General features: G+C 38.1%; 1 protein-coding gene and 1 long non-coding RNA gene across 2 annotated transcripts; one reads left to right on the top strand and one right to left on the bottom strand.

Moving 5' to 3' along the window:
- Positions 1–17,434: 17,434 nt before the first annotated feature.
- On the bottom strand, positions 17,435–100,266 carry LNPEP (leucyl and cystinyl aminopeptidase). The gene is made up of 18 exons (XM_032476403.1): positions 99,425–100,266; positions 64,293–65,133; positions 59,997–60,135; positions 58,581–58,712; positions 48,351–48,471; positions 47,526–47,680; positions 45,626–45,739; positions 44,034–44,168; positions 39,010–39,141; positions 36,661–36,821; positions 36,356–36,444; positions 30,098–30,281; positions 28,808–28,964; positions 24,519–24,703; positions 22,871–23,032; positions 20,936–21,076; positions 20,263–20,344; positions 17,435–19,631 (listed from the first exon to the last, which is right to left on the bottom strand). Exons 1-18 carry the CDS (start codon positions 99,441–99,443, stop codon positions 19,500–19,502), a joined length of 3,081 nt encoding a protein of 1,026 aa, XP_032332294.1. The 5' UTR covers positions 99,444–100,266; the 3' UTR covers positions 17,435–19,499.
- LOC116662624 lies at positions 22,377–34,025 on the top strand. The gene is made up of 3 exons (XR_004318597.1): positions 22,377–22,387; positions 22,731–22,735; positions 33,807–34,025. It is a non-coding gene; the product is annotated as an uncharacterized LOC116662624 (long non-coding RNA).
- Positions 100,267–101,475: the final 1,209 nt, after the last annotated feature.

Here is a 101,475-nt window from a genome sequence, read left to right as displayed (position 1 = left end):
ATAATAACTATATTTCCCTGTGCTGTACTGTGTATCTTTTGCTTATTTTATGCATAGTAGTTTGTCTCTTAATCCCATACCCCTATCTCGTCCTCCCTCCTTACCTCTCCCCACTGGTAACCACTACTGTGTTGACTGTTTTTCTGTGAGTCTGTTTCCATTTTTATTATATACGTTCGTTTCTTAGATTGCACGTATAAGTAATACAAAGTATTTGTCCTTCTCTGTCTCTGTCTGATTTTATTTCACTAAGGCCTAATACTCTCTAGGTTCATCCACATTGCAAATGGCAGAATTTTATTACTTTTTATGGCTGAATAATATTCCATTGTGTATATATACCACATCTTTATCCATTCATCTGTTGATGGAAACTTAGGTTGCTTCCATATCTTGGTTATTGTAAATAGTGCTGCTATGAACATTAGGGTGCATCTATCTTTCTGAAGTAGTTTTGTTTTTCTGGACACATACCTGGGAGTGGAATTGCTGAATCATATGGTAGTTCTATTTTTAGTTCTTTGAGGAATCTCCATAGTTTTGTTCATAGTGACTGTACCAATTTACAATCCCGCCTACATTGCAGAAGGGCTCGTTTTTCTCTACATCCTTGCAAACATGTATTTGTAGACTCTTAGCTATTCTGACAGGTGTGAGGTAACAACTCACTGTGGTTTTGATTTGCATTTCCCTGATTTTTAGCAACGTTGAGCATCTTTTCATGTGCCTGTTGGCCATCTGTATGTTGTCTTTGGAAAAATGTCCATTCAAGTCTTCTGCCCATTTTTTAATCCAGTTGTTTTTTTGGCACTGAGTTGTATGAGCTCTTTGTATATTTTGGATATTAACCCCTTACAAGCCATATCATTTGCAAATATTTTCTCCCATTCAGTAGGCTGTTTTTTAATTTTGTTGATGGTTTCCTATCTGTGCAAAAGCTTTTAAATGTAATTAAGTCACTTTGTTTTTGCTTTTATTTCTTTTGCCTTTATTTTCTTTGTCTTAGGAGACAGGTCCAAAAAATTATTGTTATGGTTCATGTCAGTGTTCTGCCTATGTCCTCTTCTAGGAGTCTAATTGTATCAGATAAGTTCCTCCGTTTTTGAACATGCAGAGGCCTGCAGTTAAGCTTGCTCAGAACCATTACTACACCTTTTGCCAATCACCTTTCCCCGTGCTCCCCATGCCTCAGACAGCCCTGCTGCCCTTATTCTTTATTCCATGAATAACCCAGTCCCTTGCCTTCAGGGAGGTGTATATGAGACTAGTTCTCCCATCTCCATGCTTGGCTGCCTTGTGAATAAACCCTCTTTGTCGCAAGCCTTGGCGTCTCGTGCATGTTGGGCAAAATGAACCTGGTTCGGTAACACAAGGTCATGAAGATTTACACATATTTCTTCTAAAAGTTTAATAGTTTTAGCCCTTATATTTCAGCCTTAGATATATTTTGATATTTTTGTATATGGTGTGAGTTAGTGGTCCCAAACTCATTCTTTTACATGTTGATATCCAATCGTCCCAGCACAGTTTGTTGAACAGAGTATTTTTCCCCATTGAATTGTCGTGGCATCCTTATCGAATCAACTGATGATAAATGTATGGGTTTATTTCTAGCTTGTCAATTTTATTCCATTGATCTATATGTCTGTCCTTAAGCCTTTACCACATTGTCTTGACTACTGTATCTTTGTAGTAGGTTTTGAAATTGTGTATGCTCTCCAACTTTGTTCTCTTTTCAAGATTGCTTTTGACAATTCTGGGTTCCTTAGGTTTCTGTGACATTTTAGGATCCCCTTAAATCAGTTTCTACAAAGAAGCCAGTTGGGATTCTGATAGAAATTGTATTGACTGTATAGATGAATTTGGGGAATATTGACATCTTAATATTAAGTGTTTCAAGTCTTAACTTCTTTCAGCAATGTTTTATAGTTTTCAGGGTATACATCTTGAACTTTGGTTAAAGTTATTCCGAATAAATTTGGATAGTTGAGGGTTTTTTTTGGATATTTTACATTTTTCCAAATAAGATAATGTAATCTACAAATAGAGTTTACTTTTTATTTTGAATCTGGATGCTTTTATTATTTTATTATTGACAGGTTTGTTTACTCTTATCAAATTGTCAGGAGTAGACCTTCAAGTACAACATTGAATAGAAGTATTGAGAGCAGACATTGTTGTCTTTTTCCTGATCTTAGGAGAAAATCTTTCAATCTTTTAATTGTGATACTTCTCAATTTCATAGATGCCTTTTAGCAGGTTGAGGAAGTTCTCTATCCCTAGTTTTTTCTGTGTTTTATCATGAAAGTATGTTGGTTTTTGTAAAGTGTTTCTTCTGCATCTGATAAGATGATCATTTTTTTCTATGATATGTTTTTAATGTGTTAAGTTAATTTCTGGCTGTTAAACAAATCCTGCAAGCCTAGGATAAATCCCACTTGGTCATGATGTGTAATCCTTTATGTATATTCTTGATTCAGTTTGCTAATATTTAGCAAACTTTTACACCTATACTTAGGCAGGATACTGTATTGTAGTTTCCTTTGATTTTTTAATATCTTCTGCCTCTACTGTTTTGCTAGGGCCAGAAATGGTATCTATAGTAGGCAAGGGGATAGGAGTGACATACAAGGATTTGAGGAACTAAGCAGCCCACACGCTTGATGTTAGAGCCTGGATTCACTTCCTCTCCCCACCTGGCCCCCAGCCAATGCTGATCTGCATGCAGCAGTGGAGAGGCCCCACTGCCCCGGGGATGCTGCTGCTTCTAAGAGGGTCTGCACAAGGGGCCCGTTAGTGTACGGAGCATCCAGGAGTCCAGTATTCTAAATAATGAAGAACCTGTCTCAAAATATCATCACACTGAACAAACACATGGGGAGACTGGAGCTGCAAAAAATCACACAGGAATGTTTGCCAAACTGACTTTTTCCACAAAGTCCAGAGCCCAGTACACCCAGATACCTAACCCTCTTACTAGTCTGGTCTGAATGCACATCCTATGTTTTTCTGCCTGTTTGCAGAGCTGGCCTGGTTAGGAGTGATAAAGAGACTATTTTTCTGAAGCAGCTATAGGCCAAGGAGGCTGAGATGCAGTTCTCTTCTGTACACTCTGGTGCTGCCACCTGGAACCATGCTACATGGCTAACCAGCGGTCAATACTACAGGCTCACGGGCTAACTCAGGACAACCGTCCGCAACCATCTCCCCATCGGCGACGTGAAGGAACACTTAGAGGCCCAGCACTCTTGGGGCCCACCCCATGAGGGCCCTTGTCTCACAGACCCTAGGGAACATTCCTTCCCTGCAGATACCTGGCAGCACTTTTCCACCTCTGGGATGAGGTGGCCTCCAGCCAGGCCTGCACCCTGACTCCTCCTTGGGGAGTTCTGGCTGCCTTGGGGGAGCACCACCCCCAGAACTCCTGCCAGAGCAAGTCCTGCTCGGGACAGCTCAACTTCTTTCCTTGTCAGACCACAGCTCTTTACAGGATGGTATGGGATATCCTTTAGCTAACCATCTTCTCAAAATACTTCCTTTTGTTTTTTGGCCACTCTACCTGGAACTAGCTCTCTTCCATGTCCTCTCACAAGGAGCACACTCCCCAGGATTCTTTCAGTTTCATCCAAATTTACCCTAGTCTCTGTGAATCTAGAATTCCGTCCATGAGAATTGTGTGAACTCTAAGCCATCTCGGGACTGACATGTCTACCCAGCTGCTCTTGGTCACTCATGGTGGGCTCTGGGCAAGGACAGGAGCCACCAGAGTTCTTCCAGTTGTCAGCGGAAGCTGCACCCCAAGCACCTTCTGAAAGACTTGTGCAAATTGCTCTTAATTGAAAGTGAGGATCTTGGAGAGATCAAAGATCAGAACTCCTGCTCTGAATTCCTGAGGGTAGAGGGCAGAAATTATAATAACTGAGGCGAGTGCCTGTCATCTAAAGCCAAGCAGAGAGTGCACTTCCTGTGTGGCATGTTTAATTAATCACGCTGTGGGCCTTCATCTATGGGTTCTCAACTGCAGGCAGCTACAGACCCTCCACCTTCTGTTGAACTTAGGTGTAAGTCGAGACTCCTTGCTTTATAAGTCTACCTTGAAACACTCTCCTTATTCTTGCTCAGCTACACTGAGAAACTCTGACAAGAAAGCACCCTTACAACTTTGGTTGAGGGGAGCCAAGCTCATTTACTGCTAATTAGAATGCAGGGGCAACCTGGAGTGAAACTGAAACAGGCAATTAACTTCCCACCTCTTGTCCTTCCCTTGGAACAGCCCTAGGAGTGAATACCTGTGTGGTTACTCAGCACGGATCAAAGCAGCCTTTAGTTTCCGTGAAGTGACACAGGGCATTAAATGTGGGCACTTAAGCAGCATCTGGTGAGCGGCCTCCACGTCTCACACTGTGCCGCACACTCAAGTGAGCAGCAGCAGAAGTCTGCCTGGAAAATGAGCGACCCCAGCCCCGCCTCCCTCAGGGCGGTGGCTGTTACTACAGCGCTGCAGCCTCATAGCCTGAAACCTCCCACTGCGACACCCTTCACTTCTGGTCCTCTGAACCCCAGTGCCCTCAACTATTTACCACCCACCACGCAGGCAGTGTTTATAAGACCCAGGTGGCATCCTCCCAGCTGGAGCCAGCTGCTCACATTACACAGTGAAGCCTCACGCACCCACCTAGCACAGGGCCTGGTGCATAGTAGATAATTACAAATATTTATTGAAGTGATCCATGAAAAACATTTTAAAAGTATGGCCTGACTTCCTCTTCTATGGGTGCAATTTACAGCTGCTTTCTCTCACACGAAGTCAGGATATTAAAGCCAGTTTTTACGTTAGCCTAGGAAAAAACATAGGAAGAAGTTGGTTCCCAGGCTATATAGGTAGATAGCATTTCCTTTCACGAGAACAACGTGTTTGTTTGAAATAGTTGATAAGCTGCTGTGAGGAAGGGGTGAGATTCCAAGGAGTATGTCCACAGAGCAAAAGGCCACAGACCGGCCCTCTAAGTCGTGATGCCGGCTGCTCACGACAGGCCATTAGTCAGCTTGAGCTCCTGAGGCACTTGGCCACGTGCATCTGGTGTAGAGGCTGAGACACAATGCTGTAGAAGAGGGAGCCATTTCTAGTTCAGGGGATATCTAGGAGCAAGAGTGAGCCGTAAGCAAGGCCTGCGTTTGTGGGCACACGTGTGTGTGCATGTGCCTCAGATGATGACAGGAGGTGCAAAGACTCCTCCAGAAATGACGAGGTACTGGAGGGGCTCTGAAGACAGAGAATTATTGAGGATGAAGTGGTCTGTGGTGGCATGTAAGGTTAACTTCTCTCTCAGACTCTCAGCCTTTGGGGGAGAGCTTCATGGCTCAGTAATGCTCTGGCTGTAGTGGGTTTCATGGGAAGGAATCTTGGAGAGGTGCAGGGTTCTGAGTCCAGGTTTGCTCAAGGCTGAGAAAGACGACAGGCACGGATGCAGGGGAGAAAAGGGGCAGCTGCTGTCCAGGCTGTCCCCCTCCACAAAGACCTCGTGTGTGAAATAAGATGATTTTAAAAATCTTTGAATTCATGTCATCTCTTTTCCAATGACTGTAAACCTCTTGAAGATCCTGTCGTTTCGGCAACATGAAACGTAGGAAAGGATGTGCAGTCTGCACTCATGGTCTAGGATCCTGTGCCCGCTCGGGACAGTAGGCCCACCTCAAGTTGACTTCAGACGACTTGTAAACAGCGGCCCGTTTTTACTTTCTGCCGGTAGTTGGCAAAGCTAACACTTACATTCCCTCCACCCTGCTCCCCAGCCATCACAGCACCGGGCACCTCACCATGGTTAATCCACCCCTCAGCCTCCCTGATACCTTCTTTTGGTGGTGAAAGAAGTCGGTCTTGAAACCCCCGACATTCGTATCTTCCCCTGGGGAGAGATGACGTCCATGAAACCACTTCATTTAATCATGAAAAAGGGCTGTTCCTTTAAGATCACAGTATTTGGATTGTTCACATTATCAAGTTAAAAAGTTAAAGTGTTAGGATCATTTAACTTCACCTTAAAATACTGAAACTCCTCTCTCAATAGTAAGTTCTAGTATGCTTGTCTCCATGGAGACAGTATCCTGCAGGCAATTGTACATTTGTTTCAAATGTGCCACAGACTGTTTCTAATACAAACACATACACAAATTTAGCATATGTTGCCTTGTGGGGATCTTAGCTAAGGCATGATCTTTGGTGCCATTACTTTATCTGTAAAAAAGAGGGAGTTAGACTAGGTCATATGGAAGCTTACCTCAAGCATGAGCAGAGATCCTGAAAGTTTTGGCCAATTTCTATCTCATGTCGTAAGTTGTATACAGTGTGTTCTAGTTAAAATTGAGACTACAGTATGCTTGATTCTTTTGCATATTTAAGGCAAATAGATTGAGAGAAAAGACAGAAAGAAAGGAGTACTAATTGAGCACCTGTGGAGCACCAGGTCTATTTTCACATATGCCTGTGTCTCATAGTACTATTGCAAGGTAGGTACTATTTCCCTCATTGCAGAGTAGTTAACAACCAGGATTTTATTTCATAATTACTTATAATTGACAAAATTCGGTGACAGTCTGGATAATAATTCAGTTGTGAAACCTGTATAAACTTCATGCTTTTTATTTTTTTTAATTGTAATGTAGTTGATTTACAATATTATATTACTTTGTTTTATTTTTTAGTTACTGTATATAAGTGATAACATACAGTGTCTTTGTCTTACTTCACTAAGCATAATGCTCTTTAGGTCCATCCATATTGTTGCAAACAGTAGAACATTCTTTTTTATGGATGAATAATATTCCATTGTGTGTGTGTGTGTGTGTGTGTGTGTGTGTGTGTGTACACACACACCACATATTTATCATTCATCTGCTTATGGACACAGGCTGTTTCCATGTATTAGCATTTATCTTTTCAAAATAGTGTTTTTATTTTCTTCAGCTATATACCCAGAATTAGAATTCCTGGATTATATGGTAGTTCTATTTTTAATTTTTTGAGGAACCTCCATACTGTTTTCCACAGTGACTCCACCAGTTTACATTTTTACCAACAGTGTAGGAGGGTTTTCTTTTCTTCATGTTCTCTCCAGCATTCATTATTTGTAGACTTTTTGATACTAGCCATTCTGACAGGTGTAAGGTGATATTTCATTGTGGTTTTGATTTACATTTCTCTAATTAGAGATGTTGAACATCTTCTCTTGTGCCTAACAGCCATTTGTAGGTCTTTGGAGAAATGTCTATTCAGGTCTTTTGCTCATATTTTAATCAGATTTTTTTTTGTCAGTACCATGCTGTTTTGGTGACTTTAGCTTTGTAGTAGTCTGAAGTCAGGGAGCATGATGCCTCCAGCTTTGTTCTTTACTGTTTCACTTCTGTAGAAAATGTCATGAGTATTTGGTAGGGATGGCATTAAATCTGTAGATTGCTTTGGATGGTATGGACATTTAAATAATATTCTTCCAATCCAAGAACACTGGGTATCTTTCCATTTCTTTGTAATTTTCAAATTGCTTCATCAGTGTTTTATAGCCTCCAGAGTATAGGTTTTTCACCTCAGTTAAGCTTATTCCCTGGTATTTTATTCTTTTTGATTGTAATTGGGACTGTATCCTTAATTATTAGTCTCTTTAATAAGTAGCGCTAGAAAAACCGGACAGTTACATGTAAAAGAATGAGATTCGAACATTTCCTCACACCATATACTAAAATAAACTCAGAATGGATGTAAAACCTGAAACTGTAAAACTCCTAGAAAAGAATATAGGCAGAACATTGACATAAATCAAAGCTGTATTTTTTGAATCTGTCTCTGGTGGCAAAAGAAATAAAAGCAAAAACAAACAAATGGGACCTAATTAAACTCAAAAGCTTTTACACGGCAAAGGAAACCATCCCCTAAATTAAAAGACAATGTACTGAATGGGGTACAATATTTCTAAATGATATGACCAATAAGAGATTAATATCCAATATTTATGAACAGCTCATGTAACTGAATATAAAAAAAATCTGATTCTACTGCTGGGTATATATCTGAAGAAAATTAAAACATTATTTTGTGTTATTGATTGATCTTAGGTTTTATTCCGTAGTCTTAAACTCCTCTATGAAGAAGTTAGATTTTCCTTGAAATTTAGTTTCAAGAAGAGGTACCTGGGTTATCCTTAGTTGAAAGACACTGAGATTTTGTTATGTACATACAGAATTTATACTTCGAGTACTTAATTGGGAACGAAAGGAGATCTTGCCCTAAAAGTGGCCGAATTGGGGTTTCCTGACAGTCCAAAGTTAATTTTTAGTGTGTGCACAGGTAGAAAAAAGTTGGCTTGATAAAACATCTTTTCAGATTTCTGACATTAAAGAAACAAAAGGTCTTCTAGGGGGAATGCATTTCTCTCCCTGTGTTTTTGAGATGTCATTAGGCAATTTCTTCCCCTCTGTGTTTCGAAATCTTGGTTTCTGCCAATCGGAAAGGTACAGACTTGGTGTACATTTGGCAGCCGGTCTAATAGACTAGGATTCTGGGTAGTCTTTTTGTCTGGCTGTGCCAACTCTCAGGGAAATTTGTCTTAAGGAGTCCTGGGCCATAAGGGGCCTTTGTCATCTTAATGTTCTTTGCATCTGCCTATACAACCATGGCCCTTTACATTCTTAGACTATTTTGGGGGCACTACATGATTTGCACTTTCTTGTACGGATGCTTCTTGGGCTTACTGCTTTGAGATGCTTTTGAGATACTGCTTGTCAATGGCCAGATGGACACTTTCTTTAAAATGAAGAAACTTCTAAGTTGGTAAATGTTTTAAAAGCATTCATTATAAACAGCTGTTTTACTGGTACCTATGGAAAAAAAGCAAATTAGAAGGTGGATAAAATATATATAAAATAGCTAAACTAGAAACTTCCTTAGTTTAAAACAAACCAACAAAAAGTTTGGGAATTCTAGGCTTCCCCTTAATAATTCTTACAGATTCTAATAAAACATTACATTGTTAATTAGGTTGATTAACAGGAAAATAAGAAGCTGAGGGAAAATCTAGATGTCTTCCCAGCAAGGTAGAAATTTTAAAGGATTTGTCCCCAAAAGATAAAGAAATCTTTAGATGGGTTTTAAGAAAATGGGTAGATAAAACAGATGTTAATAGGATTAAAACAGAAGTTTGATACGACACTACCTAGTGTTGGGGACCAAGTGGGGGTCCCCTTGGCCCATTTTGCCTTGAAGGCCCCCAAACGAGTATGAAGTATTCACCCCTGTTTAAAAAATACATATATATTTAAAAGGCTGGAAAAAATTACTCTGAGATGCCTGAACAACAATTTCTTGAGGCAATAGTTAGGTCCTTTTGTTAATCTTTTAACTGATTAATTGGCCTGACTTCCGTGGCTCCCCTCCTCACTGGAGCCCCCAAAGCCTTTATGCAAAAATGGATAAAATGGCTTCAGGACAAAAAGGACAGCTTCTGGGACTCCTTGTAAAACCAAGGTTTGTTGATGGGGTCCTAACGGAAGCTAAGGTTAAAAGTATAAAAGTTGTTAGAACTGATCTGAGAGATTATAAATATTGGTATATTTAAATAGGCTTTATATAGATGCTTATATCTCATTTGCCATATGTGTGTATATATATATATATATATATATTTTTAATTCAACTATAGTCAGTTTACAATGTTGTATCAATTTCTGGCATATAGCATAATGTTTCAGTCATACATATATATATGTTTTTATATTCTTCATATTCTTTTTCATTATCAGTTACTACAAGATACTAAATATAATTCTCTGTGCTATACAATAGGACCTTGTTATTTGTCCATTTCATATATAGTAGTATCTGCTAATTCCAAGCTACCAGTTTATCCCTCCACCCCACCCATTTCCCCTCTGGTAACCATAAGTTTGTTTTCTATGTGAGTCTGTTTGTGTTTTGTAAATAGGTTCATTTGTGCCTTTTTTTTCTTTTTAGATTCCACATATAAGCAATATCACATGGTATTTTTCTTTCTCTTTCTGACTTTACTTAGAACGACAATCTCCAGGTCCATCCATGTTGCAACAAATGGCATTATTTTATTCTTTTTATGGCTGAGTACTATTCCTTTGTATAAATATACCACAACTTCTTTATCCAGTCATCTGTTGATGAACATTTAGGTTGTTTTCATGCCTTGGCTATTGTAAATAGTGCTATAAACATTGATGCCAGAAAGAATTTCAGGTTCATGTGATCTAGGAAATACTGAATTAATATCTGGTACTAAAGATACCTTAAGCTTATTGGTTTAATCAATAGGCATGTCATTTTTATTGTAACTAGGCTGACTGAAGGTCAGTAAATTGATGTTGCAGAAGTTATCAGCAAGAAAAATTAAGCTGGTATGCATTCATAAGTTACAAAATAAACATTAATGAACTAAGAGTTTTCAGGTGAACTCTTAAGAAATAATGTTTTGGGTATGTCTTTCTAAAATAGTTTCTCCAGATATTTGGTAACTTTTTAGAGTTTTGTTGGATTAAATGATGGAATTCACTAAATATCTAGATTATTCCAGTTAAAATCCTGGAACATTAATTGCTAAACATGTTTAAGTAAGTTTGTCCACTTTTGTCTTTTTATAAGAGGAGAACTAAAGATGTTTGGCTATACTAGACACACTTGTACCACACTGAGCAAAAACTTAATTTGAGAAGTTATAGAACATGCTCATAAGTTAGCCAATCAAGAAATACTGGTATATTCATAATTGCTTGCTTCTTAGTTTTCACTAGAAACCAAGGTTTTTAAGAGTTGAGAATTCTAGTTAAAATATGTAATTACAGCTATTAGAAATGATAAGGGAAACATTCTAGTATGCAAGGTGAGTAGGATGTGTGTTTTCAGCAACAGAAGGCATGAGGAATAAAAATGCATTTATTAAGGGAACAGTAAGGACACTGGAGGCCTGGGAAGGCAGGACACAAGCTATGAAGGACAAAGAATATGGTAGAGCTAAGATGATAAATCACTTAATATATGTAATTTTTTAATCCAAACAGTCCACACAAAATTTATATTTAAATACTTTTATTTTCATTTCACAAAAAAAGCAACAGTGTTTGCAGGTACACATGCCTTTCAGTCAGTGCTGGTCATATGCAAAACAAGTTACCAGAAGTATAAAGAAAAATAAGCCTTTTCCCTTTACAAGTGACAAAACACAGTTTGCATATATAATATTATGTACACATACGATTTTCAAAATCTTCCACAAAAGACAAGATTATGATACAAATTTAGAATTCTACCCACAAACTCGGATTTGGAGGAACTGGAGATCTCTATAAGTGTTTAAATACAAAAATGTGATACCTTTACAAGTTTTGAAGTAATTACTTTTTAAAGTGTTTGATAGACTATCCACAGCTACATGGAACACTTGGCTTTAATCAAGATAGCTGGAAAATTAAGTTTTGTCTCAATGTGAGTTTGTTGATTAATGCAAATGCTCCAAATTATGCTGAAATTCTCATTTTATACACACGAGTGTATTACTGTGCTGATGCTTTTATACAGTTCAACTTCTGGAGCATTTCATTCAGCTAAGCCATGAACCTTACTTCCTCTGAAGTATCTCAAATTAAGAACCACTCAGAAATACCATAAGGCTACCATGACTAATGCCAAAAACGTGCCCCTTTCTCTTTTACTTATGATCAAAGTTAAATGTATCACGAATAAACTTTTGTTTTTTCTACATCAGCAGGTATAAGTAACAGCAAAGTATAAGCTAAATTTTTCAACACTAGGACCTGAGAGTTTGATATGGTAACATCTCTTTGCAAATTTTCTAGGCATCCTATTACTCAATGTTTCTAAAATAATATGGCAAATCTTCAACATTATATTCATTATAAATTGCTAGAGCAAACAGTGCTCAGAAGCTCGGAGGGAGGGATGGATGGATGTTACACATGCATTTTCTTTGAGACAGACAAATGTGGATTCATAACATTGACCATGTGGTGGATGAAGTCCATGTGAAATATTCAAGAATGCTGAAAGTGAACACACAGGTTTGGATGTATGAAATGCATGCAAAAACATACAGCTAATGAGGCAAAACGGGCTTACATCTTCGAGTGCACTCGTAGGCAACATCTAACAGTGGAGGCACTGAAGACAAGAAAGGAAAAATGAACAGGAATGGTTCAGCTAATGGAGAAACGAGGAGAGAGAGACGCAGCCACGCAGAAGAGCTCTGGGTAGGAAAGGGCCACTCGCCCTACCACGTGTAAGGTGCTGGAAGGCAGGGCTTGCCACCCAAATTCCTTTTGGATTGATTTTGGGACTCATGTTATCATTCACTAGAACCATGACACTAACTCCAAAGGTTCATTCCAAAAACCAAAATAATTTCTGCTGAGTACACAAGAATATGCTACTGATGGAACTACAGCAGACTCCTGCAGGTGAGTCAGAATTCCAGGTCTTGAAAAGAAGCTACTCTCAAGGGTCTTCATATGAGTTCTAGGCAGCATGTCGACTGGTTTACCAGTTACTGAAAGACTGACGATAAAATTTAAACATACTTTTACTTAGTACTGTCTTCTTGACTTTCTATAATTTCCAAAGTACAGGTCCCTTCTTGCCATTTCATTCAGTTTGAATCAACCTAAGAAATGCTGGATCTGATTAGCTTTCACAGCTCAAGCATGTCCCAGTGTCTTCTCCCATCCTATCTGCTACATGCCTGTTGCCTTTAGTCACACCACCACAATGCTACACCTTCAGGTCAGATGGCAGGGATTTGGTGGGACACTCTTCAAGATACAGTCACAACCCTGTAAGGGGACTAATTATTAAAGAAAAATAATGGGGGAAAAATGAAGCAAGTTATATATGTGCATGTATATATTTACATCTTTAAAGGAATATATCCCAGAAAATAAAACCACAAAGCAATATACTAGCTCCAATTGAAGGAGTAAATATGTGGGAAAGGAAGAAGTAATCTGTCCATTCTTGAAACTCAATTTTCATTAGGTCCCTACACAGCCACGCAAAGAACAAAGTACAAAATAACAAAGAGGTAAAAACATTCATATGTATTAAGAATATTCCCCTGCCAAACTATAAATCTATCTAAAACAAGGAAGTAAAGAATGCACAATCCTTCTACTTGCTGTCACCCACACAGGCAATAAGAGTAAGGGGAGAGGGGGTTGTCCTACAATAAATACAATTTCCATTTGGTACCTTGACACCCACCCAAAAGGCTAGGTACAAAATCAGTAACATGAAAACATTTATCTACATTTTAAAAACGTTCATATCCTGTCCTTTCCTACTAACAACTACCCATCCAAATAATCCCTCCCTCTTAAAAAAAGAAAAATCCCAAATTATTAAACTATTGCCCATGCAGGCAGTGAGGGAAGGGAGCAGAGGAGATTTATCATACATCTGTACCTCCAAGTTTCATTATGCACCTACAAGTCCCAGCAAGGGACGCTGTACTAAATGAAACAACACACAAAATGTAGCATTTATATACATTTTAAAAAGTATATTTGTATGTGTATATATATTTACACACACACACACACACACACACACACACACACACACACACACACACACACACACACACACACACACACACACACACACACACACACACACACACACACACACACACACACACACACACACTCCTCCCCCACCCACATCCCTACCCTTCCAAGATAAAAGAAAGAAGCCAAACATCTATTCTACCACTGCCCGCCAGGCAATGCGGGAAGGGAAATAGGGGAGCTGTTTCATAGAATCAATCTCAGCTTTCATTAAGTTCCCAGTCATGCAAAGGACTAGATTCAAAATAAAATGAACACCAAAAGAGCCAAAAACATTTATATACATTTAAAAAATTACCTATCTTGCCTAACAAGCTCATTCTCCATTAAAATCTCAAAAATGAACAGAAAACCAAATCCTAAAGTACTCTTATACTATTGTCCATGTACACAGGCTACAGGTGAAGGGAAAAAGGTTTATTACATCTCTGCATCTGGGCCTCTGCATTACAATTGATATCTGTAAGTCCAAACAGAACACTGGGTTTGAAGTGAAAGAACGAAAAATGTAGCAAACATTTATATACATTAAAAAACAGTGCAAACCCAGAAATCCACCACCACCTGGCCAAAAAAAAAAAAAAAAAAAAAAAAAAAGACTCCAAACAACTATACTACAAGTCATTGCCCAGACGGGCAATATGGGAAGGGGAGGAGATTTTTTTCATAGAATGAACCTTAACTTTCATCATGTACCTAAGTATCCGTGGAAAGGTCTAGGTACAAAATGAAGTAACAGAAAAAGGAACAAAAAATATTCATATACACTTACAGTACATATCCCCACCCTGGTAGAGATAGAAAAATCACCTAGACTACTCCAAAACTACTGCCCACAAAGGCAGCAAGGGAAGGGGAAGAGAGGAGATTTTCATACATCCGGACCTCCATGTCTCATTAGGTACCTGCGTGTCCAGCCAAGGGACGGGTAACACAGTAGAGTAACAACCACTGCACATACAGTTTTCAGAAGGATATATCCTGCCCTTAGTCCCTCCCTGCCCCCACAAAACTTCAAAAAGCCCAAACTATTTTAGAATTATTGCCTACCTAGATGAGAAAGGGAGATGAGGAGATCTGCTACACATCTAGAACTTCATGGTTTAGTAGGAACATACGTGTCCAAGTGAAGGACTGGGAACCCACTGAAATACTATAAGGAAGTAAAAACATGAATATATATTTTAAAAGTATTTATCCCAATACCCACAAAACAACCCCTGAAATGAATCAACTACTGACTAGCCACTGCCCACCCTGGCAACAATGGAAGGGGACAAAAGGAGACTGTTATACATCCAGACCTACGTGTCTCATTAGGTACCTTCTGGTCTGCGCACCCAATGAAATAACTTGAAATAGTAATAAAAACAGGAATATACAGTAAGCGCATGACCCTACCTTCCCCTCTCCCACCCACCCTCCCAACTCCACCCCAACGACTACTCTGCTAGCCACTGCCCAAACAGACAACAAGGGAAGGGGACAAGAGGGGACTGTCATACGTGTGGACCTCCACCTCTCATTAGGTACTTTCACGTCCTATGAGGAGGAAGCAGTACAAAATGAACTGGTTATAATACAAAGTAGTAGATTACTTATATACATTAAGTACACACCCCACAAAGCAAAACTATTCTATTAGCTATTGCCCAAAGAGGCAATAAGGAAAAGGGAAAAGAGGAGATTTGTCATACTCTGAACCTCAGTTTTCATTAAGTATATATGCTTTCATGCAAAGGGACACATATAAAATGAAACAGTAAAAAGTAGTACAACATTTATGTATACTCAAAAGCTTACAACGCCCACCCTCAGGCTAGATTAGGTCAAAACAACAGCAACTACAGCCACTCTGTTACATCCACACAGGCAAGGAGGAGAAGGCTACATGCGACATCTGTCATACTTTTTGGACCTCCACGGTTCATTAGCTATCTATTTACCCATGAGAATGATGAGTGAAATACAAAAATCAAACCACACCCACAAAATAGCAGCAAACACATTTGTACACAGTCTTAGAAAAAACACATTCTGTTCCTCTCCCCGTATCACCATCTCCTTCCAAAAAAGGAAATCAAATAACTACTCTGGCTGTTCCGCAGAAACAAAGTAGGAAGGACAGAAGAGATTTTCATAGGACAATACTTCACTTTTCATTAGGACAAAATATATTAAAATGAAAGAATATAAAAAAACACCAAAACACATATGTACATTTTTAAAGTATATACCTCCAAAAAGCCACTCAAAGAAATCAGTCAACTGTTCTGTTAGCTATTGGCTATGCAGGCAATAAAGGAAAGGGAGAAGAGGAGGTTTGTCATACATTTGAACTTCCATTTTTCATTTGGTACTTACTTGCCAATGTGCAGAATGAAGCACAAAATAAAAGAAAGCAAAATCCAGCAAAAACCAAAATATATATATATATATATATATATATATATATATATATATATATATATATATATATATATATATATTCTTTAAAGTACAAATGAGGGTGTGGGGGACAGAAGGAGGAAGGAAACTCTTAGAGATAATTCCAATAAAAAAATAACAAAGGCAAAGGGGAGAAGAATCACATCATACCTACGAAATTCAGGTGTTGTTTTGCAAACTCAGCCCAGGAACTGCTGTCCTTGGTGATGCTGTACGTTCTGAGATGCATACACCTCCCCTGCAGCCCCATGAAATACATAGGGACTGAGTGAACGTCTAGCAGTCTGGCTGTAGATTAAGGTTTTAGGAGCTTTAGTTTGAGTAGACTCTTAAAATCCACCCCCAAAACAGGCTATCCACAATCCAACAAACTCAACACTTAACTTTCATTCCTTACTTTCCAATATTCAGAAAGGAGTCTGTTCTGTACCCAGTAAGACTGAGGCAGCTCAATAACAACTACACACCCAGAACTCTTCTTATAGCAACTTGTTCCTACAGTGGCTAGAGCACAATAAAATGAAAACACGAATCGCAAAGAACATTAGAGCCAAGCAGAACTTGTGATAGTAAGTTCATAAACGCCAAAACAACGGCAGACAACACAATTTAACTTAAAGACATTCCTATACAACAAGGGGCAGGAAGGCACGAGCTCACGGTGGAGGCTGACACTACTTACAGTTTAATATGTCTGAGCACTTGGTATTAACAGAACAAACCCGACTCCTTAGATTTCTACTTCCATAGGCTTTCAGATCTACAAAGCACAAGTCTATCTTCTACAATTTTAGATTTCCAACTCTTTCTTTCCTAATAATCTAGTATGATGTATCTTTTCATTCATTCAAGTAAACTGTCTCTCTGCAATGAGTATAACCCTTGTCAAACAAGTCCTTAATTGTGTCATGGACCTATGTGCTCGTATACAAAAGCATCCTGCAACTGCTCTGCTTCAGCCTGAATGCGTTCTCAGAAATACAGCGGCTCAATCAAATCTGGGAGGAAACGACCTTCAGAAGCTGCGGTTGTACTTACGCCACCACATGTTGCAGCTATTATTAGGTGCCTCATGCCCCTTGTACCTTATATTCCTGACTTACAGTTAGTTTTGGGAACCCCTTTATAGATGGGGCAGCACAACATTAAAAATGACAGAATTCCATGGGAAGATCTGAGGTGAGGCCTGTAAATAAAACCGCAAGCGGTATGGATCTGGTGTCATGGGAATGAACAGGTTTTGAGTACAAGGACAGACATGGATTATGAGTTAGCTCTTTTTTAGCCCATGTTTTGATAAGGTTTTAATTATATCACTCCCCCCCACAACACACACACATTCACAGGAAAAAAATGATATAATTCAAGACAAGATTTGCCATATACAGCGTTAACATACCTTTCAGGAGCGATGTAAAGATGGGCAGGTAAAACTGAAGCATCTTAATTGATTTGGACAAGTAGCAAAATTTAAACTCTGTATCAAAGTGGACTTCAGTAATATAACATGATAAAAAAAACCAGCAACAAAAAAACCCCCCTCAAAACCCCTTTAGTATTTTTCCCCACTCTAAAAATATAAAAACACACTGACTTTCAAATATCCACTGAATTATTCATTTACTGAAGCACAAGAGGAATAAAGACCTACACTCATCCCAGTTTCAAGAGAACACCTTCAGATGATTCTGCGATTCTCAGATAATATTTTCTACTCTAAAACAGAGAAATAAATGTTATTTAGAAAGCACTAAATCAGGGGGGAAACACACTAGGATTAAAGAAAGCTATCTTTTAGCTTCTATTGCCAGTCTTTTAAATTTTGTTGTATAAAAATATTTTCATAAAATAAAATATAATTTTATACACAATCCCCATATAGTCTCACTTTACACCTGCTGAATAAAATAAAGGTGACCTTTGCCACTGTCTGATTCTGTGGAGTGTTTTGAGTGCTCAAAAATGGGTAAATGCCCTTTGTATGTATGTAGATGTTTTCAAGCAAAATACACAGCACAAGAATTATTAGGAAGAAAGCTTTTCTCCTAAGAACCAATGAAATACGACAATCTAGGTATAAATCTGCATAGCTCAAAAAATTCAAGTACAGTATTTCTCCTTTAGAAGGAATAAAATTGCCATACAGTTTTGGATACTTCCCTCTTTATTTATTCCTTTCTTTCTCTGGCCATTCCTTATAAGCTGTTAGTTTGGCCATGACAAAAGAAAACTTCGATGTTTTTCAACTAAAGAAAAGTACTGTTTTTGACAGCAGAAAAGATTCAAAGCCCACCATATTAAACCTGAATCAAATTACTCTTACCCACATTCTCTTTATTCCTTTAAGGTACTATGGTGAACTTCAAATAAAAATGTTCAATTTCTCAAAGGCTCTATTTTAAAATATGCTTATAATATGCAACTCTATCATATAAAATGAAAATCCACCCATGGTTATGATTCAGAGAACATGTCTATGATCTATCATGCCAAAAGGCAACTTAAACAAATTATATCCTTAGTAATAAAGTCATGATAAGAGACACCAGTATTAAAAAAAAAAATGCTTGCCATAAATGTAGAATACTTATTTATAACATAAGGTATGTCCATGGCAGGGAGTGAGAAAGGTGTACAGATTTGGAGAATACTGGAATTTGTGAATAAAATAATTATAATTAATGCTAATTCAGTTTGAAATACTTTTCTGAAAGATGAAAGTGTTAAATATTTGGAAAGTTTAATCTTTTGGCCTTGTTATTTAGCTTCTCAATACAACAAAAATTAAAAAATTCTGTAGCACCTGGCTATTCTTCAAAAAAAAAAATCACAGTTATAAGCTTTTTCCAGAAAATAAATTATCCAAAACCCCAAATCAAAGTAGATCTGCACACCTGAGCTCAGTTCTCTAGAGTTGCATGCTTCATCGACTTCATTACCGTACTTTCTGAAGCTAACTTTGTACCACATTCAAATGACCTCTATCAACAAGCAGCAGCAAATGGCCAACAAACCAGCAGCCTGCAAAGATGGTGGCTCCCATGGTAGCTCTTTGCTTATTTCATGGCGTCAGTACTTTCTGGATACTGAGGAATAGAACAGAATTCCAAAACAGATTTTTTTTCCCCATTTGAATATCTTCAAAGTAGAAAAATTACCCATTGTTTTTGTAGATGGTTGGCATAGAGGTGAATGTAATTTGGTTATAAGTAACTACCTACTGCCCAAAGACATTTCAGAAAAGACAGATGAAAAATACAGATGGGCCCTGAGCAAACTAGAACTCCTAGGAGTGCAAACAACTCAGCAGCGATCCTGGCTTCACCTTGGCTTTTGCAAAAGCAGCAGAGCCCAAGTTAACAAGCTCTCCAAATGGGTGACAAAGTGAGGTGCCGGTGTGCATGCTACAGCCAAGCCATCAGAGTTTTAAGGTTCTTTTCCATCCACTGGATATTCAATTGAATGACTTCCAAAGCCTCTTGGACACAACGAAGTCGAAAGGTTGCCTCCGACTGATTTTCAAAGAATGCCTGGACCTGTAAATTGCACATAGAAGTATTTCAAAAGAAGAAAAGAATGGTGTTATCTCAGGTAACTATGAATATCCTTTTCAAATAAGCTTTAACTTAATGATGGCTGTGCTGATGTCTTAAGAGAAGCAGAGACAAGAAATATTTTAATATTTGAGGTATTTATATCAAGTTCCTGATCAAGCATGGTGAAATCTGCGTTAATTTTAAAAATGAATTCTTCTACTCCCACAAGGATGAATATTTCAAATTTAAAACAAAAACAAAAACAAAAAACTGGCCAAGTAACAATAAGTAAGGTAGAGTCTAAAGATAGGTAGGCTTGGTGCACAATTTTACCCTTGGAATGGAATTCTTCAAAAACAATTTTATTACCACTTAAAAAGAAATCTGGCCTATCTTGATCTTAATTCAAAAAATTATTTGTATCAGTGAGACAAAGGAATATTGTGAGAATGGAATCAGAATTTTCTCTCACTGCTGTAGAAATAACCCCAGTGCAGAATCATTAGCACTGATGAAGGCAGACGGAGAGACGGGACAGGAATTGGCAGGAGAAGCCACCATCTGACTTAAACTGAGCAGCCTGAGGGGAGAACGTTACCCAGGCTCCCAACTAGCACTTTATACAACCAACCTCAGATAAATGTGCCTCTGTTGAAAACAGGTGAGTTGATCCAGCAACAATACTTTGTATGGTGTAGGACCCCAGATGGAACCTGAAGAAACACAAATACAAGAGCAAAAGGCAAAATGATGAGTCAGCTGCTGGTAAGCAAAAACGCATCTAAGGCAGAGAGAATGGCAGCTCCCAACATCAAGAACCATCCTAAACACACTGACGGCCAGTGGGAAGGAAGGTGGGCAGAAAAAGGCAGGAGTTAGGGAGATCCAGGTACATTATTAGTCCATACGTCTACTCAAAAGCCACACCACACACCCAGAAAAAAACCCTACATGTGAGTTCTTAACCTCTCCCTTGGCCACGAGGGAGTAGTTTTCAATGTACGTAACCAGACAGCTACTGTGAAACAGCCCATGGCCAGGCTAAGCCAAGCACTCGGGTGTCAAGCAAGGTTGAGCTTGATGACTGCTCAAACAGAACGCCACTGTTAAATGACTCGCATTATGGGATTTTTTTTTTTTTTTTAACAAATGTGAGTAGTTCTGGGTGTTTTAGTTAAACTGTCACTGAAGCATTTTTCCTCTCACAGCAAAACATTAACTCTTGTGAACCAATACAACACTGGGAATCTTTTTCAAATGCAGAGCCTGAGAACGCTAAGTTTGTAATTCTCTGAGAAACTTACTTCTGTACAAGCTTATTCCAGTTCTCTTTGACAAAATCCCATGCCAGTAAGTGTCCAGGAAAATGTCGGCCCACTGTTCTGATGATAAATGACAGCTTTTGTGTTCGGATGGTGTCTCCACTGAGGCTATCCTTCATTAACCTGAAGGGCAAAGCAGATTAAGCTTCCAAAACAATTATTCATGATGAAGTGGTGACTGAACTTGTATTAGTACTAGTCTCCTAATTAAAGCTCTGTGGTGATTCAAGGGATATATTTTGGGTTAGTCTAAGATTCATTAAAAATCTTTCTTTTTAAACTTCTCTTTTTTTTTTTTTTTAAAGAAGGAAAAGCTCACCAATGAGATAAGCACTTACATACACGGTCACATAAAAATAAATAGTTCTTGATGTAGTAAGGACTTCAGGAAATAAGTTCTAGTATGATTTATTGTAATGCTGCAGACTGGTATTTTTCTTTTTCATTAAAAACTTTACCTGAATAGGGCAGGTATCTTATTACTCTTAAAAAACTAGGCTGTTTGAATGACTTGAAAATGAAGATACATTTCAGAATATACTCTTAACATTAATAGTTAAATTTATTGATACTTCATGTATAATAGGTAATGTTCTACATTCTTGAACAAAAATGGTTAAAATAGGTCATTACTACCTATCCTCATTCTATAGTTTAAGAAGCTGAGGTTATGTAATTGCTCCAGTTAACACAGCTAATAAAAACTAAAGCCCAGCATATGAACATAAGCAATTCTCATCTACTAAATATCTGCTTATAGTGAGAAAACACACACCCCTAAAAGAATGCAGCAGTAAGTTTTAAAAGGAGAAAACCCCCAAATGCTCATCAAGACATGTATGAGAGAGCAAGGCTATGCAATACTAAGCGGCTACAAAACTAATGAAGTAGGCTCTGTGAACTACACAGCAAACCTCAAAGGCTGATCACTCACTAAAAGGAACACACAAAACACTGGGTGTAGTATAAACCGATGTTTCCGTACATAAATGCACAGCCCAGGACCGACACTACTAACAGGAGAGAGGACGAGAACAGAAGTGAAGGATCAAATGAGAGACACTTTCACATCTTGTTCCATTTTCTTAGGTACTGTTTAAATAATTTATAGTGGGAATTTATCAGTGTCTTACTAACTTAAAATTAAATTATTACTACTTAAAAAACAAAAACTTTTCCCTATTTGCTTGGGTCAGAGGCTGGCTACTACTTTGAAGAAAATGACTATTTGCAGCGTCCCCTTTCGGAAGTGGGTCTGGGCAGGTGCTGAAGATGTCTCTTGGACACTGTCATGATTTACCTGAGCAAAATTATACCAGAGAAGCAATGAGACCCAAGTGCCTCCCTTTCACCCTTCCTAGTGTTGACTTTCAAGATACTTCATATTTCCCTTGGCTACTCAGAGTTCCTGACCCTGCCATGACTGTTCCTCCTGTCAGAAGGCCCTACTCACTGCCCTTCCTTCCCGCATGCGAAGCTCCCATCTCCAGGTCTTCATCAGTTGAGTATGAAAAAGGAAAAGTTTGCCAAATTCACAACAAGGTGTAACCAAAAGCTTTTACATGGTTCCTTTTTCTGAAGTGTCTGCATTTTCAACATGACAGCTGGGACAGAACAATGCCTTGACCAAAAAGAATGAAGCACTAATTGTGGAATTAAAGACAACACGCCAACAACATGAAGGTGTTTTTAGTGTGACGCTTGGCATCTCCCAATCTCTCCTGGGCAAAGCGCTCTCTGCCTATGGTTCAGGTACAATCCCTGAGATGAAGCCCAGCACCTGTGGGCTCCTCACCACACCATCCAACTCAGATCTGGCCTGCGAGCCAAGGGAGGAAAAGGGAGACTTCCCACCCAAGGAGCACTAGGCTTTGTGTGTTTGTTTCTATATATCATATTCCTTTGGTGGTTTCATACCAGTAAAGTTTCCGCACATCATCTGAGCTGGCAAGAGCTTCAAGTATTTTATTCTTCTCTGCTTCAGAGCCTACAGAGACATACTTGCTTAAGAGGAACGTCCAGCCGCTCTCAGTTTTTGCTCCAACCTTGAACACAGTTGTCATGACATCAGTAGGTAGACTGTAAGAGAGGTGGTCAAATGTGAGAAGAATAAAAAAAATCCTGAATGCAAAGGCAAGGAATTGACTAGTGATAGTGTTTTGGGGGACAGAGCAGGTAATAATAAGTCTTTACAAGTAATAGTCAAGAAAATGGTTAATTCAGTGGCTGCTACTTTCCTAGTGGTGTGACTATAAGAATTATCAATTCAATATAATATAATAATTATCACTGAGCACCCCCCAAAGAGCCCCGTGGACAACTGGCTGGACACTGTTGAGGGGAAGGAGAATGAGACACAGTCTCTGCTCTCTGGGAACTCACAGGCTATCACTGAGTGCAGAACAATAAACACGTCATAACACAGTGCGGTGAGCTCCCTGGTAGAAATACAGCAGCAAACGTAGCGGGGTGGAATGAGAAGAGGGGAAGAAGCACAGTTTTCTGCCTTTATTAAGATCTTGGGGCTGGAAAGGGCTTCAACAGGTTATCCAAATACCCAACCCCGACTCTCCATCTGATGCTTGCATCTTCTTCCACAATGCCCAATAAAGGACCTGGAGAGAGTCAATCACTGTCCAAAACATTTCTACTAACTGCCAACTCCACCTGCTATGTTTTACTCCTAAATGAAGAGAGACTTGCTTGACACCTCACACCCATTAGGATGGCTGCTATCAAAAACCCAGAGAATAAGCATTGGTGAGGACATGGAAACACTGGAGCCCTTGTGCACTGTTGGTGGGAATGTAAAATAGAGCCACCACTATGGAAAACAGTACAGAGGTTCCTGTAAAATTATAAATAGAACTACCATCTGTTCTAGCAACACCACTTCTAGGTATGTATGTAAAAGAATTGAAAGCAGGGTCTCAAAGAGATATTTGTACACCCATGTTCATAGCAGCATTATTCCTAAGAGCCAGAAGGTGGAAGCAACCCAAATATCCATCAATGGATGAATGAATGAACAAAATACAGAATATACATACAATGGATTATTCAGCCTTAAAAAAGAAGGAAATTCTGACATATGTTACAACATGGACGACTCTTGAGGATATTATGGTTAACTGAAATAAACCAGTCACAAAAAGTCGAATATTGTATGATTTCCCTTATGTGCGGTTTTTGGAGCAGTAAAACTCATGACAAAGTAGAATGGTGGTTGCCAGGCGCTGGGGCAAGGGCAAGATGGGGAGCTGTTGTTTGGCTAAAGGAAGTCAGTTTTGCAAGATGAAAAAGTTCTGGAGATTCACTGCACAACAGTATGAATATACTTACAGGACTGAACCATACACTTAAAAACTGTCAAGATAGTAAACTTTATATACATATATTTTATAATTAAAAGAAAAGTCTTATTTGAGAATCGATGCATAGAGCTCTCTGACATTAACACTCAGTTTGATAACATTTATGACCCAGGAGATAAAGATCCTGGTTTCAGTATATGACGTGAGGTACAGGAGAGAAGAGGGTTCATCTGAGTGGAAGCACACGTCACCTTCGGGTTCCATTGGATGCCAACCAATCGTTAAACAGCTTCATGGCAGTAGTGCTGCAGTTCTCCAGGCCGTGGGAGCAAGCAAAGTCTAGCAAGACTGACCGAAGCTCTCGAGCAGATGGGGTGCCCTCATCAGTCCAAGTTTGCTGCTGGACTTGGCTTTGAAGCAATTTAAATACCTTGGCCTAGAGAGACAAAATGGAAGATAATAGAGTAACAAATAATTAGGACCAGAAAAATCAGGAAAACTGATCTCTTTTCCCCAACATTTACTCAAAGAGAAAAACAGGTGGGGCATAGATGTTACTCATTAAATACCGACTGACATATGAAGCCCACATACAGCTGGGATGAAACCATTCCATAACAGAGGCCAGAAATTAGGCTGCTATAGCCACAGGGGCCTTTTAAAGACATAAGACAGAAAGAATTAATGACTTCTCTGCAGTAGGGAACCTTCCTTCTGTGTGTACTCAGCTAGAAGTTATTTTCCTGCAAAAAGTATCACCTATAACCACTGCTGGAAGGAAGCTGGAACTTCCTGACCTCGTGACTTTAGAATCCATAAATCCATTAAGCAACCAGAGGAAAATATACTTCTTTACTGATAAGTAGATGTTTAAATGCTTCTGAATTCAATAAAGGAGTATTTTAAAAAATCAACTTGTTTGATGCTGTAATAAATTAATTAAGTTAGTAAAAAAATGAGACCTGCAGGGAAGAATAGTTGTTTACAGTAATTTTTCTCCTTACCCAACTTTTTATTTTAAGAAAATTTTACACCTACAGAATAGCTACAAGAATAGTACAATGAATACCCATATGCTAGATTCATCATTAATTTTTTAACACTCTAACATTTACTTTGTTTTTATGTGTATATAACACAGAAACACATTTGTTTTCCTAGTTTTAGCTGAACTATATGAAAGTAAGTTATAGATATTTCGTTTATAAATACTTTAGCATGCAACTCCCAGTAATAAGGACATTTTCCTATATAATCATAATACCACACAGTAATATCATCTACTATTCAGCCCATTGTTACCATTATTTCTGAATGAGATGTAATTCTTAAATGCATACTTATGGTATTAAGAAACCAACAGATCTCTCATTTCTTCCTCATCTCTTCCCACAGCAAAGCGTGGAAGCTGTTCATAGTATAGGGAACCACAGTTTCCAGACAGCAAGCTGTGGCGCAGGGGGAGGGAGGACACATGGGATTAAAAGGAAATCATCATGTGAAATGTACATTTACAAACGTCACCAAAAGGAACAAAAATTCTAATATAAAAATGTTCCAGGTAGTTTTTAGAAAAGCTTCCTGGCTATAAATAGCAGAATCAGAATGAAAACAATTCACGGCGCCGCACCCCCCCTCCAAGGGTTCTCTGCACAGAAGGATGTCTCCCCGCTGGTACCTCTCAACATTAACACCATTGCCACTACCACATCTCATTTCAAGTAGCAAGTGCCACAGATGACCACATACAAAACCTCCTAGCCCCCCAGTTAGTTCAGGTTCTTCGCAGAGCATTACGTTCTTCTGGATGCCACTGTCAGTACTTAACATGAATCCTAGTTGGAGAGTTTTAGACTCATGAAGCCGTTTTCTCAGCAGACCTTCTCTGAGTAAGTCTCTTGTGGAGCGGACTAGAAGATGAATAAAAGAATCTGTGCCAGGGGAAGGACTCGAAGTGTGTGATAACCTGCCAACTTGCTTTTTTTGCTTCAAAAGCAATGAAATAGAGAATAGACACCTTGTGGAATGTGTGAGTGACAAAGCTTGTGAGTCACTGGGAGGATGTGAAGTGGAAAAATACTTGCCATGCTGACTGACAGTGCAAGGAACAGAAAAGTAATGTCAGAGACCCTACTGGATACACATGTCTGCACTGGCACATGCTGTCTTCCACTGGCCTGACCTTCTCAGTGGCATCATGATAGCAAACCATCCCCAATGACTGACGAAAAAAATAAATTTAAAAGCTACTCATAACTGTCAAATAAGGAAGAATGAAAGAAAAAAAAGTTCCATACTTGCAATATCATTAAAAAAAAATTCAGTGGAGGAAGATGGCAATGATCCTTGAGAGTTGACTAAAACATAAAGAAGACACTGGGGGAAAAATGGGACTTAAAAAGTACTGGAAGCAGAGGACACCTGACAGTTGAAGATGCTAAGGCCAATTCCTGAGCCGTTACTCCATCGGAATTACAGGGTGTAACTACTAGTTATTCCCTGTACCAGTCAAGTGGAGTCCAAAAATAGTTGACTTGAAATATATTTCAAATGGTAACATGAAAGAGTAAAAGATTTTATTTAAAAATACTATTTTTAGAAAATTTGGATTATAAAACGTTTTTGTAAGTAATCCAGGTTATATCTTTAATAAATGACAGCAAGCTTCAAGTTATCTTTCCTTTTTAGGAATAAAATTAAACCCGTTTTTCCATGGTTTTACATGAGTTTTTTTTTTTTAGTTTACACTCATTAAACAATGGAATTCAATACTCTGATTTCGTAACAGTAGGGAGAGGGAATAAACTGATGAGCTAATAAACAAGCTGTGAACATTGGATAAGCAATAAGGTGCAACAACGATAACACAAAATGATTTAAAAAATAAAACAGATGGGGCAAGATGCTGGCACTTATGTATTACATTTTGATTTACTGCTTTAATTTTACACTGATGGGCCCAGGGAGTTCTTTCTTGGGTCAACTGAGCTTCTTAAAAGTGAAGTGTCAGCTTTTATAGCAAAAGGTTTATCCCACCAATCCCATATATGTAAAAGAATGACAGACTTGTAAGTGATAAAACAGGAATATGTCTGAGATCAGACTTTAGCATCAGATGTGAACAATTTGACACAATTCAAAAGTGCCTACAGGCCCACATCACAGCAGACATCACAAAACGTGATGTGCAGGTAGCACATGCAGCCTACATAACAAAATGACCTATATTAAATATACACAATGCTTGGGTGCTACTGACTTAAAAATTCATTAGACACCAGCCTTAATCACAAATACTATCTGAAGGTTGGATCTAAGGACTCGGAAAGGTCTGCCACTCCAAACTCCAACTAACCACCAGTCCCACAGACCCCACCATGAACTATGTTCTTAACAAACACATGCCTGCCCAGCAAACTGGAAATCATCGCGGGATGAAGATGCAGAGTTAGCTGAGTTCACAGTAGGAAAATATTCAAAAGGTCTCACTCCTTGAATTGAATTTAGCATCTGTGTTCTCAGCACAGGGATACCTGAGGTAAGTATCAAGTGCTTCCTTTTGTTTTTTTTTTTTTTAAAGGGAGGTACTGGGGATTGAACCCAGGACCTTGGGCGTGATAAGCATGTGCTCTACCACTGAGCTATATTCCCATCCCCCAAGTGCTTCCTGACACTAGGCCCTCAACACAGTTACTGGAGAGAGGCAGATAGAAGAGTGGCTTCTGTCATCATGAAATTTAACAGGACTTCAAACTGGTTTAATTTAAAAAATGCAGTTTAAAAAAGGAAAAAGAAAAAGACAGCAAGAAAGAAACAGCTTTGCTCTTTCCAATAAAATGGAATCCTTTGAAAGATGACACAGCTAGAACAAATTCATTTAAAATACAGCCACATAACACAAAGAGCAGGCTCTGGAGTGAAATGAATCTAAGTTTGGATCTCAGCTTTCTAATTTACTAGGTAAGTGGCTTTGGGAAAGTTATTCAGTATCCTCAGCTATGCAGTGGGGGGTAGAAACATCTACGTGGCATTATGTGAGGATTAAAACAGTCCCCAACACCAAGGCTCCTCTGGTGATTTGCAGGGAGACATAACCACCAGCAGCATTGTCCATAAGACAGTTATCAGTGAGGACTCCTAAAGCAGAATATTCTCAACATAAACGTACCTACCATTTTATAACTACCACCAGGAAATTATGGGGGAGGACTGCACTGCAAAAGGGCCCATTTCAAGCATTTATTACATAAAAGTAAACCTGGATTTGAACAGAGAAATTTTCTTTCCATGTGACCCCATTTTGACAGCAGTGTCGGAAGTCTGTATTTTGATGTTCAAACAAGACCACGTCACGCTAACCCTTTATCAACTCTTCATGGTAAGAAATGCCATTTTGATTCAAAATAAAGATTTCATAACAAGGGAAGTGAAGAAAATGGAGTTTAACTGGTTGCTTTTTCAGCCTGTTACCACGGAGTGGAGCATGAATAACACCAGAAAAGGTGAGCAACAACAGGAACTTGGCAAAAGGCAGACTTACCACCAGTCTTGAGGCCAGATCCATGTGCCCCAGTTTCTCAAGGAGGTTATAGATTAGTTCCGTCTGGAAAAGGGCTTCAGTGATGGGTGCATTATAGGTCTCATTTCTAAGATAATCAATCAAGTCAAAAGCTCTCTGAAGAGGCACCTTGCCTAGGCTAAGGGGATGAAAGAACAGGAAAAGTAAATACGCCAGGACAGGCAGATGAACGGTACGCACGCTGAGAGAGAAACTTTATGGCTAGGTGGGGAGTCCTGAAGACCTACAATTTAAGCTTTGAGTGGCATTCTGTAAAGCTGGACTAAATATTATTTTCTCTGATTAAGCTTGTGTGTGTGACTGAAGGTTAAAGACACATTTTAGGAGAAAGATAAACAATAGCTCAGCTTTTAATTCTGTAAGCCACCTGTAAATTGCTACTGACTCAGGAAAAGTATTATAACATTTTAGGTGAGAAGAGATTAAGAGTGTTAATTTTATTTATTTATTATTAACTTATTATTTATCAGGTGAGAGTAGGTGACATAAAGAGGATTTGAATTAGAAAGAAATTTTTGCTATTTGTATGGGAATTTGTCAAACTTGTTAAGGCAAGGTCCACTGTGAATTTATGGTAGGGCACATCTAAAAAATTAGCTATTTTATAAAAATCACAACGATGATGGCAGAGATGATGTAAGGTCACTTCATAAAAAACAGGCCAAAATAGGAGGGCCAAGAGCAGTCAGAGGGAACACATCTGAGTATTTCTTGTGTCTCCAGACCCATTAACAATCCAAGCCGGGAACCTTCCTATCTGGAGGATACCCATGCACGAGGTCACCGCCATTCTTGGCTTTGGGGCTGTGTAACACGCAGGGTGGCAGGGGAGGTACGTGGTACTCCAGCTCTCAGAGGTGTCCCTCAAACCCGTGGGTGAGCACCAAGCCTCATGCTTAAACTACCTGCTACTTGAAAAGAATTCTCTCATGAAATAAAACAAAGCCTGAACTTCTACATCAATTTATTCAGCAAATACATGTCCTGCTTGTTGGTATGTACAGTCCTGAAATATTATTTAAATCGTGTTATTTAACTGCTCAGTATGTTTGTAGCTGATGTTTCAACATAGATTTTAAAGCCCCTGAAGGCAAGGACTTTATTTTATATTTTCCCAGTCCTCCACAATGAACTATACCTAACGGGCAATACATGCAAGCTCTTCTGCACTGTTTTTCTAAAATGTTCTTTTCCTCAAGAACACTTGGTTCAAAACAAAACAAAACAAGACCCAAGTCAAGCATACTATACCCTGCAAGTTCAAAGATGTTATTGATGAGGCTGGCTCGGTCTCTGTCACTCAGGACATAAGGATTTATTTTCAGCTGTTTGATCAGTGCTTCCCAGTCGTCATCTGCATAGTGTACAATATAATAGCCAGTCATGTCTGTATTGACCTTGACCCACTTCACTTCTTCTGTGAGATTGATGACACCTAACACAGACCAAAAAAATCAGAGAGAGAGAAGATAACAGGGCAAGAAAAATATTATGGATGCTTTGTTTCAAAGTTAATATGGTTATCATTTTTATATTTAATATTCTACTAATAAACTAAATGTCTGCCTCCCAAAGCAGTTATTTTCTTGTTAACAAAGGTCACCACTCATTCACTAAGCAATTATTTATTTAATGGTAAACAGGTAGATACGTGCCTTCTCTCATAGATCTTACAGTCTAAAGTAACCAGGCAAGTAGAATATCATAAAAATATTATCGATGGAAAAAGAAAGCATGGCATTCTGTGGAAGCACACAGCAGAAATGCTTCACCCCCTCAGGTGAAGGTTAGGAGAGGTTTCTTGGAAGAAATGACATCAAAGCTGAGACTTCAGGATACACAGGTACTGTTAGCCAAGTAAAGAGGGGCCCTGAGTGTTCAAGTCCTAGAGAGAAAGTGTCCATGGTGTCCGTGTGCTGAACTGGCTCCCAAAGTCACGGGGGAGAAGAGAAGCAGGAAGGGAAGCGTGTGCAGGTGAGGCAGCTGGGGAGGCAGTGGGAGGACCAGATGAAACGTGTTCCATCCCAGCCTTTGTCTCTAGTTATGTTAGCCAAGGAAGAACAGACAAAGCCACTTTAAAAAGTCACCTAATTCTAAAATAAACATTAGGGAAGGATTAAGGTCTCATTAAGCACAAATAAGAAATAATTGAGTTAAAATAATAGAAAACTGGCAATGTAATTTTTAGGCCCTTAACATTACATATATGAATACTGAGACAGTCATTAGTAATTTATATAGAATCATTTCAATTAATGTACAATGTACAATTAATAAGAAGGTAAATAATATGTGACTACAAAACATATTGCTACGAAATCTGACTACAAAATATATATGGAAATTTTAAAAATCTTTAAAATTAGTAATCAAGAAATGTCCTTTAAAGTTGACAACAAGGATGCGAATTTAAAATATTAGTTAAGGGCATGCTTCTAAGAATCTTAAAGTTTACTCTTTATTAGACCATAAGCCCCATGAGATTTATTTGTCCACGTGAACCCCTCAGCACCTAGAACAATGTACTCAGGTACTCAAAATTTACTCAGTGAATTAATGAGTGAACAAAATAATTAAGTCACACTAAATGGTTTTAAACATATCTAAATAAGGTTTGTAGATGCTTGATAATAAATTTTCTTCCCCATTTTAAAGTAGAGAATACTAATTTTTTAAACTATAAGAGAAAGAGGAGTAGAGATAAGAAAAATAATCTAAACTCAGACAATAATAGCGTTATGGGGTGTATCTCCTGACAAGATTTTTTCTATACACATATTAACTGATTTAATATTTAATACGGTAGATCTATATGCATTTATTTGTATACTGCTTTTTCACCCCATGAGATTTTTCCATTATCTTCAAATGCAGTGTTCAAATATCTTCATAATATTCTATTTCAAGATCTACCACAGTTTAACCAATTTCCTATTGGAAGTATTTAGGATGTTTTATAATTTTCTCTATCATAACAATTACATATGAAAATTTTTGCACATAAAATGCTTTGCAAACACAATTAAACCCTTTATTTTTCTCTCCATTTTTTAAAAACCCTTTTAATACCCGAGGTCTTACGGTTGATCAACTTTAAGAGCATGAATTATTTAAATTTATCAGATTCTCTTAATACCTTAGTTACTCCAATTCTGCTGAAACTGTAAAAGACTTTTAAGATGGAAAGACTAACATTCTGATTATTTCTTAACAAGACATATCAGATAATCAGCCTTTTTCATTAAAATATTCCATATTAATTTATGTTTTTGCTGATATAGCAACAGATAGGAAAGATTAATTACATTAATAGAGTTCATTCCTTTTTCTAGAGTAGAATACAGTTCTAAGGAATATTTGTGATGACAACAGTAGCTGCTCCAAGTTGGAGATATTTTTAACACACCAATGACTAATGAAATTAACTCTGTTAGCTAATGCAAAAATATCAGCACTCTCCAGGTCACAAAACACAATTTCCTACAGAGCTTTTTATCAAGAAGGGACCTTGGGAAGAAGAACTAAAGAGCTCCAAACCTCCTTTTCCCCAAAAAGGAGGCAAAGAATAAGCATGGCCATTTTCCCACTGGATGGATGCAGGAAAATACTGAAATACAGAGTATCTTGGCTGATAAGCAACTTGCCATGTTGGAAACCTAGCCAAGTCCAGATGGTAGAGAGGAGGAACACAGCTGGGAGTGTACTTGAAATTATTACTGTCATTTTGATGACAGAATATAAAGCCCTGCAGCCCACAGCATAGAGAGGAGAGTTATCATTTAAAGAATCAACATATTCATCTCTTTCAGGTCTTCTGAATGATCCAGAATGGAGGACCTTAAAACCACAGATATCAAAAAAATATAATAGCTTTGCACACAAGGGAAGTAACTACATCCTGCAGCTCAAATGTGGATGAGGGCTACACTCATATGTTTTTAATTTATTATAATCATTAACAGATTAACAGTTCAATTTTCACAGTCCATTGAGTAGTGAAAAAGAGTGAGCAACTCCAATGTTAAATGGCAGAAGCCCAGATGAAGTAATCAAATAGCGATTTTAAAAAACCATTTGTCAGTGAGTTACAAAAATCAGCTACTGTTTTATAAAGAAACATTAAAGCACAGAAACAAAAAAAAAAATACACTTTTACTACAAAGTTGCAAAATTTCCTGTATAGCTTGCTCCAGAGGGCTAGCATTATACATGCAGTTGAACTGCATTCCCTCCTGTTCAAAAGCATTCCTTTCTCCAGTACTCCTTTCTTCCCCTTTATTTTATTAGGGGGAAAGGCAAGAGCAGAGACTGGCACATGATACATATCCTATCCTAACTACATGCCCTTCCTTCTTCTTTTTTTCAATTGCCTTCAATTTCAATGACCTTTACTTTCAGAGAAATATTTCTGGCACAGTGATATCCTTTCAGACACATGAATCTTTCAAGTTAGATTTCATATAAAAATTTCCTACAGTGAAAGAGCTTAGGTCTGAGTAAAGTGTAGAAGAGAGAAAAGGAGAGGTGGGGAAAGCAAGGAAGAGAAAGGAGAGGGAGATACTTTTTTTAGTGTAATTTCCTCAATAGGTAGTTTAGAAAAATGGTCCCTCTATGCCTTCCTTATGCACAAAAACTATTAATCTCACAAAATCCATGTATATGGGGGAAAGTGACAAAAATATTGACAACATATAACTTCTATATTTGATTGAACTAATGGACTAACCCAGCAACCCTAGCACTAGAACACATGGAAATATACTATAGATTTAACAAACCACCAAGATAACACACTGCACTAAAGTCATGTGGCATAAAAGAAGCCTCTGTAGTCACCATCTGTGCTCCATTTCTTTGAAGAATAGAAGAACTTAAAATTCAATTAAACCAAGAGTGGTTCTCATGGGAGAGTTAAGAATCAAGAAGACCCAACTGTCCTCAGGGTCAAATACTTCTTGAGGGGACAGAACATTTTCAGTGTGAACTTTCAAAACCTGAACTGTCAGGAGTTAAAACTGCAGCAGCAGCAAGGTTAAATAACAGAGTTGGGAGGAGGAAGTAGCAGACTGCTTTCTTCATGTCTTGGCTCAGTTCCAGCTCTAGATTAAACCAGTCATTATAATACATTCTGTATATTCCCCTTTACTAAGAATATTTGCCCCAAGTGAGGAGAAACAGAAGATATCATTTCATCAAGCTTTGAATGCTCTCTTCCTAGAACTTTTTACAGTGAGATTTGAAATTGAGTCATTTCACTATAGACTAGAATTTATTCATTCAATAAATTTTTGTGTGCCTGCTCGGTGCAAAGAGTGCAAAAGCGACTTGTGTAACCATGATCTCCTCCTTCAATGAGGGATACATCTAATGTGGGGGTAGGTATAAACGAAACAGTACTTACAGTTTATTAAAAGTAGAGAACATTACTAAAATACCATAAGGAGGGCATCTAACCTGCCTTGGGGTGAGGGAGGGCTTCCTGGAGCAAGCAGTGGGTGAGTTGAGACCTGAAGAGAGAACAGGGAGATGGGAGGCAATAGTGTTCTCCCAGGAGAGAAAACAGCATATGCAGAGGCCCAGAGACAAGAGGCAGTGAGGCATGTTTGAGTTTCTGAAACAATTTTTGTGCAGTGGAAGTAGAGAATGTCAGCTAGGGGCTTAGCTTGACTTTGGGGTGTGAATCTCAAAAAGAGTTTAAGAAGCTCACATATAAATTGAGCTAAAAAGTAAAGGGCTAATAAAAGTAATTTCTTATTGTCAAATTATTTCTAATACCAATCAAAACTTATATACTATTGAGAGGCTTGCAAAATTTCCTTACTGGTCCCTTTCAAATAGGGAGATGGGATTATTTATTCTCTCTTAGGTCAGAGACCATCCTTCCAGGACCCACTTAACATATGAAGTTTTGTTTTTATCAAAGGAGAGAGCACTTCTTTGCACCTCCAGCTATGCTATGTTAATCAAAGATATGATGACCTGTTCTTAGTGTTTGAAATTATAAAACAGTTGTTGTAACACTCCACTCTAGTTAGATTGAAATGCAACTGGTTTGTTCATACATTTCAATTGGTATTATAAACACACAACAGAAAGGCACCTTGGAAATATGTATTAAATCAGAAGAGGTAACACAATCTTCATTTTTAAGAAGCATTCCTATGAAAAAGTTCATATAATGAGAAAGCATTTAAGACCCCAAATTTTATTGAAGTATTTTTTTTTTTAAATAGAGAGAAATGGTAAATCAAGTGTCCAACAATAAGGAATGATTAAGTCAATTACTGTACATGTTAACGTAAAAAACAAGTAAGATACAAAAATCAAATGCACATAATGATAACAACCAAGTAAAAAAAAATTTTTTAAATAACTAGAAATAAATAATCATGAGAGTAGTTATGAGAGTGATAAAATTTGTTCTCCATCTTCTAGATTTTATGTAATATGGATATATTATGTTTAAAAATCATTTTTTCAGTAACATTAAGAACGATGACTAACACTTAAACAGCACATAACAGTAATTTTTCTAAGTGCTTCATATAAATGAATCAACTAATGCTCATCATAACACTATAAAGTAAGTATAAAGTAAGTACTTTCTTTATTCTGTAGCTCAGGGAATGAGGCTCAAAGAGGTCACATAGGTCACCTAAAATCATATGAATGAACCAAGCCATCCGACTCCAAAGTCTATTCCATTAACCACTAAGCTACACTCCTCTCTCAAAAATATAGGACTGAACACCAGATCCAAATTCAAACAAGAAATTTCCCCTTTCCATAAATTGAAAATATCACTAATGGTTCCTGCAGAACCCAAGAGTATCGTGTTCTTCAGGATGTATATTAAGGGGATACATAGTGTGGCTTTCAGTGGTATTTAACAAATGGTCAGAAATATTTCAAGTGTATTTTATAGACTCCTTGTGGGTCAGCATATACAGTCTTTACATTTTATTGTCCTCAGCCCCTCCTCCCTGCAATCATAATTTCTTCCCTATTTTCTCATTATCAAAAAACGTATACTCTGTCTATAGGACATTTTGTAATAATTATTTACTACAAATCTAGATCATGAATCAACCTTAATCATGCCTAAGAATCATCTTGAGTATTTATCAAAATGCAGTTGCCCCAGCCCCTCCCTAAAGAGTAGACAGCAGAGTATACTTCAAGAAACTGATCTGCTTTTACTGCTTCTTCCTTTGTAACATAAAATATTTATCTAGCATACAAACTATTTTCTACCAGGACTGCTAGCATATTCAGTGCAACTTTTTATACCTTATTTAAGAAAAGGTATAAGGCCTAAGAAAGCCCAATTTTATGCATGGTACATAAAATCAATCTCACTTTAGTCGCATCTTGTACAGCTATCTCACAGAACCAGCACAGAGTATGTGCACACTGGAAAATGTAATCTCCTTTCTGCTATTTGGTCAGATTTTTAGAAAATATGCTCTTTCTAATGTCTTATCAGAAAAGTGTTAATTAAAACCAAACCTGATTTCTTGTCCAGTAATGATATCGATTGATATTTTGAATAATTCCTTCCATCAGTGACATAGGACAGTGGAATATGCCACAGAGAGCTGTAAAAAAAATATTAGAAGATTATCACTCTTTCCAATATTTCAGTCAGTTACACACAATTTTTTTGCAGAGGGGTGGTGGCCAGGAAGGTGGAAATTTTCAAGCTATTCCCAGAAAGGGATAATCTTGTTGTTTCATAAGAACTTGATTTTAAAGCATTTAAAAATACTTTAAGGGTGCAAAAGAGCTAGCAGGGAGAGAAAGACGGCATGCACCTTGCATCTGAAGGCTGAATTTCAGGCTTCATATTTAAAGAGAACCTTTCTTGTTGTACAAGAAGTTCCTTTCCCTTTCTCTGAACAGTCACTAAAGGAAATCCTTTCTGCAGGGTCCAAGTTTTCATCATTTTCTTTACATCTAGTGTTTTGTTTGTGACCTAAAAAAGAATAAATCAGTTTTGCTTAGAGATAAACAGCTTAAAAACTCATTCTATGAAGACTACATTTAATGGTAATATAAAACAGAAGCACAAATGCTAAGCTGAATTTACATTTCAACTCTAGGTAAATGAGCAACTGCTAAAAGGAAAGCAGTCTGGAATCGAGCCAGCTGATAACCAAGGAGAGCAAGAGAAGCACTATGTTAAAAAAGCAGCACATATGATAGCAAACAACTGAGTGTTCATTAAAATCCCTAAGAAGGTGTAAGCACTCCTTCCGATCACAATACTACCATTCAGAAGGTATGAATAATGACATACAGTCTAGAATCAGAAGCACTGCTATTCACTCCTGTGAGTCAGCCAGGTCCAGATTTCTCTGTATCCCCTAGGCCCTCTGTTTTCATAAATGTTAAAGTTTATCTTTTAAAGAATCACACTGTGTGAGCGCCCAGGAGCAGCAGCAGCAGCAGCAGCAGAGGATGAAATATAAACAGGTTGGCTGCCTTGACTTTTGGTCTCTCTAGACAACAGCGGTGAATGTTTTTTGTGGTCACAAACCCCCACGAAATACAAGAGTTTATCTACAAAATCTAGAATCCAGTGTCAGAGGTTCACAGACTCTCTGAAGCTCACTGTCCCTAAGACACCTGGTATCAAAGATTAAGAAGCAATTTTTCAACTATTTCTTTAAAGGAGGTGAGTTAAACTTATGATTCAAATTATTTTTCTAGATTACACGTGGAATCACAAGCAACTCCAATCATCAAGCACTTAAAATGTTTGGTAATATCACTCCACTACGGCTGGCCTTACCTCAACCACCACATACCTATTTATTTAAGGCAGAAAAGGATGGAGCAAATCTTCCCAAATTCATTGTGATGTTAATCTTACATTTCTCATGGCTCTGACCTATTAGTTTCTGGACAACGCGTTGGGAAGAGAACAAGCCTGCCCCAAGGCAAGGCACTTTTTGGTCTTCGAAATAGAACTGAGATAAAGAGGCCAGTGCATAATCTGACATGGATGCTGAAAAACCTGAGGATAATGGGACTAGGCTGGGGCAGAAAAACAGTACGATGCAAATCTTGAAGTCAGCGTGGAAGGCAGAAATACATCCTAAATGTCAGGAGGTAGATAATACAATGAGTAGGAAGTAAACAAGGTGGCTTTCAATGGAAATGCTACTGTACAATAACAGGATATGACGATTTGGAAGCAACCCTTAGGTAGTAAGGACTGATTCCTCTTCCCAAAGAGAACTCAGGGAGTAGGGAAGGTGCATCTTCTGGACAAAGGGTTAACAACTAGAAGATACCAAGTTTCAGACAAGGCAAGGGAGCAGAAATAGCATGTGGAAAAGATTCAGAGCTGGGGTTCTTAACCCAGGTCCGTAAAACTTTGAAACTGTGTGTGATATTTACATATCTGTGGTTTTTCTGGGGAATGCGTCCAGAAATTTCATCAAATTTTCAAATATGTCTGTGATCTTCCAGATCATTAAGAACCATTGATCTACATCAGGGTAACAAATTCAAATGCTCACGAGGGTTATGCAGTCCGCATATGTGCACGACGAAGGGCTGAGATCATGGGCTGCTGCGGAGCGTAACTTGTAACTGATTACGCTGCTTGTTAGGTACTTGTAGGCACAATAAAGTCCAAACAGCAAAAGGATCCAAGGACAGTATGCGGCCATGGCAGCCAGCCTGTGATGGATCATCTACTTTAGAGGAACCTGGCCACAAAAGACAGGAGAGTTTATAGGGCAGAGTACAGAGCAAAAAATCATGAATGGAAGGAGGAAAAACTGCAAAAACATAAGAATAGGAAAAGAGATTGTTGTAAAAAAAAAAAAAAAGCAAATAGCGAAAATATATTGATATATGATAATACAGAAAAGAGAACTTTGCTACAAGATAGGAATGGAGATTAAGATACAGATTAAAGATGCTCACACAAGGCCACATGTAATTTTTTCAACAATTAAGACCAGCACTCCATTTCATGACTTTTAATTCTTTGCTCTATTCCTAAATATGCATATAGTAAGCTCCATCCTCCTCTCTCTTAAATAACTATCCTTGGTACCACAGCTTATTTACAAACTTGATAAAAATATAAATAGAAGAATGCCTCTCTTCTTACTTTAAGAGCTAAAAAAAATATCCAGGTCACTTACCTCATTAAAACTATCCCACAGATCATCACTGTGAATGGATGCATAGCTATGATTATGCAGGTAAAGAATAATAGCATGTTGAAATATATCTTCACTCAGGTAAGTTTTCAGCATCAATAAGAGGGAAGCCCCCTATTCCAAAAAAAAAAAAAAAAAAAAAGTGAAAAAGGGAGGAAAATAATAGAATACCATAGGTTTATAGAAATAAGAGTGAAAAACTCAAAATATAATCATTCTAAGCATATACTTTCATAAACCAGTTATAATTCACTGTTATTTTGTCTCATATAACAGTTGTGGACTATGTTCAAATTGTCTTCAGAATTATTTTAAAGAATTTGAAAAAGAATTAATGGAGTAAATCCCTATGGGCACTAATTCTGCAATGAGCCTTTTTGTGTGTTCTACCAGTTACTCACTGTTTCAGTGTTACTGTTAAAAAGAAGTTAAGTGTTTATAAATATATTTTTAATTAAAAAAATGCCAAATTTTCTGTGACATTCCCATCCCTAGCCCCAGTGCTTAAAGTACCAGTCGAATTCAGGGGCACACTGGAGACAATAAATTAGCTAAGCTCTCAAAAGTCTCTTTGCTAGGGAGTACATTAGTTTCCAATTTTAGTATATCATATTGCTGAAGTAACCAAAAACCTGTCTTCTTCCTGTAGAGTCATTTCAAATATGTTTGGATCTAATGAGTGTATAGGGCAGTAAGCCTACACTAGTAATTCAGAGTCAGACATGCATAGATAACACTATATTCACTGACGCATGTCATCACTCTCAGTCTTAAAACCACCACCTCCTCCTCTGTGAAGCCTTCCCTGATTCGAGACACAAATCATATTTCTCCATCTTCAAAAGTAATTATGTCACACTGCCTGCATCTGCCTTAGATACATATTTCCTCTTCTAGACTGTATGCTAGTTTAGGTAAAAACCGAAAAGCTCAACTCCTATGACTACAATAACGCATAGGTACATAGCAGGCCCTCAAATACTTCTTGAATGAATTTCATTTCTGATAAAAATGTAGCAATGCTAAGTCCTCAAGATTATCAGATACACATAACTCAACTTAGTACCTGTTACTCTCTTATTTCTGTATCACCCTTCACAGTGTTACTTGTTCTTTAAATGTATTCATTCTTGTTCCCAACAGTTCCCCTTGTCTCCTGCATCACTGACTTTCCCTCTCTACTCTAACATTCCATTAGCAAACAAAAACTATGTAACAGTCCTCATTTTAAACAAATAAAAGATGCCTTTTCTTAACCTAGTGTTATCACTCCTTCAGTTATCACTCTATCTCTTATTCCTCCTTTGTAGTAAATGCCTCAAAAAAGTTGTCTGCATCTGCCATCTCCATTTGCTCTTTTTCCATTTTATCTTCAGCCATCTTCCAACTGTCATTCCACTGGAATTGGTTTTTATCAAGGTCACTGGTGCAGTTCATGGTGTCAAACCAATGTCAATTCTCAGGCTCACCTTTATCAACCTACTCATAGCATTTGATATGATTGATCATCCACTCCTCCTTGAAAGTCTTTCTGCACTTGGCCTTGGCACATCACTCTTGATTCTTGCCCTATTCACTGGCCATCCCTCTCTCTATCTTTTGCTGGATCCTCCTTATCTTCCTAAGGACTAAATTTTGCTGTCCCTGGCATTTAATCTTCAGATGTCTTTTCTTCTCTAAATTTACTTCCTACTTGATTTCCTTAACCCCAGGGGTTTTAAATGACTCCCAAATTTATGTATCTAATCAGACTTCCCCTCAATTCCAGACTCATATCCAACTACATGCCTAGTAGCTCTTCTTGTGCATCTCAAACCTACTCAAAGATTGAACTCTATTTTCTTCTTTCCCCAAATCCACTCATCCAATAATCTTCTCACTTCAACAAATAACAACTCCATTTTTTTAGCTGTTCAGACAAAAATCTTGAAGTCATCCTTTACCCCTCTCTTAGTTCCATATCTAATCCATTAGCAAATTCTACTGGACTAACCTTTATAATACATATCAAATCCAACTTTAGCTCATCACTTTCACCCTTGAACATGCCACCATTATCTTGCCACTGGTTTACTACAACCACCTCCTAACTAGTCATCTTGACTCCATGTGATGTTAAAGGCTAAGTGATCTTAAAAAAAAAAAAAAAAAAGTCATACTATGGTACTTCCCTTGTCAAATGACTTTTCATTCCACATAGTATAAAATTAAGGACCTTCCCATGTCTTACTAGACGCTACAATGACCTGGCCCCTATAATCCCTCTGACTTCATCTACTACTTTCCTTTCTGTTTATTCCACTCCAGATATATTGGCTCCTTGCTGGTGCTTGAACATGGCATGCGACCTCTCATCTCAAGCTGTGTGGGAATCCCCAAGACAAGTCCCAGGTATGATGACATGTTAGAAGGACTCACAGGACTCGGTGTATAGTCATGCTCACCACCATGATTTATTAGTGTGAAAGGATATAAAGCTAAATCAGCTAAGGGAAAAGGTTCATGGGACGACCAAGTACAAGCTTCCTAGAGTCCTCTCCAGAGGAGTCAGACAGGACGTGCTTAATTCCCCCAGCAACAAACTGCGACAACACATATGAAACGATGCCTACCACAGAGGTTCCTTAAAGACTCAGTACCCAGGATTGTTATTGGGGGGCTAGTCACAGAAGTATCCTAGCCAGCACCAAAATTCCAGACTCCCAGAAGGAAAACAGATATATAGCACAAGCCACGTTGTACAAACAGTTTAGGCACACTGAGTCATTCTTATCAGGGAACGGTGGGGACTCTCCTGAAACCCAAGTTCCCTGATACCAGCCAAGGGCCAGTCCTGCAATCAGGCCTTTCTAAGGATGGCAGTCTCAGGCCTACCATTTCTGCACACAAACCCTATGTATTGGTTATTCCCTTTGCCTGGAACATTCTTCCCACATAAATCCACAAGCCTCATTCCCTCACATCCTCCAGATGATAATCGAGTATCTCTTTATCGGTGGTCTTCCCCAACCATCTCATATAAAACACCACTTCCTCTGTCACTCTCATGTCCCTCACCATGCTTTATTTTCATACCAGCACTTACAACCCAGCATAGTACCTATTTCCTCATTCATTTGTATACTGACCCCTTGAAATGGAAGCTCCACAGCAGAAGTGACATAGTCCACCTCATTCCCTGATGTATCCCCAGCACCTAGGACAAAGCCAGGTGTGTGGATGGCACTTAATACAATCTGCTAAATGAATGGATTCTCACAAGGCAATCTGCATCAGAACTAGGCTTGAAGATTATAGGCTTGAAGACCAAATACATTTCCCTGCTGACATTTACTGTTTCTTGCACACAATATAAATTATCCAGTGTCCCATTTTTCTCAATTATGTGGGATATGTGCCAGATTCCCAATTCTGAAAAAAGTAGTTATATTGACAGGGATTAGGTATGCTGGGGAGACCACGTGCTCAGAAGACACTGAATTCTGGGTTCAGAGGAAGAAGGAGTTCTGTAACAACAGATCCTGAAATAACTGTTCTGTATAAGAACAGAACCACAAGTTTTAAAATTTTCTCTATTGGCAGGTCCATTACAGGCTTTAAAAATCACCTCTAACTGGAATATATTTTATACAGCTAATTGAACTCCTAATTTCCCTATTTATTAATAGTACTACCATTCTCACTGCCTGTCAGGCTAGAACCTGGAAAACATTTCTGCCTCCTTCTTCACGCCTTACCCTGTCACTGAGTCCTTTAAGTACTTCCCTCCACCTAGTGTTATTTCATACGCATCGCTTTCCTCCCACTCTCATTACCACTCCTAACTTTAAACTTTTACCATTGCTCACTTGGACTTCAGCAGCAATTTCCTGATTTTAGGTCTCTTTCCACTTAAATCCACTTTATAAACTGAAACAAATTAATTTTCCTAACCAGTAACTTTAATCAGCCATTCCTCTGTTTAAAAATCTTCTAAAGCTTCCCATTGATTACATAAAAAAAGTCCAGATTCCTGATGGCATTCAGGACCTTCTACAATTCAGTCCCAACCGACCTTTCTCATCTTTCCCCTTCACCACATGTGGCTTCCACTGCAAACATCTGCTCACCAAACAAAAATTCCCTGCCCATTAGTATCCGACTTTTTCTTTGCAGACCTCATTGTGCCACTCCTGCCCATTCTACTGTCCCCATTCTTCTTTACCTCTACTCTTCCTATTATTTCATTCACCTCAATTTCCATTTTCTTTTGAAAAATTTCTCTTCATAGTCTCTGAACCATTCACTTAGCACATATTATCTCATTGCTTCGTAAGTACTCACCACCTAAACTTTGAGTTTCTTGATGACATGGACTGTATCTCACATGTTTTACATATTTTTCTTCTCTCTTCAGGACACGAATTCAAGTTATTGATCTTAATCCGACAGCCAGAGTAAGGAGGCAAATAAGCCATCATATTGGGCCCTCCCTCCCAACACAGCATGAGTGGCACTGATATCCCTGTTCTGTTCTCTGGCTCATGGAGATCCTGATCAGGTTTCTAGTTCTCTGTTTTGCTTCACCCCAAAACCTGGAGTCTATTTTTATAATTCTACAATATAATCTTCAATTCTTAAAAATCTCGTTTGGTTACTTGTTTTGGCAATTCTGACTTTGGAACATACCTTAATCCTGAATAACACAGCCGAGGGCTTAGGACCTTCCCTGGACATATGCCACCTGTAGATCTGGACAGTGACCCAACTTTAAAACATACATTACTATAAGATCTGGCTAACTACCCAGAATACTGGTCAGAAAACTTCAACAAGAGGCAGAGAAAGAAAGAAAATCCCAGATAAAGTTAAGACCAAGATTTAAATAGAAGCAAACATCTTCCAGCTTATTAGGATACCTGAAAATAATACTTATTTAATCTTTAAAGCAATCTAAATTAGACAGCTTGCTCACATGTGAAATTAATTTGTAACCTACTCCAGGTACTTTTTGTGCATAGCAATACCTTAAAATAGGAAAGAGAATCAAACATTTCTTCAATCTGTTCTGAAGACTGAATAGATGATGATGATATTGGATGAGATGAATTCAAGGAATCTTTCTTCAGGGTTTTAAATCGAGCATCTAAGAAATCTTCATACTAGCAAAAAGTGAAACAGATTAAGAAACCATGAACAGTATTAAAGGCAGAGGCAAGTATATAGTAATTATTTATATGAATTAGACTAACTACTACTTAAGGTCATTTAAAAAAATTAACTAGCTTCACTAAACTTCAGAACATAAGTTTTGGAAAATGTAGGAAGAATGTGACATTAATGCATATTCCTTAAATTTAAAAATAAAATTATAATCTCCTGGCCCCATCAATAAGTATTTCCTAAACAACAGCATAAGGATGAATTAAGAATCTATTTATTACTAAAGCAACCAAACGCTAAATCCAGATATTCAAAATGAATATGTGAAAACTGTTAGTATATACTTGTAAAACAAAAAGCTGAAATTGAAAAAAATAGGAACTGTTTCTCAAGCTGATTTCTCACACATAACCCAGCTTTTCTATTAAAATAAGATGCATTAGCTGAGGTCCATGTGAAGTAAAACATGACTCTCACACAGAAAGAAGCCTTTGAGAGAATAGCAGAAGCTCCCCTAGAATATATATGAGAAGTTTTTAAACATTCTGGGCACCACCAAGTGGTGAAACTGTATATCTCATTGCTTAATTGAGTAGCATACACATACAGATTTAGAGTACCTTGCTTAGCATTCTAGCCAAAAATGAGTTCCTTTTACCATGTGAAATTTTTGAACAGATCCTAGACAAAAATTTCAAATTGAAAGCTTTAAGAGTACTCCTTTTTTGAAGCAGTATTGTATCATGTGTCCAGGAAGTCTGATAGAAAGTCACAGAATTTTCGGGTTGCAAGGGATCTTTATCCTTTTCCTCCTATTGCATGAATTATTTGGCAATATCTGTCGTATCATGACCTAGTGTGTCCAAATAACTCTAAGGATAAGGAATATCTCCAGAGAGTGTAATAACATAGTAACAACATAATTATGCTCTCTATAACAGAATGGTGCTCCATGTCTTTGAAAGGGGCACAAAACATGGTTTGTACCTAAAAAAAGGCAAATTATTTGTATCAACTTATGTATCACTGTTCTAGGAATAATCACAGCGATAACAGAAACAATATTGCAACAAAACACGACAATTTTTTCTCTCCTTATACATAGGATAAAAACTTCTGTTTTGCAAAAAAAGCCTTTTTAACTTTATCTAAATTCCTTCAAGCATAAGGACCATATCTAGTAAATATAAAATGTAGCAAAGCGATTTCAAATGTTCATCTTAGTGACAAAGTGTAAAATAAGATCACATAATTTCAGCTTTCTAAACTGTATCGGTAAATAAAAGAATAATTTTCATTGTCAAATCTCAAGAGGTATAGAGATCAGTAACAAGGGTCAATTTTATTTTATCTTTCTAGAAACATTTGCATTGCTCCAGACACATGGAAAATACATGGCAAATGTGATGACTATATTCCCCCCCAGGATTCACTGTAGGCCTAACAGTGTACTTACACTGGAGAGCTCTTCAAATATTTTTTCCAAAGAGAAATACTCCATGAAAGTAGCAAAACCTTCATTTAGCCACAGATCATTCCACCACTGCATTGTTACCAGATTACCAAACCACTGTGGGAAGAAACAGACTACTAACCAACTTTACATTCTCAAGAATTTTCTAATAATTGAATTGCCAGATTAACCACTTGTAACCAGATTACAATTACTTAAAAATACACTTATTATAGTTAAGACAAATTATATTCTAATTAAAAACTTACAAATAAATTGTATTTGTTATCTAAATTTACTTTAAAACTGAAATTAAAAATTTAACATTTACCTTAAATAGGAAAACAAGAAAGACAGACAATTAGCATATTTATCAATTTAACACACATGCTATATTACTCAGTAAACAAAAACAGTTTTTTAGCCACATCATTAAAAGTGTGATTTCCTAGATAATGAAATTCTTCTACTTTCTAGTAACAAATTAGTATGATTATTTTCTATTTTATCTACAACCATCATGACAACTAAAAACTAAATGTCTATGTAAGGGACGTTCTTATATTCAGAGAGCCCGTACTGCATGTTCCCCTCAGTTTCCCAAGCTGAGGACAGTATTTACATGATTCAGAACAGAATTAGAACAACATTCCTTAAGAAACTTGGCATGCATATAAATAAATGAAATCAGAAAGATCTTTAAATGACTTCTTCTGTGAGGCAGTAAGAAGGAAAAAATGATAGGACACTCAACTAAAAAATGTTATCTCAAGGTCTCTGAAATAAAGAGTGGTATTAGGGTATGCAATTCAGTCAGTGTGGCCTGGGGCTTGTCTCAAACCATCAGCAATGTGATAGGGTTACTAGGTACTGAAACAAAACACTTTTGAGAAATGCAGTAGCATATTTTTCAAAGATATTATCTTAAAACTTGTTTCAGGGGAAGATGACTTGTAAGTCCAAAAGAAGAAGTAAGAGAGAAATACTCCCCAAGCGATGACGGATGGCCCAGAAATAAGAGACCTGGAGGAGATCTCCTTAAAAAAAAAAAAACCTGCTTCTCTACACACCTACAACTACAACAGCAAATGAGCACATGTTCATCCGCCGGCGTATCGTGAAGGCTCCACGCGGGCTGCAGAGCCCGTCTACAGGCTGTGTCTGAGGCAGGGAGCAAGCTGACCTGACCACGTCCTACTCTTCCTCCACAGCCTCCCACCTTCACGACACCCCCAAAGCATACCCAACACCAATGAGCACCTCATCGAGGGTACACGAGAGACGAGGTGTGGGGAAGGAAGAGGGAGCTTCACGTACCCAAATAATTTCCTTTTCCCCATGTTATACAAAGAGTACCCTTCCTCTCCCAAATTAATAAAGAACCCAGTTCTAGCAGGAGACAAACTACAGTCCAAGAGTTGTGAGAAGACAGTGAATTCAGAGAAAAGATTTCTTCCCTACAAAGTAATACTGGGCGGCTAGCATGTGTGAGAGGCAAGACAGCTGTGTATCATTAGCAGAAAAAGAAATCTTGAGGAGACTAGTTCTTCAAGGCTCAGCGCTGCGGCTTACTAGCTGTGTAACTTTGAGCAAGTCATTTATTTAAGCTGAGTCTCAGTTTCTACATCAGTAAAATGGGATTATCACCCACCTTAGAGCAGTTATGAAAAAGACGTGAGATGATGGATGTGAAAATGCTTTATAAATTGTAAAATTCTATACAAACATTAGATAGCATTTTTATCCAAAATTAAATTTATGTTAAAAAAGCATCATTTTATTACAAAAGAAGGCAATACTATAATAAAAAGTTGAATTATCATTAGCATCTAAATGTATTCTAAAACTCTATGATATGAAACAGACCACAGCTATGAGATACAACAGCCCTGGCTGCTGATACCTGATGGGCCAGCTCATGAGCGATGATTTTAGTAATCAGTTTTCTGTCCACCACTGAAGAAGTACTATTATCATACAGAAGTGTCTCTTCTCGGAAGGTGAGCAAACCCCAATTTTCCATTGCTCCTGCTTCAAAGTCAGGAATAGCCACCAAATCTGGACATAACAGGAAAGAAGTGATCAACTTTCCCTTGTCTAAGGCATTCCCTAGTTAAATGAAAATATTTTACCCATTGGCCTATCACTGTGAATCAGAAGGCAGTAAGTTCATTTTACACGCATAAGGAAGAGGAACTTTCCAAGCCTTGCATGCGCCTCACCTACTGGTCAGGTGAGAAAGGCCTGATCAACCCCCTGAAGAGTCACCTATGCTCTGCCCCTTTGCAGAAGAAGAGACACCTAATTCCGTCACAGTGAGTCACTTCCCAGAGCAAGGAGGAGGAAACGCAGGGCCAGCGCTCTTCTATCTAGAACCAGCCCCACACTGAACAGCACAGAGATGTTCTTGATTTCCTGAGCTCCCATTACTCTTGTCACTATTTGAATTAGGAATTTCTTAGGAAATTTGAATTAGTCAACTTCAGACCGAGCCCTAAGCAAATTTCCACTCACAAAGCACCTTTGAAATAGCCCCATAAACCTCTACACATTCGGATACATTCATGGTATCTAAATTATCTTAACAAACTCAAACAATTTTTAAAACATTAACAGTGGTCCTTCGTTTTCTTTTAAAATAACTTCGGCAAAAGTTGTAACAAAACATTTGCAAAATGAACCTAGGTTATAATGGTAAGAAAAACCAGAGGCACTGTTTGATTCTTACCCAATTTCTTTAGTGGGTACTGGATTTCAAAGTAGTTTTGATAAAACTCAAGAAGCTTCACAGTTGTTTCCAAGGCATGGTGAACTTGACCAATCTTCTCTGGGACAGCATATATAGAAACCTAAAAGGAAACATGGACGATGCAAGGACAGGTACAATTAAAATGGCATGATATTCAGGTGAACACTGTTAAGAACACTATCTGAGAACTGCAGAGAGGTAGATGAGAGTTTTTAGAACAAAAATGCTTCCTTATAAGTTCTTTTAGCCTCTGTAGGGTTTAGCTAGTCATTTCCATATATACAACAATGTTCAAAAAACTTACTGATACCCTTTTCTTAAAGTTAATATAATGTCCAAAATAAACTATTTTGAATCATACAGCAATTTATAAGCATTTGCCTGTTTAATTTTATGATACTCTTCTCTTCCTGTCTGTTACCTACAATTGCCCTTCCTGGCCTATGAACTATCAAACTGTGAATTATCTAAAGGACAAAACTAAATTTTCATAATTTTCATCTTTTTAGCACCTATCACAGTGCCTGGCATCAAGCAGACATTCAACACAGCTTAGAGGGAGTGAGTTCTAACATAAACACATGAGACAGAAATGGCATATTTGTCAAAATTACCCTGGAAAAACCTATTTGAGACCAGTGCATTCTCTGCCAGTAAGTATGGCACAGCCAGCTTTCCTTCCAGCCTTGGAACTGCTTACTCTTTTTTTCCAGTTGTTGGCTTGTTTTTATGAACCATGTTGTGTCAAACATAATCATCCCCAGGAGAGTGAAACACTCAGTGAGTGGCACAGGGTATGAGAGGACTCACGCCCCACCGCCCATTTGCTCCAGGGCGCCTGCTCCACGGCAAACGCCATCACCCACATTATTTAAGTTGTTATTCTTTCCCTCTCTTTCTGATTAAGCGTGTAAGTCAAACACATATGATGTGACTAACTGTACATGTCTTATGAAGTATCAAAAAGCAAAATGTAAGTAATTATATTAAAAGCAATAGGTTTTAAAAAGCAATATTCATTGTTTTTCAATTGACTGGAAAAAGCAGCCCCCTGTACTCAACTTGGAAAAGTAGGACATGGACAAGACAGAGAAGATTAAAAAAAACTCAAACATCTCCACAGGTGGGAAATGGAGACCTACTGAATTATTCATCATTTGAAAAAAGTATATTGGTGAACTCTAACTCCAAATTAATTTTAGGCTCTTATTAAAGGACTGAACAATTGTCAACAATTTCTAAAAGGTCAAACAGATTTCAGCCATGATTGTCCTTATGTGGGGCTTTCGTCCGTAGGATATATGCATTAATCACAGAAGCAAGGAGGCAATGTGGCATAAAAATTAAATGTAAAGAAAAATTTTAAAGTAAATAACGAAACTAAATGTACAAGCTCTGTAGTTAGAGTGCGAGGTTCAAATCTCTGCTAGGTGTGTGGTCTTGAACGGGTTAGTTAACCTGTCTCCTTAGCCATAAAATGGTGATGTAAGTAGCTCCTACCCTCACAGGGTTGCTGTGAGGATTCAATGAGCTAATACCTAACGGAACGTAGAACAGTGCCTGACACACAATCAATGTTCAGTAAACAGTAGCTATTATCATTAGTACAAATAGAATCAAAATGAGGTAAAACAGAGTACAAGTCAGAAATGAGGTAAAGTGTAAGTGAGTAGAGCATATGTGGAAACAGTTATGGGGAGAATGAAGTAAAGTTAGCCAATTAAAAATATGGTGCTTTTTAAAATGACTATGGGAGAAATTTAATCTCTCACATCATGTGGCCAAGTGTACTCCACCAGCCCAGCACTTGAACACCTGCAGCCCTTGGTCCAGGGCTACGACCACAGCTTACTGGACTTGGTTCCCACCTGCCGAAGGAACTACAGGCTCATCCCGCTGACACGCACATGTCCTGCACCATCCCCCCTCCGAAGTCAGTGTCAGCAAGGGGGGAAAGAAAAGTCTGACATATTCTTCTTAAATCTACCTACCATTAAAGATGACTATACCAAAACCACTTGGAATCTGAGCCAAGTCTTTAATATCCCTGCCTGTTCTTTCCAGACATACATATTTTATGTTCTAGTCAATGCAACCATCTAGAAGATGCTGTTCCAACCATCCATATACCCCAGATTCCTCCTCAAACACCCTTGTGCCACATACACACCATTTGGCTACTCCCATCACCATGTGTGAAAACATCTTTCCTTAGAGGAAAAGTAAAGGGAGAAAAAAGAAGTTCACATGAAACTGAAATCTGACTAAAAGATTCACTTAGTCCACTGGAATACAATGATTAGGAAAAAGGTAGTTTGGTATTTTCTTTTTCCTTCTACTTCTCTTTGTTTTTTTTCCTTAAAAAAATGTGCTATGAATTCTCACTAGAGTTAAATCAGTTGGTCATTATAATTATTGTCATGCTTGTTTTAAGAGCAATAGAAGCAGTAATAAATCAACAAAGAGAGCAATCTATCTCAACAGAGAAGTTTTGACCAGCACTCTGAACTTGGAGGGAGCACTCTGAACACTGTTAAAATGGAAGTCAACTGGCACTCAGGACTTAAGACTTGTATCAACTTAAAACTTTTCTTGCAAGATCTCTTGATAAGACCTGAGAGATTTCTAAAAGACACAAGAAGTGTCCATAAAGCCTCTCGGTCAGCTCTCAGAGAAAAGGGTTTTAGCTGAAGACTAGCAGACTTGTTAGGTTTAACTTACTCTTCTCCTTACTTAATAAAAAGCAAAAACTAGATAAAAGCAAAAAGAGAACCAAACCTCATCTGCCCAAAAGAATAATAATACGGCTTGAAAGATTTACAAAGATAGAAAATATTGGAATCTTCCAACACTAAGTTTCCTGAAAAATGCCAGCTTTCCTAAACAAACTGAACACCCAACAAAGCATAAATTCCTTTAAAAAAAAAAAAAACCCACAACACCAGAATCAAGTCTACCCAGAATTACTTACTAGATTATTAGATGAGACTTGGGACCTTAGGCAAATGAAATAAATAATGTATAATGTCCTGAGCTGGTGGAAAGATACTTATGGAAGAAATGTTAGTGGAAATTTGGAAGTAAGTTTTGTTCCTGACTGAATATGGATAAATTGAAATTATAACTTCACATGGATAATACTGTTGAAGGTTCTGTTTGAATGTTAAACAGACAAGGTGTCCACCTCTGACTAACCAACACTGGAGTCTGAGTCTATGAATTAGACTTGGCTGTGGTAAAGACAGAATCAGGCAATGGCAAAAACAGAAACCTTAGCACAATCTGATAAAGCAGTGTATTTCAAAACTGGCAGAGAACTTTCTAGGTAGTTCTGGCATTCCTGAAGGAAGGAAGAGTTTTAAGGGACACTGAAGAATGGACAGACAGGATAAAATACATGTTTCTCTTTCTTTAGGCCTTTGACAACATAGTAATCTTTATCTCTGAACAGGACACGTTTAATAACCACAGTCAACTCTGACATTCTCAGTTGTTTGGTAAGACTGACATTAGTAAGTAAAGCCCTACTGCCTTATTCCTGAATCTTGAGAAATAGCCCTAATGTCAACTATTACAAAATAGAACTCATCCTAAAGATTACAACATTTTAGTGTAACAAAAACCCTTTGTTAGACTCCAAGCTTGAATTTCTGATCACCATACCTACAGAAATTATTTATTTGGTGTATTATTTGGTGTAAGAAGCAATTCTGACTATCATTTACTGGCTATGTAGATCTTGAGTCAATTAACCTCTCTGACACACTGTTTCTTCATCAGCAATATGAGGCTAATGCCCCCAACTCAGTTAGTTTATAAAATAAAAAGACATTTGTAAATGAGAGCTGCAGACAACTGCCAGCACAGATGATACCTCCACGCACGCTAGATTCTTCCCCATTTCCCATAAAAGAGAAAATCAATAAAGCAATTGTTTATTTGTATAGCATTAATTTTTTCAAAACACATTTACTACTGGGTAGCATTAAAAATGATAAAGATTATTCATATTTATAGACAAGGGAGCTTATAATATAGTTGCACATGGGAAAAAGAGAGGGCACTTTTCTCTGTGTGTGTATTACTCTCTGCCAGGTACTGCACATTTTACAGGAATTTTAAAAATCTAATTCTTGAGAGGGCAGGATAATACTGGCACTACAGTATTCGAGTTGTGGAAGGTGAGGTTGAGAGAGAATTACAGAGCAGTCTGCCAAGCGCACACAGCTGGCAAGCTGTATGGGAGGGATCTGAACCCAGGTAGATGCCAGAGGCCATGTTTTACCACACTGCTTCCTAATACATGGAAATAAAAAGCCAAAAAGTCACCTGAAACTATTCTCTCTCAATCTCTCCATCAACCTCCCTCTCTCTAGTTGACCCTTGAACAATGAGGAGGCTGGGGCAACAACTCTCTGTGCAGTGGAAAACCTGAGTATAACTTATAGTCAGCCCTCCTCATCTAAGGACTCAACCAACTGTGGATCATGTAGTACTGTATTATTTACTATTGAAAAAAATATGAATATAAATAGACCTGTGCAGTTCAAATCTGTGTTGTTCAAGGGTCAGTTGTAGACAATATATATATTTAAGCAATGAATAGTTCAGCTTGGCTAGATGAAAGAATGCACACTAGAGCAATTGAAAATATAATCAAATTTATAAGAAGGCCCTGAATATCAGAATGATGAGTTTGAATGTAATCCTACAGCATTAAGAAGCAAACATAGCTGTTGAAAGAGAAAATGAGAGGGATGGAGGGAGAAACCGAGGGAGGAAGAAAGAGAAAGAAAGGAGACAGAGAGGGGTTGGGAGAGACAAAGGGAGGGACAGAATGAAAAGAAAAAGCCAAGACTGCACACATTTTGGGACACAACAGAAAGTGCTGGGGGTTTTATATCAAAGACTGCAACAAGAAGAACTACAACAGAGATGTAACTGAAGTGTTATGAAAGACCAGAGAGGGAATTATTAATCCCAGCTGGGGGAAGAATGAAACACTTCAAGGAGAGGGTGATACTCAGCTGGGTCTTGAAGCAGCAACGTGGCTCTTCTAGACTGAGCCTTTTAGGTTTTATCAAGGCTGCGACATCTGCATCAAGGGCTAAATCTGGGGCACAAAATGTAAAGAGAGATTGATTTTTTTTTTCTGATTTAAACTAGTCTTAATATCCTTTCAAAAGGATTCTGAAAAATTCTTTGGTTTAGACTTGACAAAAACTCTCTCTAGCCGAAAGGTGAGTAAATGACATTGAGCATGTACTCAATGTAGTCTACACTTTCCCCTGAATACGAACAGGTCTCCATCCTGTAATGTGGAGCATAAAGCCGTACAGCAGTGTTACTGCTGATAAACAGCAGATAATCCTTACCTCTGCCCTTATCTCTAAGAGTTATGGGGTACATATGATCACCTTTTCTGACATAAGGAGTATGCCCTTCTTAATTAGCAAAATAGTAAGATCCAAATACATTGTGATTAAAATAAAGTTCTTTAGTCTAGAAAGGGAAACCAAATACAACTAAATGTGTTCAAAAGGTAGACAATATTCCCTAGAGGGGATCAAAAATATGAAAAAAAGAATTCCACCATGTTTCTATCACGAAAAATAATCCTTTTTAGCTTAAAGAGACCCTTTTCTCCTTCTATATTGTCAGTACAGATATTAACTTTCTTAGGTCCCTACTGTGAAATTAAGGCGTAAAATCCAGTCAAATAATTATTTACAGACAGAGTCAAATGACAAAGAAAAGCAGAGGAACCTAATTAGAACAAATGGCCAATTCTGACAAATTACAGATACACCAGACGTTTAAACAATTTTACTCTTTAAGATGAAGAAAATTCAATCAGGACTTGCTTTTTTTAAAAAGGTGTATTCAACTAACTGGAGTTTTCCTTCTAATTACATTTTTACACTATCTTTTAAGTCTGCACAACATTCTAGACTTAATGCTGTCCAATAACATTTTTTGCATCGATGAAAATGTTCAATATCTGTGATGTCCCATATGGTAGCCACTAGCCACAAGAACATTAGAAATGTAGCTACTGAGACTGAAGAAGTAAATTTTAAATTTCATTTTTTTGCAGCTTTAATGACATAATTAACATACAGTATTATGTAAGGTTAAGGTGTACAATGTGTTCATTAGATACACTTAGACATATTGTGAAATGATTACCGCAGCAGCATTAGTTAAGACTTCCATCACCTCACATAATTACCATTTCTTTTCTATAGTAAGAATATCTAAGATCTATTCTCTTAGCAATCTTAAATATCTAATACAGTATTGTTAACTATAATAATCATGCTGTACATTAGATCCTCAGAACTTATTCATCATATAAGTGGAAGTTTGGACCCTCTGACCACCTTCTCCCTATTTCCCCCACTCCTCGGGCCCTGGCAGCCACCAGTCTACTGTTTCTATGAGTTCAGCTTATTTAGATTCCACACATAAGTGAGGTCATATAGTCTTTGTCTTTCTGTTTGACTTATCTCACTTAGCATAATGCCCTGAAGGTCCATCCATGCTGTCACAAATGGCAAGATTTCCTCCTTCTCGTGGCTGACTAATATTCCATTGTGTATATATACCACATCTCCTTTATCCATTTATCCATGGACAGACCCTTAGGTTGTTATTATTGTGAATAATAATATTATTATTATGAATAATGCTGCAACAAATATAGAAGTGCAGGAATCTCTGTGACATCCTGATTTGATATATATGCTTTGAATATATACCCAGAAGTGGGATTGCTAGATCATATTGGTAGTACTATTTTTCATCTTTTGAGGAACCCCCATATTGTTTTCCACAGTAGCTGCACCAATTTACATTCCCCTCAATGGTGCACAAGGGTTCCCCTTCCTCTCCAACACTTGTTATCTCCTGTCATTTTGATGACAGTCATTCTTACAGGCATGAGGTGGTATCTAATTGAGATTTTGATTTGCATTTTCCTTCTGATTAGCAAAGTTGAGCACCTTTTCATGTTTTTGTTGGTCATCTGTATGTCTTCTTTGGAAAAATATCTATTCAGTTCCCCTGCCCATTTTTGCTATTGAGTTGTTGAGTTTCTTAAATATTCTGAATATTAATCCCTTATCACATACATGATACCTCATATTTTCTTCCATTCTGTATGTTGCCATTTCATCTTGATAACTGTTTCTTCTGCAGTGCAGAACTTTTTTAGTTTGAGATAGTTCCACTTACTGATTTTGACTTTTGTTGTATGTGCTTCTGGTGCCATATATAAAAAATTGTTGCCAAGACCCATATCAAAGAGATTTTCTTTATGTCCTCTTCTAGGAGTTTTACATTTAAGTCTTTAATCCCTTTCAAGTTAATTACTGTGAGTGGTGTAAGACAAGGGTCCAGTTTCATTCTTCTGCATGTGATTACCTAGTTTTCCCAGCATCATTTATTGAAGAGACTATCCTTTCCCTGTTGAGTATTCTTGGCTCCCTTGGCAAATATTAGTTGACCATATTTGAAGGAATTTATTTCTGGGTTCTTGATTATGTTCCATTGGTCTATGTATCTGTTTTTCTGCCAGTAACATAGTCTTTTGATTACATACTATTTTGATCACTTAATTTTTGTAGTATAGTTTGAAATCAGGAAATATGATAACTCCAACTTTTTTTCCCCTCAAGATTGCTCTAGTTGTTCAAAGTCTTTGTGGTTTCATACAAATTTTAGGATTGCTTTTTCCTATTTCTATGAAAAAATGCCACTGTAATTCTGTTGCACTGAATCTATCTATATCTATCTATATCTATATAGATATAGATTTTTTTGATATTTGGTTGTATTCACCAGAGAAACCATCTGATCCTGGGCTTTTCTTTGTTGTGAGGTTTCTGATAACTAATTCAATCTCTCTACACATTACTGATCTGTTCAGATTTGTTATGATTTGGTTTTAGTAGATTGTATGTTCCCAGGAATTTATCCATTTCTTCTAGGTTATCAAATTTCTTCACCTATAATTACTCATAGTAGGCTCTTATGATCCTTGTATTTTTGAGGTATCAGTGGAAATGTTTCCTCTTCATTTCTAATTTTGAGTCTTCTTTTTTTATTAGTTACTCTAGCTAAATGTTTGCCAATTTCATTTATCTTTCTAAAAAACCAGTTCTTGTTCAGTTTTGTTGATCCTTTCTACTCTTTTTCTTGTATCTATTTCATTTGTCTGCTCTGATCTTTGTTATTTCCTTCCTTCTGCTAATTTTGGGCTTAGTTTGTTCTTTTTGAAGTTCCTCAAGGTGTAAAGTCAGGTTGATTATTTGAGATCTTTTTTTTTTTCTTAATGTAGACATTTGTCACTCTAAACTTCCCTCTAGAACTGCTTTTGATACATACCATAGAATGCATACATCACTATATTACAATATTAGAGCATTCTGAGTTTTAGTATATGCTTACCTTTTCCAGCAATGTTGTACGTTTTCACGTTATTCATTAGCGTTCTTTAATTTCAGCTAGAAGTATTTCTTTTAGCATTTCTTGTAAGGCAGGTCTAGTGGTAATGGACTCCCTCAGCTTTTCTTTTTGTATGGGAAAGTCTTTATCTCCATTTCTGAAGGATAGCTTTGCTTGATAGAGTATTCTTGGTTGGCAATTTTTTTTCTTTCAGCACCTTGAATATATCATTTGATTCTTGTTCTCTAGTTTCTGCTGAGAAATCCAGATAGATGTATGGGCATTCCCAGTAATTTATGAGCTTCTTTTCCTTTGATGCTTTTACCTCTGACAGTTTGATTATAATGTGTCTTAAAGAAGATTTCCTTAAGCTGAATTTGTCTGGTAACTTATGAGCTTCATAAAATTGGATATCCAAATTTCTCCCCAGATTTGGGAAGTTCTCAGCCATTATTTCTTTAAGTAAGCTTTCTGTCCCCATCTCCCTATGTTCTCCTTCTGGAGCTCCAATAATTCACAGACTGTTTCTTTTGATGGTACCCTACAAATCACGTAGGCTTTCTTCATTCTTTTTCATCCTTTTTTCTTTGTTCTCCTCTGACAAGATAAAATAAAATTTCCTGCCTTTTAACTCACAAATTCTGTTTCTTGCTTGCTTGACTCTTCTGTTGATGCTCTGTATTGCACTTTTCATTTCATTCACTGTTCTTCAGGCCCAGAATTTCTGTTTGGTTCTTTTTTTATCCCATCTATGTCTTTGTTAAACTTCTTATTTTGTTCATGTATTGTTTCTTGATTTCATTAAAATATCTTTCTGTGTTTTCTTGTAGCTCATCAAGTTTCCTGAGAACGGCTATTTTGAATTCTTTATTGGGTTAAGTTGCAGATGTCCATGTCTTTGGTATCAGTTACTAGAAGATTACTGGAATCCTTTGGTGGTGTCATGTTTCCTTGATTTTTCATGTCCCTTAAATTGTTGATTTGCTGTCTTCACATCTGAAGTAGCAGTCGCCTCCTCTGGTCTTTACTAAGTGCTCTCTTCAATGCATCCAAATGCATATTTTTGGCTTCAGCAGCATGCTGGAACTTTTCTGTTGGAGATGTGGACGATCACAAAGGCTCTCTTATCCAAGCATGATTGCCTAGGACTATTTTTCAGGACCTCCCAGACCACTGCTGAGGGGACTAGAGTCATTTCATGGGCTACTACAGGGCCCAAGGCCAGGTCCAAGGTCTGTATGCTTAGTACCTGATGCATGAATGGGCAAGACTCCTCCCGGGCTCCTTAGCATATAGTGCTGGACCCCACAGCTTCCACAAAGGCCTTTCTGTCCACGGATAGAAGCCAAATTGTTGTTGTTGGGAGAGGAGAATAAGAGAGAGGCATGAATAAGAGACATCTTATTCAGCCATGATGCTGTCATCTAATTTTAATTAATTTAAGTCTAAATAGTCACTTAAAGTTAGTGACCATCACATTGTACAGCACAGTTCTGGAGGCTTTGTTATACATATACTGTCTTACTGAAATTCTCTTATAAAAATAAAATTCAACGAAACTTAAAAGTTACTGATTTTCAGGTATTCAATTAATAACAGTACATAACAGCTAAGCAAACAGTAATATTTCTGGTAAAAAGTGTCAGAAGTTGTGATTCAGAAGTTTGTTTTCCTTCACAAAGCAGTTACCAGAAATCATGAAAGAATTCCTCTTGACCTCTTATAAAACAGGCTTTCAAGACAATTACCACAACAACATACCAGGGTTCCATTTATGTCCTGGCTCACGTTCTTCATCTCGCCCACAATGAAAGCAATCAGGTAAGTGCTCATCTTCACACTCTCATAAAACTCATCCTGAACAAGTCCATCTTCCATAATGACTGACGACTTCTACAGGCAAAGGGGAAAATGACAGTTCCGTAACTATGAGAATATATGACGGTGACAAACAAACTGAGAAACTGAAAATTCAAATAAGAAATACAAAGTGAAGATGTTGGCATAGTTTAATTTCTCAGCACAAGTTTGTAAACAGCATGGCCCACAGTCTCGGTATGTTCCACCATCTTTCATCATGAGGACATACTGAGTATAGTAAATATCCTTAAGAAGTTTTTAGTCTCAAAAAGTAGCTTCAAATAAATGTAAGTTAGAGACAGTAAGTAACAGTGGCTCTGTTTCTCCTCTTTAACACACCACCAATACTAAAATCCTTCCTTATGACCTAAGAGTACTCCCCTCCACTGTTAAAAATACATTCACAAAAGAAGAAGCTACAGCTGGTTGATCCCTCCAAATGCTCTGAAATGATTTTGTAAAGTACAGTGTTGTTGACCACAAGAAGGCTAAGTGGGATCAAAGGGGCTGAGTCTGCAGTACGTGCAAGATGAGGGAATGCAGGCAACTTTGCAGTATTTTCCAGCCATGAATTTAAAATGTTTTGGGTTACTAGGCAAGTAAGCATTCGAACTCTCAGAGGAAGGTTAAGGAGAAGAGTATGCCTAGGAGCAGAGCTGCTGAAGGACACACCAGGTCCTCTCCTGCCCACAGGGGTGACTGCATAGTCGTCAGACGTGGCTGCTCCTCCCCACCAGCCGCACGCACGGGCTCTGAGAGGCTCCCATCAGGCTGCACACAGCTCTCAGATGTAACAAAAGGATCCCCTCAGCTCTGTTTAGCATAAAAACAATTCTGCCTCGTTCACCCTCACTGCTTCCCAAGCAGAGCTCACATCCAAGAAAGAGGTTCATGTTCTGGTTGGTAAACCTCCAGGTTACAGTACTGGTTTTTTAGTAACCAGTAAAACACCAAGGTCAGTCATGATTCAACTCTATCAAATAGAATAGCAAATTTCACCACATCTCAGAAAACACCACTGTGCTCTTTAGTAGTAGTTCTTAGTGTTAATACTTGCAGGACTTCAGTACGCAGTACACACTTCACATTTCCTGCCCGTACATTCCACATCCCGTCTTTCTCTTTCCTCAAGTGCTCCTGAGGCTGACTTCTCAATTGATTCCAATACATATTTTAGGTTTATTTAAGCAGTTTAAGAAGGATTAAGAATGTATATGATTTTAATCATTCTCAACAGTACGGCAAAGAAGAATCCAAGTATTTATAACAAAGAAAGAGTCCCACTAAAAGATTTACAGTCAAGGAACAGAACAGTACCTTAGGCATATTTGATAAAGCAGTGTATTGCTCATCCCTTATGATCCTGATGATAAATGTGGCTTTAAATGCTGGTTCATCAAAACAAGGAAAAGCAGATCTTGCTGCCAAGGGTTCAAATTGAGTTGCTGCAAAGTACCTAAAACAAATGCAAATCCATCCAATAGTTATTGAGCACCTATTATTCAAGGTACCTTGCCAAGTTCTAGGGATACTAAGATCAACATCACACAATCCCAGCCACTGAAGGAGCCACAGGCCACTGGGAGAGGCAGAGGTTATATGATGGGCAGAAATTTGTCAGGCTGCAAATCACATCTTAACAGTGAGAACAAAGCAATGGAAACAAAGAGTAGGAAACAAATTCTGGCTAGTGTTGGAGACACTGTAAGGAACCTGGTGACAAAATCTGAAGAGGGTCTTTAAATATGAGGAACATGTGAAAAGGTAGAGATGGGAAGAGAGTACACTCTAGAAAGAAGAGGAAGCATAAGGAAAGATCAGTACATGTTCAGGGACTGGGGTGGCCATCCAGTGTGGCTGGAGATGAAGCCACAAAGGTAGGCTGCAGCTGGCCACTGAGGTCTTAAAAAAAGTTTCTGAAGAAAGATTGGTGTGGAAGATGGTCATCACTGGCATTGGTCATCTACATAGACTGGCTTCACAACACTATACCTCCAACTTGCAACCTGCACTTTCAAGACAACTGAAAAAACTAGGGGTCCTGCAGTATGCTGGTTTCCTTTACTCTTGTTAGAAATGAATAAAACATTTCCTCCCCCTCCTACAGCACAGCAATGACACTTGAGAATTTAATTCTAAGTCCTCAATTAAAATTGGAAGAAAAGCATAAAAAGAAGAGAAATGCATTTTATAATTAAGCAAAGGAATAAAAAATATCTTCATCTGGGAAATCACCCAAACATGGCCATAGAGTAATCAGGACAAGCGTGGTCCTGGTGTGCACAGTCAGTATGGTACATCCACAATGATCACTTTGGACATGATGGCCTCATTTGCTTTGGACTTAGTTTCCACCTTTAAAAAACAAGTATAACAGAGTGTGAGATTTGGAGTCAGAAGACCCAAACTCCGCAATGTACCCGCCGTATGACTGATGGCAATTCAGTGACCTACATCTCACTTCCTTATTTGTTAAATGAGGATCTAGGTAGAATCCCCTACCAAACACTTACGGTTTTTACTAGAATCAAGAAAGGCTATTCCTAATAACAACTACTTGTATGGCACAAAGTCCTAAACAGGTGTTTATTATAAAAGTTAGATAGTCATAACTCTACTTTCATACTTAAAATTATTATACTTTTGTCCTGGTAAAAATTTGCCCAAATAACTGCTTCTTAGGGTAAGCTGGAAAAACGATAGCAATCAACATACACGAAACAATTTAAACATATTATGTTTCTAACATTCCATTGCTTCACCCCACTCCCAAATTCTTACCCAGTTAACAGAAGATTTTGGAAGAGGGCCACAAAGGACCAGGGGATAAGGTTTTGTGACATCCATGCTATTCAGATGAGTGTCTACTTGGAACATCATTTTGGACAAAAATTGGATCATAACGTTCTAAGACAAGTAAAATCTAAAATTACTGTTAAAAGAGATGCAATAATACCTATCTTACATAAAAATCCCTTTGAGAAGGCTGCTGCTCAATGGTACTTGTAATCTATCCCATCTAAGCCAAATACCTTGCAGCTTGGTCTTTCATCAATGACTTGCTTTCAGAAATACTAGGTGCAGGTTAAGCACGACCTCTGGTAGCACTGAAGACAATTACGAATTAGCTGAAGGTGAGGTAAGAGAATTCTAAGCACTGGAGGTAACAGTGGGAAAAGGAGAAGAGGTGGGAACTAAGGAGGCACTACACTATAGTGGTTAAGAATGTGACCTTTGTGGTTAAAACGACTTTGGGTTTGAGTTCCCCCTCTGCTACTTTCTAGCCATAAGATGTTGAATGAGTTACTTCATGTGCCTCTGCTTCTTCATCTGTAAAATGAATAAAACATAACTATGCAATTCTTAGTGAGTTTGACAGGTTGGAAGACTAAACATATAAAATGCTTGGAACAGTTTCCAGCACTTAAGTTCTCAAGTAAATATGGGCTGCCACTATCACTGGAATTCAGGAAAGTGCACATGATGTTCATTAAGGCAGGTGAGGGCTGTGAGAATGAAAACAACAACAACAACAACAACAACAACAACAACAACAAACAGCGGCCCACATTTTGAAAACTCTTGATCTAAATCCTGTTAGGAATGAGGATCTGCTGAAGGATCGTAGACCAAAGACCAACACAGTCAGATCTGCACTTCTAGAAATACGAGTCTGGCAGCAGCACGAAAGATGAGGACAAGAGGATGGGGAAAGCTGTGGTAAGATCAGAGGTGAGGGGTCCAGTTAGGAGGATGCTCTAAGAGTTCAAGAAAGACACCGAGAGATTGAAGGACAAAGAAATAAAACACATCCCCATCCTAAATTTGTTCACTAAGTTCTTCTGGTATCAGTTTGTTATACAGAACCTTAAGTCTATTGTCAACAACTTCTAGATTTAACTGCAAGGTTACTGGTCATCTCCACCCCTTAGATGACATAGGTAAAGTCCCTTACCCTAAGCAGTGTCGATAAATTTGACATTTACACATACTCTGATTTTCCAATCCATAAGGAATGTATCTCTTAATTACTGTGTTTACTTGCTTTGAATTAGTTTTCAGATCTCTTGAAAGGTATAAATAATCTTCTAAACTTTTATCTTGTATCAACATATACAGTCATGTGGGGCATTCATTTTATTGAACCAGGTAAGTTAATGGATTCATATATTTTTTAATAGCAGAGTTTCACAGACTAATTTAAGAGATTTTAAAGTACTATTTAAAAAAAAATTACTTCATTTCTCAATTTTAAGAACCTGTCTTTCAAATTTCTATCATCTTCCACAACTCAATCCAGCCCACAGCAAGAGTCAACAAGTGATCATATCCAAAACCACCTGACTCTGCCAGACAACATTCATTCTTCCCATTTCAGCCAGGTAGGCCCAAGACAATCCAAGGACAACAATCTGACTGCAAGAGATGACTAGGGGATTTACCTTAAAGGTCTGTTTGCATACTAAGAACACTATTTCTATGTATATCCTATAATTTCTAGAGATGATGGAGATTATAGAAGGAGAGGTAAAGCCAGGAGGCCCAAACTACCACTGCAGTGATAAATTTGCTTTTCATGTCAGATCTGATGGCAAGAGCCAGCATGTCCTTTATTTTAAAAGTATTTCATCAAGGGGAAAGAGAAAAATTATCTGAATAGGACTACAGATCTTGCTTTGTGTCTTTCTCCACTTAAGAAGGATCAAAAAACTTAAGATAGATTTAAAATATTCATTTCTTTTTTTCTCAGTACACCAACATACATTAGCCAAATGGCAAGCATGAGAAATTCACATACTGGGTTACAAAGGAATACGAGAGAATGCTCCAATGCATTCAGACGATCTGACAAGGACTTTGTACACGTAAGAGGACTGACATTACTGGTACTTAAGAATAACCTGTATGTACTGTGCACTGCATCTTTCCAGAAATTAAAACTACAGCCATGAACACTAAGACTAAAATATAAAATATATGGTCTAAATAGACAGCAGAATTCTTTTATGTTTTAAGTCACTTTTTAAAAAAATTACATTAAGTCTCTCCTAGACTTTTAAAAAATTTCCATCAGAAACCCAAAATAGAATGGCATTAAAAAAAATAAACCAGCAAAGATTAAAGACACTAAAAATGACATCTGTACATATACAACACTTCACGCTTTCTTTTTCCACCTCAGTTAGCACCTCCTAAAAGTTCCACACAATAGGAAAATAAGTCCTAAAGAATAATCCATATTTTTCCTTACTCTGCTTCCCATCGAGAGCTTGTAATGTGACAAAAAAACTAGATTCATGTTAGAATATATGAAAAGCTCAAGATAACTTAAGTTTTGGGGATAGAGAATGTAACTGATATAATCTTTATCCACATCCTTCCATCAGCATGCCCCCACCCCCACCACGACATACGATATATGTGATATATGCTCAAGGCTTTCACTCAGGAAAAATAGTACACCCTTCTGAATCATCGTTCTACTTATTTTGCACATAACCTCTTAAATTAAAAAAAAAATTGCTGTTAATGTCTCTGGTGTGGGCAAAGGGATTCATATTGCAGAAGTCATCAGAGAGCAAAGCAGCAGAATCATGTAAGAGGGCTACATACTTTTTCTCATTACTTTCGTCTGTGTAGGAGATGCCATAAAACCCATAGTAAGAACTAGATATATTTGCCGAATACTCTATCTTCAAGGTATAATTGTGCCCTTCAAGAAGGGCTTCAGGGGCAACAACAGCGATTTGCTCATGAAATGGGTATTCCAGGACTTCAACTGGTTTTTCTTGGCTTGAAACTGCTGACATAAAGGTCACTCTTGAAATATTATGGCCTGTGCTGTGAAGAACAATATTCCATGTGGCCTGAAGAGCCTGGAGGGAAATGGTCACAGAGCCCCTGAAAGTCATCGAGGTGAGGTTTGGGTGGAGATTAAGTTCATAGCGTACTGGCATAATGGCAGTGGGAAGCCTGATCTGTGCCCATGGGAACAACTTCCCATTTGTCGCAAATGGCTGAATCAGTCTCATTGATTGGTTTTTTTTATGGCAGCCTTCTTTGGTAAAGGTACATCTGGGCAGTAGATAAATCACCATGATTACGGAAACAGCAACCACAATGACAAAAGCACAGACCACCATGGTCCTTGCAGAGGGGACTGAACAAGTGCCATCTGAGCTCTGCCTGTAGCCGGATGCACTGTTCCGAAGGCCTGAGCTTCTGTTCATGAAGGACATGCCCAGCAGCTTTGCAGACGACTCATAATCCTCTTCGTCCTCATCCATCTCATGCTCACCAAGACCCCGCACCAGCAGTCGTGAACCCCGGGGCTCATATTCCACCTCATCAGGCTCTAGAGGATGTAAACAAGGCTCTTTGGCTAAATCCACCACATCTGGTTCTTCCTCAAACATGCTGTTTTCAATCATATTCCTGGGGAGCTGAAGCCGATCTAAAAAAACAAAACATAAGGACAAGGCACAGCGTCAGAAAAGAGCTCATAATAAAATGTCTACTAGCAAGACCGTGTTTAAGCTAAGAATATTTTTAATCACTGAGACTTATTCCATCTCTGAACTATAAATAAAACCCTTATAATTTTCTTGTATCATCCATTAAAAACTCAAGCACAAATAAGAGTATATCACAGTCATGAAGTAAGAAAGCTAAATAAACAGACTAGTATCAAAAAAAGGCAGCTGAGATTAAATACTGATTTCCTTAATACACTCCTGCCCAACAACCTGGGACTTTGTCCTGGGCTCTAGAGGGCCTTGATTTGGCCCACCTCTGGCTGTAACTGTCCCCAACAGAGGACAGGTGAGGGGTCAGTAAGATCAAAAAGCTGTGCCCACCCACAGTCCACACCCCTCTTTGCAGTCTGGGCACCAGAACCCTCAGAATTCCTGCCTACAAGGCCTCAAATCTGCTTCCAAGGCTTTGCGGGTCTCTTCCCTCAGTTCCATTCTCCCGAGGGAGTACCACAAACTGGCATGCCCCTCTGCAGGCTTGAATAATGACTGAGCAATTGGCTGGGTTACTTTCTCCCCCTGGAAGAGGGATAATCCTGTTCCACAGCAAAGTGCAAGTGGAAAGTTATATAGGACACTTCCATAATCAAGAAATACTTAAAAATAAGAAAAAAGAACTATAAAAATCAGATAAAACTACATTCCAACCTGTCTTTTCATGCTTCTACAGCATCCAGAAGTACAGCAGACTCCCCTCTGTAACAACCATGTTACCCACCGTGAGTGTAAGGGGATCTGGGGGTGGGGTAGTGGTGGGGGCATTTAAAACCACAAAAAACTCCACTCTCCAACTTGCCAGGAATCACTTAGAAAAAAAGACTCAAAAAGTAGAGGGGTAAACAATCACATATAGACCAATAATTCCCAGAACTAGATCAAAAGTTTGATAACTGAAACCCCCATTAGTCTTTCCCTACAGGGATTATGATAGTACTTTATACACATCATTTCTAATCCTCACAATAGTTCTACAAATGGCAAGTATTATAACTATTTCAGATACAGGAAAACAAACAAAAAACAGAAATACAAGTTAATTTATCTTCAAAAAGTCACAGTTATCTAGTCCTAACGCTGACACTGAAGCCCAGGTCTAGAAATCTGATTCCAAATTTTAGATTCTTTCCATTATATTGCATCCCCTTATTCAACTAACACAATGAAGGATGAGAGCTTGTACCTAAATGATTTTCTTCTTCTGTACTTGGCAACGAAGTTGCTCAGAATATTATTTCACCATCAGCAGAGCAAAACTTATATCAAATTAACATCTAGCTTAACAGAAATGCCATGTGCTTTGTGCTACTCAGTAATTACTAATTAAACAGTGGCAACTCATAATCCATGAAACAAAGCACCAATAAGCATTAGGATAAAACTTACAGTCTTACTACTCAAAGTGTGGTCTGCGGACCAGAGCATCTGGATCATATTCCAGCTTTTTAGAAGAGCAGACTCTCAAGTCCCCTCCCTGAATTTCAATGTTAACAAATCTTCAGGAGATTTATGTGAACCTCAGTTTGAGAAGCACTGGTCTAAGCCTTCTCCATGGTCAGATCCCAGGCAGCAATGGACGCTGCATTCCTACACGTGCTCTGGCCGCCTCAGACTGCTCGCTCTTCTGAGACAAGCAGAGCTGCTTCTATGCCATTCTGCACATGTCTGTTTTCCTCCCTGTTTCCTCTGCCTACAATGCCATCATTTCTCCCATCCCATTCCACCTGGCAAACACCTATCATTCCATAAGTCAATTTTCCACAATGCAAATTAACAAAAGTTATTTTCTTTTTGTTTTTTCTTTTTCTTTATCAATTTTTAAAAACACACTTTCTTTTCACCTCATCTCACTTCTTTCTGCCTTGGGGAGTACAGAGACTTCAATGAGGCTGCCTTTTCCTACCTCCTCTCCATTCCAAAATTCATAAAAGCTATGCTACTTTAAAAAGTTTTCTTTGAATAAAACTTTTAATCACATTCTGGGTGTGCGGGTTTAGCAATCTGCCATCCATCCAGCCCCCGTGAATGGTCTGGAAATGGAAGAAGGGTGATACATCCTGCTTCGGGAATTTAACCTCCTAAACTTTCTACAGGGCTCCAACTTCTTGTGACAAAATTTCGTTTTGTTTTGATAGTTAATTGTGGTTGAGGGTCAATTACTTCATTAAGAGAGAAAATATTGCTGTAACTGAGCTTTAAAAAAAATTTTAACCCTTAATGGTTAGAAATTGTCTCTGGTAGTTTTTCAGTACCTGGTACAGTGCTGCAGATTAGTCGCTTAATTTGCTTTTTTATTTTAAAATGTCTAAAAGGCCTTTCTGACTTTTTCTAAATCTCACATGGCAAGATTAGGCACTTGTCAATTTGTTCTGTTCTGTGTCAGACCTGATGTAGACAACTGTGGGTCTGAGATATATGGTTTTCTTTAATAAATTTCTAAATTAACTCTAGGTATAAACTCAGCTTAATATTTAGAGCATTCTCATACCTGAATTCTATCCCCTTAGAGCTTTGTTTTTGTGTTTTTTGATTCCTCAGCCATCCCCTGTTTAAAGCCCAGGGGTAACCTACAGTCTGGCTACTTTGGCATCTCCTCTCTGTATTTCAATAACTTCAATCTTTTAACCAGGGCTTAGTCAGATGCCTGCCCAAATCCTGATAACTTACTTTAATTATTTATCACCCAGTCAGATTAACATCTACACAGAAATTTAATCTTTCAGAAATGGAACACATCTTGTCTTATGTTTAAGTCTTTGATCCATTTTGAGTTTATTTTTGTGTATGATGTAAGGGAGTGTTCTAGCTTCATTGCTTTACATGCTGCTGTCCAGTTTTTCCAACACCATTTGCTGAAGAGACTGTCTTTATTCCACTGTATATTCTTGCCTCCTTTGTCGAAGATAAGTTGACCAAAAGTTTGTGGGTTCATTTCTGGGCTCTCTATTCTGTCCCATTGGTCTATATGTCTGTTTTTGTACCAATACCATGCTGTCTTGATGACTGTAGCTCTATAGTATTGTCTGAAGTCTGGGAGAGTTATTCATCAACCAATCTGCTGTGTTTTACGGCATATTAGAAACAAACTTTTGTATGTGTGTGCAATCACAAGTTAACTATATCCAACCAGGGGAAAACACTTTTATCACAGGTAGCCCATGAAGATGGTACTTCAAGTCTATTTAAGTTTTGCTTTGGATTCTTAAGTGAGTACATTTTGATCTCAGCATTAAATTTTAACATAACACATGACTACCTCTTGCTCTAGAAGGATTTGTTTATATTGAAAGAAGGAAACCTAAAGAAACAGGAAATTTTCTAAAACCTCCTAAATCCACATATACAAGCTATCTATAAACCTAAAGCAAAGAACATCCTAGTTGAAATACTTCAGTTTTAAATAACATAGGCCCATGTGGTTATAATCTAAGAAAACTGAAGCTATTTCTTTTCATCAGATACTGTGAACTTGTGCTCTTTGATGTTGTCTGTGGACCAGTGCCAACGTGCAAACTGTTTGTTACCTGTCTGTGACAGGATACACACAGAACGTTGGTATTTAAAGACTTCTTTGGCAAACTGACTGCAACGTTACATCTATCGAACCTAACAATTTAAAAAATGGAGCTTATATTTTACATGTCTTTTTTCATTTCAGTTCTACAATGATTCACTTTTTAACATGCTACAAAACTTCTGCAAAAGATTAAAATTAAAAAACAAAAAAACAAGGAAAATTAAATCTTCAGCTCAGATAATATGAGAAGCAATGGGATGGATTATCACTATAAAGGCGACCCAGGTTGATATAAAGTTAAAAACTATAACAGCAGCAGTGGACGTGAGGAGGAGGGACTGATTACAAGTCATCAAGTCATGTTAGAGAGTGAGAACACACAGGATCTGATGCTCTGCTGGGCTGGACAGGCCTGCAGGGTAGAGACAGAGGGAAGTCAGTGTCAGTTCCCTATGCACATTCTGGCTTGGATAGTGGGAGGAGGAATGCCATCCACCCAGATGAGAATGCAGGTTCCATATTCTCTTTTTTCTTGGGGGTGGGTACTGAGAATGGAGTTATGAGATGACATTTGGTATGGGACATGATATATTTACTGTATCTGTCAGATAGCCAGGTGGAGATGTTTGATTAATAGCATACTACGGAGTTAAAAGTCTAAGTTTAGACAAAGGTTCAAATCCTGGCTCTTCCACTGACTGCTTGATGTTACCAAACATCCCTTAGCGTCAATTTCCTCACCTACAAATATGAAAAACATTACCATTTTGTAAGGATATGTTATAAGAATTATGTTATGTGAGTCTGGACTCAAAAGAGGGATCTGGATGGGAGATTCAGATTTCAGAATCACCTGTGTATACATGATAAAATCACACAGATGGGTGAGACTACTGAAAGGGAGATACGCGTCAGAGAGCATCACCATTTAACAGGGGCAGCAAGGAGAATAAGAAGAATGCACTAGAGGCAGGAAAATGAGGACAGTAGACAGCAAAGGGAGGATTTCATGAAAAGGACGTTAAATGTTAAATGTCTTGCAAAGGTCAAGGACAATGAAGCCTAGAAAGGCCACTGAATTTGGCAACCAGATAACCAGTGACTTTTATGAGGAGCTTTCAGTGGAGTAGTGGGAGCGGAAGCCTGACTTTGGTTGCCCAAAGAAAGAACGGAAAGCTAACAGGGAAAAGCAAGTGCTGCCGCCGATTTTTTCAAGGTACATAGAGCTGTGTATCAAGAAAATAAAAATGTAGGGTCAAACTGAAAGAAGACATGGCATAGAGAAGAGTTAAATCCTTTTGTTTTTGTTTGTCCGTCTGTGTTTAAGATGGAAATAAGTTAAGCGTGTATTTCTGTGAGGAAGGAAAGGCAAAGAACAACAAAATGTGAAGGTGGAGTGGATAAGAGGAAATGCTGGAGTAAAATCCCAGAGGGAGAGGAAGACATCCCAAGAACTCCAGCAGAGTGATTACCTTTCTTCCTCCAGGCCTGGAGGACAGGAGGTGGAGTTAGGGAAGAAGTGCGTATATGAGCACGCGGAGCTGACGGTGTGATGAACAGCACAGAGCCTCCATGTTCTCTGGGACAGAGGAGGCAAGGGCATCTGCCCAGAGCCAAAAGAAGGTATAGGAGTTTTGAGGAGAAAATTAAAAAAATAAAAAAAACAGATGCTACGGGAGAGGACCAAGGCTGGCTGACCCAAGGGCAAAGTATGGCTGAGAGTTCAGTAAGCCCACCGGAATTCATCATACCTGCAGTCTCTACAGATGTCTTTAGAGTAGCTTGCCAGCCCAGGTCCAAAAGAAGAGAAAGTGTGTTATGTGTATTTTACCACAATTTAAAATGAAAAGTAAATGGAAAAAATTTTAAAAGGTAGAGAAAGCAGATGGTCAATCTGGGGTTAAACATGTAGGGAGGATGTGGTGAGAAGCTAAGAGGAAAATGCACAGAGGCTGCTGGCAAGAGAGAGATTAACTGAGAGGTTCAATTTAGAAAACAGAACAAAAAGTAAAGCTATGGCAAGCAACATGGAGAATAATCTGAATTAAAAGGAACAAACTTCCCACAGACTTTAATCCCTTTAAACTGTCATCACATTTTATGAGAAAATGAAATGAAATGGGTGTATTTTCAAATCAACAAGCAAAACAACTTTAAAAGAATAAGCCTAGTCTAATAAGGCTTTTGGGGCAGACCCATGAATTGCTATATTTAATTAGGTACTACAGCAACTTGCTACATTCAAACTTGGCCCTAAGAATAAAGGATTATTCTCTGAGGCCTCTATGACAGACCTAAATAGAGCTAAAAGCTCTAAAACCATTTATATATTCTAGATCACTTCCAAATGGAAACTTCACCGAATTTCTGAAATGATGGTTAATTATCAAATAAAGTAACTATTTCCCTAATGAGTAGTCCTCTTCCATCAAAAAGAGATTTTATTTTAAAGAGGTTTAACATTGAAAAGGAAAGACTAGACTTTACAACAAAATATTACTCAATCCCGCCTAACCCACACTCAAAGAAAACCTTTTCCTATTAGCCACAATGTCCCTGTTAAGTTACAAGTTTAGATACATCATTATCTCACTGGAATCTGAAGGGCAGTCACCAACGGAGAACAAGTTTTAAAGAAGTTCTAAGTAATCCCCTTCCCTGACACATCCTGTTTGCTTAACCACTGTCATAAAAGACAAACACAGAAAGTCCTTCATACATTCCTACTATTACCACTAATAACAGTGCTTTTCCACAAATTGCATTCAATTTTCCAGTTGATAGGCTCAAGGTCATAACCCATGTTAAGGTCTTTCTCTCTTCTGTTCCCCTCACCCATTTTGCCTCCCTTGTGAAGAGAGAAGGTAATTAGGGGTGGGAAGTGGGAAGATCAGAAACGATGCTGTTCATGAGCACCCATAAGCTCGCTTTACCTATCTAGTTCTAAGAGAGACGAAGATTTAGATTTAGTTTTCCCTTTTAAGCTACCCCTAAAGTTCACTTCAATACATGTAAAAATGCTGTGGGAGACTTCCACTTCCAATATGACAAAGTAACTGGTACCAGACTTTTCCTCCTCCCATAAACAACTAGAAAACTGAACAAAATGATGCCACTATTTTCAGGTACCGGAAAACAGAGCAAGAATGTGACCTCTGAGAGAAGGAAAGGGTGAGCCCACACTTGCTGTGGTTCTCTGCCTTGGGACATTTTCCTAATTGTAGTACAGCAAGCTGGAGTCCAAGCAGAGCAGGACTGACAAGGAGAGACAGGGATGTGGACAAGGGGGAGCTGTCAGAGGGGGAAACCAGAGAAGTCTGTACAAAGGCTTCCTGAGAGCCCCTAATCAATGCAGGACATATCTATGTGAGGCTTACAGAAGAGTGGCTGTATTAAGGTTAATGTGGAATAGAGATACTAGAGGTCAAGCAGCTTAAGGGAAACACTGCAGTCTAACCCAGCCCGAACAAAGAGAACTCATTACACTCTGAGCATGAAAACACCGGAAACGCTTCACCTTAGGGGTAAAAACACACCCGACAGCCTACCCTAGGCCCACACTAACAAAGTCTAAAACCACGCCTTGAAAAGAAAAAAAAATAGAAACAGAGTTTGAAAGATAAGTCTTACTGAGTTAGAGGGGCTTTAGAAAAAAACATTGAGCTTTCCACAGATCTGTCCTAGCAAAATAAAAAACCAAACCTACACAAGGTGATCAGCTAGTAACTAAACTGCCTACTAAGACAAAAATCAACACTCTACAGAACAATTTTTTAACAATTTAGTATCTAAAGTAGGTAAAAACTTTAGAGGAGCTACTATAAATGTGTCTCAAAAAGGAAAGGAAAATTTGTTTAAAAAATAACAACAAAGGAGAATATAGGAACGTATGGGAATCTCAGCAGAAAAATTAAAACTAGAAGAAAAAAAAATGGGAGAAAAAAGAGGAAATTCTAGGACTGAAAGTTTCCATAACAAAAATGAAAAAGTCATTGAATGGACTTTATGGTAGACTGGCGACAGCAGAAGAAAGAGCCTATGAACTTGACAGATTACTACCAATTACTAATTTGAGGAACAAAGAAAAAAAAGAATTAAAGAAAAATAAACACAGCATCAGGGATTTGTGGGACAATACCAGATGATCTAACACATATGTAATAGGAGCCCCAGAAGAACATGAGAGTGAAACCAAAAAAATATTTGAAGAAATAACAGTTAAAATTTTATTAAGTTTACTGAAAACAAAATTTACCAGATCCAAAAAGCTCATCAAACTCCAAAGACAATAAATACAAAGAAAATCATATCTAACTTAATATGGTCAAACTGCTGAAAACCAAAATAAAGAGAAAGGCTCTTTAAAAGAGCCTAAAAACAATATGCTACATACAGGAGAAAAAGAATGCAAAGAACACTAACTTCTCATCAGAAAAATGGAGGCCAGAAGATGACAGGACAGCATTTTTAAGGGGCTGGAAGAAAAAAAAATCAATTCAGAATGCTATATCCAGTGAAAACATCCTTGAAAAACAAGATAAACATATTTTCAAATAAATGAAAGCTGCCAAAGTCATCTCAAGCAGATGTGCACTATAAGAAATTATAAAAATGGCTCTTCAGGCTTGAGGGAAATGATACGATATGGAAACTCAGATCTTTAGGAAGGAAAGAAGAATACCAAAAATGATTACGTTGTTAAAAACAAAAGTTTATGTTCTTTTTTCTTCTTAAAGTTTCCTTAAAAGACTATGTTTTAAAAGTATCTGCTTATTAAGGCAAGAATAACATGTGAGCAATTTTGAATGCATACAGAAATAAAAGATATGACAATAAGAGATATATTTTAAATTTATGGATACAAATAGACTAACAAAGTAGAATGAAATTTTACAATGATAAAAAGAAATTCATCAGGATAAGATACCAAATTTAAATATGTATGTACCTAACAAGAAAGCTTCAAAGTTCATAAACAGAAAATGGCAAAACTCGAGAGAAATAGAAATATCCACAACCGAAATTGGAGATTTTATCATTTTTCTCTTCATAAGTGATAGAACAAGTAGACAACAAATAAGTAAAGCCATAAAATATCTGAAAGATACTATCAACCAATTTGGCCTAATTGACATTTATAGAACATTACGCCAAACAACTACAGAAAACATACGGATCATTTACCAAGATGGACCATATGCTGGGCCATAAAATAAAATCTCAATAAACTTCCAAAGACTGAAATAGTCTTTTTAGAGACTGTGTTATCTGACCACAATGGGAATAATTAAAAGCTAATAACAGTAAACTAGACAATCTCTAGATAGTTGGAAAATAGAAAATAAGCTTCTAAATAGTCCATGAATCAAAGAATAATCCACAAGGAATTTAGAAAATATTTGAAATAAATAACAATAAAAACATATTAAAATTTGAGAGAAATTTACTGCTTTAAAAGCCAATATTAGAAAAACACTTGAAATCAACAAGTTTCCACCCTAAGAAACTAGAAAAGAATAGAAAATTAAACTTAAATAAATAGGAGAAATAATAAAGAACAAGGGCAGAAATCAATGAAAGAGAAATAGAGAAACAACAGAAAATTAAAGCAAAACATGCTGCTGGAGGGCAGGAAAGCAGTGCTATTGGGTCTAATTCATACTGTCCTAGAAACTGGCCTAAAAATCCACATATATCAAGTCCTGACTCTAAGATCAATTCCTTACTTCTCAGAAGTCTAGTTAGGTTCATTACAGAGACAGATCAGACCTGGGTCCTGAGCTAGAGAGAGAGAGTGAGTCTCTTCACCAAGCCCAACAATCTGACATCCTTCCCTCTTTCAAGAATATCTGGCAACCACAAAATAATTTAGCCAGTGATAATGCTAGTTATACCCAAATTTAGAAAATACATATGTTCTCCTTCTCCTCTTAAATAAAAAACTAAGGAATTTTTTTGGGTGGAGGTAGTAGTTCCAAGTATTAAAAGTGGATTAGAAAGCTACTATGTAAAGGAAGCCTCTTAGGAACTCTTAAAAATCAAAAAAAAAAAAAAAAAAAAGTATTCTTAAGCAAAAAATTACACTTAACTCATCCACTTCTGCATTTAGATTTTGATATATTTTTTCTTAAAAAGGGAAACACCTTTTTAAGTTTCCATTTAAAATTTTAACTGAGTACTTCTCAATAGGAAAATCCCTAAGGGGGAGGCAAAACAAACAAACAAACACAAAGAGTCCTCAGTTTTAAGCATTTGATTTGAAGTGCTTACTTCATTTGGGGTAATTACAACTCTGAGTCTCATTATGCAGAAATATAACCATTCTGCATTAGTTCAGATTACAGTTATGTGAAAGGAATCTCCAGAGATAGCACCTCTGTTCTGAATCTCAGTGACCCAATGGCCAAGCCTATATAATAAACTAACTGAATCGGTTCCTGGCTCTAAGCCATGCTTCCACAAATCCGGAAAGCACACACAGCCACCATGCATAGTGCCTGCTCTGCCTTGACCGCTATGCGAGGTCTCAAGCAACTCAGTTTCTCTCAAGCATGCGTAGCTGGTGTGGCCACTTCATCTCTGTACCTTGTTCTGCCCTCTGCACTATCCCCAGCCCACGGGCCTCTCTTTTCACCCTCTTTAATACACTACTCCAATGCAATCTTTTCAAATCCCTAGCTTCTTTTACCTTTTCAAAATCAAATCAACTATTACTAGAACAAAACATTCTACTCTGACCCATTCTTTCACCCTCCCTAAAATAGTACACCAAAAAATTAAGATGCTTAACTGTCCGATTAGGAGGAAAAGATTAGAAGGATTGCAATAATAAAATGCTTAAATGGGCCCTGGAAAACACAACCCAGTGAGACTTCCACAGATTTTATTTTCCCCCTCTATGATAATTCCGTGGGCAATCTAGGAAAAGCAACTTGATTTATAGTAAACTTGACATTATCTAGTCATCATTCTAAAGTAATCCTGCCAACTTGGAAGATTATCCAGTACAGGCTTGCTTCTCGGTAGCCATTGTCCATAGAGTTGTGTTTATAATTAGACGGTGCAGTGTTAATTATGCTGGCTGCCCTGCCAATGTTCTACAGAGACTACAGGGAGAGATCAAAACAATCATTCCCAAACTATGAATCACTGCACTCGCTCCACACTACACAGCACCTGGAAAGTCTCTCAAACCTGGAAAATGGAAGTTGTGCAAACTACATGCTTATACAGCCTCTGACATTTAGGATGAAATACTGAGTTTCAAAACCTGGTCCATACACTTTTCTAGAATACATTGTAATCCTGGTAATCTTTTGCTTATTAAAGAATTATAGGTTGAGAAAGAAAAGGTTTAGAAAATTCTCAAGGCCTGGTTTATCCTACAGAGAAGGAAATTTCTGCACAAATAAACTACAAATTTAAATTTTGCTTCACACTTAGATAATTCCTCCCTGGAGGGGCTCCTATCTCATTCATCTTTGTATACCTGGTGTCCAACAGAGAAGAAGCCTACAATAAATGTTGAACTCAAAGTGGCAATACCCAACACATTAAAATGAAGTATTAATTAATGAAAATTACATCCATGTCTGCTCATAAACTTTCGACAGCTCAACCCAGGTTTACCAAAGCTTGGAATAAGACAGAATTAACATGCTAGCTATGAGAATAAGGAAGTCCTTCTAACACGTGCTCTGGGTCTGGGTCTTAAATCAGCAGCGTTTGGTAGTACTTCAGTGATTGTGAACTCTGAATCACACAGCACTTCATTTAACTGGACACTGATTCTTTAGCCGACATTTCCTCTTCTTTCCTCAAAGTCAGTATATAATTTAAATCAATTATGGTTTAGGAGGTTTAAAGCATAATAAAGAGAAACTGGGGGTTCTAGCTCTGGTTCCACCACTTAGTTTGTGTCAGGAGCTCAGTTTTCTCATTGTTAAAACAGAATAATAACTGCCCTGTCTGCCTACATTACCATAGGGGTCAAACAAGATAAGTGGGTCACAACACTTTGCAAATTATTTAGTGCTATATTAATAGCTCATTGCTAATATGTTAAATAATTAGGGTAGGAAATTCAGTATCATAAGCAAATAAACACATCTTTTAATTTTTAGCCAAGCCCACTAGTATTTCTCTTCAAGATCCATCAGTACACTTTCCCCCTTCACACCTTTTATTATAAAATATGGTGTATTAAATGTTGCTCACATATTAGTAAGTAAATTCATAAAATAAGAAGAGTCTGGAAATTTCATTTTGTCTCCTGGGCCATAAATATCAAATGACAGCACAAAGCAACAACTCTGGCCTCTTGGTGTCTTTCTAGATCAGCAAAAGCAAAGTCTGTGGAGGATGTCAGCCAGTGGAACAGGATAACTTCAGATACTTCTATCTGATTCACAGAGATTTTAATACACAGGTTTTACCTTTTAAGTATCTAACTTCTAAGATATTTGTCAAATGGCTGCTTTGATTGTAAAGACACTACAACTCTTCCCAAAATATCCCTAGGGATTAAGTGTATCTAAAGGCCATGTTCATTTGCTGTAGTTGCACTTACACAATAAAACTCAGATATCAAATGACAGCTACAATTTGTAAGAAGGCAGTTTAGACTTATACAATGCTCAACATTTTATGGCCGAAATAACCTAAAAGGCAGCATTACACAGACACTGATTTTATTTTACCAAACTAAAACATTCAGTCGATAAATTTTCCATCTTCAAATTCTATACTGCATTATATCTACTGAGTCTAATCACAGCTGCTATTTTCTGTGCAGTTTAGTAATCCTATGAGCAAAAATCAACATTTCAGTGCTGGAAGGAAGGAGCAAAGAAGAACAACTACTAGCTAGTTCAAAGCTGCAGCTATGAAGTACGTTCTCTTAAATATCTATCAAGGAGAACATTCAAGATGAAAAGGAGGTGTTCTGCTAGAGAATGCCAACGCCCCAGGAGAGTATCACACAGAAACCAGAGCTGCAGCAGCACACAAACAATTCCACTGTGAAATGCTTCAGACGTAGAATTTAATGTAAAGGATCAACAAGAGGAAAAAACAGACACCTGTAGTTTAATACACATCTTAACTGTAAAACATGAATTAAAAAAACGAGGAAGGAGTCAATTCCCTCAGTAAAGGAAGGCATTTTCCACCTCAACAGACAAGGCACATGTTCTTTTAACCTATGCCCACTTAACAAAACTCCAAATTAACCAATGTTCTCCACTTCCTCTGTGTGACATTTTCTGATGCCAAGTGCCCACTGGATGCCCACAACTAAACGGCTACACTTTAGAAGGTCCAAGCACTTATATTCACACCAGAGAAGCTATACTCTTACCAAGAATTAATGTCTGTTTTCAAATTAGTTTATATAAAATTATAATTATAGTTATGCAATGAAGTATTGCATTAAATGAAAACGATACACAGAGAAAACTGTTTGTACGAAAACTGACTTATGCATCAGAAAGATCCTACAAAGGTGAGTCCCCAAAATAACACTGCTGCCAAATTAAGTATTAGCAGGAAAAACAAAAAAGATTGGGGAAGGATGAGTTCCTAGAAGGACTCTTATACACAGGGCTCCAAACTGTTTAAGTTCTCAAACCACTAGGAAAGGAAAGGGAAAGGGAAAGGGCAGGGCAGGAAGAAGGAAGAAAAAGGAAGAAGAAAGAAAAGAAAGGAAGGAAGGAAGGAAGGAAAGGAAGGAAGAAAAGAAAGGAAGGAAGGAAGGAAGGAAGGAAGGAAGGAAGGAAGGAAGGAAGGAGAAAGAAGAAAGAAAGAAGAAGAAAAGAAAGAAAGAAGAAAAAAGAAAAGAAAGGAAGGAAGGAAGGAAGGAAGGAAGGAAGGAAGGAAAGAAAGAAAGAAAGAAAGAAAGAAAGAAGAAGAAAGAAGAAAAGAAAACGAAAGAAAGAAAAGAAAAGAAAGGAAGGAAGGAAGAAGGAAGGAAGGAAGAAAGAAAGAAGAAAGAAAGAAGAAAGAAGAAAAGAAAAGAAAGAAAAAAAAAGAAAAGAAAGGAAGAAGGAAGGAGGAAGGAAGGAAAGAAAGAAAGAAAAAGAAAGAAAGAAAGAAAGAAAGAAAGAAAGAAAGAAAGAAAGAAAGAAAAGAAAGAAAGAAAAGAAAGAAAGAAAAGAAAGAAAAAAAGGACCTAAAAATTACAGATGCAACACAGGCAGCACACTCATATATCAGAAGATAGAAGTAATCTAATCAGTGGACTCAAGTGTAGAATAAAAGCTTTAGTCAATAAGGCAATATTAGCAATTAGGTTTACACATTTTGACTTGAAATGCTAAAGGAATGTAGTTTTCTTTATGATTTCCATTTTTAACTAGGTTTCATTATTCATTATGTTTGAGATCATGTTAAAGGGAAACTGATAAAAAGTCTAAGGCTCACATCTAAGAGTTCATTCTGACAGTCAAGAGTATACATCTAAGGTCCCCCAACATAAACCATAATGTATGCATTTACTTGTGAATGTCTAAAAAACAATTTTACTATAACACTTAAGAACCGAGGTCTGCCATGTTATACTCATTAATGAGTTTAAACCAGGTAATTAAAATAAAAAAATCATCTCTCATCAATACGTGTCAAAAGCCTAAAATCTTTGACCAGGTAACTCCACAAGAGGAATTTATCCTAAGAGTAACCACACAGAGATACATGTATAAGAATGTTTGCAGCAGTCTTGTTTACATTGGAAGAAAAAGGAAACAACCTACGTGTGTAGAAACAGGTAATAGGTATATTCACACCCAACAAAATATTATGCAGACACAAAATTATTTACATCTATTTTACACATGAAAGGGTATTCAAAATATTGTATAAAACAGGTTATAAAACTTTAAATAAATATCCATCTAGTTGAGTACCTTATACATAAAAATGCTAGTGGTTATTTCTGGAGGGTGGAGTTATAGGCATATTGGGTGTTTTTATTATTTATGTTTTCTACTTTTTATATGTAAAAAATAGGAAAAGCCTTCCAACATGTACAGATCATGTTTTAACCTGTCAAGATCTAATGTTAATAAATTAAAGAAAAATTATCAACACCATTGGGGTGTCTTAGAAATAGCCCTGGGCAGTGAAATCAGGAAACATGGATTCCAGGACAAAATTTGCCTATTAGTCTCTTACGAGAACTCCTGCTAGGAATGGGAGTCTGTATTTTCACCCCTTGAATCTGTAATGGCTTGTCACTTGCTTTAATCAACGGCACGTAGGAGAAGCAACACTGAAAAATTTCCAATCCTAGGTTTTAAGAAGTCTTGTAGCTTCCACTATATCTCTTTTGCTGACCTCGGAGCCCCATGAGAAGAAATATGAGCTAGTCTCCTGTGGATGAGGAATCAGACGGAAAAACAAGCCCAGCCAAAAGCCAGCACTAACTGCCAGATATGGGAGTGAAGCCATTTTAAATCTTCCAGCTCCCAATTAAGCTGCTAGATGATGGCTGCTACAAGTGACCCCAGGCAAGAACGGTGGAAGAAACATCCAGCTGAGCCCAGTACAAATTGTGGACCTGCAAACTCATGAGCAAACAAATGGTGGTTGTTTTAAGCCATTAATTTTTGTGATTTATTACACAGCAATGGATGGCTGATTTACCCATCACTGGTGCAGGGTACTATTAATATTTTGGTGTACTATTCTTAGACTAACTTATCCCCTAAGACAAAACTGAGATTATACTGTACATAATAGTTCTATGATTCTGTGGCATCTTTGAAATGGGGGCATATGCAGGGCCCCACGGTTATTTCAGACTTCAACTCAGACACATAAGGAGATAGTGGAACATTTTGTATTCAGAACACTTCACGTTCTTTATACAAAACTCCTGTGTGCAGCTGTGGGCTTTTCCAACAAAGCCCAAGGGCCTTGATATACTTAACTTCATAGTTTCTTACTCCCTCATCAATTAATGTGAGGATGCACTGCCTGAGGTCCTAGAATAGGACCAGGTTAGACACTGAAACAAGTAAAACCAAGTTCAAAATCACCACCCACCATACTACCACCACCACCAGTAATGAAGACAGAAAAAAATCAATATTCACCGAGGGGTTGAGCACGTGCTAACAATGGGGTGAACACAGCGGAGTGATTAACAATGTCTCTGGAACCCGACTGCTCTACCACTTCCTGTGTAACCCTAGCAAGTTAATTCATCTTTCCAAGCTGTTTGCTCATTTGTAAAATGGAAATAGTAACAGCATCTATCTCACTGAGTTGTGAGAATTAAATGAGATGTGTGTAAAACATTTAGAACAAACCCTAGCACACAGTAAATGCTAAATAATTATTAGTTTTCTATATTATTAATCATGATTTTACGTGTGTCACTTCACCTAATTTAATCCCCACAACATTCTGTAGGTGATGAAATTAAAGAGTCAGAGAGGTTAAAGAACTTGCTAGAAAATGGCACAGCCAAGTTCCAAACTCACATTTTTCTGACTGCAGTAGCTAAACACTTCAACACTTTAAGACATGACTTCAAGTAGCCCAGGAGTGTCAAGCCAGGTCCCCTGTGCCAGGGACATGTTCCATGTCTTTGCAACCCCTGGAGCTGGACTGGGGTGGCCATAGAGCCACTTCTAGGTCAGAGCTGAAGACCTGAGGTCCAGGGCAGTCTCAGAGATTACTGACACTGCGGTTTTCATAAGTCTCTGAGCCAGCACTTAGTAGATACTCAAAAAGGGCTCTTTGATTTTGTCCAGTTACATTCACTGTATTACCTTCCATCACGGGCAGTAAGTTGACCTTCACCCTCACTCAGTACAATTATAAAATTATCCAAATGTAACACAGTGCATGCCCATTTTACTGAAACTTTATTTTTTGCTATTTCAGAAAACTAGAAGCTTGTTTAGAGACTCTCTAAATCTATTATGCTTTAGAGATAAAATAATGAACTTTTGTCCAAAGTCATTCAGCTAGTTAGTAAAAATGACTGGAACCAAGATGATTTCTTTTTTTAATTTAAAAATTTTAACTTCTCTATAGGAAAATGGAAGTGAAACAATAAGTGAATTTTACCCACAGAACTGTTCAGCTAAGTTTAGTTCTATCCAAATTCAGCTAGCTGATTTTTGAAAACAACCACTTTCTCAGACTTAGAGGAAATGGTTAAGCAACCTCAGAAAAGTCACTTGTTCTTGCATCCTGGTAGACACTTTTTTTTTAATGAGTCCTTTTTAGGTAATAGAATATTCTAACATTGTCCAAGCACTCAACTAAAATAACAAGTCTACAAAATGCTACAAATTGTTGATCTAATCTAGATATCCATTTTCCTTTAAAAAGAGCAAAGAAAATAGTAAGTTTTTTAATGAGTTTTTACATTTTATAATAAAATGAATTCTCAATACTTTAAGACTAAACAGAAGAATAAAAATCACTGCAGGGAAGAGACACGCTGACAGTTTAAGACTGAGCAACATGGTTTTATCCTGATCTCAGACAAAACAGACTAGATATGATTGAAAAAATTATTTTTTTAGAGAAATTTCTCATGTTATACTACAGCTGATTTTTTGAGAAAATATATCTGCTATCTCCTTTGTTACCCTGTAGTCCTAGTTGAATCCTGGTACAGTACAACATGATACTTGGGATGAAGAACCTGTATAATTACTAATATAGGTGTTTTCTGGCTAAGGGATGAACTTGCACTTACACAATGAAATTCAGGTATCAAATGACAGCTACAATTTATAAGAAGGCAATTTAAACTTATATAATGCTCAACATTTTCTGGCTGAAATGATCTAAAAGGCCGCATTACACAGATATTGATTTTACTTTACCAAACTAAAACACTGTTGATAAATTTTTCACCATCTTCAAATTCTACACTGCACTGAATTTACTCAGGCTAATCACAGATGTTATTTTCTGTGCAGTTTAGTAATCCTATCAGCAAAAACCTTTCAGTGCTGGAGGGAAGGTGCAAAGAAGATGAGCTACTTGGCAGTTTAAAGTTGCAAGTATAAAGTACATTATTTTAAATATCTATCAAGGAGAACATTTAAGATGAAAAGGAGGCATTCTGCTAGCAAATGCCAATGACCAAGGAGAGTACCAAACAGATGTTTTTTGATGCAAACGTTTCTAACATTTTATTAATTTCCCATCTTCTTACAAAGACCAGATTCAACAAATCATCATCACTAGGAGAAAAATAATTGCACTGAAGCTTGTTGGGACATAGAACTCAGTGTCCTGGCTGACAGCAGTACCAACATAGGAAATGACACCCCTTTGCCTCATAATTTGGCCAATTTTCTTAAAATGCAATTCAATTAAAGTTTACAACAAATCATATTACATAGGATTTTTTAAAGCTTTACTTTAGATTTATTTGTTCAAGCAAGTTTCACTGCAGCTGTTTACTCCAGCTATTTTTCAGAGGATTTATCAACTCAACTGAAGGTCAATTTTAATTAAGATTCTTGTATCATATAGTAAACATTTCTTAAAGATAAACAGAAATTATTCAATTTGAATAATAAAGAGAAAAACAAAGATTGAGAAAAAAAAATGCACAATGCCTCACAGTCCCATGGGAAATAGCATAAGAACTCTAACAACATGTACGTAACTGGAGTCCCAAGATGACAGGAAAAAATGAAATACTGGGGCAGAAAAATTATCTGAAGAAACAATGGCCCCAAACTTTGTAAATATGGCGAAAGACACAAATTTACATATTAAAGAAGTTCAATGAATGTAAAAAAGATTAAGTCCAAAGAAAACCAGGCTAAGACACAATCAAACCACTAAGAACCAAGAGTAAATAAACTTGAAATAGCCAAAAAAAAAAAAAAAAAAAAAAAAAAACCCACTTCAAAACCAAAGACATATATAGGATAATAACAATTCAAATACCATGGATTTCTTAACAGAAAACTATGGAGACCTGAAATGATAGTCTTTTGTGTTTTTATATATATAGAACTATTATATATGTTTGTACAATATATATAATATATATATTACACTAATATACTTATATCTTTATATCTTTGTGTAAACTAGTATCCAAAATACATAAAGAATTCTTACAACTCAAAATAGTGGGCAGAAGATTTGAACAGCCACCTCATAAAAGATGAACTAATGGCCAAAAACACGCTCAGCATCAGTAGTCATCAGGGAAATGCCAATTAAAACTACCCTGAGACACCATTACACACCCACTGGATTGGCTAAAATATAAAAAGATTAATCATATCAAATCTTGACAAGGATGTGAAGAACAAGCACTACCACACACTGCTGATGGAAATGTAAAATGGTAAAATCAGTTTGGAAAACAGTTGGGTTTTTTTTTTTTTTTTGAGGTATAGTCAACTTACAATGTTGTGTTAATTTCTAGTGTACAGTATAGTGATTCATTTATATATATATGTATATATTCCTTTTCATATTCTTTTTCATAATAGGCCATTACAAGGTACTGAATATAGTTCCCTATGCTATACAGTAGGACCTTGTTGTTTATCTATTTTATATATAATGGTATCTACAAATCCCAAACTCCCAATTTATCCCTCCACACCCGTTTTCCCCCCTGGTAACTGTAAGTTTGTTTTCTATGTCTGGGAGTCTGTCTTTGTTTTGTAAATAAGTTCATTTGTGTCTTTTGTTTGTTTCCAAATATAAATGATATCATATGGTATTTTTCTTTCTCTTTCTGGCTTACTTTACTTAGTATGATAATCTCCAGGCCCATCCACGTTGCTGCAAAAGGCATCATTTTATTCATTTTTATAGCTGAGTAGTATTCCATTTAAAATACAAACACCCCCCCCCACAACCTCTTTATCCAGTCATCTGTCAGTGGACATTTAGGTTGTTTCCATGTCTTGGCTGTTGTAAATAGTGCTGCTATGAACATTGGGGTGCATGTATGTTTTCAAATTAGAGTTTCCTCTGGATATATGCCCAGGAATGGGATTGTTGGATCATAGGGTAAGTCTGTTTTTAGTTTTTTAAGGAATCTCCATACTGTTTTCCATAATGGCTGCACTGAACTACATTAAAAAGCAAAAAAAAAAAAAAAAAAAAAAAAAAAAAAAGGAACCAATGATACTACCCGGATGAGTCTCAAAATAAAATAATCAATGCTGAGTGAAAAAAGCCAGGACAAAAAAGAATATGATTCCATTTATGTAAAATCAAAATAATTCCATTTATTTTGGCTAATCTATAGTGACAGAAAAGAGAAAATATAAGCTAACCTATAGTGACAGAAAAGAGATCAGTGGTTCCTAAGAATGGAGATGGAGGAAAGGGTTTTGTTTTACTTTGATTTTTAAGTTTAAAAAAAAGTAACAGCAAGAATCAGCAATATGCAACATTTCAGTACTCTAATTTTAACTATATGTATAAGCTTATTCATCTGAACAATTACTGCATATTCACAAGCTAAACTCCAGGCCTTTGTTCCATAATTACTTTTTGTCCACTCACACAAAGGAAACAAAGTCTTCTGTTTAAAAATATTTCTGATACTGTAAACAGAGTGGAGGGCTAATTCTCTACTATGTTAGTACATTTTTCAAGGTACTTTGAAAGAATGCATTAGGATGAGTGGGTATATCACCTACTTCTCCAGAACGCTAGCTCAGTTGGCGGAACATACATGTACATGCCGGGGTGTACATGTTTACATCTGATCACAGTTCATCACATGTATTATTTGGGGGATAGGGAAAGGGAAGAGAGTTTTCTTCTTCCCTTTGAGAAATCATTGACATAAATCACTGCATAAGTTTAAGGTGTACAGTAGAATGGTTTGATTTACATATATTATAAAATGATCACAATAGGTTTAGTTAACACTCATCATCTCAGATAGATATAATAAAAAGAAAAGAAAAATATTTTCTCCCTGTGATGAGAACTCTCAGGATCCACCCTCTTAACTCTCCTACATATCATACAGCAGTGTTAATTACAATCATCATGTCACACATCATATCCCTGGTACCTATTTATATTATAACTGGGAGTTTGGACCTTTTGCCCACCTTCCTCTAATTTCTCCTCCCTGCACTTCTGGTAACCACGAATCTGATCTCCTTTTCTATGAGGGTGATGTGTGTGTGTGCGTGGTTTTTTGTCTTTAGATTCCATATATAAGTGAGATCACACAGTGTATGTCTTTCTCTGTTTCCTTTTACTTAGCATAATGCCTTCAAGGTCCACTCATGTTGTTGCAGATTGTAGTATTTCTTCTTTTTTATAAATAATACTCCATTGTTATTCCACATAACACACATATATAGCAATTTCTTTATCCATTCATCCATCATTGAACACTTAGGTTGCTTCCATGTTCTGGCTATCATAAATAATACTTCTATGAACATAGGCATGCAGATACCTTTTTGAATGGAAAGACAATTTAAGTAGATCAATACTAATCATTCATGGCTCCAAAGAACCCAGAAAAAAAAAAAGAGTTGATTCTAGTTCTCTTACGTATGGGAAAATGGGTTTTCTATCATTCGAGACTCCACAGATCAGAAATAGAAAAAAAAAATTGAACTTAACCTTGTAGGCCTTTAATTAATTGAAATTAAGACAAGTCTCAGAAATCACTTAAGGACTGAGAAGTTAAATGAATGATATATATCCATACTATGTGTTATGTTGTGGGGAGAGGGTACTGAGAAAAGGGGTAGCTTGTTGTTATACCCTTCGGGTATAAACAGAAAATAGATAAAAATTAATTATTAATTTTTAAGGCTAATTAAAAAGTTTAAAAATAATTTTGTGTCTTCCCTAGTTTAGAACCATCCAGGGCTAAAATAAACAACTGTAGAATCCTCAAATAACCAAGGCATCTGACACGTGGTTTGTCAGATATGCCTGGCTAGAACATTTCCTCCTCCTGTAACCCAGACCTGTCTTAAGAAAACTGCTGCCCAATTCCAGCAGCTCCACTTTCTACCTGCTGTGGGTTCTCAAGGTGTTCCTCTCCAGTCCCTATAAAAGACATGTTTAACGTTTAGCGTTAACAGTTCTCAAGACACAGTATGGGCACCCCTGGGAATGCCAGATATTCTTTCAGTGGGTCTTCAAGGTCTAAACTATTTCCATAATCAGACGTTATTTGCTGTTTTCACTCCCATTCTTTCATAAGTGTACAGTGGAGTTTTGCACGGGCCACATGGCACATGACACAACAGACTGAACACAGAAGCATATCTGAAAATCCAATTGTCTTCTCTTAAGACAGACATTTAAAAGATTTGCAACAATGTAAAATAATGCCTCTCACTAATATTTTTTGTTTTGGAAAATAGTTTTTTTTTTATTAAGAGTGTTATTTTAAGTTAATATAGAAAAAGTTTTTTGTTATTATGAAATAAATTAAGAAATATTTTAAAAAATCTTTCAGTGTTAATTTTCAGTGTTAATTTCTAACAAAGACATATATCTATATGGAGATATAACCCACACAAACAAAAGTTCCTGAGCATCCACGATAATTTTTAGGAGTATAAAAGGGATCCTGAGACCAAAACGTTTGAGAAGCATAACTCTGCTTTCCAAGATAAAGAAAAAATTCCCACACTCTCCAGACATCTTGATTCAAGCATATTAGTCTCAGTATACTGTTTGAAAAAGTACATAGAGTAAATACATCAAACAAGGTAAAAAAAATATAGAAGATTTGAATCACTCTATATTTGGGCAGGAAGGGAAAAGGGATTTTCAATCACCCTGTATTCCTGGGTCCTGAAAAAAACTAATTGAATCTAACTCTATAGGCTCCTTAGAGCATCCTCAGACAGGAATGTAGACTCGAATAATTTGTTCTTACGAAAAAACACAACCTTCTTTACCTTGAGGTAAACAAATCGTCCAAAACAAAGGCTCCCTATTATAGACTGAATTCCCTATCACCACCATCCCCAGCTTCACATGTTGAAGCACTAATCCCCAATGCGACTGTATTTGGAGATGGGGCCTTTAAGGAAGTAATTAAGGTGAAATGAGGTCATAAGAGTGCAGCTGATAGGACTGATGTTCTTACAAGACGAGGAAGACACCAGAGAGCTCCCTGCACACACAGAACAAAGGCCATGTGAGGACACAGCAAGAAGGCAGCCATCTGCAAGCCAGGAAGAGGGCTCTCGCCAGAAACCAACCACGCCGGCACCTTAACCTTGAACTTCTAACCTCCACATTGTAAAAAAATAAAATTTCTCTTGTTTAAGCTACCCAGTCTGTGGTGTTTTGTTACCGCAGCCCAAGCTGGCTAAATACCCAGCCTGTACTCTGTTTCCATATAAGCACTCCATAAATATACTGAGTAAGAGGACGGAAAATGGAGACTTTTTAAGGGAGAAAGAGATGCTGAATAAATGTTTTCATGGTCCACACACCATAGGTTATGTCACATGGTCACTAAGGAGTGGTTTAGGTTTTACTCTTCTCAAAATATCATCTAATTTTTTCCCTTTGATTATTATCAGGACAGAAACATCCACATTTTCCCCTCCTGATTAGTGTCAGGTCTAAAATTCAGGCTTTCACAGCTCACAGTATAACTACCTCATACCATTAGTTACTCTGCTATGTCAACTAATAGAAAGCCCTGCCTCTGGATGGCTTTGCCTAATTGACAGCCACGAGGCAGCTTCACCTGCTCCACTCTTTCCATAAGGCCACATGAATGCTTAGGCGTGACCAATTCATGCCTTCTTACCAATCTGGGGATTCTAGGAAACTGCTTTTTAAAAGTCGAATCTAGTTGGCTTGGGAATTGTTTCTGTGGCTCTCTAACAAAAGGCAAAGTACCCCAATGGCAAGTCAGCCAGAGGGACCGACAGCACTGCAGGAAACGAAATTGATTGAACTGCACCACTTTGGTCTCAAATGCACAGCAGCTCTCTAGTTGGTAAACAGGCACAGAAGATGAAAGGACAAGGGACGAAAATGTCGGGTTATTCTTTAATTTTAGTTTTCAAAATGCTTCACAGTAAGAGACTGCCTCTCTCTAAGCGTCATCTATCTTCCCCTCAATCATGGAGACCATGTCTTATTTAGCACTATCTTCCACGTACAAAGCACAAGGTCAGGAATGCAGCAAGTGCTCAAAATGCATTTCAGTGGAAAGGGAAGCTGAATGAACATTGAAAAGAATTTTTTTAAGTGATTTGAAATTACACTATTTGCCATAGAGAAATTTATAGAAAAAGGAAGAGCACTGAAATCCAACTTTACTTAAAAAGAAAAAGAAAACCATCTAAATCAAAAGAGTGCAAACAAAAGTGTTATTTAAATGTTTGATCTGGAGTTGTCTAGAGAAATATTAGTCTCAGATGACATTTACTAAATATCTAATGTGTGTGGAAAACGATGTTAGGTGTCGACTCTAGTAGCAACCAAATACAGGAGAACTATGTTTTTATCTGTTGTAGGTAATTGATGGTTCCTGGCTGAACAAGCATGCACATTCTTCACATAGAACTCGACATGTGGTTTTAACCATTCAGAAAAAGAATCCTAAATAGTGGTACCTCTGCTTTCATTATGTTCCTTATGCTTCTTTGAGCATCATTGGGCAGAAATGTGGACTCCAGTATCCCTGTGGGAAAACACTGTCTTCTTAACCCTGAGGTTTCTCAGGAGCAATTACAGCCCAAGATGAGGAATGCCTCTACTCTGTTCCCATGCAAGCCATTCATGCAGCCACCAAATACTTGAAGGATTATTCCTTACATCCTTCACTCTTCTGTTTGGTCAAAATCACTACCTTACATGTTTCAAGAGTTCAAAGTATTATCTTTGTGAGAAAAATAAACAAACAAACAAAAACCAGATCCAGAGGTTCCTGGCAGGGTTGAAGTAAGGAGGTAAACTGCCATAATTCATAACAGATTCTCATAGCCAACAGCTACCGCCAAGTTATATTTATTCAGCAAAAATAGTAATAATAAAATAAGTGTGTCACAGTCACTAGCAGAAATACAAATTCACTAGTAAAACTAGCTTCTTAGTGAGCTTCCTATGAGGAAACATAACACAAAGTATGAATTTAAACACACATTACAGTCATATTTATTTGGATTCCTGATGCCTATGCCATATATAGGCCTTGTTACCAGTTAATAAAGTACCCGTATTGTACAACTTCATGTTAATTCTAACCATTTTGGTCTTAAGTTCCTCACTATTTCAACCCCACATAACAGACAAAATATATTTAATACCTGATCTGGGACTGAAACAAGTTCTACTTGTATGAATAATGAGGTGTTGCATATTACATATGCTTGAAAGAATCAGAAAAACACACCTAAGCCAAAATTAAATTGGATGTAGAAATGAAACAGTTCCTCTACTCTTAGGCAACACGTCTCTGAAAGTATTACAAATCCATAATAATTGTTAATAAATATGAAATGGAAAGAATCCTCTCCTATACTGGCCTCAGCCTTGAGTCAATAAGAAATACCGTGTGTTCCCCAATTTTCAAAATCTTACCTTGGCTGAAATATGCCAAACTACCATGTATCTCATACTTCAACTAATATTAGAAAAAGTTCTGAGTTTCTGTGCATATTTTAGTTTTTTAATTAAAGATACTAAAACATCCTGGCAATAACCTTGGATAAGAATCACAGAGCTAGTGAGTGAGGAGCCAGGGAGTGAGCCCAGTGGCTGAGCCGCCCTGCACTACTACCCTGCACTACGCAGTGGTCTTACAAAACGAGGTAGATTCATGGATAGATTTCCAAAAGGAAAAAAATAAAAGTACAAAACCAAATGTATCTAAGGAAAATCGTGTGGGATGAGACCAGTGCTTCTCAAAGTCTGTTTTTTAAGAGAGTGTACTGATTTGTGCATCCGTGTATCTTAATGTAAGCTCCTCAAGGGCAGAAATCATACCTCATTTGTACCATCCAGTTTTAAGAACAAAGCTCGCAACAAGTTAGCATATGGTGAAGGCATATTTTAATGTATTTATTTAAGGGGGGTATCTTTTTAAAAACTGTCATCTTTTTAGAAAGAGATAAGAGGAGATGTGTCAAAAACAAATTAAAAATACCTGTTAATTGAGGCAGTTTAAAATGACATGCAAGAAAATTTGTATTAAAACATTCACTCTAGGCGCTTCTCTTATCCCTATTCCTACCTTCCCAATAGAAGAACGCAGCAGGGAGACATGAAAAACTAATTTTCGTTTGTTATATTTTTAGTCTTGGTGATAAAAATAAGAGATGGAAAAGAACTATTAGCATGATGTAAACAGAAAGAAATTCAAAAGGAAAAAAATGGGAAAATGACTCCACCTCAAAGAAGAAGAAAATAATTAAGTAGATTTGAACCCCAGTATTACCTGGTTTCAATAAAACAGAATTAAGCCCAAAGCACCCACGTTTTACAATTTTTTTTGTATAATATGAATACATTTCTATATTTATTTTCTGATAGTTATCCACAGTGGAATTAATATAGAACCAACAGAAAATCTAAAATTTACAACAATGTACAAAGTTCTAATAATAACCTTTTAGTTCTACTGAACAACTGGCATTCGAAAACACTGCTAATTCCACAGAGGAAATACGCCAGTTACAATTCTGGCTAGAGGACATCTAAAAAGCATCAGATTAACAAGTGCAACATAATATTCCATGGACTAAAAAATACAGACAAATATTTCAGAATACTGAGAGCATTCAGTTCCTCTATCCTTATATTTATTCATCATTATGATAGTGATCAGAACTCACATAAAGATATGCCATTTTATTCACTTAAAAGTTAGCCAATATCCTTGTGGGGAAAAAGAAAATTATTTTAGCTTAATTTTCAATTTTTTGCCTTTCTAGGCTAACTTATGTATATTAATGTTTATATTTATATCAAACTTCTCCAATCAAATTTACAATCTTTATCTTACACAGTATTTTTAAAAATCTTTCCTCATAACAGGTCCTACAGTCCTTGACAATCCTGAAGGCACCTCTTAGAAAGATTCAGCTATAAATACTAATAGCAAATGTCAGTGATGACTAAATATTTATGCTCATTAATCTCTCAAGCAAATCTACACAACTGCAATAACTTTATAAGATCCAAAGCTAAAAATTTTATTTTTAATTCCATCAACTACCTGGATATCACTTCAAAAAAACCTTGCATAATTCCTTATTAACATGAAAAATGTCATTAGGCATAATAAATACCTATGAGTAATTTAACAGAGAATACATATCACTGAACGAGATCTGCAAAAGAAGTTTATAAGAACTCTTCAATGTACAGAATGCTTATGAGTAAGACAATACCTCAGTTGGTGAATAAATTTGCTAGACTTGATCTCAGATGGATTTGAACAAAGAATTATTGTGCTGATAATTCTCTGAGATATTTTTTCATCAGACTGATAAAACACAAGGTAAATGACAGTACCAAATCTACAGCAGAAACTGTGCCATCAATATACAACTTACTGAGGGTCAGTTTGATTATCATTAAACTATTTTAAAAAATAGTGATGATTATCCAAAAGTCTGGGATTGTAACCACATTTTTTCTACTAGCAGTCACTGTCACTTGATTATAAGCCAAGAAAAGCTCTATGCATGAAATCTTCATGTCTGTATCTCAATTGCATTTGCCAACCTGGCAATTAATTACAATAGAACTGTGTACCCAACTGCAATGAACCACTGCACTTCAAGCTAGCCACTTTAGTGAACATGAGCTTCTTTCATTTTTTTTAATGGAAGTATAGTCAGTTACAATGTGTCAATTTCTGGTGTACAGCATAATGTTTCAGTCATACATATACATACATATATTCATTTTCATATTCTTTTCTTTTTCATTATAGATTACTACAAGATAGTGAATATCATTCCCTGTGTACACTTATTTCTATCTAACTCAGCATACCATATTTATTATCTAATCTCCAAGTCAGACTAGATCCTTCCTTTCTACATTCAATTATTTTTCTGTGTGCTTCCTCCCAATGGAAAGTTACCAAGCCTCTCAGTAGTCTGTATTGATGTAGATGGAAATGAGGCTGCTGTTTTAAAGAGCAATGCATTTCTTATTGCCGTAAACACCCAATAGGGTATGCTCAGTCTGAGTTGTTTTCTTAATCCAGCTGCCTAATCTAGACATGGAAAGGACAGTGTCAGTGGCCCAGAGGGTTTAGGTACTTAGCATTAGTTTAAAGAGCAAAGAAACCACTGCTTAAAGTATAAGGGGGAACCAGTCCAAACTTACGGGCATGATCTTGATAAATATGGGACACACCAGTTCCTCCCACTAAGCCCCAAGGCCCGCAGCAGCCTCCCTTACTTAACCATTGAAGCCCTTTTGACAATTATGGGACAAGAAGAAACTAAACACATATTACACTACTTCTGTCTTCAAATCACACTACCAGTACCAACTTAAAGAAAGATATTTTCAACATCAATCACTCCACCGAAAATCCATTTTTCCTCTTAAAGGGAACTTGGGAATGGCGTAATGCTGTTGAGGTGATGAATATTCCAACAACTGTTTTAAATCTTTTCAAATAACAGCTTCAGCTGTGAGAAAAACCATGCCCCAAAGCCTCTTGCCCACCAGAAAGTTCCTCTATGACACTGAATGACACTAGAGGCAGTTGTCTGGGAAACACTACCACACAGCCCCAGTCATCATTCGCTGTGAGATCCAGGAGGGGAAGGAGCACACCCAGCCCACAGAGGTACAGGCTCTCACTGCACTTCCCATTCTCCTTGTTCTACCAGCTTATGAAGCTCTCCCTTTAGAAGCATCAGGAAGCCTTCTTAAACACCCTGCATCCCAGATCACTGGCTTGTCCTTCTGCAATAGTACCAGAGGTTTGGGGAAGACTTGGGACCATCAAACCCCCTAATCTACAGGAGTCCAGACAATTGTCTTGAATTTTGTTTTGGTGACTGCATACCTTAAATATGTGGGAGGAATTCCCAGGACAACCTTCACTAAGGAAAAGAACTTCAAAAGGTCTTCCACAGTTAACTTGACTCTCCATTGTTTTTTCAAACTCCCTTGGAAGTCTAAATTTTCTTTTTTGGCAAATAAACTGGTTTTGTCCTAGTTTAGACGCTAAGGTTGGAATTTTTTAAAAAACTGGTTCATTGTTCAACCATAAGCATCAGTAGGGAAGTGACACAAAACCAGGCAAAAAAATAACAGCAACTGCTACCATGATGGTCCCACACAAGGTCAATGGCTAGACAGTCCTCTTTGCAATTTTTTTCTTGAAATCTAAAACATTCAGGAAAGTAAACAGTCCTAACTTACAAGTAACTATGACTTTTCTGACTAGGAAAGAGAAGTACACACTACAATTAAACTCACAGCAAATACTTTGTCTTCTTCCAGGGCTTCCAAATGTCAGTCTTAACTTTCATCCTCTCACCCCTCAATTCCTTTTGTCCAACCAGACCCACCTACCTCCCATTGCCAGCCCTGACTCTACCTTTCAACCTCATACAACAAAGTCCTGTTCCCCAAACTAGATTCATTTCCAAGCCAAAGACTTGCAAGGCTCAAAGCATGGCCATGTTGAAAATCTGACTACCAGCTTCCTCCTTACCTTAAGTCTCTACAAGTCTTTTATCTTCATCACTAATTCTCTTAAGTTTCAATTTTCCTGGAGATTTTTGGATTCAGGATCCTACAGGCATTCCCAGGACAATCACAAATGGATTACAATGATGAATTAGGTTACAGGGAAATCCTGACCACTCTTTGATAGACACAGGAACTCTTACTGTCACATTTATTACACAGAAACACCAGGGCAATGAGCAGCCTTCTCTACAAAGGTTACTAGATATAAAAGTAGCTATACCAAATTGTCCCTCATTCCCCTTCCTACTGTCCTGTAAACACTCTTAAAAGGCGCATGTCTAGGGGTTTAAAAAAAAAAAAAAAAAAGACTGCTTCTCTGGTTGCTCCAAGGACTTTATGGAAAGGTGTAGTGGTACTAGCTCCAACTCCAACATCCTACAGTTTTCAGGACGTGAGGTAACTAATTAACAGAACATGGCTGCACTGTCCTCCTCACCTCAAGAGCCAAGAATCACAGACCTAATTTAGCCCCATCCCAGCTTCTGAGTTAACCGTGGTTAAACTCCCCTATACTTGAATCTCCTAATGTTTTCACAGAAAGGGTCAAAATGCTTTGTTTCCTAACAGCAGAGTTATTACCCTAATCAGTAGACATGTGAACTTTTTGTTGACAGATTTTATATGAACAGGTTATAAAGACAATCGTGTACATTTATTTCATAATTAGGAAACTTCTTAAAGTTTTATTGCTTTTTTACTTCTATATTCTGTATTTTTATATTAGCATGAAAACAAGAGTCTTCCATTTCATTTCTCTTACTGAGGTAGGCATTATCTGATAACAGGCTTTGTGGGGTTTTTGGTAACTGTGCTTAGCAGAAAATCTACTTGTAAATAGGCATTCCAAAGACGATCTGACTGAATAACTGAGGAGGAAGTCACACCTTGCTTATTTTCTACACGATAATTTTCTTATAACCAATCTTTCCGGTTATATCTCTTTCAAGCTGAGTTCTCGAGAATCATCTACAGATAAATGATAATCACTGGTCTTAATTGTTTCTAAAATATGCCGTCTATTTATCTTGTCTCAAGATACTTTTTTTTTTTTTTTGGAAGTTGTCATGTAAAGCAAAGAAATTTTCCACCTCTGCTTTCCAGTTAAAAACTGTATTGGTTTCTGGTTACACCCTCAACCTTAGACTGGTACATGATGTTAACATTCGAATCCTATATATTCCTATTACCCTTAACTGAAATAAAAAACTTCTGATAGGATAAAAGCAGAATTTAACTTACATCTCATCATAGAGAGAAACTATTATCTTCCATTTTTAAGGAGTTTTTTTCTTAATATGGTAATTTATAATAGAACAAAAGAAAACCATATGGACAAAACATGGCAAGCTCACATTTTTGATAGAAGATGCTAAAAAAAATTTTTTTAAAGAAATGCATATGTATAGGACAACAGTTACTTGTAAGAGTAAAAAGATGAAATTGTAACTGCCTAAAATCCACAAACATCTAATTTGTTGTCTAGACTTTCCATTTTGGAAGCTGGGAAATACATTCACTTGGACGCCAATTTGAAAACAAAAGCAAAAATAGTTTTGTAAGACAAGACAGTCCCCCTTATTCGAGTATGCACTATGCTGTAGTACTAAAGTGATTCGTGGGGGCTTTGGGGAAAAAAAAAACTGTTTAAATTATGCTTTCAGTGCCGGGACTTCAAAACATCAATGCTTTTCCACCCTCTGGAGATTTACTTTCGGCTACACAAATTAGAAAGCATTAAAAAATACACACACACACACACACACACACAGTTGTAAAATAAGTTCTTCTCTGTCAATATGCTTCCAAATCCAGAATCTGCTTATCTAATAAACTTCTCAGTAGCTCCCTTGGGGTGAGTACTTCTAGTATCCTCAAAATGAAGTGCAGATGCTTCCGCCCAACCTTAGATCTCAATCAGATACTGAGGGTGAGCCTGCATTTCCATTCCTTAACATAAATTTAAATTATTCTGAAATACCCCAACCCTGCATGCAAATGAGGACAAATAAAACTAGGCAGTCATCAAATAATTACTTGCCCTAATCTGGTACATCTATCAAAAGATCTAAAGAGTTACTATCTACTTTTTATTTGCTTGCTTTTTGGTAATACACAAATCACTATTTCCTAATAGTTTCTAGTCTACCTGCCTAACAGGACATAATGGTTATTGCCAAACCAATCTTGAGTACTAGTCCAGCACATTTCTCTCTCCATAAAAAAGGCACCAAAGATCCAAAGCCAGACTGAATATCCAGTCCTCAGCTTAACAGTCAGCAGTCCCTACCAAGGGCAAGACAAAAATATCTCTGAGCCAATTGGGAATTCTTTGGCAACAAGATCCCTCCTTATAAGCCCTTTTTGAGACCTGCATATTAAATAGGTTACAGCAGCATGTTACCTCGACATGTTAACATAGAATGGTCATCACATAAGCCCATTTTCAATAGGCAGAGAGCAGGGACCAAGAAAAATGAGCCATATCAGCAGCAAGTTTTAACAGAAAACAGGCAAAGTACAAAATGGCTTTCTGGAGGAAATGAATACTGAAAACCCAAATGACAAAATAGAAACTAAATTTGCCTCCTTTACAGATTTACCCCTTTTCAGGGGGTGAACTCTTGGACAAGATTTTAACGGAAAGATACATGGTCCCAAATTACTGCAACTGTTTTTTTTGTTATGCTCTCACATCTCTCTCCATGTACAGTGATATATGAGAAAGTCTAAGTGGTGAAGACTTTATTAAGGAGGATAGATGTGTAACAAAAGCCCACACCACACTTGATAAATCCTGCAATCATAAAATCCTACGGGTAATAAAATATTCTGCACCAGAACACCCAGACCTATGGGAGAAGAACTAGATGTACATACTCTTTTTACTCAAAAGGATTAAGTACAAAGATAAACATACTTTCTTCTATACCATGTCCTGTTTGAAGGCTAGAAAATTCTACAGCTATCCTTCGAAAGTTCTGAAATAAATAATGAGTTCACCTTAAATCAGAAAAGCACCTCAAATGGCTAGGATCTAATTTCTTGTTGACTTTAGATGTTGTAGTTTCTATTCTCCTTGTTAAAGGATGAGAGAGATAAGACTCCAAAGGAGTGATTAATACATTAACTAAAATGATGCATTACTAAATTGTCTCCAGCACAGACAGAAAATCTGCAAGACAGATAGGAAGGGATTAGAAATCCAATTTCCTACATGAAAGTTGCAGCACTGCTTCTTTTTTGTTCTCCTCTCTGGGACTTTTCCATTGCCCTCCCAAATGTGACAATTTGCAAATAATCACATCTAGGGAGCATATTCTAAGATGGGAGAAAAGGACCCAATTTTAAGACTTGAGAATGTACTTTAATTTTGTAGGCACAGGTTCACCAAATCAGCTAGCAGCAATCTTGACCAAATGGGTGACTCAGCCTTGTTGTGGAGAATTTGTTTTGTTTTAATTTAGAGGAAACGTCACATTTAAAATCCTACAAACATAGAAGCTCCAAGCTTTCTACCTAGAACAAAGAAAAAGCCTTGGAATACTCATTGGAAAGGGTTTAAGGATTTGTATTAAATATTATCTTACACCAAAGTACTAGATGGTCTCTAATGTTCCTTTCAGCTCAGATGTTCCTTATTTGTCTTATTAACTTTACCAGACTATTCTTAGAACTTTAGTGATTACAAATAGAACCTGAATGAAAAGGAAAATTCAAAATTAAAGTTGTCATCATTAAGCCTAATTAAACAGTACAGACAGGAAGATGGCAGTAGAATAAAGCATTGTGAATTACAGACAAGGAGAATGTAATGAGTAGTTCGCCGTCTCATGAATGAAGCACAGCATACAACAAAGTATGGCCACAGCTTGGGACATAGTGGACAACGTCTCTGTCTCCTGGGTGGTAACTGGGCCACCCAAAGAGGGGTAGACTTTTTGCCTTCTATTAATGCGACAAACTATCTACCTTAAGTAACAAACCACCAGCAGGAAAACACATATCAACTACCAAGTGAATCCTCTAATTTTAGTCAGAATTCTCCCTTACTGCCAGTTTTCCTACTCTCTACCCCAAAAGGGAATCCTTATACTCAACGCCGCAACATTTTAAGACATCTCACCCCTACATTGTGACTCCGGCACTTCTGGTCCAAACAAAAGCCATCATTTTAAGCAGGGTGGGATTTATTCCCTCCATTCAGTAAAGGGCTGTGGCTGTTTGCAGGGCATCCTGCAGGCTCTGCTTTGACTCTCGCCCCAAGTCACATTGTGGTATCACCGTGACGGACCCTTGATATTTAATGAGTCTTCGACTGAAAAACTGATACTACCGGGAGCCAGGGAAAGGAAGCCTGAACGCCCTGCGGAGTGCCTCCGCTGCAGACGGGAGGGTGGCAATGCGGGCAGGCACCTCCTCGGCACCCAGCAGGGGTGAACAAGCCTTTCCGCAAGTTTCTCTTCCTTCCACTAAATTAACCTGCCGAGCCTCCCCCACCCCCCCACCCCGTCCTACTAGGAAAAGTCACGCCGGCAACTCGCTGAAGGACAGGGGGACAGCTCCAGGCGCACCACAGAAGTTGGGTTTGGCAGGGGCCGCGTCTGAACCCTTCCTGCCCAAAAGCCGTGGCCGACACCCCCTTCTCCTGGGGCAAATCCAGCCTGCCAACTTTCCCGCTGCCCCCTCCTTTGCGCATAGCACCCCAAACTTTGTCGTTTGCCCACCTGGGCGCGCAGTGGAGCTTGGGGTCCGGCCGCACCCGACACCGCCCCCACCCCAGGGCAGGAGGTGGCGCTGACCTTCACGCCAGCCCCCAGCCCCGCGACCGGCCGCTGCCCGCCCCCTCTCCCGAGCCTCGAACTGCCTCCCCCATCCCCTTCCACCGCCCCAAACCCTCGCGGGAAACGCGCGGTGGGGGCAACTGCAGCTCCAACTAGCGTGTCACGACTGCCCACGATCCTCTGAGCCCCAGAGAGCCCCGGCCCCGGCTCCTCTGGGCGCCCACTCACCATTGGTGAAGGGCTCCATTTTTCCCCTGCCGCGGCTCCTTACAGCCGGAGCGCCCAAGCTTCCTACTCAGAGAGCTGAAGCGGCCCTGCGGACTGAGCATGCCCAGCGCGGCGCCGAGGGCTGTTGGGGAGGTGCCGCGAGGAGCGGCGCCGCTCCGCCGCTCTGAGATCCGCCGCTCCGGGTTTTCGCGACAGCTGTAGAAAGAGCACGGGAAACTGGAGGAAAGAGCCCCGCCCAGACTCGGGCGGACTCCTGGAAGAGGAGGGAGGAGCCGGTTAGGCCTAGGGGTGGGTCGTGGGCGTGGCTGGAACAAGCCCCGCCCCTCCGGGAAGGCCCGCTGCCTTGTCTCGTGCAGTTCCCAGGACAGCGGCCAGTCATTAAGCAAATGTGACGGCCTGTTGCGTCCCAGCCGGGCCAGGCCCTAGAAGCCGGGAACCTGGCACTGCGCCGAAATACCACGTCATTATCCCCGTGGAGCGGACATTCCAGAGGAGAAAACAAACATAAGTCCCACGAGGCTGAAATAAATGCCCTGTTGAGTATTAAATCAGTGTGATGTGATGGAGAATGATTGGGTCACTAATTCAGATGGCTTGGTGGGGAGAGGTCTGGCTGGGAGGTGCCACTGTAGCCGAGATCTGAAGGCAGAGCAGGCGTCTGCAGGGGAAGGTCGCTCCCCGGTCTGCGAAGCTTCGTTTTCCCTGAAAGTTTGGCTCCGGGGAGCTCACTTCGCTAAGGCTCGAAGGAGCAGGAGCTGTGGGTCTTCTCGGCAGGGCTGCTCGCTCGCACGGGACTGAGGTCCCAAGTGCTCCTTGGCCAGCGGACTGAAGAGGGCGGAGACCTCAGCGGAACGGATGGCGCTCCGGGTCCCCTCCCCGGGCTAGCGGTTCCGGGCGCGGCCTCTTCGTGCATGTGGATCACAAAACCCGGAGCTGGATTCACCGGGGGACGCGGGCGCCGCAGAATGTGGGCAGAAGGCCTGCAAGAGCCGAGCCTTAAATCAACACCTGCAGCATCCTGGGGTGCCGCCGCTGGGGCCTGCGGCCAGGCCAACCGGAGCTAGGCCCAAGTAGAGGAAACTCCCTTAGTCACCCCCTCGTCTCCCAGCACTCGCGCCACTGCCTCCAGCTCCCGTCACCATTGTTTCCACTGTCAAACCCGGGCAGACCATGCGAACCTTTTTGGTGAAATACCCAGAGGCCCGTGAGCCCCAGAGAGTCTCGTCAGGACCCTGCTTCTTCATCCCTTTACTCGGTGTGCGCATTGCCACCACGCTCGCGGCGGAATTCGGGGCCCTCGCAGGGCGCTGCCACCGCCTCCTGTCCCTCTTCCCTCCTCCCCTAGCGCAGCCCTGGCCCCAGCAGCAACTTGGCTCCCGCTGTGCCTCACTGCGCCTGCCAACTGTCACACGCTCCTCCGAGGCTGTCAACAGCAAAGCATCGGGTGCAAACAAGCCGGCGGCGAGCGCAAACAGCCTGGGCAAACCGGGACGGCCGCGGTGTTGTTTGACTGTCGTGGGAATTAGAAATTGGGGTTCAAAGAAGTAAAATCGAAGTGCAATATTGTATCTTGCAATATTGTATTTTTAAGTGTGGATCGTACTAAATTACCCACTTCCGCTTTAAAACCGCCGACGGATACCAATCATACTTAGAATAAAAGCGAAACATCTGCCTAACTCTGGGACCTCTTCTCTTACACGTGCTCCTGATGCTTTGTCCGCAGAGGCCCTCTGGCTGTTCCTGAAAGTAACCAAGTTCCATCCATCCTCTTGGATGTTCCTCGCCCAAGAACTGTTCCTTCAGCCTGATACTTTGCCTGCTGGTTCCTTATCAGTTAGGTCTCAACTCAAATGTCATTTCTGCAGAGAGCTCTTCCCAGACTAAACAATCGAAAACAGGCCCAAACGTAGGCTACTCTATACTGAGCCCTGCTTTATTATCTTCCCAGCACTCATCACTCTCTAAAACAGTGTTTCTGTTTGTCGTTTCATTACTATTAGTCTCCCTCTCAAGAATTGAAGCTCCACGAAGTCAGTGTCATTACTTTT

The sequence above is a fragment of the Camelus ferus genome, chromosome 3 (genome assembly GCF_009834535.1).
Source record: "Camelus ferus isolate YT-003-E chromosome 3, BCGSAC_Cfer_1.0, whole genome shotgun sequence".
Lineage (NCBI taxonomy): Eukaryota > Metazoa > Chordata > Mammalia > Artiodactyla > Camelidae > Camelus > Camelus ferus.
This window is presented reverse-complemented; position numbering and strand designations above follow the sequence as displayed.

Excerpts from the sequence above, each read along its gene's own strand:
- LNPEP (XM_032476403.1), bottom strand. Across the intron at positions 58,713-59,996 it reads CTTTATCAAATATGCCTAAG|AAGTCGTCAGTCATTATGGA; the intron begins GTACTGTTCTGT and ends CTTTGCCTGTAG. Across the intron at positions 30,282-36,355 it reads ATTACTGGACAAGAAATCAG|GTGTCATCAATCTCACAGAA; the intron begins GTTTGGTTTTAA and ends GGTCTGTGTTAG.